Source organism: Oncorhynchus tshawytscha, linkage group LG16, assembly GCF_018296145.1.
Source record: "Oncorhynchus tshawytscha isolate Ot180627B linkage group LG16, Otsh_v2.0, whole genome shotgun sequence".
NCBI lineage: Eukaryota > Metazoa > Chordata > Actinopteri > Salmoniformes > Salmonidae > Oncorhynchus > Oncorhynchus tshawytscha.
Window position 1 is genome coordinate 45,741,110 of NC_056444.1, and position 107,796 is coordinate 45,848,905.

At 43.8% G+C, this 107,796-nt stretch overlaps 1 protein-coding gene across 2 annotated transcripts; it reads left to right on the forward strand.

The window, feature by feature from the left end:
- The first annotated feature begins 6,600 nt into the window (after positions 1-6,600).
- On the forward strand, positions 6,601-106,501 carry LOC112215166 (plexin-D1). Of its 2 annotated transcripts, XM_042299211.1 has the most exons (36): positions 6,601-7,984; positions 10,577-10,753; positions 19,983-20,114; positions 20,847-20,947; positions 30,749-30,878; positions 31,597-31,774; positions 31,886-31,994; positions 47,299-47,398; positions 48,620-48,718; positions 50,837-50,929; positions 51,090-51,183; positions 51,925-52,082; positions 70,995-71,140; positions 76,349-76,454; positions 79,922-80,061; positions 80,375-80,554; positions 81,283-81,367; positions 81,522-81,788; positions 83,312-83,461; positions 85,048-85,162; positions 85,824-85,931; positions 87,743-87,855; positions 88,872-88,976; positions 89,836-89,966; positions 92,781-92,979; positions 93,146-93,292; positions 93,482-93,638; positions 93,849-93,952; positions 94,762-94,825; positions 96,444-96,478; positions 97,252-97,356; positions 97,667-97,830; positions 97,933-98,080; positions 100,770-100,910; positions 102,602-102,676; positions 105,242-106,501. In XM_042299211.1, exons 1-36 carry the CDS (start codon positions 6,755-6,757, stop codon positions 105,356-105,358), a joined length of 5,703 nt encoding a protein of 1,900 aa, XP_042155145.1. In that variant the 5' UTR covers positions 6,601-6,754; the 3' UTR covers positions 105,359-106,501. The 2 variants fall into 2 exon arrangements, with proteins under 2 accessions (XP_042155145.1, XP_042155146.1); XM_042299212.1 differs by lacking the exon at positions 48,620-48,718.
- The last annotated feature ends 1,295 nt before the right edge of the window (positions 106,502-107,796 follow it).

The window sequence follows — 107,796 nt, forward strand, 5'->3', positions numbered from 1 at the left end:
CTCTCCCTTAACATCAGCAAAACCAAGAAGCTTATCATGAACTACAGGAAAGCAGGGGGGAGAGGGAGCATGCCCCCATGAACAGCTAGGGCCTGACGTGGACCCTTCATATCAACAGCATGGTGAAGAAGGCTCAACAGCGCATCTTCAACCTCAGGCGAATGAAGAAATTTGGCATGGCCCCTCAGATATTCAAGAACGTCTATAGCTGTACTATTGAGAGCATCAAGTAAGGCTGCAGCACCACCTGGTATGGAGTGGACGGCCCAATACATTACTGGGGTCGAGCTCCCTGCACTCCAGGACATTTACACCAGACAGTGTCTGAGGAATCACCCAAGCCATGGACTGTTCACTCCGTTACCATCTTTCAAAAGGTATCGGGTCTCGGACTAACAGGCTCCTGTCTACCTGCTCAGACCTGCACCTTAGAGACACTCCACACATCCAACACTTACACAAGCACATACACATTCACTCACACAGAAACACACACACACATACACTACATGACCAAAAGTATGTGGATACATGTTCGTCGAACATCTCATTCGAAAACCAGGGGCATGAATATTTAGTTGGTCCCCCTTTACAGTTATAACAGCCTCTACTCTTTTTTCCTCTAGGTGTTGGAGCATTTCTGTGGGGACTTGCATCCATTCAGCCACAAGAGCATTAGTGAGATCGGGCACTGATGTTGGGCGATTAGGCCAGTCTGCATTTCAATTCATCCCAAAGGTATTCGATGGGGTTGAGGTCAGGGCTCTGTGCAGGCCAGTCAAGTTCTTCCACACTGAACTCGACAAACCATTTCTGTATGGACCTCGCTTTGTGCATGGGGAATTGTCATGCTGAAACGGGAAAGAGCTTTCCCCAAACTGTTGCCACAAAGTTGGAAGCACAGAATAGTCTAGAATGTCATCGTATGCTGTAGTGTTATGATTTCCCTTCAATGGACCTAAGGGGCCTAGCCCGAACCATGAAAAACAGCCCAAAACCATTATTCCTCCTCCACCAAACTTTACCGCTGGCAGTATGCATTGGGTCAGGTAAAGTTGTCCTGGAATTCGCCAAACCCAGACGCTTGGCATTGTGCATGGTGATCTTAGGCTTGTGTGCGGCTACTCGGCCATGGAAACCCATTTCATGAAGCCCCTGACGAAAAGTTATCGTGCTGAAGTTGCTTCCGAAGGCAGTTTGGAACTCGGTAGGGAGTGTTACAACAGAGGACAGACAATTTTTACATGCTAAGTGCTTCAGCACTCGGCGGTCCCATTCTGTGAGCTTGTGTGGCCTACCAAGTCACAGCTGAGCCGTTGTTGCTCCTAGACGTTTTCCCTTCACATTGAGCTCTTTAGATAGACAATTATTGGCAGGAGAATGGCCTATGGAGTTTACATGGCTGTGTGCTCTATTTTATACACCTGTCAGCAATGGGAATGGCTGAAATAGCTGAATCCACTAATTTGAAGGGGTGTCCACATACACTCCCTACCGAGTTCCAAGTGTACACATTGTACATACACACAGTCAGGTCCATAACTATTGGCACCCTTGATAAAGATGAGCCATGTTTCCTCCAGATGTGGCGCTTAGCATTCAGGCCAAAGAGTTCAATCTTGGTTTCATCAGACTAGAGAATCTTGTTTGTCATGATCTGAGAGTCTTTAGATGCCTTTTGGCAAACTCCAACGGCCTGTCATGTTTTTTTTACTTAGGAGTGGCTTCCGTCTGGCCCCTACCATAAAGATCTAAGTGGAGTGCTGCAAAGGTGGTTGTCCTTCTGGAAGGTTCTGCCATCTCCACAGAGGAACTCTAGAGCTCGGTCAGAGTGACCATCAGGTTTTTGGTCATCTCCCTGACCAAGGCCCTTCTCCCCCGATTGCTCAGTTTGGCCGGGTGACCAGCTTTAGGAAGGGTCTTGGTGGTTCCAGACTTCTTCCATTTAAGAATAATGGAGGCCATTGTGTTCTTGGGGACCTTCAATGCTGCAGAAATGTTTTGGTACCCTTCTCCAGATCTGTGCTCGACACAATCCTGTCTCGGAGCTCTACGGACAATTCCTTCGACCTCATGGCTTGGTTTTTGCTCTGACATGCACCGACAACTGTGGGACTTTATATAGACAGGTGTGTGTGCCTTTCCAAATCATGTCCAATCAATTGAATTTACCACAGGGGGACTCTAATCAAGTTGTAGAAACATCTCAAGGATGATCAATGGAAACAGGATGCACCTGAGCTCAATTTTAAGCCTCATAGAAAAAGGTCTGAATACTAATGTAAATAAGTTATTTCAGTTCTTTATTTTTAATCCATTTGCAAAAAAATCTAAACATGTATTCACTTTGTCATTATGGGGAATTGTGTGTAGATTGCTGAGAATGTTTATTTATTTAATACATTTTAAAATAAGCCTGTAACAGGACAAAATGTGGGTAAAGTCAAGGGGTCTGTATCATTTTTTTAACCGCTCCACAAATTTTTTTATTTTTATTTGTAAATTTACCCCTTTTTCGCCCCAATTTCGTGGTATCCAATTGTTGTAGTAGCTACTATCTTGTCTCATCGCTACAACTCCCATACGGGCTCGGGAGAGACGAAGGTTGAAAGTCAGCCTGATTTAAACATTTAGTAAATATAGATTTTTTTTGTCACTGTCATATACATAATACCTCATTATGTGAAAGTGGAATAATGTTTTTCAAATGTTTTACAAATTAATTAAAAATTACAAGTTGAAATGTCTTCAGTCAATAAGTATTCAACCCCTTTGTTATGGCAAGCCAAAAGTCAAATTGTGCTTAACAAGTCACATAAATTGTGTTCACTGTACTCCACATATACAATTATCTGTAAGGTCCATTAGTCGAGCAGTGAATTTGAAAAACAGTTTCAACCACAAAGACCACGGAGGTGTTCCAGTGCCTTGCAATTAGTGAGTAAAACATTTTTTAAAAGCAGACGTTGAATATCCCTTTAAGAATGGGGAAGCTATTGATTAAACTTTGGATGGTGTATCAATACACCCAGATACTACAAAGATACAGGCGTCCTTCCTAACTCAGTTGCTGGAGACGAAGGAGGCTAATGGTGACTTTAAAATAGCTACAGAGTTTAATGGCTGTGATAGGAAAAAACTGTGGATGGATCAACAACATTGTAATAACTCCACAATACTAACCAAATTGACAGAGTGAAAATAACGAATCCTGTACAGAATACAAATATTCCAAAACATGCATCCTGTTTGCAACAAAACACTAAAGTAATTCTGCTAAAATGTGGCAAAGCAATTCACTTTTTGTCCTGAATACAAAGTGTTATGTTTGGGGAAAAATCCAAAACAACAATTACTGAGTACCACTCTCCATATTTTCAAGCATAGTGTTGACTGCATCGTGTAATGGGTATGCTGGTAATCGTTAAAGACTGGGGAGTTTTTCAGGATAAAAAATAAACAGAATTGAGCTAAGTAGCAAATTCCTAAAAGAATACCTGGTTGTCTGCTTTCCACCAGACATTGGGAAATGATTTCACCTTTCAGCAGGACAATATCCTAAAACACAAGGCCAAATCTACACTGAATTTGCTTACCAAGAATAATGTTTAAAGAAGTTATAGTTTTGACTTAAATCTACTTGAAATTCTATGGCAAGGCCTGAAAATGGTTGTCTAACAATGATCAACAACCAATTTAACAGCGCTTGAAGAATTTTGAAAAGAATAAGGGGCAAATGTTGCACAATCCAGGTGTGGAAAGCTCTTAGTTACTTACCCAGAAAGACTCACACCTGTAATCACTGCCAAAGATGCTTCTACGATGTTTTGACTCAGGAGTGTGAATACTTATGTAAATGAGATATTTCCGTATTTCATTTTCAATAAATTTGCTAAAATGTTTAACAAGTTTTCACTTTGTCATTATGGGTATTGTGTGTAGATGGGTGAGAAAATAAATCCATTTAATCCATCTTGAATTCAGGCTGTAACACAACAAAATGTGGAATAAATCAAAGGAATGAATACCTTTTGAAGGCACTGTACACACATATGTTCAGTCTACGCTGCTGTTCCATTTAGGACCTACTATTTAAACTGCGTGACCAAGACAATCCACTTTATATTGTAAATACAGCCATACTTGACTGCACATTCAAAGTGTATACTGTATATCATATCGTGTACATATCAGTTTTATGACTTAGTATAAGACTTTCTTCAACTTCAACTGCATTGTTGAGGGAGCTTGCAAGTAAGTTTTTTTCACTGCACCTTTTACAGTGGTGTAGCCTACTTAAGTAAAAATAATTCTAAGTCGTTTTTTTCAGTATCTGTACTTTACTATTTATATTTTTAACCACTTTTGCTCGACTAGATTCCTTAAAGAAAATATGTACTTTTTTCTCCCATAGATTTTCAGGCAGGACAGCAATATGGTCCAATTCACGCACATATCACTATAACGAATTGTTAGCCCTACTTCCTCTGATCTGGAGGACTCACTAAACACAAATGCTGTCTTTGTAATTGATGTCTGAGTGTTGGAGTGTGGCACATGACTTTCTGTAAATAAATGAAAACATGAAAATCATGCCATCTGGTGTGTTTAATATAAGGAATTTGATGTATAGCATTTGCTTTTAGCCTACTTTTTACTTTTACTCAAGTATGACAATTAAGTACTTTTTCCACCACTGCAGGCTACTTAAGTTCATTTAAAACCAGATACTTTTACACAGTAGTATTTTATAGTGTGACTTTCACTTTTCCACCCCTGACCTTTATACCTGCGGTAAACTGTGTGACGAATAAACTTTGATTAGATTTTAATTTGATTTGATTCGATAGGTCTACCCCCTAACACAGTCTTCCATGATGTGTCACGAAAAATCGAGGGTAACCAAAGTGCAGCACTCCGTCACACCTCTTCAGTAATAGCTGATCCTTGACAGCCGTGACCCGTGATACCGCGTCTCTCCCCAGTCTCTCTCCTCAGTCCCTTCCCTCTCACTCTTAGTAGAGATGAGGGGTTTTAGTGGGTGTGTTGGAGGATGTGTGTAGGCGATATGTGTGTGTGGTAGTCTTCCTCCGAGCGATCAGAGAGCTGGTTCCTTATCATACCTCTTTCCTGCCCCTCCACACTGTCCAATTAGATGAGCGTGTTTGTGGGCAAACGTAAACACGCATAGGCCCAGGCGGTGCTTATCAGCGCAAATAACAGCACGAAGTGGTGATGGGAGGCGTGCACGGAACTAAGTGGAACAGAACAGGTCCCCTGTGACAGCCGGACGCGAGAGATCCAACAGGGATTTAGTGCACGAACTGGCATGACGCACAAATTGCCGTATTTCTCACTCACTCCAGAGATTATTCTCCCTTCCACCTTTTTGATCTGTCTTTGGGTAATTGTATTTACATTATGTGGGCCCTTGAGAGAATGTGGGTAATCGAAAAAGATGCACTCCCAGTCTGCGCTGTCACTTTTTGTATTGATATCCCACTGAGATGTCGCATGTTCTCTCATTGCAGAGCTGTGAACAAGAAGGACTTCATTTCTGTTAAAAAAATGAAACTTTAAGCGTCATACATTTTTGAGAGGTTCACATGTGTTGCGTTTGAATATTTATGAGGCAGGGATCCAAAAGCTAAATAGATGTGAATGTCAAAAAATGAAAGGTGCGCTGAGGTGCCCATCTGGTAGCACTTTCACGGTGCTTACCCCACCATATGTGCACAGAGTGCAGACGGAGACCTTTGCAAATCTGCATAACTAATCTGAGAACCACTGGGCACACACGTCACTTTAACATCTAGTTTTGATTTACATTTGGTTGAGTTGTCAACTGACGTGAATTCAACGTGAAATCAACAACACATTTCACCATGTCAATGGAATTAGGTCAAAAATATGAAATCCCCTTACGTTGAGGATTTTTTGCAAATCCAATCAGTTTTTCACGCTGATTCAACGTCATCGCGTTAATTTTTTGGTTGAAGTGACGTGGAAATAAAGTTGATTCAACCAGTTTATGCCCAGTGGGAAGGGGCCACTGGTCGCAGGATGTGAGAGCAGCTCCCGGCATTAACCCTAAGAGGAGCAGAGCACTGATTTAGGATGACAGGTAACATCAACAGGGCTATCTAAATGTCTGTTGTAGGTTTCTATTTTAGAAAATAGGCCCAGGCTATATTTTCTTCTCACATTATTAATCCCCCTCAAATCCCTCTCAAAGTATTATTCTAGTTTGATCATTTGAGGATTATTTTTGTTATAGTTCTATAGATAGATAACTAATTAACAGTAATTACACCATTATTGTTCTGCCTTGGTGTGTGGATGTCCATTACGCAAATAGCCTAAAATTAGCCTACCCTAACCACTCCAATAAACTTTGACTGAAACAAATCTCACATGATGAAATTCCAAAGCCTATAATATTGACAAGAATGAATGGGGAGGATTGAGGACTGCAGCTGCTGGGTGCGGGGCTGTGTGGTGGAGTGGAGTGGGCAGAGAGAGGGGCAGCAGCAGAAGACAGCTCTGCGCTCTCAGCCCTCCTCTGCTGTGCTCTGATGTGCGCTGCGCTGAGAAAAGGAAGCACGATTCTCTTATCACGTCACTCTGTGTTAAGGAGTTGAGCAGGAAACAGCCTTTCCTCTTGGATTGTCGCAGTAGGACAAAACACGATATTTTTTTCCTTACTCAATGCACACCTCGGCACAGAAGACGCGGAAACCGGCCAGAAGGAAAAATGCCTCCTTCGGAGAAGATAGTTGTTCTGATTTTCGGCGTTCTGGTGCTGGAATCGTCCTGGAATGCACAACACAGTCCATGGCTTGCCAGCGCGCTACAGATCCAACAGGCGTTCGCCTCTCCAAACCAGACCAATAACTTTGTGGTGGATGAGGTGAGTCGAAAAGTCTACCTAGCTACGGTAAACATGGTCTACCAGCTTAACAGGACCCTGAGCGTGGAGGTGGAGAAGAGAACAGGGCCGGTGGAGGACAACCTGCTGTGCCATGCGCCGCAGCTTCCCCAAGCGCCCTGCGAGCACCCCAAATCCCTCACTGACAACTTCAACAAGCTGCTCGAGCTGGACCGGGAGCAGGGGGTGCTGGTGGTATGCGGCTCGGTGTACCAGGGCTTCTGTGAGCTCAGGAAGATGGAAAATATATCTCAGATAGCGGTGGAGTTTCCCCCTCAGGGCGAGAAGACCGTTTTCCCCAGCATGCTGAATATCGCCGCGAACCACCCCAACGCTTCCACTGTGGGGCTCATCTTCAGGAGCCATGGGGGGAACACCCGACTCCTCGTCGGGGCCACTTACACCGGCGTCGGGACCACGTTTTTCCCCAAGAACCACAGCAAGGAGGACCTGCGCTTCGAGAACACACCCGAAATCGCCATTCGGTCCCTGAACATCAATGATTTATCTAGGCTGTTCACCTATGACATCAACCCTTCCGAGGATAACGTCTTCAAGATCAAACAGGAGGTGAAGCAGAAGAATAAACTAAACTTTGTCCATGCCTTCATTCAGAAGACCTATTCTTATATTGCTATCAACAACGACGCGAATATGGGCCACAAAGAGAGCCAGCCGAACAGCATCCTGGCCAGGATATGCCTGGACACCGAGAACCCCAGAAAATCCACCTCAGAGAGCCGTAAACTCACTGAGTCTTTCATCCAGATGCCGCTCCAGTGTGGATATAACGGGAACATCTACAACCGTCTCGTCTCCGTTCACCCCGCGGAGATCCACTCGGGGACTGGAGAGGGGCTGGAGTCGTACCTGTTCGGGGTGTTCACCAAATCAGACAGAAAGTCTGCCCTGTGTGCGTTTCGGTTCTCAGACATCGAGGAAGAGATCCGTCAGGGCCGGAGGAACTGCTCCAACTCCCCCAGCAGCGAGGTGCAGGTGCTGGACAGCGTCATCCAGGGCTCGGGCGCAGCGTGCGTCCACAAAGGGAATCTGGTGGTAAGTAAAGCATGAAAACTCATCATTTTGTTTTAAACTTCAGTGAGATTTGTAGGCCTATTCATATTTGTGAGACTTGGTGGGAACTAATTTTATTTCATTTTATTTTGATGAAGTTAGGAGCCCTACGTGCTACAAAAAAAAACTGAAAGGTGTGGGTTTATTGGACTTGCTACTATAGGCCTGCATAAATAAATTGGCAAAATGCGTTGCTTTTGGCAACAAACAGTTTTAATAATGAATCACACCGTATCATTTCTATGGGAAAAGTTTCTTGTCACGAGCGCGCTCAGGTCGGTGATTGTGTGCAGGATCTGGTTATGGGAACCGTGCGGGGTAGGCTTCTTTTGTTAAACTCTCATCCGCGCAAGCTTTCGGCCTCTACTGGAGACGTAGAATGGACATGTTTTTTTAAATTAAACATTCGTTTACCATCGATACTCAACAACTTTCTAAATTAAATGTAGAGTAACATTATAGTTTTCCACTGGGCAAGCTGATTCGTTCTCTCGGAAAATGTAGTATCATAGGCCATAATCATTATTGAGGTTAATCTGTATTCAATGTGTCAAATAACATAATACATGCACTTAGATTAGGCCTATAAAAATATTTTACGTACAAAATTTAGGAAGAAAAGTGTATTCTTATTACCTTATAGATCATATCTTTAAAGGCTATTACTTTCACACTATAAATCCCCTCTCATTATTTAAAGGACCCATAGTACTCAAACAACGTGTTTTATAAAAGGTCTTTATGCAACTTGCAGCTTCTGAGGAATGCTGTGAAATTCAAACCTACCATTGTGTTGACAGTCAGGTCTTAAAGATGCTACACAGCAAATCTCGGTGTTGAGGTATATCTGAGTGTTGATTCTGGTGGGATTGAAATGTACACCACCTGCAGTGAATAAATCATTTGAATCATAGTTCAATCACTGAATCACAGTTGAATCACCACCTTGTGGTTTTGTTGTTACTTGGCTGTGTTGAGTTAATTTCCATGAGCTCTCTGAGTTAAAAATACAAGAGAGGGGGTTTATTATCACATTTCCTAGTATTCTTTGCTGCAGGTTGGTTTTTAGAATAGTTTGTTTTAAAATATATGTTTCTGCATGCACATTGATTGTTTCATTTGTTTTATAGCCAACCACACAAAGTTAAATAACATACATTATTCTAAACTAATCCAATATGGACTTATTTCACCCATTATTGAGATGGTTGTTCCAGTTTAGATGGTTTAGGTAGTCTCATTTATCAATCTTCCCACCTTGGTAGTCATTCTAACTGCAGTTGTGTGTGATTAAACGTTCCAATTGTTAGCTATCCTAACTGGCTGGATTCCAATTTAAATAACACTTTGTCGCTTTGTGGCTATGACCACATCCCAGCCATGAAAAAAATGTCATGACACATGGCCTCTCATGTATTATTGCTTAAATGACTCACCTGTTTGTAAATCTAATTAGCATAATACAAAAGTCTTCCCACAAAACCTTTGTAGTGTCCAGATGGCCTACTAACTAATATGATCACTCTATGGAAAGATGAGACTCTCAGGAGCACGATGGTGGTCTCCGTTTTGCCCGTCTGAAGTCGGTACTGCAGATGTGCCAACTTCTGTCTGTAGCGTCAAAACTATTTGGGCTACAAACTAATATGAACCCACTGTACTAACCTCTCTCTCTGCTTGCTTCCTCTCTCTTTCTGTCTCTTCCTTCACCATGCATTGAAGCCTGCCTCAGCCTCAACACTGAGCGCCACATCACTGTCTTTCTCAGTAGCCTAGCCTGTAAAGCAACGTTATTATGAGAACTTAGTAGCCTCTTTTTGCTCCTGTTGAGGCATCGCCACTTAACATTAGCTTCTTACTTCATCCTTCTAGCTGGCTAAGTAATAGGCCTACTAGCCAGAGCCCTTCAACGTTACTGCAATAGAAGTCTCTGCTGTCAGCTAGCCACCTGACTAACTAACATATCTAAGTGACTACTTTACCAGAGTCAGTGTATGTTTATTTGTGGGATGTCTGGGAAAGGGATGGTTTTAAAATTTCCTTTAGTTCGGCACCTTGCAAACACACTATCAACAGCGTCTCTAGTTCCCTACTTGAGTCGACTCTCAGTTGGGAAAATTCGTTTCACGTCTCAGACCCTCGGCCTGTGCCACGAGAGGGCGGAGTTAGACGTTTGAGAGAGTGGTGAATGTAATGATCAAGAGGCAAATCCGTGAGGAAAATCCAGGGGACGCAGGCCAACATAACAAACAAACCACTGTTTATGATTCTACTTGTTCGCAAAACGCAGGTGTGATTAGAACCAATGATTTATATATACACATATATGCTGAAGAATATAAGAATTTTTAACAACGCTTGGAGCAATATGTTGACCCGTAATTGATATTATTTTATCCAATAATATATATATATATATATATATATATATATATTGGATAAAATAATATCATATATATATATATATTTTTTTTTCATAATTGCCTGCCTGTCTCTCTTCCTGTTTATTGAGATATTTTAAACTGACTCAAAGTTTGATCATTGGCTATTTGTCTCTCTATATCCATCTGTCAGCTGCAACCGGAGCAGCTGGACTGTGGAGCGGCCCACCTGCAGCACCCACTGGCCCTACAAAGGCCCTTGAGGGCCACACCCCTGTTTGAGTCTCTGGGCCTCAGCTCTGTTGCCGTGGACGACGTACATCACCACACTGTGGTGTTTCTGGGCACCAGCACCGGACGACTGCGCAAGGTTAGTGGAACTGCTAGTGGAACTGTTAGTGGAACTGACATCCATTTTTCTTTCAGGAATATTGACATTTCCAAAGAAGAGAGAGCAGTTTTATATGTTATCAGAGAAGTGTAAGGTGTAAATTACAATAGATTGAACTGAAGGTAATGAATAAAGATGAGACATTGTTAACATGAGAAAATAACGTAGATTTAGTGTAGGTCTAAAAGGGTGCTTTAAAATGCCAGGAAGTGTATTAATGAAAGATCACATCTGAGCAGGGTGAGGAAACGTCTACAGTTGAGAGAACATTTGCTTTATGTGGGTGTCGCGCTCACACGCACACTGGCACAGACGCGCGCACACACACAGACAGACATAAACACACATGCTGTGAGAACACACAGAGCACATAATCATGGGGTATGGAGTATGCACATTGGGTAAACACCAAACCACTTTTACTCAATGGCGCAAGGACAGACAACCAAAAACCTAAATATACAATCAGGCCAGACAATTTGGAGACACACACACACACACAAACACACACACACACACACACACACACACACACACACACACACACACACACACACACACACACACACACACACACACACACACACACACACACACACACACACACACACACACAACCTTAACCACCACCATACCTCTGGCATAAACAAAAAAAAGCTAACAGAATGCTCTTTTAGGAGGCCTAAAACAAGACACCCTCCAGCAACATATTTCTAATGTTGTAAAAGGTACCAGTCTAATGCACACAAAAAATACATATGAGAGGGCAATATCTCATGCACCCCCCATGACCACATCTGTACACATAAAAAAATAACTTCAGATAAAAGCAGACTTTTTCATTCACAATGGCTTTATCTTTAACCTGAAGCTTCACCCACCAGGGTTTCATTAACCGGTAATAGCTTTTTTTTTTTTTTTTTTTTTTTTACAGATAAACATTTTGAAAAGCTGATAAAATTGACCCTGCCAATTATCCGGAAGAAGAAGAACAAATCCAATTGCGAAATAATGCTTTTTAGCTTATTCATTGATGGAAACACCAGTTGATGGAAATACATTTGACTGGTCATGCTTATCGGTCTATAGATTCATTTGCATAATTTTGTGGAATTAAATTGGCGGGTGTGTACAGTAGGCTAGGCTATATTCGTTATTTATCTTATTTATCATGACGTACAGCATACAGATACAGAGCCTGCGGCTGTTACTGCACCTCAGCAAATGGCAGACAAAGGAAGGCAGGCAGGCTTCATCAGCAGGGTTCATCAGCGCTTCACACATCACTTTACAATATGCTGGAGGCAGTATGCATTTTGAAAACTTTTACTTAATTGTTTGAAACCTGAACGTTTCACTATATATTGTGAGGCATGTCATACCTTGCTTCAAAGTAGCCTAGCCAATATCAGACCATATCCTTGTAGGCAATTCTTTTATATACATTTTCTTTCATTGTTTAGTAGCCAAAGGCACAATCCTAGTTATAGCAACCCATGCTAGATCTTTCATATTAGATCTCCTCTCTCTCTAAATTCAAACAGATCATCTCTGTCACATGAAACCGCTCGCATGTGCGGTTTGCTTTTGACAGTGGTGTTTTCCCTCTAATTGCATTATGGAACGAATGTAACGCCCGGGGTGTAGTGGAGGAAGAAGTCAGGCGCAAGGAAGCAGAGAGTTCAGGGTAGCGCTAATTTATTTGCACCACAACGGTGAAACGACGCCAACCCAAACAAATGCCCCAAACACAGGGAACTTAAACAGTCCAGCAAAATACAAAATACACGGACAACCGTCACGGACAACATGTACACTGAAAACAATCCCGCACAACCAGCAGGCGGGCCTGCTGGTAAATAAAGCCCAACCAATTATCCTAAACTATACACAGGTGCAACTAATAAACATAAAAGAGGGAAAAGGGATCAGTGGCAGCTAGTAGGCCAGTGACGACGACCCCCGAGCGCCACCCGAACAGGAAGGGGAGCCACCTTCGGTAGGAGTTGTGACAACGAACATTCATGCGTCGTCTACTGCCTTGTGCGAATTGCTGCGCTTATAATGTGAAGAAATAATAGTTTATCAACATTTTAAACTAAATGTTCTGATCTGTTGCATCAGCCTCAAAGCTTTTTAACTTTTTTTTATTTTATGTAGCCTAGGCTTATTAGTTATATGAATTTGGGATCTATCTGCCACAACTGTCCCAGAGTCTGTTTTGAATAGGCTATTTCTTTCTCAATAAGCTGACCAATAGAATAGGTCAACTTTTCTACTATGTGGGATAGTAGATTGATATAGGCTAGTGATGTTGCTGTTCGTTACTCGTCTTGTTGGCTGAGGAACAGCAAATGTGGACAGGTATTCTAACGTCTTCAAAGTGTGCATCAGAATTTCTGTCATTCTGAGCACCGTGGGTGGACGCCCTAATCAGGCTACTCACCCAATGTATATGTGTCCGGTACTTTTCTCAAATTCTGCCAGCGCCACATTTTCCTAAAGGAAACCCTGGTGTGTGTGTTAATATGGAGCGTGTTGTATGTGTTGCATGTGGCACATATGTTTGATGCATGTGTCCATGTTCAAAACAGGAGGTCTGTGTGTTTTATGCTGTGTGTGTTCACATTTGTGTGTGTGTTTGTCCTGGGGGCAGCACTGTAACAGAGGGTAATGGTGCTGTTAGTGTGTGTAATGTGATTCTGTCTGTGAGCTTGGCTCAGGCGGAGTAGTACAGAGTACATGGGAACAGTGGTAGAGATTGAGTTAGGCCTCTGCTACTGGGGGTGGGAGACCCTCAATGAAGTAATTACAGACATTTTTAACAAAGTCTCTCACTACAGCAGCACTGTCTCTCTATTTTACTCTGTCTGTCTCTCTATGTCTCTCTTTCACTCCCTCTCTCTTTCTCTGTCTTTCGTTTATTTCCCTCTCTCGCCACCTCCTCCCATCTCAGTTTGTCTTTCATTGTCCCTCTCCCTCTCTGTCTCTCAGTCCACTATCTCAACCATAAAAAGGGTCCTTTGATTATATTGTCAACAAACACACACTCTAACCCCCCTCCCTCCCTCCCTCCCTCCCACACACACACGCACGCACGCACGCACGCGCGCGCGCGCATAGAGAGAGCGCTTGGAGCAGCTGAGTACTCCTGAGTTGAATAGAGCCTTTCATGTTGTGGCAGACAGACAGGGGAGAGAGAGAGGCAGTGAGTGACCTGCCAGTATCCAGCAGGTGTTTTGTTGTTTGACCTGGCTGTGCCCAACTCATCTCCACCTCTTCACAGCTCCCTGCTATCTGCCCAGGTGTGGGCTATTGGGTGGCTCTATTGTGACCCTGTATGTTTGATCTTTATTGGCAAGTGTGTGTGTGTGTGTGTGTGTGTGTGTGTGTGTGTGTGTTGTGTGTGTGTGTGTGTGTGTGTGTGTGTTTATTTGTGTGTGTGTGTGTTTATGTGTGTGGGGGTGTATGTTTATTTGTGTGAGTGTGTGTGCACGTGCCTGTTTTCACATGTGTTTGTGTGTGAAAGTTTGTGCTAGTGCTCATGCATATGTGTGTGTGTTCATGGGTTGAGTTGTGTTTGGTCACTAGAGAAGCAGTCGAGTCCGGGACTGTCACCAGAACAATCTCTGTCTGGTTTCCTCAGGATGGCAGGATGTCAATAGAGCTGAGACAGAAACCACAACAATTATCAGCAAGAAGCTTTCTCACTGTCTGTGTGACATCAAGTCACAGCCTTAGCATGTATTTGTCTGTGGTCTATGGATTACTGTGTGTATGTGAGTGTGTACGAGCAAGATTCCAAAGACTTGATACTTTTTGTAAAGAATTGTGTGTACTCTTGTGTACATCTTATAGTCATTTTTTTCGACTGTGCCTTTTTTTTAAACATGGTGCTTTGTTAAGGACTTAATATCATTTGAGTATTTTCAAAGTATCGAGGGTGAGTTGTGTTGGAGTGGACTGAAGTGCATGGTTGCATAACCCCTAAATCATAGCCCAGTCAAACTGTGAGATGGCCAAAGTAATGAATCTGCTTAACTCAAAGAAGTAGCCCACTTCTTTGAGTTATTTGTAGCCGTACAAATCAGCTGGGCTTGACAATCTGGACCCTCTATTTCTGAAACTATCCGCCGCCATTGTCGCAACCCCTATTACCAGCCTGTTCAACCTCTCTTTCATATCATCTGAGATCCCCAAGGATTGGAAAGCTGCCGCAGTCATCCCCTCTTCAAAGGGGGAGACACCCTGGACCCAAACTGTTACAGACCTATATCCATCCTGCCCTGCCTATCTAAGGTCTTCAAAAGCCAAGTCAACAAACAGGTCACTGATCATCTTGAATCCCACCGTACCTTCTCCGCTGTGCAATCTGGTTTCCGAGCCGGTCACGGGTGCACCTCAGCCACGCTCAAGGTACTAAACGATATCAAATCAAATCAAATCAAATCAAATCAAATTTTATTTGTCACATACACATGGTTAGCAGATGTTAATGCGAGTGTAGCGAAATGCTTGTGCTTCTAGTTCCGACAATGCAGTAATAACGAGCAAGTAATCTAACTAACAATTCCAAAAAAAAAAAAAAAAAAACTACTGTCTTATACACAGTGTAAGGGGATAAAGAATATGTACATAAGGATATATGAATGAGTGATGGTACAGAGCAGCATAGGCAAGATACAGTAGATGATATCGAGTACAGTATATACATATGAGATAAGTATGTAAACCAAGTGGCATAGTTAAAGTGGCTAGTGATACATGTATTACATAAGGATGCAGTCGATGATATAGAGTACAGTATCAACGTATGCATATGAGATGAACAATGTAGGGTAAGTAACATTATATAAGGTAGCATTGTTTAAAGTGGCTAGTGATATATTTACATAATTTCCCATCAATTCCCATGATTAAAGTGGCTGGAGTAGAGTCAGTGTCATTGACAGTGTGTTGGCAGTAGCCACTCAATGTTAGTGGTGGCTGTTTAACAGTCTGATGGCCTTGAGATAGAAGCTGTTTTTCAGTCTCTCGGTCCCAGCTTTGATGCACCTGTACTGACCTCGCCTTCTGGATGACAGCGGGGTGAACAGGCAGTGGCTCGGGTGGTTGATGTCCTTGATGATCTTTATGGCCTTCCTGTAGCATCGGGTGGTGTAGGTGTCCTGGAGGGCAGGTAGTTTGCCCCCGGTGATGCGTTGTGCAGACCTCACTACCCTCTGGAGAGCCTTACGGTTGAGGGCGGTGCAGTTGCCATACCAGGCGGTGATACAGCCCGCCAGGATGCTCTCGATTGTGCATCTGTAGAAGTTTGTGAGTGCTTTTGGTGACAAGCCGAATTTCTTCAGCCTCCTGAGGTTGAAGAGGCGCTGCTGCGCCTTCCTCACGATGCTGTCTGTGTGAGTGGACCAATTCAGTTTGTCTGTGATGTGTATGCCGAGGAACTTAAAACTTGCTACCCTCTCCACTACTGTTCCATCGATGTGGATGGGGGTGTTCCCTCTGCTGTTTCCTGAAGTCCACAATCATCTCCTTAGTTTTGTTGACGTTGAGTGTGAGGTTATTTTCCTGACACCACACTCCGAGGGCCCTCACCTCCTCCCTGTAGGCCGTCTCGTCGTTGTTGGTAATCAAGCCTACCACTGTTGTGTCGTCCGCAAACTTGATGATTGAGTTGAGGCGTGCGTGGCCACGCAGTCGTGGGTGAACAGGGAGTACAGGAGGGGGCTCAGAACGCACCCTTGTGGGGCCCCAGTGTTGAGGATCAGCGGGGAGGAGATGTTGTTGCCTACCCTCACCACCTGGGGCGGCCCGTCAGGAAGTCCAGTACCCAGTTGCACAGGGCGGGGTCGAGACCCAGGGTCTCGAGCTTGATGACGAGCTTGGAGGGTACTATGGTGTTGAATGCCGAGCTGTAGTCGATGAACAGCATTCTCACATAGGTATTCCTCTTGTCCAGATGGGTTAGGGCAGTGTGCAGTGTGGTTGAGATTGCATCGTCTGTGGACCTATTTGGGCGGTAAGCAAATTGGAGTGGGTCAAGGGTGTCAGGTAGGGTGGAGGTGATATGGTCCTTGACTAGTCTCTCAAAGCACTTCATGATGACGGATGTGAGTGCTACGGGGCGGTAGTCGTTTAGCTCAGTTACCTTAGCTTTCTTGGGAACAGGAACAATGGTGGCCCTCTTGAAGCATGTGGGAACAGCAGACTGGTATAGGGATTGGTTGAATATGTCCGTAAACACACCGGCCAGCTGGTCTGCGCATGCTCTGAGGGCGCGGCTGGGGATGCCGTCTGGGCCTGCAGCCTTGCGAGGGTTAACACGTTTAAATGTCTTACTCACTTCGGCTGCAGTGAAGGAGAGACCGCATGATTCCGTTGCAGGCCGTGTCAGTGGCACTGTATTGTCCTCAAAGCGGGCAAAAAGTTATTTAGTCTGCCTGGGAGCAAGACATCCTGGTCCGTGACTGGGCTGGGTTTCTTCCTGTAGTCCGTGATTGACTGTAGACCCTGCCACATACCTCTTGTGTCTGAGCCGTTGAATTGAGATTCTACTTTGTCTCTGTACTGGCGCTTAGCTTGTTTGATAGCCTTGCGGAGGGAATAGCTGCACTGTTTGTATTCAGTCATGTTACCAGACACCTTGCCCTGATTAAAAGCAGTGGTTCGTGCCTTCAGTTTCACACGAATGCTGCCATCAATCCACGGTTTCTGGTTAGGGAATGTTTTAATCGTTGCTATGGGAACGACATCTTCAACGCACGTTCTAATGAACTCGCACACCGTATCAGCGTATTCGTCAATGTTGTTGTCTGACGCAATACGAAACATCTCCCAGTCCACGTGATGGAAGCAGTCTTGGAGTGTGGAGTCAGCTTGGTCGGACCAGCGTTGGACAGACCTCAGCGTGGGAGCTTCTTGTTTTAGTTTCTGTCTGTAGGCAGGGATCAACAAAATGGAGTCGTGGTCAGCTTTTCCGAAAGGGGGCGGGGCAGGGCCTTATATGCGTCGCGGAAGTTAGAGTAACAATGATCCAGGGTCTTTCCACCCCTGGTTGCGCAATCAATATGCTGATAAAATTTAGGGAGTCTTGTTTTCAGATTAGCCTTGTTAAAATCCCCAGCTACAATGAATGCAGCCTCCGGATAAATCGTTTCCAGTTTGCAGAGAGTTAAATAAAGTTCGTTCAGAGCCATCGATGTGTCTGCTTGGGGGGATATATACGGCTGTGATTATAATCGAAGAGAATTCTCTTGGTAGATAATGCGGTCTACATTTGATTGTGAGGAATTCTAAATCAGGTGAACAGAAGGATTTGAGTTCCTGTATGTTTCCTTCATCACACCATGTCACGTTGGCCATAAGGCATACGCCCCCGCCCGTCTTCTTACCAGAGAGATGTTTGTTTCTGTCGGCGCGATGCGTGGAGAAACCCGCTGGCTGCACCGCTTCGGATTGCGTCTCTCCAGTGAGCCATGTTTCCGTTCCGTATCATAACCGCCATCGATAAAAGACAGTACTGTGCAGCCGTCTTCATCGACCTTGCCAAGGCTTTCGACTCTGTCAATCACCATATTCTTATCGGCAGACTCAGTAGCCTCGGTTTTTCGGATGACTGCCTTGCCTGGTTCACCAACTACTTTGCAGACAGAGTTCAGTGTGTCAAATCGGAGGGCTTGCTGTCCGGTCCTCTGGCAGTCTCTATGGGGGTGCCACAGGGTTCAATTCTCGGGCCGACTCTTTTCTCTGTATATATCAATGATTATTGCTCTTGCTGCGGGCGATTCCCTGATCCACCTCCACGCAGACGACACCATTCTATATACTTCCGGCCCGTCCTTGGACACTGTGCTATCTAACCTCCAAACGAGCTTCAATGCCATACAACACTCCTTCCGTGGCCTCCAACTGCTCTTAAACGCAAGTAAAACCAAATGCATGCTTTTCAACCGTTCGCTGCCTGCACCCGCACGCCTGACTAGCATCACCACCCTGGATGGTTCTGACCTTGAATATGTGGACATCTATAAGTACCTAGGTGTCTGGCTAGACTGTAAACTCTCCTTCCAGACTCATATCAAACATCTCCAATCGAAAATCAAATCTAGAGTCGGCTTTCTATTCCGCAACAAAGCCTCCTTCACTCACGCCGCCAAACTTACCCTAGTAAAACTGACTATCCTACCGACCCTCGACTTCGGCGATGTCATCTACAAAATTGCTTCCAACACTCTACTCCGCAAACTGGATGCAGTTTATCACAGTGCCATCCGTTTTGTCACTAAAGCACCTTATACCACCCACCACTGCGACCTGTATGCTCTAGTCGGCTGGCCCTCGCTACATATTCGTCGCCAGACCCACTGGCTCCAGGTCATCTACAAGTCCATGCTAGGTAAAGCTCCGCCTTATCTCAGTTCACTGGTCACGATGGCAACACCCACCCGTAGCACGCGCTCCAGCAAGTGTATCTCACTGATCATCCCTAAAGCCAACACCTCATTTGGCCGCCTTTCGTTCCAGTTCTCTGCTGCCTGTGACTGGAACGAATTGCAAAAATCACTGAAGTTGGAGACTTTTATCTCCCTCACCAACTTCAAACTTCTGCTATCTGAGCAGCTAACCGATCGCTGCAGCTGTACATAGTCTATCTGTAAATAGCCCACCCATTTTTACCTACCTCATCCCCATACTGTTTTTATTTATTTACTTTTCTGCTCTTTTGCACACCAATATCTCTACCTGTACATGACCATCTGATCATTTATCACTCCAGTGTTAATATGCAAAATTGTAATTATTCGCCTACCTCCTCATGCCTTTTGCACACAATGTATATAGACTCCCTTTTTTTCTACTGTGTCATTGACTTGTTAATTGTTTACTCCATGTGTAACTCTGTGTTGTCTGTTCACACTGCTATGCTTTATCTTGGCCAGGTCGCAGTTGCAAATGAGAACTTGTTCTCAACTAGCCTACCTGGTTAAATAAAAGGTGAAATAAAAATAAATTAAAAAAATTCACATCAGCACCGCCAAGTAGTGTGCCTTTGTGTAAATAGTACATGTATAAACAGGTTTATATAGTCTGAAAGAATGGAATCCGTCAAATAAAAAACTAGAATCACTGGTAATCATGACCTAAATTGTTACCTAACTTGTTACGTGTCTTTGTGTGTACTGAGCACTCTGCCTGTCTCCCACAGCTGACCCTCCTGAAGAACCTGACCGTGGCCAATCAGTGGTCTCTGAAGCTACCAGCCGGCGAATCAGTGCACCACATTATGACCTTTGACCCCATAGACAGGAACTACCTCTACCTTATGACTTCTCACCATGTAAGTCTGTGGGGATCAATACTTTCATCCATCAACTAGACTCAGTTAGACTGATTCATGTTCTCACTGACAATGGCATTGGTTTAGTTTGTTTCTTTGACATGCCTTTCATTTATGCATTTTCCTGGTTTTTCCTAGTGAGTAGTCATATTTTGTTAGGAAAAACAGATGTTATTTAGCAGTTATTACAAGTTTCTGAATAAGTGAATAAGTGATATTATATCCATTCACTTCACATCAGATAAATACATTCAGAGATAACAATTTTCAAGAGGTGATATAAGCAGTCTTTCCCTTTTGATTTGACAAACCTAATAATGCTAGATGAGCGAATATGCATTGCCTTGTCAGATGTTTTAGGAGAATGTGGTGGCCCCTTGTCTAAAAGTGTTGTATGTTAAATAATGCACGAAGGTTATGAGTCAACCGTGCAAACTGTATGTAGAAGTGGGGCTGCAACTGGAAAAATTGGTGTGAGAGAATGAATGTGCTTCCTGTAAACAGAGAAATACGTACCTATTCAACATGCTAATATATTAGACAAAGAGTGAGAAAGGCACCTTGCATGTGTGTGAAAGCCAGACGACATGCTATGCTTAATAAACATGATAAGACCTAACAATGTATGACAGTGTGTAAATGCACAAAACATGCCAAAAGAGATGAGGTGTGAATAATATACTGTATTATGTACAGTGTTTTGAGTGTCTGTATGTGTGCTTCTGTCAATAGCTCCTGAGGGTAAAGGTAGCAGCATGTAGCCAGTACAGAACATGCAGTGACTGTCTGGGGGCCGGCGATGCACACTGTGGCTGGTGCACACTGGAGAGCAGGTAAGAACCACGGCCACCCATGTAAACCAATCAATCCTCAGTTTAGTAAGGTGCAGTCGTCTAATAGTATAACATGTTATATTAGTGATATAAGGAGTTTTAGGAGATTGAGAGAAGAGGGTCTGTGAGAGAGCTGACGATTGATGCTAGAGGGGGGAGGAGTTTAGTGAGGAGGGACTGTGAGAGAGCTGACGATTGATGTTAGAGGGGGGAGGAGTTTAGTGAGGAAGGACTGTGAGAGAGCTGATGATTGATGTTAGAGGGGGGAGGAGTTTAGTGAGGAGGGACTGTGAGAGAGCTGATGATTGATGTTAGAGGGGTGAGGAGTTTAGTGAGGAGGGACTGTGAGAGAGCTGATGATTGATGTAAAGAGGGGTGAGGAGTTTAGTGAGGAGGGACTGTGAGACAGCTGATGATTGATGTAAAGAGGGGTGAGGAGTTTAGTGAGGAGGGACTGTGTAGTTTCCTGTAAGATTACTGTAAGAAGAGGTGTTGGAGTAGAGTTTTATGGTAATTGATGTGAAAGGACTTAGAGTATAGCATTATGAATGTGGGTCTGTCTGGGATGTTGGTCTTTCTCTCTCTCTCTGTCTCTCTATCTCTCTCTATATCTCTGTGTCTGAGGGCTGTGTTGGTTATGGCTGGGTGATAAAAGCAGATCAACAGATGAGATGGGGGTTAGTGATGTGTGCTGGGCTGCGCTGGTTGACTGGGGATCTGGCACGGCTAACATGGCCAGGGGGCACCGAGGGAGGGAGTGAGGAAGGGAGGGAGAGAGAGAGACTTGTGTTTGATTAATGTAACAGACTAACACTGTCTGTCCATCTTTAATCTCTCTCACACCTCTCTTTATTTATATATCTCCTATTTATCTCTCTCGCTCCCTGTCTGACATTCCTTTTTTATTTAGTAACTGTTAGTTACTATTTTATTTTTGTCTCATTTGCTCTCATTCTCTATCTGGCTCTAGTCATCCTTCTCTCGTTGGGTTCCCTTCTCCTCTCGTTGTCTCTTTGGGCTCTGTCTTCTTCCCTTGCTGTTCTCCCCCTGTCTCTCTCTCTCTCTACCTCTACAAAAGCCTGTTGATTGTGATGATAATGGTGGTGGGAGGGAGAGTGCACACTGGCTCCTTTGACAAGAAAATGTCAAAGTGTGTATCTGTGCACATGTCTGTGTGACTTTGTGCCTGTGTTTGTGTGTGTATGCATATGTGTCTCTGTGTCTCTGAGTATGTCTGAGTGTGTGTGCGCTTTTCTATGTCGCTCTTTGTATGTGTGCGTGTCTTTGTCTGTGTGTGTGTGTGTGTTTGCGCTTTTCTATGTGGCTCTTTGTATGTGTGCGTGTCTTTGTCTGTGTTCGTATATATGTCTGTGTGAGTGAATGAGTGAATCTGTGTGTGTGTGTGTGTGTGTGCGTGTGTGTGTGCACTTTCCTATGTGGCTCTTTGTATGTGTGCTTGTCTTTGTCTGTGTTTGTGTATATGTCTGTATGAGTGAATCTGTGTGTGTGTGTGTGTGTGTGTGTGTGTGCGCTTTTCTATGTGGCTCTTTGCATGTGTGCGTGTCTTTGTCTGTGTGAGTGAATGAGTGAATCTGTGTGTGTGTGTGTGTTTGCGCTTTTCTATGAGGCTCTTTGTATGTGTGCGTGTCTTTGTCTGTGTGTGTGTTTGTGTGTGTTTGCGCTTTTCTATGAGGCTCTTTGTATGTGTGCGTGTCTTTGTCTGTGTGTGTGTGTGTGTTTGCGCTTTTCTATGTGGCTCTTTGTATGTGTGCTTGTCTTTGTCTGTGTTTGTGTATATGTCTGTATGAGTGAATGAGTGAATCTGTGTGTGTGTGTGTGTTTGCGCTTTTCTATGAGGCTCTTTGTATGTGTGCGTGTCTTTGTCTGTGTTCGTGTATATGTCTGTGTAAGTGAATGAGTGAATCTGTGTGTGTGTGTGTGTTTGCGCTTTTCTATGAGGCTCTTTGTATATGTGTGCGTGTCTTTGTCTGTGTTCGTGTATATGTCTGTGTAAGTGAATGAGTGAATCTGTGTGTGTTTGTGTGTGTTTGCGCTTTTCTATGAGGCTTTTTGTATGTGTGCGTGTCTTTGTCTGTGTTCGTGTGTGTGTGTGTGCACTTTTCTGTGGCTCTATGTATGTGTGCATGTCTTTGTCTGTGTTCGTGTATGTGTGTGTGTGCGTGTCTTTGTCTGTGCCTGTGTGTGTGTGTGTGTGTGTGTGTGTGTGTGTGTGTGTGTGTGTGTGTGTGTGTGTGTGTGTGTGTGTGTGTGTGTGTGTGTGTGTGTGTGTGTGTGTGTGTGTGTGTGTGTGTGTGTGTGTGTGTGCGTGCCTGTGAGAGTCCTGGGTACTGAACTCATGAGCGTGTGTGTAGTGGTGTGTTTGGGCGCTCACTCTGGACTGCTGCTGGTGATATGTTCCAGGACTGGAGGGCAGATTGATCCAGGAAGGCGGGCTGTTCTCAGGGCATCAGGGGTCGGTGTCTGGGGGTGGAGGGTCCTCTCTGTCACCTCTCTGACACACACACACTCAAACATACTGGATGCTGGAGGATTATCTCATCACTAAATAATCTTCTCCTGTTTGTGTGTGTGTGTCAGCACTGTGTCTATATGCCTTTGTATCATGTGGCTTTCTCTCTGTAAGTGTCTGTGTTTTACAGTAGGCATGTGTGTTATTCTGCCTGTCATTATGCGTTTTTTGTCTACTGTATGTCTCTGTGAGTGTGTGTGTGTGTTCAAATGTAAAGTATGTGTGCATGCATGTCTCTTAGTGTCTGTATCTGTGTATATTACAGTATATTTCTCGGTGTTGGGTTTTTGCTGTCTGTGATTGTGTTTCTGTCTGTCTGTCTGTCTGTCTGTCTGTCTGTCTGTCTGTCTGTCTGTCTGTCTGTCTGTCTGTCTGTCTGTCTGTCTGTCTGTCTGTCTGTCTGTCTGTCTGTCTGTCTGTCTGTCTGTCTGTCTGTCTGTCTGTCTGTCTGTCTGTCTGTCTGTCTGTCTGTCTGTCTGTCTTGTCTGTCTCTGTATATCTGTCTGTGTGTGTGTGTGTGTGGGGGGGTCTGCATACTGTATCTGTCTATGTGTGAGTGTGAGAGAGATATATGTTTTAAGATGTTTAACATTCTTCTTATCAGAACTTATCTTCCTTTTCACCTGCCAGACACACACATACTTGGTGAGAAATGAGATTCTCCTTTTTCAATCACTTAGGTGCAATTTTCACAAGTACAGTACCTTCAGAAAGTATTCATACCACTTGACTTATTCCACATTTTTTTTGTGTTACAGCCTGAATTCAAAATGGATTCAATGGATTTTATCCTCTCACCCATCTACACACAATACCCCCATAATGACAAAGTGACAACATGTTTTAAGAATTTATTAAAAATGAAATACAGAAATATCTCATTTACAGACACTATATAAACAGAAGTATGCGGGCACCCCTTCAAATGAGTGGATGCGGCTATTTCAGCCACACCTGTTGCTGATAGGTGTATAAAATCGAGCACACAGCCATGCAATCTCCATACACAAAAACTGAATGTGGCACTGTCATAGGATGCCACCTTTCCAACAAGTGAATTTGTCAAATTTCTGCCCTACTAGAGCTGCCCCGGTCAACTGTAAGTGCTACTGTAGGAGAAAAATCGGCTCAGCCGCGAAGTGGTAGTCCACACAAGCTCACAGAACGGGACTACTGAGGTGCTGAAGCGCGTAGTGTGTAAAAATAGTCTGTCCTTGGTTGCAACACTCACTACCGAGTTCCAAACTGCCTCTGGAAGCAACGTCAGCACAATAACTGTTCGTCAGGAGCTTCATGAAATTGGTTTCCATGGCCTAGCAACCGCACACAAGCCTAAGATCACTATGCACAATGCCAAGAGTCGGCTGGAGTGGTGTAAATCTCGCCGCCATTTGACTCTGAAGCATTTGTTTTCAAGCTCTGTCAAGTTCATTGTTTATCATTGCTAGACAAACATTTTCAAGTCTTGCCATATATTTTCAAGCTCATTTAAGTCAAAACTGTAACTCGGCCACTCAGGAACATTCACTGTCTTCTTGGTAAGCAACTCCAGTGTAGATTTGTTCTTATTTTTACGTTATTGCCCTGCTCAAAGGTGAATTCCTCATCCAGTGTCTGGTGGAAAGCAGACTGAAACAGGTTCGTCTAGGCCTGTGCTTAGCTCCATCCCATATATTTTTTATCCTGAAAAACTCCCATTCCTTAACAATTACAGGCATACCCATAACATGATGCAGCCACCAATATTCTTGAAAATATGAGTTGTACTAAGTAATGTGTTGTAATGGATTTGCCCCAAACATAACACTTTGTATTCAGGACAGTATTACCTTAGTGCCTTGTTTCAAACAGGATCCATGTTTTGGAATAATTGTATGCTTCCTTCTTGTCACTCTGTCATTAGGTTAGTATTGTGGAGTAACTACAATGTTGTTGATCCATCCTCAGTTTTCTCCTATCACAGACATTCAACTCTGTAACTGTGTTAAAGTCACCATTATCTTCATGGTAAAATCACTGAGCTGTTTTCTTCCTCTCCGGCATCTAAGTTAGGAAGGACGCCTGTATCTTTGTAGTGACTGGGTGTAAGGATACACCATCCAAAGTGTAATTAATAACTTCACCATACTGAAAGGGATATTAATGTCAGATTTTTTTTTTACCCATCTACCAATAGGTGCCCGTTTTATTAATTTGTAACATTTTTGAAAAATATATAATTCCATTTGACCTTATGGGGTATTGTGTGTAGGCCAGTGGAAAAAGTATTATCCATTTTAAATTCAGGCTGTAACAACAACAAGTCAAGGGGTGTGAATCCTTTCTGAAGGCACTATATTTGGTATATTTTCACAACTCTTGTAAGCAAAGAAATCTAAACAGATCATCAAAATGGCTCATTTTTCAATACTCAAAGCACATTCTCAATTGACTGAGTACAACAAACAAATTCACAAAGTCACTTGTTCACTGCACCAAATCGCTCTTTCAATTTGGATACATATTCAATCTAAGTATATGCTTTTAAAAATGCACTATTCACTTTACTTTTGATATGATTTTCTTGTCATTTGTCAATACAATTAACTATCACTTAATCTGCTCAAAACTGATAACTACAAATTATTAGGAACACCTTGTCTTTCCATGACATGACCAGGTGAATCCAAGGGTGGAAGCTATGTTCCCTTATTGATGTCACCTATTACATACATTTCAATCAGTGTAGATGAAGGGGAGGAGACAGGTTAAGTGCCTTTGAACAGAGTATGGTAGTAGGTGCCAGGCGCAGCAGTTTGAATGTCAAGAACTGCAAAACTGCTGGATTTTTGACACTTAACAGTATCCCGTTTGTAAAAGAATGGTCCAGCACCCAAAGGACATCCAGCCAACTTGACACAATTGTGGGAAGCATTGGAGTCAACATGGGCCAGCATCCCTGTGGAATGCTTTCAACACCTTGTAGTCCATGCTCTGTCGAATTGAGGCTGTTCTGAGGGCAAAAGGGGGTGCAACTCAATATTAGGAAGGTGTATTTCTAGATGAAACATTGATTAAGTTTGGTGAAAAAGTGACTGTGTGATTTTTATGCGTTGTACTTATTCTATTGAACATGTGCTTAGAGGTTTGAAACAACTACCTTTTTGATGATCTGTTTTGAATTTTGTACTATGAATTGTGAAATTTGACCACATACTTGTGAAATTGCACTAAAGCTATACAAAAACTGTAAGGAGTAGCATGTTACCATTTAAAACATGCCTGCTTTAGCAAAGTAGTTGACAGGTGATGACAGGCTGCTGTTGTGGGTGTGGGTGTATTTGAGAGAGAGTTGTTTTTGTATCTACTTATGTACACCATGATCACTGTGAGTGTGGTAGATTTGACAGAGAAGGCGTGAATGGATTTTTAGAAACAATTTCAAAACAGTGAGAACTTTTCCTGAGCAGCCCCTGGAATAAACATTTAGGCTCTATTTTCGACTGGCGTTAAGGCTGCGTGTAACGATTGTCTTCCTCTTCCGATGAGGAATAAGATGGATCGGACCAATGCGCAGGGTGGTAAGTGTTCATGTTATATTTATTAGAACAGAAACACAAAACAAAATAACAAAAAGAGAGTGAAATGAAAACGATACAGTCCTGTAAGGTACAGCAACACAAAACAGAAAACAACTACCCACAAATCATAGTGGGAAAACAGGCTGCCTAAGTATGGTTCTCAATCAGAGACAACGATTGACAGCTGCCTCTGATTGGGAACCATACCAGGCCAAACACAGAAATACAAAACCTAGAATACACAACATAGAATGCCCACCCCAACTCACGCCCTGGCCAAACTAAAACAGAGACATAAAAAAGGAACTAAGGTCAGGACGTGACACTGCGTTAGTATCAAACGCACATTAGTTTGCAAGTTTCATGTAAAAACTGACGCCCTGGCATTTGGTTTGGCCTTTCACCTGTCTTTTATCAGCTTATTTGCACTCAGATGGGCAGGGTGGAAATATGTGAGGTGTGTCCTTAAAAATATGATGCAAAGTGCTAATTTCAGGCAGTGCTGATAGGAATATTTAAGACCAACCAAGATGGTTTTAACGGTAATGCAGTTGGTTATGGCATTAATCTTGACAGCGAAAACGCAGCCTATCCAGCCGTGATGCACACTGCCCATATGCGCATGGAACAAGAGTAGGCAAGAAACAAAAAAAATAAATATATATTTTGTCCCATTTCGATTTATTTGATCAGAAACCAAGCATAGCCTCCCCTCCTCTCAATTAAGGCTTTTTTTTGTCTGCGTAAAGGGTTTGGCTCTTGAGACTGCTTGGAAATACATCTTATTCACCAAAGCTTTATTAAAATATCAAGTTAGAGAGGAGTAAAATAGTGAGCTGACATTCCTTTTTTATCTATGTATTGTAGACAAGCCTACATTATTTTAACCATACCCATCATGAAACGCGAGATGAGAACCTATGTGGATACTGGTGAACCTCATATTTAGAAGTGATCTGTAACCTGTAAAAAGAGCTTGTTATCTGTTTCATACGTTCAAAATCCAATCCCTCCCTCAGGCCTACTATAACGAAGGCTGGTTCAACAGCAACGCCTGTCATTTATCCTGGTGGTTTTATGATATCAGTACATTTATATGTATTTATTGTTGTTGTCGTTAAAAAACACAAGTTGTTCTTCATTGAATTTTATTACAACCAAATGTATTAGAATGATTCACCTTCCTGGTTTTATGGTGACAACATCCGTGGCGCGCTTGCAATGCAACTTCTGGAGGTTTGTGAATTGCGATCTGATCTGTAAAATGGTTCCGAATATGTTCATAAAACATGGGCCTATTTGGGACCAGTATAACAGGGAGTGGACATCCTCCCTTTCTATTTATATTGGATCTTGGTGCATACTGTGAAACATTTGGATGTGTGTAAAACCCTCCGTAGTCGCCATTGTTTAATATCATATGCCCATGGGGGTAAAATATGATGCCTGTAAATGTGACATAGCCTATTGAAAACAAGTTGCTGTTTTGTTTAGAATTTGATTGGAATTATTCATTCTCTTTTTAGGCCTTATCAATCTTACTGACAATATTTGGCATGTCCATGCTCAGCCATAATGCAATTTACAGTAAGCCTAGCCCCTAAATCTGTGTGATTGCTATTGAAGCCACAAATTTACATTGAACACAACACAAGGTGGACTGCAAATGGGTTCAAATTGACGTATTTATCAAATATAGGTCTATATTTTGTTATTTCTTTTCTGTAAACCATTTAACAAGCTATAACGGACTAACATTGGAATTGGAGTTGATTCCAAGGCAGTACATAAAAATCGTAAATACAGAACTGGAAGCAGCCACATATTTTGCCATGGAGCACGTTCTGATTGGCCAGTGAGGGGCCAAGGCTTGACACACCCACAACTTGTTTATTCATCAAAACCCAGCCCTTTCCTACCAATGCCAGCAAGTGCGTCGATCATTTTGAAAGTGAAAATAGCAAAAATATTTCTGACACACCCCTGAACCTGCACGTAGACTTACCATTGCAGGTAAGGTTTGTTCAAATAGAGCCCTTACTCTTTAGAAAGGGAAGTAAGAAAAGTCCATTCTGATGCCATATTGGGTTAGACAGAGGTGAATGACACTGGTCACTGAGTTACTGTCTGACTTTCCTGCTCAGCATCATAGCTTGTCTCTCTCTGTGTGTGTGTTTAAATATTGTTTATGTGTGTTTGTTAGTTTCTTTAGGCTTCAATGTGTGCTGTGCTTTTGTTTTAGGTGTTTGTGTGTTCCAGAGAGGCTATTAAGTTTGTCGAGACTGCTTGTGTTTTATGTGTTTGAGGTTGTTGCGTGTGTGTTTGTGTGTGTGTGTGTAGGGGATTTTTGTGGGATTGCAGAGCCATTCTATTCTATTCTTAGAAGAGTAGCTGACCTCATGGTCCTTCCTGGTCCCTTAGCGCCAGTAGGACTAAAATCTGGACATTCTATTCTATTCTTAGAAGAGTAGCTGACCTCATGGTCCTTCCTGGTCCCTTAGCGCCAGTAGGACTAAAATCTGGACATTCATGTCCAGATTTTAGTCCTACTGGCGCTAAGGGACCAGGAAGGACCATGAGGTCAGCTACTCTTCTAAGAGTAGAATAGAATGTCCAGATTACAGCGATACACACATACACACAGATGCACATTTAAATGCATACACACATCCACTCATTCACTCACACACCAATTTTAGAACAGACTTGTTAAAGTGTCAAAGGAAAGTATGGGTGCCAAAGTCATTACATGGTGATTCTAACTTCTAACTGCTGTTCTACTGCTTGTGGCTGCTCCAGTCTAGTTAATCTATAGTTTAAGGTCATTGTGTCCTTGTTTTATATTGCGCTGCAGGAGTACTAGCTGTGCTCTGTGCTTAGGGACTGGTGAAGTTTATTAGTCAAACAGTAGTCATAATATGAGCCCACCCTGCTTGATAAGCTCCCACTTTCTCACAGTCACACACACACACACACACACACACACACACACACACACACACACACACACACACACACACACACACACACACACACACACACACACACACACACACACACACACACACACACACACACACACACACACACGAATGACATGGCCTGGTAGCTCCTTAATTGAATTAAATGGCCTCTGATCCTGATGCCGGAGGGTTTTAGGTTGTGATGGGAACATGTTTGACACCAAGTCAAACAGTGTGTTGTGTGTGTTGACCTGACTGACTGACAGCCCAGACCTCTCATGTGACACAATGAGATGAGCCTGATACGCAACTCTATGGGAAACCAACCAGCCCACTAAACGCTGCATTGAGATTTAATGAGGGCAGAAATCAAAATATGTCCGCTCTCTGCAATGAGAGGAGAGCAGATGTAGTGGAAACACTGAGTAAACAGAGTTTGCAATGTGGAGCTCTGTTGCTACTAGGTCCATAGAGGAAGCTGGGAGCTCATTTAAGAAGCTCTGCTAGACAGTAGTTTGGCTATGAATAACTTTCATGATGTGTTATCCCACTGGGCACACACTGGTTGAATCAATGCTGTTTCCACGTAATTTCAACGTGGAATAGATGTTGAATTGACATCTGTACCGAGTGGGAGCTCACTATGAGATATATTATAAGATTATAAACATAAATTACTAGAATAATTGGCTCCAATTTAAACATATTTAATCATGTACACATGTCTTTATATGTGCCCCGTGTGCAGGTGTTCCATCCAGAGGGAGTGTGCCTGGGGGCCTCTGGCGCGCTGCTGGATCGGGATGGGCGAAGGTCCCCAGCAGTGCCCCTCCATGACCCTCACCCCCCCAGAGATCAGCCTGTCCACTGACATCAAGGTACCATACATTACATCATAACTGTGTTTATGTGTCATCAGGTGTATGTAAGTTCAAACATTGTTAAGTGAATATTCTACAATGTAGAAAATAGTAAAAATAAAGACAACCCTTGAATAAGTAAGTGTCCAAACGTTTGACTGGTACTGTGTGTACAGTAGGTACATTATGAGTGTCAGACACAGCATTGTGTGGGGTATGTAGGTCAGGTTGGCTGTGATAGCTCCAGCAGCTGTCCAATCCCAAGTCATCACTCAGGACCACAGGAAGCTGGGCCCACTGCCGTCTCCCCAAACAGGAAGCAGCAAGCAGGAAAGAGGAAGTCAGTGCCACAGCCAGGAAATGATCAATTCCAGACAATAGAGTGTAAAGTGTAGCATGTTACCATATGTCACTGGCCTCTCCAACTACTATGTCTACAGCTATGTCATCTTCCTCTCCGTCGGTCGCTCTCACTCTTCACCCCCCCTTGTCTCCCCCTCTTCCTCCCCCTCTGTTTTTCTCCCACATATTGAAATGAGATCAGTGAGATTGACAGACAACGAAGTGTGATGTTCCTCAGTGTTGTGATTCCAGTGTAGATCACTCATGTCTCTCGTCACACAACAGTATGTTTGGATGCAAGTTTGCTATGCCATCTGTCTTTTGGAGACATGAAGATTTATCTTTCCCTCTCTCTACTTTCCTGCATCCCCTAACCCTTCTTTCTCTCCACCAGGATGTGGGGATTCTGATAAACGGCAGTGTCCCTGATCTGGTTGGTTCGCGGGTGGAATGTGACTATGGATTGGGTGTTGCCACGGCAGCCACGGTGCACCTGGACTACGGCCCAGCCCAGATTCAGACCTGCCCCCTACTACCTCGGGAGAGGTACCCCAACATCCCCCCTGGCAGAGGTATGGGTTACTTATACTACTGGTAGAACACTAGTTTGATTTCATCCTGTTTCATCACTGCTGATCTTGACATATGCTGAGACATTTCCATGTTATATGTTGTTGTGCCAGATCACTTGACTGTTCCCGTGGCGATAAAGGTGAACGGCACATCCGTGGTTTCCGGGAGCTTCGTCATCTATGATTGCGAGAGGACAGGAGCGATACACACGAAGACTGCGTGAGTGTTTTCAAGTCTGAGTCATCTAGGGTTTCTTTTACACTCGTTTATCCATCTTATAGTTTTAACCACTAACACTATTTCCAGATCTTCCTAAGTTAAACCCAGTTACAAGACACACACACGCTGACACACACACTTCCAATCTGCACTGTCTCTGTTTACCCCGGATCCACAAATCTACCTCAAATGTAGCCTAAATAGCAGGTTCATAACTGTGAAATTTGAGACACGCAATCAGCCCCGTCCCTGTGTTCTTTGCCAAGTCACTTACATCACTCAAATGTCGGCCAAATGTCATCTATAGTCTCACTGGAATTCTCTCACCACACATGCAGCTCAAGGCTGGAAGGGTGGCAGACAGGGGTGTATACACCCCAAAAATCTGAGGGGACACAAAGTCTGTAATGATGGGTGGGGGGTGGTCCTATGACTGTCCGTAAATTGGAGAATTTTGCATTTTTCAAAGACTTTTCCTGCAATGTAGAGCCCTAATCATTATGATTAATCCTATGTAAAAATTGTGTCTATTGTTCTGCATATCTAAGCATACCTCTTGAGCTGCCTGTATCCTCCTGACTTGTGTTTTTTTTTTAGAAACTAAGTATGCTTCTCTGCATGTCTATTAAAATCTGGATAAAAGATTTCAAAGAATGGGAGTCTTATTCAGTATATGTAGTTATTGCTTGCCTGCTAAGATAGTTAGACAAGCTAGCTACACTAACTTGATTGATAGCCTGAAATGGCTTCTTGGTAGCTAGTTATGAGGTTGGGAGATTGGGAACCTATCTGGGCTAGCTAAAGCCAACTTCATAATATGTCTAGGTGGCTAGTTGTATTAAAGAGAAACAACAACACAAAATATTATATATACAGTACCAGTCAAAAGTTTGGACACACCTACACATTCCAGAAGTTTTCCTTATTTTTTCTATTTTCTACATTGTAGAATAATAGTGAAGACATCAAAACTATGAAATAACACACATGGAATCATTTAGTAACCAAAAAAAGTGTTAAACAAATCTAAATATATTTTATATTTGAGATTCTTCAAAGTAGCCACCCTTGGCCTTGATGACAGCTTTGCACACTTGGAATTCTCTTAACCAGCTTAATTTTTTAATGTTGTATTTATTTAACCTTTATTTAACAAATTCTTATTTACAATGACAGCCTACCAAAAGGCAAAAGGCCTCCTGCGGGGATGGGGGCCTGGGATAAAAATAAATAAATAAATAAATAAATACAAATTAAATTTAAAAATATATATATTAATACAATTTAAATTAAAAAGGTAAACAAAATGTATAAATAAATGCAATATAAATACAGGACAAAACACACATCACAACAAGAGACAACACAACACTACATAAGGAGAGACCTAAGACAACAACATAGCAAGGCAGCAACACATGACAACGCAGCATGGTAGCAACACAACATAACAACAATATGGTAGCAATACAACATGGTAGCAGCACAAAAGAAGGTACAAACATTATTGGGCACAGTCAACAACACAAAGGTCAAGAAGGTAGAGACAACAATACTCGCACCAAGTAGCCACAACTGTCAGTAAGAGTGTCCATGATTGAGTCTTTGAAGACATTGAGATAAAACTGTCCAGTTTGAGTGTTCCAGTCGCTAGCTGCAGCGAACTGAAAAGAGGAGCGACCCAGGGATGTGTGTTCTTTGGGGACCTTTAACAGAATGTGACTGGCAGAACGGGTGTTGTATGTGGAGGATGAGGGCTGCAGTAGATATCTCAGATAGGGGGGAGTGAGGCCTAAGAGGGTTTTATAAATAAGCATCAACCAGTGGGTCTTGTGACGGGTATACAGATATGACCAGTTTACAGGGGCATAGAGTGCAGTGATGTGTCCTATAAGGAGCATTGGTGGCAAATCTGATGGCCGAATGGTAAAGAACATCCCACAAGGTATGACTCCAAACACCCAGAAAAGGCTACTCTCCTCAATGTTATCCTCACAAATAATCCTGATAGGTATCAGTCTGTTCCCTCTCTGCTGGTCTAACCCCAAGAAGTTCTGGAAAACAGTTCAAGACCTGGAGAATAAACCCTCCTCCTCATAGCTGCCCATGTCCCTTAATGTTGATGATGTGGTTGATACTGACAAGAAGCACATGGCTGAGCTCTTTAATCACCACTTTTTTAAGTCAGGATTCCTATTTGACTCAGCCATGCCTCCTTGCCCATCCAACATTTCCTCATCTCCCACCCCTTCTAATGCGACTCTCCCTGATGCTTCTCCCTTTTTCCCCCTGCCCCACTACAAAGTTTCTCCCTGCAGGCAGTAAGTATTCAGACCCTTTGCTATGAGACTTGAAGTTGAGCTCAGGTGCATCCTGTTTCCATTGATCATCCTTGACATGTTTCCACAACTTAATTCAATTGATTGGATATGATTTGGAAAGGTACACACCTGTCTCTATAACGTACCACATTTGACAGTGCAAGTCAGAGCAAAAACCAAGCCATGAGGTCGAAGGAATTGTCCGTAGAGTCCCGAGACAGGATTGTGTCCAGGCACAGATTTGGGGAAGGGTACCAAAAATGTCTGCAGCAGTGAAGGTCCTCAAGAACACAATGGACTCATCATTCTTAAATGGAAGAAGTTAATAACCACCAAGACTCTTCCTAGAGCTGGCCGCCCAGCCAAACTGAGCAATCGGGGGAGAAGGGCCTTAGTCAGGGAGGTGACCAAGAACCCGATGGTCACTCTGACAGAGCTCCAGATTTCCTCTGTGGATATGAGAGAAACTTCCAGAAGGACAACCATCTATGCAGAACTCCACCAATCAGGCCTTTATAATAGAATGGCCAGACAGAAGCCACTCCTCAGTAAAAGCACATGACAGCCCGCTTGGAGTTTGCCAAAACGCACCTAAAGACTCTCAGACCATGAAAAACAAGATTCTCTGGTCTGATGAAACCAAGCTTGAACTCTTTGGCCTGAATGCCAAGCATCACATCTGGAGTAAACCTGGCACCATCCCTACGGTGAAGCACAGTGGTGGCAGCATCATGCTGTGGGGATGTTTTTCAGCTGCAGGGACTGAGAAACTATTAAGGATTGAGGGGAAGATCAACGGAGCAAAGATCCTTGATGAAAACCTGCTCCAGAGCGCTCAGGACCTCAGACTGGGGCAAAAGTTCACCTTCCAACAGGTCAATGACCCTAAGCACACAGCCTAGACAACGCAGGAGTGGCTTTGGGACAAATCTCGGAATGTCCTCGAGTATCGCAGCCAAAGCCCAGACTTGAACTCGATCTAACATGTCTGGAGAGAACTTAAAATAGCTGTGCAGCAACACTCTCCATCTAACCTGACAGAGCTTGAGAGGATCTTCAGAGAAGAATGGGAGAAACTCCCCAAATACAGGTGTACCAAGCTTGTAGTGTCATACCCTAGAAAACTTGAAGCTCTAATCTCTGCCAAAGGTGCTTGAACAAAGTACTGAGTAAAGAGTCTGAATACTTAGGTAAATGTTTATTTTATTTATTTATTTATTTGCATTTCCAAAAATGTCAGTATGGGGTATTGTGTGTAGATTGATGAAGGATAGAAACAATTTAATACATTTTAGAACAAGGCTGTAATGTAACAAAATGTGGAAAAAGTCAAGGGGTCTGAATACTTTTTTGGGGGGTGGGGGTAGAACAGTTTTAATATTGCAGATAGATTGTAGCTTCCATCAATGTAATTGTCTGCATCACTTCCAATCCCCCATATATTTTGGCAAATATATAACTATATGTACATATACAGTTGAAGTTGGAAGTTTACATACACACATTTTTCAAACACTCCACAAATGTCTTGTTGACAAACTATAGTTTTGGCAAGTTGGTTAACTGCATGACACAAGTAATTTTTCAACAATTGTTTACAAACAGATTATTTCACTTATAACAATTCCAGTGGGTTATGACGCCTCTGGCGGCAGAGCTATTGAAATCAGTGTTGGTGTCAGTGAGAGGTGCTATATTTGTCTTGTATATGCTGAATGTTGTTGGTTGGCTATATACAGTGTGTCTCATGTTGTTTTATGTGGTCTACAATACTATGTTTTGACTAGCAACCATTGTTTATTTGGGGTAAATATAGTTTCTTGAATTTAATAGCTTTTCCTCTGTACTCAGTGAGGGGAATGATGGTTAAATATTTTTCTATATCTACTTGAATAGTTTAAATTCAGCCTGGTTGAAGTCTTGACAAGGTATTAAATGTCAAATGTATGTAGTGTGGCAGTAGAAGTAAGCTAATTGGCTAAGTTAGCGCTGTGGCTGGTCCTGTTCATGCTTTTCCTGTGGAGAGCTGTGGCTAATGTACAGTATGTGTAATGTGTATAGTGTAATGTGTATAATGTATGTGTGCGTACGTATAAATGACAATGTGTATGTTTGTGCATTCAGAGCAGCAAACTGTTGGAACGTGTTCATTCGGTCCACTTGTCAGATTGGTTTAGAGGTGTGAAAATGGAGTTGTCTGTGTGTATGCAGGTGTATAATAATAATAGATGTAATTTATATAGCACTTTTCATTACACGTTAAATCTCAAAGAAGATATGTACGAAGTTGTATGTGTGTGTGTGTCTGCATGCCCGTGTCCTCAGTGAGGTCTGAAGGTGTGAAATGTATTGTCGAAGGTGATAATGAGCTAAGTGCCATTCTCACAGGAAGAGTACAGTGCCGCAAACTGAAGACCTGATACTCTTTCCACTTTTAACCACTTCAAGTTGCTTTCAAGTGCTGTCCAAAACGTGTGTTCCTGTGTTTTATATACACTGCTCAAAAAAATAAAGGGAACACTTAAACAACACAATGTAACTCCAAGTCAATCACACTTCTGTGAAATCAAACTGTCCACTTAGGAAGCAACACTGATTGACAATAAATTTCACATGCTGTTGTGCAAATGGAATAGACAACAGGTGGAAATTATAGGTAATTAGCAAGACACCCCCAATAAAGGGGTGGTTCTGCAGGTGGGGACCACAGACCACTTCTCAGTTCCTATGCTTCCTGGCTGATGTTTTGGTCACTTTTGAATGCTGGCGGTGCTTTCACTCTAGTGGTAGCATGAGACGGAGTCTACAACCCACACAAGTGGCTCAGGTAGTGCAGCTCATCCAGGATGGTACATCAATGCGAGCTGTGGCAAGAAGGTTTGCTGTGTCTGTCAGCGTAGTGTCCAGAGCATGGAGGCGCTACCAGGAGACAGGCCAGTACATCAGGAGACGTGGAGGAGGCCGTAGGAGGGCAACAACCCAGCAGCAGGACCGCTACCTCTGCCTTTGTGCAAGGAGGAGCAGGAGGAGCACTGCCAGAGCCCTGCAAAATGACCTCCAGCAGGCCACAAATGTGCATGTGTCTGCTCAAACGGTCAGACACAGACTCCATGAGGGTGGTATGAGGTCTCGACGTCCACAGGTGGGGGTTGTGCTTACAGCCCAACACCGTACAGGACGTTTTTCATTTGCCAGAGAACACCAAGATTGGCAAATTCGCCACTGGCGCCCTGTGCTCTTCACAGATGTGAAAGCAGGTTCACACTGAGCACATGTGACAGTCTGGAGACGCCGTGGAGAACGTTCTGCTGCCTGCAACATCCTCCAGCATGAACGGTTTGGTGGTGGGTCAGTCATGGTGTGGGGTGACATTTCTTTGGGGGGCCGCACAGCCCTCCATGTGCTCGCCAGAGGTAGCCTGACTGCCATTAGGTAACCGAGATGAGATCCTCAGACCCCTTGTGAGACCATATGCTGGTGTGGTTGGCCCTGGGTTCCTCCTAATGCAAGACAATGCTAGACCTCATGTGGCTGGAGTGTGTCAGCAGTTCCTGCAAGAGGAAGGCATTGATGCTATGGACTGGCCCGCCCGGTCCCCAGACCTGAATCCAATTGAGCACATCTGGGACATCATGTCTCGCTCCATCCACCAGGTTGCACCACAGACTGTCCAGGAGTTGGCGGATGCTTTAGTCCAGGTCTGGGAGGAGATCCCTCAGGAGACCATCCGCCACCTCATCAGGATGCCCAGGCATTGTAGGGAGGTCATACAGGCACGCGGAGGCCACACACACTACTGAGCCTCATTTTGACTTGTTTTAAGGACATTACATCAAAGTTGGATCAGCCTGTAGTGTGGTTTTCCACACTTTTGAGTGTGACTCCAGACCTCCAGACCAAATCCAGACCTCCATGGGTTGATAAATTTGATTTCCATTGATACTTTTTGTGTGATTTTGTTGTCAGCACATTCAACAAAAGAAAAAAGTATTTAATAAGAATATTTCATTCATTCAGTTCTAGGATGTGTTATTTTAGTGTTCTCTTTATTTTTTTGAGCTGTGTACATTTCCACTCTATGAGGTTGGAATAATACTGTGAAATTGTGAAAATTATGATAATGCCATTTTAGTGTAAGAGCTAATTGAAAAGAACACATGAAGATTCAGTTTGTTTTGGTGGGATGGAGTTTTGGCCTTCCACGGTGACATCACCATGCAGTACATTTGTTAATAGACCAATAAGAAAGATAGTTTAAACCTCTCTGCCAATAACAGCACATTTTCAGTTTTCCCCTCCCTACTCAGACCACTCCCACACAGTCCTGGATAAATTCTTACTTAAGAAATATCTATTTACTAATAAGCTATTTTTGTTCCTTTTTGTTTTCAATTCAAATTGTCAATCACAGTAAGGTACTTAATTGTTACCCAGAAATGATTTGATTCTGATATTTAAAAAAATGAATTGGACCTTTAATAATTGCAGAAAGACAAGTTCGACTGAGAGAGGCTGTATGTGTAAACTAGAGTTTCACCATCACACTGTAACAGGATACAGGCTTATTTTGTTGTGTGTTTGGAGCGAATCCTGGTTTCTTGGTTCTGTGGGCCTTGCGTCTGTGTTTGTATCTAGAAGAGTGTGTTTGTGTGTTGAGAGTGCGCTCTCACAGCCCACTTGGCACAAATATCAGTTCAACGTCTATTTGTGATTTACATTTGGCTGAGTTTTCAATTAACGATAATTCAATGTGACCTCAACAAAACAATTCACCGTGACATTTGATTTTGATTAAAAGTGTGTTGAAAAAAAGTCGGTTTGGTGGGAGTTGTGTCGATGAGGTTTCTAGGTGACGCTCTTTTCACTTTCTTTCAAACACTTCCCCCTTTTTCTCTCTTTTTGTCTCCCTCTTTCACTGTCACTCTTGTTTCTTTCACTATGCCTGTCTCTCATTCCTCCCTCTGACCGTCCCTTTCTCCCCCTTTAAAAATGTACAGTTGAAGTCGGAAGTTTACATACACCTTAGCCAAATACATTTAAACTCAGTTTTTCACAGTTCCTGACATTTAATCCTAGTAGATATTCCCTGTTTTAGATCAGTTAGGATCACCACTTTATTTTAAGAATGTAAAATGTCAGAATAATAGTAGAGGGAATGATTTATTTCAGCTTTTATTTCTTTCATCACATTCCCAGTGGGTCAGAAGTTTACATACACTCAATTAGTATTTGGTAGCATTACCTTTAAATTGTTTAACTTGGGTCAAACATTTCAGGTAACCTTCCACAAGCTTCCCACAATAAGTTGGGTGAATTGTGGCCCATTCCTCCTGACAGAGCTGGTGTAACTGAGTTTGTAGGGCTCCTTGTTCGCACATGCTTTTTCAGTTCTGCCCACAAATGTTCTCTGGGATTGAGGTCAGGGCTTTGTGATGGCCACTCCAATACCTTGACTTTGTTGTCCTTAAGCCATTTTGCCACCACTTTGGAACTATGCTTGGGGTCATTGTCCATTTGGAAGACCCATTTGCAACCAAGCTTTAATTTCCTGACTGATGTCTTGAGATGTTGCTTCAATGTATCCACATCATTTTCATTCCTCATGTTGCCTTCTATTTTGTGAAGTGCACCAGTCCCAGGTTATGTCAATATAGGACTCATTTTACTATGGATATAGATACTTTTGTACCTGTTTCCTCCAGCATCTTCACAAGGTCCTTTGCTGTTGTTCTGGTATTGATTTACACATTTCTCACCAAAGTACGTTCATCTCTAGGAGACAGAACGCTTCTCCTTCCTGAGTGGTATGACTGCTGCATCGTCCCATGGTGTTTATACTTGCATACTTTTGTTTAAACAGATGAACGTGGTACCTTTAGGCGTTTGGAAATTGCTCCCAAGGATGAACCAGACTTGTGGAGGTCTACAATTCTTTTTCTGAGGTCTTGGCTGATTTCTTTTGATTTTACCATGATGTCAAGCATAGAGGCACTGTAGGTAGGCCTTGAAATACATCCACAGGCACACCCCCCAATTGACTCAAATGATGTCAATTAGCCTATCAGAAGCTTTTAAAGCCATGACATCATTTTCTGAAATTTCCCAAGCCGTTTAAAGGCACAGTCAACTTAGTGTATGTAAAGTTCTGACCCACTAGAATTGTGATACAGTGAATTATAAGTGAAATAATCTGTCTGTAAACAATTGTTGGAAAGATTACTTGTGTCATGCACAAAACTATAGTTTGTTAACAAGAAATTTGTTGAGAGGTTAAAAGTAGTTTTAAGGACTACAACCTAAGTGTATGTAAACTTCTGACTTCAACTGTATATTCTCCCCAGGGGCGCAACTTTAGTTTTAGAAGTGCGGGGGGTTCTCCCTCAGAATTTTTGGGTCATCTAAAGCGCATTTACCACATTTCTACTCGGGCTGTCCCTGAAAAAAAAATCTTGGTCCACGAAGAGTAGTCTTTTTTTTTTTGACCAATCGATTGATCAACATTTTAAAACATGTAGTTTTCCTTAGCCTATATAGACACACCCTATGTGTTTTTATAAAAACAACTATATGTAGGTTTACTGAACTTGTCTGATGCTTTAAGCACACTGTTTGATTAAATAATGAAGACAATCAACAATGACAAATTACTCAAGAGGGAGCCAGAGATCAAGATAGCCTAACCAGAAGAAGAAAAAAAAGTTCCCGACCCTCCTTCTTCCGCTGCTTCGCAGATTCTACCATTATGTTCCTGAAGTTGCCAGTAATAGGCTACACGTGTCAGCAACCTTTTCCATTTGTAGTGCCAATTTATCTTACCATTTCTACCAATCTGCGTGCCTGTTATGATTTCATATGCACATTTTCATGGAACAGTTTTATTTAACTTATAATAGTTGTTGTATCTCAAAATCATTGTCTGTGGTTAATCTACATTCTATATCTAAATGAAAATAATACAAATCTAAATTTATATTGCCATTGCCCACTATGTAATAATAATCTACATAAAGCCAACACATAAAAGCATTGCAGCCTGCAGGTATAAAATATCCTAATAACAATAAATATCTGATAAATCATATTGGCTATTCAGGGCCTGTCTGAAACATTTTATAAAACTATCAACTGGGTCTACCCAAAACTCGCACTAGAAATCTTTAAACATTGTATAAAACTTTTTGGGCAGTAAGAGTTTCCCGCGCCAATGAGCTCGGGACAGACACAGCTGTAGGCTACTTGTGCAAGGCTTAAGAAGTAATCAGGTATTTTATGACGTTTCCACTGGATCAGAGCATTACTTTTTTCCCTTTAATGCCGAGTAGTCTCTCAAGGGAGAGAGCTGGAAATATTGTTCAAGTACTTTGAGGAACTATTGTCATTCTCAATTGATTCTAAAAATCTGACTTTGTTTACTTCCTGTTTGAGGTGAAGAAAAAATACTTTGAGAAGCTGCACAGCTTCTGAGTTAAGACAATCAGAAATACTATCATACATCCCCAATTGAAACATTTATAGGCCTACATTAGCATGCAGGCCAGGTAGCCTAGTCCTACTTAGATATGCGTAATCAGGTTCATGACCTTAACAGGAGTTGACAGGAGTTTTTCAGCAAAAGACAATGACTAAATTGACAAAACTCATAAATGGAATGAAATAAACAAAAACTTGTTTCTTACAATTGTAGCATAGATTGTGAGTTCTGCAAAACACATGTCCAAAATTACCATAACCAAACACACATTGCAGATTAGACATTATGGGAATTAACAGTAAATGTAAACTATTGCTGGTGATGTATGTAACGGGGAATTAATAGACACAGCAAACAATGAAGAACAATTTCAAGCAGAAATTTGCATGCTGTAGCACAAACTCAAAAAAGTTCTGGGACACTGTAGTCCATGGAGAATAAGAGCACCTCCTCCCAGCTGCCCACTGCACTGAGGATAGGAAACACTGTCACCACCGATAAATCCACTATGATTGAGAATTTCAATAAGCTTTTTTTTACGGCTGGCCATGCTTTCCACCTGGCTACCGCTACCCCGATCAACAGCCCTCCACCCCCCACAGCACCTCACCCAAGCCTCCCCATTTCTCCTTCACCCAAATCCAGATAGCTGATGTTCAGAAAGAGCTGCAAAATCTGGACCCCTACAAATAAACTGGGCTAGATAATCTGGATCCTCTCTTTCTAAAATGATCTGCCGAAATTGTTGCAACCCCTATTACTAGCCTGTTCAACCTCTCTTTCATATCGTCTGAGATTCCCAAAGATTGGAAAGATGCCGCGGTCATCTCCCTCTTCAAAGGGGGAGACACTCTAGACCCAAACTGCAACAGACCTATATCTATCCTACCCTGCCTTTCTGAGGTTTTCGAAAGCCAAGTTAACAAATATTACCAACCATTTCGAATCTCCCGTACCTTCTCCCCATACCTGGCCAAGGCATTCGACTCTGTCAATCACCATATTAATATCGACAGACTTAATATCCTTGGTTTCTCAAATTATTGCCTCGCCTGGTTCACCAACTACTTCTCTGATAGAGTTCAGTGTGTCAAATCGGAGGCCTGTTGTCCGGACCTCTGGCAGTCTCTATGGGGGTGCCACAGGGTTCAATTCTCGGGCCGACTCTCTTCTCTGTATACATCAATGATGTCGCTCTTGCTGCTGGTGATTCTCTGATCCACCTCTAAGCAGACGACACCATTATGTATACCTCTGGCCCTTCTTTGGACACTGTGTTAACTAACCCCCAGACAAGCTTCAATGCCATACAACTCTCCTTCCGTGGCCTCCAACTGCTCTTAAATGCAAGTAAAACTAAATGCATGCTCTTCAACCGATCGATGCCCGCACCTGCCCGCCTGTCCAGCATCACTACTCTGGACGGTTCTGACTTAGGATATGTGGATAACTACAAATACCTAGGTGTCTTGTTCGACTATAAACTCTCCTTCCAGACTCACATTAAGCATCTCAAATCCAAAATGAAATCTAGAATTAGCTTCCTATTTTGCAACTCAGCATCCTTCACTCATGCTGCCAAACATACCCTCGTAAAACTGACCATTCTACCGATCTTCGACTTCGGCGATGTCATTTACAAAATAGCCTCCAACACTGCATCCAATTTGTTGAGTAGAGTCTATCACAGTGCCATCACCAAAGCCCCATATACTACCCACCACTGCTACCTGTACGCTCTCGTTGGCTGGCCCTCGCTTCATACTCGTCGCCACACCCACTGGCTCCAGGTCATCTACAAGTCTCTGCTAGGTAAAGCCCCGCCTTATCTCAGCTCACTGGTCACCATAGCATCACGCGCTCCAGCAGGCATATCTCACTGGTCATTCCCAATGCTAATTCTTCCTTTGGCCGCCTTTCCTTCCAGTTCTCTGCTGCCAATGACTGGAAAGAACTGCAAAAATCACTGAAGCTGGAGACTCATATCTCCCTCACTAGCTTTAAGCACCAGCTGTCAGAGCAGCTCACAGATCACTGCACCTGTGCATAGCCCATCCATCTACCTCATCCCCAAACTGTATTTATTTAATTATCTTGCTCCTTTGCACTCCAGTATCTCTACTTGCACATTAATCTTCTGCACATCTACCATTGTAGAGTTTAATTGCTATATTGTAATTACTTCACTACCATGGCCTATTTATTGCCTTTACCTCCCTTATCCTACCTCATTTGCACATACTGTATATAGACTTTTTTCCCCAACTGTATTATTGACTGTATGTTTGTTTACTCCATGTGTAACTCTGTGTTGTATGTGTCGAACTGCTTTGCTTTATCTTGACCAGGTCGCAGTTGCAAATGAGAACTTGTTCTCAACTTGCCTACCTGGTTAAATAAAGGTGAAATAAAAAAATGAAATAAAAAAAGTTATGAAACAATGAATACCCACAAAATGGCGGGAGAGAGCACATTCTGGTGATGTGCCTTGTGCATCTGAGCCACAATCCCCATATTCTTGGCATCCACACGGCCTCCTCAGTGGTGGAAAAAGTACCCAATTGTCATACTTGAGTAAAAGTAAAGATACCTTAATAGAAAATAACTGAAGTAAAAGTGAAGGTCACCCAGTAAAATACTATTTGAGTAAAAGTCTAAATGCATTTAGTTTTAAATACACTTAATTATCAATAGTAAAAGTATAAATCATTTGAAATTGCTTATAATTTTTTTAAAGCGTTTTTTTAACGGATTTCCGGCAGCACACTCCGGCAATAATTTACCAACAAAGCATTTATGTTTAGTGAGTCTGCCAGATCAGAGGCAGGGATGTTCAGGGATGACCAAGGATGTTCTCTTGATAAATGCGTGAATTGGACCATTTTCCTGTCTTGCTAAGCATTTGTATTTGTATTTATTATGAATCCCCGTTCCTGGGGTCCTGCAAAATTAAGGCAGTTTATACCATTTTAAAAACATTATAATACATTCACAGATTTCACAACACACTGTGCCCTCAGGCATTTAAAATGTAACAAGTACTTTTGGGTGTCAGGGAAAATGTATATGGTGTAAAAAGTACATTATTTTCTTTAGGAATTTAGTAGAGTAAAAGTAAAAGTTGTCAAAACTATAAATAGCAAAGTAAAGTACAGATACACCCCAAAAAATTACTTAAGTAGTAGGCTACTTTAAAGTATGTTTTACTTTAAAGTACTTTACACCACTGGGCCTCCTCAATGGATTAGTCCACTGAGACAGGCCAAATCACACAGGCGTCTCGTGTGCCATGAAAATAATTGTTTTATTTGCGACTGTACGACAAAAATAATTGAACGTTTTCAATACAGACCCCTTCTGTCAAACAGGCACCCAGACCTTATGAAAGTTGCACAGTATACCCTTAATCTGGTAATAAATCAAATATATTGATACACAATTTGACATTTCTGCCATGCAGTCTGAAGTTGTGGTAGGATAACCAACCTTCCAATTAATGGCAATGCATTTCTTAGCCACTATAAATGCTAGGTTACATAGTTTCTTCTTATAACAGTCTCAAGTATTAACATTTCCAAGCAAACAAAAACAGGGAGAAGAATCTGTAGACCTGCTGAGGTAAAATAAATAAATCAAATCTAGTGAATCTAATAAATCAAATCACACTCTTTGCCAGAATTCAGCCAGCCTTCACAAGATCATAACATATGCAAATATGTCCCCTTTTGTGTTTTACACTTCCAGCAGACTAATTACATTTCTGAGGGCATGATATTCAGTTTCACTGGCATATAGGATGCTCTATGGATGATCTTAAAGTGCAGTAATTTATGTCTGAGATGATATGAACATGACTGGGCATTCAAACATATCTGTATCCATTCATCTTCATCAATATTGTGCTGTGTACTGACTGTGCACCATGACAGAGTAGCCTGTAGAGCTAAGGAAACTGACAGATCAATAACGTTACATTGCTATACTGACTCTAATAAAAACTCACATTGCGCTGTCAAAAAACGTCAGGATATTCGTCTTCAATTCTTTGGCCACTGGTTTCATTGTTTGACTCAGGTCTCGTGTGATTGAGGCAAAAATAATACAAAGTTAGTCAGCAAGCTAGCTAATGTTAGCCAACTTTTGGCTAGCTCTTATGGTACTGCCCGAAAACTAGCCAAGTTAATTTACTTCTGTTGAAACGGGACAAAAACATTTCCATACACACAACAGCTGTTAGCTATTGCTATCTGACAGATAGCTAGAGGCTAGAGCTGAACCGGCTGTGGTAGCTACTTGCTAGTTCATTCTCTTCAGACAGAACTTCAGTCGAGAGGGGATTGAACATTAGCTAACGTTACATGTTAGTTACACTACTAGCTCAGCACTGGTAATAAATATTTTTTTCCTTTTAGTCTAATCAACAGATACCTCGACAGCTACACCAGTCAAATAAAGAGTAACCCGTTTCTGCTCTGCTTGCCTTTACAACTCTGAAAAAAAGGGGCAACACACAAAGAGAGCCGCTGCAGACAGTAGCACTGTGCTGGTCACTCACTTGTCCGCATGATCTGTGGTCCTAAAGCACACCATTGCCACTTTTTTTGTATCACAGTGCAATGATAAAACTGGGGGGAAACAAAAATAAAAATGTCCCCGTCCTCCGTGAAAGTTGAGCCCCTGATTCTCCCTAACAGCTTTCTCCTTGACAGAGACTAAGAGTGTGTGTTGAACCACAGTGCTCACTGAGAGACCTGAGAGTAAGAGCTCATCTGTGTGTTCAGTGTGTGAGGGTCAGGGGTGGGTTTTCAGGATGACTCTATATGATGAGCAGTGTGAGAGAGGGAGAGCGGGGGTGTGTGTTTCTGTGTATGTGTTTGTGAGTGAGAGTAATTTAGCTAAAACAAAAAAGCTGCCTGATAAGAGTCCCTGGAGTGGGTCGTCCGCTTCTAATCACCCTCCCCCACACACACCCAGCAAATCACGTTCCTGCAAACCCCTTCATCTCCGCTCTCTTAAATGGCAAGCTGGCACCCCTTCTCCCATGGTTGTTACGAGACAGACAGGGTATCACTGAAGGCGCTATCACTCCTGGTGTGGAGACATCTGTCTTCCACCCACAGGCAATAGTGTGACACACAGTGGAGGTGTTCTTATTTGGGCTGCTATCTGGGAAAACACACACACGCATGCACACAGCTCTGTCAGTGATTCCTGCCTTTACAGAGCTCCTCGTGAATAGTGGAACTCGATGTTATCTTTTCTCGTAGCCAGTGTAACCCTGTTTGACCTTGCATGTGGCTTCGTCCACTGTGTTTACTAAAGGTTCCAGGTCTCACGTGTGTGTGTTTGGCCAGCAGATTCAAATAATAAAATCTGGATGATTAGTTGATTATTTGAATCAGCTGTGTTGTGCTAGGGCAAAAAACAAAACGTGCACCCCTTGGGGTCCGGAGGACTGAGTTTGGGAAACGCTGGTCTAACCTTTATTTATGTGTGTTCTCCTGTGTGTCAGATGTATCAGCTGTCTGAGCACCAGGTGGAGGTGTTACTGGGACCAGGACAGCCACTCTTGCCTCTCCTCTAAAGACGACTCCAAACATAGCCTGCTAGAGGTGAGTTAGCCCTCTGTTAAACCACTCCAGTCAGAATCACTGGCTAGTTTAGAAGTAGCTCTATTAGTTACAGATCGAAGATCCATTCTCCACTAGTCCTAACCTTAAACATTAGCGGGGAAAATGTCAAATTAAACCCTAGATCAATGGCAACCAATCAGAAGCTCCTATGATGATCTCAGTCCATTCTGATTTGGCCTCATGTAACATTCCGGCCAGTCATACCAGGTTAAAGCTGTCTTACTGTTGTCAGCCATTTTTGAAACAGCCCATAAAACACAGGGAGACATGGTTAACAGACTCCTAATGAGATAATGGGCCATGTTAAAGCCTCTCTGACCTTCTCAGGGCTCTCTCTCCCAGTTCTTCATGGTGGTGGCTTTTGATAGGCCCTCTGTAACCAGAGTGAAGAATAGGCTCACTGTTTCACCGTTTTTCCTGTCTACTGTACAGTGCTGTATAATGGTGCCCTGGTGTATAGTTAGTGTGTATGGTGCCAGAGTGGGAGCTGCTTTCATCTGAAATTGTTTGTTAGTAATGATGTTTTTAAAATGGTCCAAATCTGGCATGGAGGACTGATCTCAATATAAAACCTCTTTTGAGATATAAAAATCTCAGTCAAACTTTAATTGTTGTGAGAACAGTTATCCCTTTAAGTATTGTTATGTCACGGCAGGAAATGCTCGTTATGTTCATTGAAGCTATCACAACCCCTTAGACACACTATTCACCTCCTCTGAGCATACCTAGGTTCTGACAGCATCACTGCTGTGGTACAGCCAGCCACCCCTCTCTCATACTGCCGTTGGTGTTAGAGAAGCAAAGTTGCCCTGCCACTGTTTGGATCCCCACACACAGTCTGATTGAGTCCATAGAAACTGGTGTACTCTGAAGGCGTGTGGTTAGGTGAGTCAGAGTGAGCTTGGCTCTGTTAGTCTGTTAGCTGGACATAACATTTTTTAAGTCTGGTTTTCTGTGTTGAGCCCCATCCTGCCATTATTCCGCCATCTTTGCCTTCCGGTGGGCCTGTTTTTCTAATCCCTCACCACCCGTCCATTTTAGGCTGTTGTTTCACTCTGAGCAGAGCAGAGCTTCACCCTCTCATTTCCTCCTCCTTCCTCCCAGCAACATAAACAGGACAGGTATTTTTGGAAGCGGATGTCTGCAGGGGAACCATTGTTTTCTTTAACCCCTGAGTGTGTGTCACTTCCTGTCCCCCAGAATGCTACTTTCTGTCCAAGTCTTGTGGCAGAGAATGTTGCACCTTCGCCCTCGGGGATGACCCAGAACTTCACCCTGTTCCTAGACAACGTGGTACAGGTACAATATACAGTAGCCCCTGTTAGATACTATACTAAATGTGGTACAAGATAGGAGTGAAGTGATTCAGGCTCTTAGAGGGAGATTCGTGGGAATGATAGTGAACCCCTCAGTGGTTGCTCTTTGGGAATGAGCTGAGACATCTGCAGTGACTGCAATGAACAGGTTAGAATCAGAATGATGAATGGCTTTATCTCCTCACTTATTTGAAACACCTTTTAGCTGTCTGTTCCCACCAGGTTCTCTGATATCTTATCTCCCAGTAGATATACAGGCATTCACAGACATATGGAGACATTCAAAGAACACATAGCAATCTTTAGTACTATTTGCCCTATCTTTTCACTTTTAGACACTTTTTACCTTCAGACACTGATCTCAGATCAGTCTGTATATCCCAAATCCTAACCTCAATTTATTGGAGGAAAAAAGTGATGAGGGTCTGACTCTGTTAGCTTGTGACATTCCATCTCTGACTAGTTGCCAAGTCTGGTCAGTCATAACCATAACCCTGTGCCCTTTCACACACTCTCTGACTGGGTTTCTATGGCGACAGACAGTTAGTCACATATACCCACAAAAACACACACATGCACACACACACACAGTTTATTGGCATAGATATAATCAACCTTTGATAGCTGTTATTATTTCATTTCAGTTATTTGAACAATGTCATCAGCTTTGCTGTGAGTCAGATGTATATGTGTTGTAAAGTATAGAAAAGGAGGTCTCATACTACAGTGGGAAGACTAGCTTGACCTGGCAATCCTTGCTATTATTTAGCTTGTTTAAACATGGCTCTATGCCTCAAATTGGCATATAGTCGATCTGGGGCAAAGAACGCAATGACTATTCAGAGAAGATCTTTATGAATCAGGGAAACGTAGTCGAAAGCAGAAGGAACATAAACAATGTAATGTGAAAGGGTAAATGTTTTACAGTTCAAAGCATCACAGTCATATACTTTTTTGAAATATATACTTTTTGCCTTCATTTAGCAAGTCAGTTAAGAACAAATTCTTATTTACAATGACTGCCTACCCCAGCCAAACACGGATGACGCTGGGCCAATTGTGCGCCGCCCTATGGGACTCCCAATCATGGCCAGATGTGATACATCCTGGATTCGAACCAGGCACTGTAGTGAAGCCTCTTGCACTGAGATGCAGTGCCTTACACTGCTGTGCCACTCGGGAGACCGAGTGACTTATTCTGGCCTATTATAACATGTTAAATCAATCCATATGTAACTGTTCATACATACCTTATGACTGACTACAAGCACTTTGAGTAGATTGACTGCACTTCTCTTCCTGACGTGTACACTATTACACACAAAATGTGTGGTCATATCTCCTGATGTTTTGGCTGAAATGTGAATTCATAGTAAACCCCTCTGCATCCCAGATGAGTTGCTGAGGTAGGGGACTTTTACCGTCCAGATGTTGATGAATATGATGAATTATTAATGGATTCTAAATTCTGCTTGGCAGGGACAATTATCCTGGGCTATTTAGATGTTTTGCATTCCTCCCCTCCCAGGGTTGTCAATGGTTACCAACTATTCAGGACAGAGTTCTCTCCCAGCCAGGTCCTTGTTATTGTTTCTCATATGACACTCTATTCCCTACATAGTGCATGTACATTCATGAACCAATTAACATTAGCCCTGATCGACTAATAGGTATGTTAGCTCAACTAAACGAAACAGCCACCATGCTGATAATGGAACTAGAAGAAGTGCACACTGAATAAAGATACACTATTTGTAGCTCCAAAACAAACTATTGTGAAAATATGGAGTTTTCTGGATGCCAGGCTATTACTTTAGCTAACTTGTCGCTTTCTTGCCAATGTTCTCTTGCCAATGTTTGGCATGACATTTCCAAAGCAGTTGGCTGAAGCAGAAACAGATTGGCATCTAAGCTACAGGACTAGCTAGGATGAGGAAAGTAAAGACATAACAAGATGTGTAAAGGTAATATACAGTATCCCAAAATGTGTCCCTGTAAACCCTGTTTCCCTGGGTGATGTCAGACTGTGCCTCCCCTCTGATTGGTTTATAAATGAAATGTCATTGCCATGACGACATGGCTGTATTGTTTTGTTCCTTAGGGGGAGGAGCTAGAGTGTGACTTTGGGAACGAGCAGCGGTATGATTCCCGATGGCTGGAGGACAGCTCAGGGGTCAAGTGCAGTGGAGTGACGGTGAGTACAACCAATAATGTTCCAAGAGTAGCTGTCACGCAACACAATCTTTGTAAAGGGCCAATAAGAAATAAGCTGTTTAGTGTATGGCCAAAGCCATGCTTACTGGTAGTGTATGGTGAAATGGCCGATCAGCGGGCGTGTCTCTCTTACCATATAGCTAACCACTGTGGAGAAGAGTCAGGTGTTTCAGCTCAATCTGCGTAGAAAGGGACACCTGGACAAATACATCGACAGCCCTAAACCCATGACAGGTATGAGCGCATGCACGCACACACACACATTTGTCTTAATATCCTTGTGCGGATCAAAACATTTATTCCCATTCACAATCTTATTTTCCCTAAACTTAACCCTAACACCAAAGCCCTAACCCTGAACCTAACCCTATCTCCTAAACCTAACACTTATTCTAAACTTAACCCTATTCAAAACCCCTAAAATAGCCTCTTTCCTTGTGGGGACCCGAATTATCCATGTTTTGCTATCTTTGCAAGGACTTCTGTTACCCTCAAGGATAGTAAAACCACACACACACACACACACACACACACACACACACACACACACACGCCCACTCCCAGATGCCAGTATATTCTCAAAGTTAACAGGCCATGTGTTTACCATGTGAGCCCTTAGAGCAGAAGAACAGCCCTGGCCCACAGCCAGAAAAAAGGCATACTTTATTACAAGATTGATGCTTCATACCGTGCTCAGTCATCAAAACACACACACAAGCGCACATGATTTCTCTATGGGAGGTGCTGGAACATAGGCATGCTCATCTGTTTCTCTTTCTTTCTGTTCATATGTCTTTCTCAGTTTTTCTGGGTTTATTTCTATTATGTTGAATATTTTTTATCCAAAGCATCTGACATAGGCTCAGTATAATATATTCAGCCCATACGGTTACGTGATGTAGCCTGTATGTTGCTAGCATGCTGTATTGTAATAATAAAGCTCTCTCCCTCTCCCTCCCCCTCTTTCACTCTCAGTGGAGGTGTATAACTGTGGGGTGGGCAATGGGGACTGTTCTCAGTGTTGGGGACGTGAGAACCTGGGACATCTGTGTGGCTGGTGTGACAACAGCTGTAGACCCAGGAATGACTGCCAGTATATGAATAGCCAGTGTCCTGACCCCGAGATCACCAAGGTAGGAATACACACACACACACATCATGTCCCATCCGCGAGATCCATAAGACTGAACCTATACTCTAGTGTATAGTGGTTCAACCTTTAAAGTTGTGTCATACTGCAGCACACCTTGCGGGCTGCCGCAGAATTCTATGGTACTTTATTTAAGTGCTAGTTAGTGCTAGTTTGACCACCAGAGGGCATCTTTGGGAAGCATTTGACAGTTTTTAATATTGGCTTTTTTTGTAAAAACATAGTATATGGGATTGATTTTAAGAAATGTATCTTAATTAATTGGATTATTAATTGGATTATGGTGTTTCTATTCCAAGAAAAACGAAAAACAAAACCCTGAGGGTTTCCGTTAGGACAATATGGCGCTGTACAACGTGACGGGTCGGGAGTAGGCTGACCAAGAGCAAAATGATCCTAACATTTCCACCCCCTAATTGTAGGCTAACCAATACCCAAATTGAGATTTTGTGAAAATAAAATCTGCATTGATTTATCAAGACTAGTCCCATGCTTCCCCACATGGGGTTAGGCTGTTGCTTCAAATCCTATTATAACAATTGGATGACTTTGGGTGTTCCAGTAAGCAACAATTTATTGCCTTCATTAGCCTACTTTATTCTGAAAAATTAATCCGGATCTCTGCTAAACCTACAAACAAAGATGAACTGGTGAAGGCCATCAAGACGTTTTGGCTTGAGAAACTGATGATACAACATTGCAACAAATACATTGATCTTATCATCTGAGCAAGGTTTTACCCGTGGTCATGGAGCTGGGGTGTACTGTTCTGTAGCTGAAATAAACATCTGCATTTTGAAAGTTTTTTATTGTTATTTTATGAATGAAAGCATAAAGATGTTGATGAGCAGTTACTCTGTAAAACTTTAGAGTACTTAAGCATAAAATAAATTGCAAATTGGGAGGGATTTTCACACCTACCGGGCTATTAAACTAATCGTTGGATAACAGATTGGCTCTCGGAACTCATTAAGAGGAGGCTTCTATCTTCAATATGATTTAAATGTCACAATGTCACAAATAATTGAACACACACAATATGAGCAGATTAACTTGGTAAAAAAATATGATATTTTGGAGAAGATTTCATTTCAAATGATCGAAAGTGAGCGATTGTAATCTGAATAAAGGGGAAAAGTCCATTCTTGAACATGGGGTGAGACATTCTTACTAATTTGTAAATAAAGACAGTTTGTTCTATAGAATTATTTATTACGATTTTTAGAGGGAGAGAAACCAAAAGCCCACCATGCCTATTTTTCGAAAATCATCAGTTCACACGTCAAGTGAAATTCCCGCATTGTATTTCCCCAAGTTCTCTCTTAACTCTAGAACCACTGACCGTTTTTGTTGTTGTTGCCGGATGCAGGACTCTAGTGCCAGAGGAGAGACTCTCAGAAAACAACTCCATTAATTGCCACAGTTTAGGCTACTGTAATGATTCCCTGATGGGAAATCAAATCAAATCAAAGTGTATTTGTCACATGTGCCTTACAGTGAAATGCTTACTTACAGGCTCTAACCAGTGCAAATTTTAAAAAAATAATTAAGTATTATGTGAACAATAGGTAAGTAAAATAAATAAAAACAACAGTAAAAAGACAGTGAAAAATAACAGTAGCGAGGCTATATACAGTAGCGAGGCTATAACAGCAGCGAGGCTATATACAGGCATGATCAACAGAGAGTAGCAGTAGCGTAAAAGGGGGTTGGCGAGTGGTGGATGGCGGGACACAATGCAGATAGCCCGGTTAGCCAATGTGCAAGGGCACTGGTTGGTCGGGCTAATTGAGGTAGTATGTGCATGTATGTATAGTTAAAGTGACTATGCATATATGATAAACAGAGAGTAGCAGCAGAGTAAAAGACGGGTTTGGGGGGGCCCACAATGCAAATAGTCCGGGGAGCCATTTGATTACCTGTTCAGGAGTCTTATGGGTTGGGTGTAAAAACTGCTCGGTCATCCTTTTCCTGTAGTCCACAATAATCTCCTTAGGCTTGGTTATGTTGAGGGATAGGTTGTTATTCTGGCACCACCCGGATAGGTCTCTGACCTCCTCCCTGTAGGCTGCCTCGTTGTTGTCGGTGATCAGGCATATCACTGTAGTGTCGTCTGCAAACTTAATGATAGTGTTGGAGTTGTGCCTGGCCATGCAGTTGTGAGTGAACAGGGAGTACAGGAGGGGACTGAGCACGCACCCCTGAGGGCCCCAGTGTTGAGGATCAGCGTGGCAGATGTGTTGCTACCTACCCTCACCACCTGGAGGCGGCCCGTCAGGAAGTCCAGGATCCAGTTGCAGAGGGAGCTGTTTAGTCCCAGGATTCTTAGCTTAGGTGATGAGATTTGAGGGTACTATGGTGTTGAACGCTGAGCTGTAGTCAATGATTAGCATCCTCACGTAGGTGTTCCTTTTGTCCAAGTGGGAAAAGGCAGTGTGGAGTGCAATAGAGATTGCATCAACTGTGGATCTGTTTGGGAGGTATGCAAATTGGAGTGGGTTTAGGGTTTCTGGGATAATGATGTTGATTTGAGCCATTACCAGCCTTTCAAAGCACTTCATGTCTACGGACGTGACTGCTACAGGTCTGTAGTTATTTAGGCAGGTTGCCTTCGTGTTCTTGGGCACAGGGACTATGGTGGTTTGCTCGAAACATGTTGGTAATAGAGACTCAATCAGGGACATGTTGAAAATGTCAGTGAAGACACCTGCCAGTTGGTCAACACATGCCCGGAGCACACATCCTGGTAATCCGTCTGGGCCCGCAGCCCTGTGAATGTTGACCTGTTTTATAGATCTTACTTACGTCGGCTACAGAAAGCGTGATCACACAGTCATCGGGAACAGCAGATTCTCTCATGCATACCTCAGTGTTGCTTGCCTCAACGCGAGCGTAGAAGTGATTAAGCTCCTCTGGTAGGCACGTGTTACTGGGCAGCTCGCGGCTGTGCTTCCTTTGTAGTCTGTAATAGTTTGCAATCCCTGCCACATAAGACGAGCGTCGTAGCCGGTGTAGTACGATTCAATCTTAGCCCTGTATTGACGCTTTCCTGTTTGATGGTTCGTCGGAGGGTTTAGCAGGATTTCTCATAAGCTTCCGAGTCCTGCACCTTGCAAACGGCAGCTCTACCCTTTAGCTCAGTGCGAATGTTGCCTGTAATCCATGGCTTCTTGTTGGGATATGTACGTACAATCACTTGGGGACGATGTCATTGATGCATTTATTGATAAAGCCACTGACTGATGTGGTGTACTCCTCAATGCCATCGGAAGAAACCCAGAACATGTTCCACTGTGATAGCAAAATAGCCCTGCTTCATCTGATCACTTTTTTATAGACCGAGTCACTGGTGCTCCCTGCTTTAATTTTTGCTTGTAAGCAGGAATCAGGAGGATAGAATTGTGGTTGGATTTAACAAATGGAGGGCGAGGGAGAGCTTTGTAGGCGTCTCTGTGTGTGGAGTACAGGTGATCTATAAAACAAATTCCCTCTGGTTTCACATTTAACATGTTAATAGAAATTTAGTAGAACTGATTTCAGTTTCCCTGCATTGAAGTCTCCGGCCACTAGAAGCACCGCCTCTGGGTGAGCGTTTTCCTGTTTGCTTATTTCCTTATACAGCTGACTGAGTGCGGTTTTTGTGCCAGCATCTGTCTGTGGTTGTAAATAAACAGCCACGAAAAGTGTAGCTGAAAACTCTCTAGGCAAATGGTGTGGTCTGTATTTTATCACAAGATACTCTACTTCAGGCGAGCAAAATCGGATTTCGTACCCCAGCTGTTGTTTACAAATATGCACAGACCACCCCCCCTCATCTTACCGAGTGTGCTGTTCTATCATGCCGGTGCAGCGTATATCCCTCTAGCTGAATATCCATGTCATCATTCAGCCACGATTCCGTGAAACATAAGATATTACAGTTTTTGATGCCCCGTTGGTAGGATATTCGTGATCGTACCTCATCTAATATTACTCGTTGGTGAGTAATATTGACGGTAACGGATGATTGTGAAGATTGATTGTTTTTTATAAGATAAGTTTAATGCTAGCTAGCAACTCACCTTGTCTCCTTGCTGCACTCGCGTAACAGGTGGTCAGCCTGCCGCGCAGTTTCCTCGTGGAATGCAATGAAATCGGCTATAAACGGCATCTAAAAATGCCTATTACCGATTATTATGAAAACTTGCAATCGGCCATGCCAATTAATCAGTTGACCTCTAATGCTGGGAAAGGTACTTTCTTGTATACTGGAGCCTCAGAATGGAATGAGTTGCCTCTGCCCATAAAAACGACGTACTCTCTGGGCAGCTTTAAAAATAAAGTAAAAATATGTTTGATGTGCCCATATGAATAACCTCTATGATGTAACTGCAATGATGAGATAGATGTTCTTCTTCTTTGTTTTATGTTTTATTATTTCACTGCAATACTGTGTTTAACTTCATTCGATCTTGCCTAGCCATCTTATCTCAAGAGGATCACAATGGAAATAGGTCCCAGACTTTGTGTTATCCTCCATGATTTTACTCATGTGCATCTATGGCTTTTTCAAGTTTTATGTGTGCTTGTTTTTTAAAATGGTCGAATTAATAAACTAAACTAAACTACCGATAGATCAGCGTTCTAACCCCCGCTTGTGATAGTATAGTGCGATGACAGAATGCCACCATCTACCACAAACAGTCATGGAAGAACCACTGTGCACACAATTGTCCATCCGCTCATTATTGACTTAGGCCCACATTTAGAACAGGAAATGTCACTTGACCTGTCACATGGTGTGCTGCGGGTGGGCACTGTGCCCTGCCTTTCCTCTGCAGGTGCTTATACACCTGCATTGCTTGCTGTTTGGGGTTTTAGGCTGGGTTCTGTACAGCACTTTGAGATATCAGCTGATGTAAGAAGGGCTATATAAATACATTTGATTTGTCTCGTGATGAAGGTTTATTTTGGAAGGGGAAGTATTTTTACAGAGCCTCATTAAACCAAGTCAATCTGAAATAACACACTATATACTGTACTACTCACTGACTGGCTGACTCCACAGCACAGTCACACCACTTAAGACACTGGCCCTTATGGAGGAACAACACAATTGATCTGGAGGGATGACAGAGGGCATGGGAACACTTTCTGTCTGTCTGTCTGTCTGTCTGTCTAGAGAGAGAGAGAGAGAGAGAGAGAATTCTGTGCATAATATTTGTACTAATGTTTGAGCTCTCTACGCGGTCACCCACAGGAATAGAATTGAGCAATACACAACTACATTACAAGATGTGACCACACTTCAACCACATGGGTCAAGTTTATTTGGTTGCAGAGCTCCTCTTTGTGGTCATTAAACTTCATTATTGGGAACACATGGTTTCAACAGTTGATTTGGATTCATCTGGGTGACCGTGCTCTTTTGTACCGATACTTTGAACCTCTGTGGTTATGTCGCTGTGTTAAGAGCTGCGTTAAAACCCACTTTGAACGCTACTGAATGCTGCCTTTATCTGTGCTGCAGTTGCAGACGGGAAGTACGGTTCGCATGAGGCCCAGTCGGCCTAAACACTTCCTGATGATTAAACCTGCCTTGCCTGGCCCAGCAGGGAAACAAAGGAGTCTGACTGACACACACACACACTCAAACAATCTATAATATCTTACACACATGGATATACCTTTATTCAAACGCCATCAAGGATTTAGAGGCACAACTCACAGACTAGTAGCTGTTACCACTGTCAGCACACTCAGTGCTGACTCTCTGTATCAGCCATTGTGTCATGACTCATGGACTGTTGAGTGTCCATCTGTTTGTGTATCCCACTGAGATGACTGGGGTTAGATGTGTTGAAATCCTCAATGCGAGGGCAGCTCAAAGACACAAACACACATGCTCATAAACACACACACACACACACACACACACACACACACACTGGAATAGCTGCCTCAGGAGAAGTGATTGTAAGGCAGGAAACTAGGGCTGTGGTTGTGGGAGTGTGATGCAATGCCTTGGCAGCCATGTTTTCCCAGACATAGAATCACCAGGAGTTAGAGTAACAGTCAGTCAGAGTTCTCAGCTTTACGGGGGAGTATCTTGTCTCCCACAGTATCACCCGTGGTTTACTGTTACCCCGTATGCTACAGTGACTGTGTATAAAGGTTGTATGGGCTGTTGCTCTAAGGTTTTCCTTACTAGGCCACATTTTTTCTTAGTCAGCTTTCAAATGGTTGGGAAATCAGTAATTGTAGCATATTCTTTGAGTAGAAGTCTTATCAAATGACAAATAATATTAAGTACATGCCAGCTAGCACATAACATTCTGAGAACCATATGTTTCTTAGAGCTTGGTGAGAACGTGGTTGTCCTATTATTCGTTTTGCATACAACTTTCCCACAACGTTCTGGGAATGGTACAGGAAACCCAGCTAGCACATACAGTACAAGAGCATTTTTATATATTTATTTTTTATTTCACCTTTATTTAACCAGGTAGGCTAGTTGAGAACAAGTTCTCATTTGCAACTGCGACCTGGCCAAGACAAAGCATAGCAGTGTGAACAGACAACAACACAGAGTTACACATGGAGTAAACAATAAACAAGTCAATAACAGTAGAAAAAAAGAATCTATATACATTGTGTGCAAAAGGCATGAGGAGGTAGGCAATAAATGGGCCATAGGAGTGAATAATTTCAATTTAGCAGATTAACACTGGAGTGATAAATGATCAGATGAACATGTGCAGGTAGAGATACTGGTGTGCAAAAGAGCAGAAAAGTAAATAAATAAAAACAGTATGGGGATGAGGTAGGTAAATTGAGTGGGCTATTATATACCGATGGACTATGTACAGCTGCAGCGATCGGTTAGCTGCTCAGATAGCATATGTTTAAAGTTGGTGAGGGAGATAAGTCTCCAACTTCAGAGATTTTTGCAATTCGTTCCAGTCGCAGGCAGCAGAGAACTGGAAGGAAAGGTGGCCAAATGAGGTTTTGGCTTTAGGGATGATCATTGAGATACACCTGCTAGAGCGCGTGCTACGGGTGTTGCCATCGTGACCAGTGAACTGAGATAAGGCGGAGCTTTACCTAGCATGGACTTGTAGATGACCTGGAGCCAGTGGGTCTGGCGGCGAATATGTAGCGAGGACCAGCCGACTAGAGCATACAGGTCGCAGTGGTGGGTGGTATAACGTGCTTTAGTAACAAAACGGATGGCACTGTGATAAACTGCATCCAGTTTGCTGAGTAGAGTATTGGAAGCTATTTTGTAGATGACATCGCCAAAGTCGAGGATCGTTGGGATAGTCAGTTTTACTAGGGTAAGTTTGGCGGCGTGAGTGAAGGAGGCTTTGTTGCGGAATAGAAAGCAGACTCTAGATTTGATTTTCGATTGGAGATGTTTGATATGAGTCTGGAAGGAGAATTTGCAGTTTAGCCAGAAACCTAGGAACTTATAGATGTCCAAATATTCTAGGTCGGAACCATCCAGGGTGGTGATGCTAGTCGGGCGTGCGGGTGCAGGCAGCGAACGGTTGAAAAGCATGCATTTGGTTGTACTAGCGTTTAAGAGCAGTTGGAGGCCACGGAAGGAGTGTTGTATGGCATTGAAGCTCGTTTGGAGGTTAGATAGCACAGTGTCCAAGGAAAGGCCAGAAGTATACAGAATGGTGTCGTCTGCGTAGAGGTGGATCAGAGAGTCACCAGCAGCAAGAGCGACATCATTGATATATACAGAGAAAAGAGTCGGCCCGAGAATTGAACCCTGTGGTACCCCCATAGAGACTGCCAGAGGACCGGACAACATGCCCTCCGATTTGACACACTGAACTCTGTCTGCAAAGTAGTTGGTGAACCAGGCAAGGCAGTCATTAGAAAAACCGAGGCTACTGAGTCTGCCGATAAGAATATGGTGATTGACAGAGGCGAAAGCCTTGGCCAGGTCGATGAAGACGGCTGCACAGTACTGTCTTTTATCGATGGCGGTTATGATATCGTTTAGTACCTTGAGCGTGGCTGAGGTGCACCCGTGACCGGCTCGGAAACCGGATTGCACAGCGGAGAAGGTACGGTGGGATTCGAGATGGCCAGTGATCTGTTTGTTGACTTGGCTTTCGAAGACCTTAGATAGGTAGGGCAGGATGGATATAGGTCTGTAACAGTTTCGGTCCAGAGTGTCTCCCCCTTTGAAGAGGGGGATGACTGCGGCAGCTTTCCAAATCTTGGGGATCTCAGATGATACGAAGGAGATGTTGAACAGGCTGGTAATAGGGGTTGCGACAATGGCGGCGGACAGTTTCAGAAGTAGAGGGTCCAGATTGTCAAGCCCAGCTGATTTGTATGGGTCCAGGTTTTGCAGCTCTTTCAGAACATCTGCCATCTGGATTTGGGTCATGGAGAACCTGGAGAGGCTTGGGCGAGTAGCTGCGGGGTGGGCGGAGCTGTTGGCCGAGGTTGTTGTAGCCAGGAGGAAGACATGGCCAGCCGTTGAGAAATGCTTGTTGAAGTTTCGATTATCACGGATTTATCGGTGGTGACCATGTTACCTAGCCTCAGTGCAGTGGGCAGCTGGGAGGAGGTGCTCTTGTTCTCCATGGACTTTACAGTGTCCCAGAACTTTTTTGGAGTTAGAGCTACAGGATGCAAATTTCTGCTTGAAAAAGCTGGCCTTTGCTTTCCAGACGTGTATTGGTTCTTGACTTCCCTGAACAGTTGCATATCGCGGGGACTATTCGATGCTATTGCAGTCCACAACAGGATGTTTTTGTGCTGGTCGAGGGCAGTCAGGTCTGGAGTGAACCAAGGGCTATATCTGTTCTTAGTTCTGCATTTTTTGAACGGAGCATGCTTGTCTAAGATGGTGAGGAAGTTACTTTAAAAAAATGACCAGGCATCCTCAACTGTCGGGATGAGGTCAATATCCTTCCAGGATACCCGGGCCAGGTCGATTAGAAAGGCCTGCTCGCAGAAGTGTTTTATGGAGCATTTGACAGTGATGAGGGGTGGTCGTTTGACGGTAGCGGATACAGGCAATGAGGCAGTGATCGCTGAGATCCTGATTGAAGACAGCAGAGGTGTATTTGGAGGGCAAGTTGGTCAGGATAGTATCTATTAGGGTGCCCATGTTTACGGATTTAGGGTTGTACCTGGTGGGTTCCTTGATGATTTGTGTGAGATTGCGGACATCTAGCTTAGATTGTAGGACTGCCAGGGTGTTAAGCATATCCCAGTTTAGGTCACCTAACAGAACAAACTCTGAAGCTAGATGGGGGGGGCGATCAATTCACAGATGGTGAGTACCGTGATTAATGAACAGTCCAGCAGGCATCAGCTATGTAGCCAAGTGATCACAGTGTCCAGGGGGCAGCAGTAGATGGGACAGGGAAGCCGCCACTAAGCTAGCGACACAGCGTTTAAAGTTAGTAGCCCGGGGGTGGTAGGAGGGGTCTGCTCAGGGTTGGCAGGGAGATGTGCCTGGCTCATGGCTAACTGGTGCTAGCTTCGTGGCAGTGGCGTTAGCCAAGGTTCAGAGTTTACAACAAGGACCCGGTGGAGTATTGGGCTCTAGCCGTGTATGAGTGGGGTTCTGGTGAACAGCTGAGTAGACCGGGAGGTGGGCCTCAGGGATAGCTTCGGTACTGGGTGCAAGCTAGCTGTGAAGATCAGAAGTAGTGGTCCAGGGATTACGGCAGGAATCCGGCGTTGTTGTGGAGAGACAGTTCGATACTGGTAGACTGGCGAGTATTATCCAGGCTAAAAACAGGGCTGGCTGTGCAGAAGGTAAAAGCCGCTAGCAGTGGCTAACAATGACTAAATAGCTTGTAGCAAATTAGCTGGTTAGCTTCTGGAGGTTCTTCAATGTGTTCTAAAATTAAAAATAATAAAAATAATTAGTGAGGTCAGGTACCGATGTTGGGCAATTAGGCCTTGCTCATACTCTGTGCTCCAATTAATCCCAAATGTGTCAAAACCAGATTCGTCCGTCAGAGCTTTACACCACTCCGGCTGACGCTTGGCATTGCACATGGTGATCTGAGGCTTGTGTGCAGCTGCTAGGCCATGGAAACCCATTTCCTGAATCTCCCGACGAACAGTTATTATGCTGAAGTTGCTTCCAGAGGTAGTTTGGAACGCGGTACTGATTTTTGCTCACTTCAGCACTCGGCGGCCCCGTTCTGTGAGCTTGAGTTGCCTACCACTTCGTGGCTGAGCCGTTGTTGCTCCTGGATGTTTACACTTTACAATAACAACACACCGGGCAGCTCTAGCAGGGAAGAAATTTGACGAACTGACTGACTATTCGTGTGAAACTGAAAGCGCGAACCACTGCTTTTAATCAGGGCAAGGTGTCTGGTAACATGACTGAATACAAACAGTGCAGCTATTCCCTCCGCAAGGCTATTAAACAAGCTAAGCATCAGTACAGAGACAAAGTAGACTCTCAATTCAACGGCTCAGACACAAGAGGCATGTGGCAGGGTCTACAGTCAATCACGGACTACAGGAAGAAATCCAGCCCAGTCACGGACCAGGATGTCTTGCTCCCAGGCAGACTAAATAACTTTTTTGCCCGCTTTGAGGACAATACAGTGCCACTGACACGGCCTGCAATGAAAACATGCGGTCTCTCCTTCACTGCAGCCGAGGTGAGTAAGACATTTAAACGTGTTAACCCTCGCAAGGCTGCAGGCCCAGACGGCATCCCCAGCCGCGCCCTCAGACCATGCGCAGACCAGCTGGCCGGTGTGTTTACGGACATATTCAATCAATCCCTATACCAGTCTGCTGTTCCCACATGCTTCAAGAGGGCCACCATTGTTCCTGTTCCCAAGAAAGCTAAGGTAACTGAGCTAAACGACTACCGCCCCGTAGCACTCACATCCGTCATCATGAAGTGCTTTGAGAGACTAGTCAAGGACCATATCACCTCCACCCTACCTGACACCCTAGACCCACTCCAATTTGCTTACCGCCCAAATAGGTCCACAGACGATGCAATCTCAACCACACTGCACACTGCCCTAACCCATCTGGACAAGAGGAATACCTATGTGAGAATGCTGTTCATCGACTACAGCTCGGCATTCAACACCATAGTACCCTCCAAGCTCGTCATCAAGCTCGAGACCCTGGGTCTTGACCCCGCCCTGTGCAACTGGGTACTGGACTTCCTGACGGGCCGCCCCCAGGTGGTGAGGGTAGGCAACAACATCTCCTCCCCGCTGATCCTCAACACTGGGGCCCCACAAAGGTGCGTTCTGAGTCCTCTCCTGTACTCCCTGTTCACCCACGACTGCGTGGCCACGCACGCCTCCAACTCAATCATCAAGTTTGCGGACGACACAACAGTGGTAGGCTTGATTACCAACAACGACGAGACGGCCTACAGGGAGGAGGTGAGGGCCCTCGGAGTGTGGTGTCAGGAAAATAACCTCACACTCAACGTCAACAAAACTAAGGAGATGATTGTGGACTTCAGGAAACAGCAGAGGGAACACCCCCTATCCACATCGATGGAACAGTAGTGGAGAGGGTAGCAAGTTTTAAGTTCCTCGGCATACACATCACAGACAAACTGAATTGGTCCACTCACACAGACAGCATCGTGAAGAAGGCGCAGCAGCGCCTCTTCAACCTCAGGAGGCTGAAGAAATTTGGCTTGTCACCAAAAGCACTCACAAACTTCTACAGATGCACAATCGAGAGCATCCTGGCGGGCTGTATCACCGCCTGGTACGGTAACTGCTCCGCCCTCAACCGTAAGGCTCTCCAGAGGGTAGTGAGGTCTGCACAACGCATCACCGGGGGCAAACTACCTGCCCTCCAGGACACCTACACCACCCAATGTTACAGGAAGGCCATAAAGATCATCAAGGACCCGAGCCACTGCCTGTTCACCCCGCTATCATCCAGAAGGCGAGGTCAGTACAGGTGCATCAAAGCTGGGACCGAGAGACTGAAAAACAGCTTCTATCTCAAGGCCATCAGACTGTTAAACAGCCACCACTAACATTGAGTGGCTGCTGCCAACACACTGACTCAACTCCAGCCACTTTAATAATGGGAATGGATGGGAAATGATGTAAAATATATCACTAGCCACTTTAACTATGCCACTTTGTTTACATTCTCATCTCATATGTATATACTGTACTCGATACCATCTACTCTATGTTGCCTATGCCGCTCTGTACCATCACTCATTCATATATCTTTTTGTACATATTCTTTATCCCCTTACACTTGTGTGTATAAGGTGGTAGTTTTGGAATTGTTAGATTACTTGTTGGTTATTACTGCATTGTCGGAACTAGAAGCACAAGCATTTCGCTACACTCGCATTAACATCTGCTAACCATGTGTATGTGACAAATACATTTGGTTTGATTTGATTTGATTTTGTACTGTCCTCCGCTCAGCTTGAGACTCATTCACAGAGGAGTGAGAGGTGCAAATGAGCAACATGGCAGCTAACGCTATCACTAACCCCAGACATACTAACACCAGAGAGTGAGATGCTCAGAGATACATAGTGATAATTGCTGTACTTACCAAGTTGAGCTTGTGTGTGTGTGTGTGTGTGTGTGTGTGCTTGCATGTTTGTCACTATTTAATCTAAAAGCTTAAAACTGTAACTCATTTTGGGATAAACTACTTGAATGCCAAAAGCTTTGTATAACCAAACACTTACTGTACATCACAGTCTTGGTCTTATACAGATTTAGGTTCTTGGTGGATTTATAACTGTTTGCTTTTATATGGTAATATACTGTAAGTATGTGTAACTTACACACTGTCCTCCTTTCTCACTTTACCTCGGAAGCACAGTGTTTGTGTGTCTCAGCTGTCAATCACATGTCCACGTGAATTCTTTTCTTAAGGTAGACCCTCCACCTCCCCTCTCACCCAGACCAAATGGGGGATAGAGCTGCAGCAAGCTGGAGCCAGACATAAAACACGGCGTGGTCACAGCGACCTTGGGACACCAAGGCAAAGGGTCACTCTATAAAGCATGATGCCAAGGTGACAGGAACCTCTGGACCTGCTGGATAGACGTTCCCTTAAACACAGATCTAGGACCAACTTTCCCACCCCCAATTCCCTAAACATGAACGGGGGGAAAAAAACAAAGCTGACCTCAGATCAGCCTCTAGGAGCAACGTCATCCATCATCGTTTCCACTCTAGAACACGCTAAGCTAGCTATGCTACACTATGAGTTGATGGTAGTAAGCCATCTCTGGCTCCCAGGCAAAAGCAATCTCTGTGGTTGTTTTCCCTTAGAAGTGGTAAATAAAGTGGAAATGGTAAATACTCTTGCCGTCCTCTCCATGGCTCCTGAGAGGAGCACTGGGAGAAGAAAGGCCAAGGTTGAAATTATCTGTGAAAGAGAGCATGCTTCTGAGCGTCACAGGAGTAAATGGGACAGAGGTATGTAGGGAAAATAGGCTACTGGAGGATTGGGAGTAGATTGCTGTCTCTCTCACCTTCATACACTACCCTATCACCTCTCCACCATATTCACTCTAACTCTCTTAGCTCAATATCTGCCCCACTCCTTTCCATCTACCTCTCTGTCTTTCCTCCTTATTGCTCTCTCACAAACTGACTCTATATAGCCCTCTCTGTCTCACTTGAGTCCTGGAAGAACTATTAAGGTTCCACTCAACTAGCACAGATACAGGGCTGTAGCTCAGAGAGGTACAGACTGACGAGCCCTCGATATGAAACCTGACCCCAAGCTGAGTGGAGGGACTGTCTGTCTCAATTATATCTGAATCTTGAGCTGAAGAGCAATCCCAACGAGCACATAATGTTCTGAGAACCATATGCTTCTTAGAGCTTGGTGAGAGTGTAGTTGTCCTATGATTATTCCTGGGAATGGTGCAGGATAGTTTTGTGGAACTTGACAAAAAAAATGTTATTTTCTTGGTATTTTCATTACTTTAACAGAACGTTTCCTAAAAGTTAAAACTTAGTTATAATAATGTTGGTAATGTTCTAGGAATGTTCTCCAACTGGTTGCCACACTGTTTTGCAATGAAGCTCTACAGTAGCCTCAGCAGCACTCTGTAGGGTAGCACCATGGTGTATCTGGAGGACAGCTAGCTTCTGTCCTCCTCTGGGTACATTGACTTCAATACAAAACCTAGGAAGCTCATGGTTCTCAACACCTTCCATAGACTTACACAGTAATTATGACAACTTCTGGAGGACGTCCTCCAACCTATCAGAGCTCTTGCAGCATGAGCTGACATGTTGTCCACCCAATCAAAGGATCATAGAATTAATCTAGTACTGAAAGCATAAGCTACAGCTAGCCAGCACTGCATTGCATACAATGTGCTGACTAGTGGACTCAAAGAGAGAGAAAGACAATAGTTGGAAAAGTTTGAAGATTAAGCAATGAGGAGAATTGAGAGTGGGAGATTGAGAGGGTTGGGGGAATTTGGTTATATTTTTTTCACTTTCACTTGTGAATACAGCTAGCTAGTTTAGCCTACTCCAAACGCCCGTCTCAAACAGAGAGTGATGCTATGTTAGCTAGCTGGCTATGGCCATCCATCACTGGAACTCTTCCAAGTCAAGGTAAGCTTTTGGTTGTATTCATTTATTGCCACCGAGGTCTGCTGGTGTAACTGCTAAACTGATTTCTGAGTGTGCGAGCATATTTATTTATTTTTATTTAACCTCTCTGGTACAAGTGTCCCACTAGCGTCCCACCTCGGCAACAGCCAGTGAAATTGCAGGGCGCCAAATTACAAACAGAAATCCCATAATTAAAATTCCTCAAACATACAAGTATTATACACCATTTTAAAGATAAACTTCTTGTAAATCCAACCACAGTGTCCGATTTCAAAAAGGCTTCACGGAGAAAGCACACCATGCGCTTATGTTGGGTCAGCACTTAGTCACAGAAAACCATACAGACATTTTCCAGCCAAGGAGAGGGCTCACAAAAGTCAGAAATTGCGATTAATTTAATCACTAACCTTTGATGATCTTCATCAGATGGTACTCACAGGACTTCATGTTACACAATAAATGTGTGTTTTGTTCGATAAAGCTAATCTTTATGTCCAAAAACCTCATTTGTAATTGGCGCGTTATGTACAGTAATCATTGTCTCAAACAAATATCCAGTGAAAATGCAGAGAGCCACATCAAATTACAGGAATACTCATCATAAACATTGATGAAAGATACAAGTGTTTGACATACATTTAAAGATAAACCTCTCCTTAATGCAACCGCTGTGTCAGATTTAAAAAAGGCTTTACGGCGAGAGCACACGACGCGATTATGTTAGGTCAGCGCCTAGCCACAAAAACCATACAGCCATTTTCCAACCAAGGAGAGGTGTCACAAAAGTCAGAAATAGCGTTAAAATTAAATCACTTACCTTTGATGATCTTCATCTGGTGGCACTCCCAGGTCTTCATGTTAGACATTAAATGTTTGTTTTGTTCGATAATGTCCCTCTTTATGTCCAAAAACCTCAGTTTTGTTGCTGTGTTTAGTTCAGAAATCCAAAGCCACAATGCGTGCTCTCAATATCAAGACGAAAAGTCAAAAAAGTACAATAAAAGTTAGTAGAAACATGTCAAACGATGTTTAAAATCAATCCTCAGGTTGTTTTTGTCATAAATAATAAATAATATTTCAAACAGACAAAGGCTTCGTCAATAGAAAAGGAGAAACAAGAAAGGCGCGTTCCCGATCACACATGGCTGGAAATTTCCACTGGCCTCTCATTGAAAGTGCTGTATCTCCCTCATTTTTTCAGAGTAAAACCCTGAAACAATGTCTAAAAACTGGCCACATGTACAAGAAGCCATAGAGATCGAGAACTGTGTCCTAAGTCTTTGTATGGTGGATAGACTTTCAATGGAAAAACAGCCTTTCAAAATAATAATACTTCCTGGTTGGATTTTCCTCAGGTTTTCGCCTGCCATATCAGTTCTGTTATACTCAGACATTACTTTAACAGTTATCCAAATCTACTAATTATATGCATATCCTTGCTTCTGGGGATTCGATCTTATAACCTTTCCTTGCCGCCCGGTACAGGTGAGTTGATGTCATTTGTACTTATAGGTGGGGATGAAGTGACTATGCATAGATAATAAACAGCGAGTAGCAGCAGTGAAAAAAAGGGATTGGGGTGGGGTGGTCAATGTAAATTGTCCGGTTACGATTGTATTAATTGTTCAGGAAGAGTAGCTGCTGCTTTCGCAACAGCTAATGGGGATCCTAATAAAATACCAAATACCAAAATTGTGCACTGAAGTCCACAAGCGAAGGGAATAGGTGAGAGGAGGAGAGCGCGTAGATAGTTAGGAGAAGGAATGTAAGAGGTGCGTGACTGGCTGCAGGGAAGTCAGGCGCAGGAGAGCAGAACTGGGTAATAACCGGAGCAGTTTAATATGCAAAACCAACGGCACCCAGAACATCAAAATATGGATACAAAATAGCCTGTCGCGAACCAGTCAGAGTGAACACTTTACAACAAACAATTTCACACACAGACATGGGGGGAACAGAGGGTTAAATAATGAGGGAATGTAAACTAGGTGTGTGGGAAAACGAAAGGTGGATCGGCGATGGCTAGAAGACCGACGACGTCAACCGCCGAACGTCGCCCGAACAAGAAAAGGAACCGACTTCGGGTGGAAGTCGTGACAAGGACTTATATATACACAATGAGCAAATAAATACATGCTGTTTTAATGTGGTTGCTATGAAAGTGAACTGTGTTTGCGTGTGCTCAGGGGTGTATTCATTCTGCTGATTCTGATGAAAAATGTTTCTTAAACATAAGCAAACGTAATGAAATGGGGATAAACATACCAGAATTTGTCCAATAGAAACTCTCATTTGCAGCTGTTGGACTAATGATTACACCCTAGATCAGCTAGATGCAGGCAAGTATGTGCAAGACGGTATTGAATGTGTCACTGTCTGTCACCTTGATTACTCAAAATTCACTCGACCTGTGCACCTTCTTTATAAACTTTCATTCATAGGATAGGATGTAGCAACCTCATGATGGTTATAGGGAAAATGTGAGTGTCATGTAGTAGCCTAAACCTATCGATGTTTCATTGAGCTGGGTGAATGGAATATGAATAACAGTCATCCAATATGATGAAATAAAAAAATGCATGAGCATGGCCTTATTTCTATCATCCTCCCTCATCTTAAAAGTCACCGACCACCTCTGATTAGTCCAGGTAGCAGACAATGGACCCTATCAGATATTTATGTAGTTGGTGCTATATATTAATATACATGGGTTCTAACTTGAATAATTATTTGTTAGTTTACAGTTGTACAATTTACAGTTGAAGTCGAAAGTTAAAATATCAAAACAAACTCTGAACCAATTACATTAATTTGGGGACAGGTCAAAAAGCATTAAACATGTATGGCAATTTAGCTAGCTAGCCTGCATATGCTAGCTAATTTGTCCTATTTAGCTAGCTTGCTGTTGCTAGCTAATTTGTCCTGGGATATAAACATTGAGTTGTTATTTTACCTGAAATGCACAAGGTCCTCTACTCTGACAATTAATCCGCACATAAAACGGTCAACTGAATCGTTTCTAGTCATCTCTCCTCCTTCCAAGCTTTTTCCTTTTTTAACTTATATGGTGATTGGCATCTAAACTTTCATATTATTACCACGACGACTGACAAAACATTTCTTCTTTCAATCACCCACGTGGGTATAACGTGGGTACCTGCTTCTATAAACCAATGAGGAGATGGGAGAGGTAGGACTTGCAGCACGATCTGCGTCCCAAATAGGTACGACTTCTATTTTAGCCCTTGGCATCGCAGACGCTCGTTGGCGCAATAATTGAATAACATGGATTTCTAAATGTATTTTGCAAGTGTCTGGTCTGGTCAGCATGTAAAATAGAAGTCATTCCTATTTCTGACGCAGATCGCACTGCAAGTCCTGCCTCTCCCATCTCCTCATTGGTTATAAATGTTTAATACTTTTTGACCTGTCCCCAAATAAATGTCATTGGTTCAGAGTTTGTTTTGATATTTTAACCTGCGTGTTGCGATCGTGTTTGGTGTAAAATACATTTACATTTGCAGCCGGTTTGGGTTCCATGTTAGCCAAATACATTTAAAATCCGTTTTTTTTACAATTCCTAACATTTAATCCTAGTAAAAATTCCCTGTCTTAAGTCAGTTAGGATCACCACTTTATTTTAAGAGTGTGAAATGTCAGAATAATAGTAGAGAGAATGATTTATTTCAGCTTTTATTTCTTTCATCACATTCCCAGTGGGTCAGACGTTTGCGTACACTTAGTGTTTGTATTTGGTAGCATTGCCTTTAAATTGTTTAACTTGGGTCAAATGCAAATTAATTACTTAAAAATCATACAATGTGATTTTCTGGATTTTTGTTTTAGATTCCGTCTCTCACAGTTGAAGTGTACCTATGATAAAAATTACAGACCTGCTTTGTAAGCAGGAAAACCTGCAAAATCGGCAGTGTATCAAATACTTGTTCTCCCCACTGTATGTGTTTCTGGCATTGAGAAATAAGTGCCAAAAAGTGTTCTTATTGAACATTTTAAAATGGACACTTTGGCAAGGAGGCCCTTTATCTGATTCCCAAGAGTCAAATAAACTTGTGGATACCATTTGAATTGTCTCTGTGTCCAGTATGATGGACGTTAGAGGTAGTGTTATGGGAATCTATGGGTAGCTGCTAGCAAAAACATTCAGTTTTACCGGTCAGGGAACATATGGGTTTGTTTCCACAACCAATGTCAAACCAAATATATACGTTACCACAGCTTCCAAGGAACCAAATATGCTAGCTGGGATATAAGCGAGCACTTACCCCTCTCTTTTCCTCCTCTCTCCCCCCTAGATCTCCCCCCAGAGTGGGCCGTTGGAGGGAGGTACCCTGCTCACGGTGCAGGGTAGGAACATGGGGCGCAGGGCTGAGGTAGTGGAGGTCTCCATTGGGATGTTCCCATGTACAATCATTCCTGACCAATACACTGTCTCTGTGGAGTAAGTAAATGTCTTATGATTGATTGATTGATTCATTTATTTAATTAGTTGATGCATTAATTCGTTCAGTGTCTTCTTGCACAGGTGTCAGAATTTTTGTAATGATGCTGTTGGGGTAATTTATAAAAGCATAATATAGAAGAGCACTTCTCATTTTAAACCATTCCGTTAAAATGAAGGAGACACTTCAAGGCCCACAACACTATCACCAAGGAGACAGCAGAACTCTGGGTTGACACCTGCACATAGTATTCCATGGAAACACTGTAACTATAGGACCACAGCAAAACCTCCATACCGACTTCCAGAATGTTCCTTGGATGGAAATGTTTATCTCATCCCGCTCCACTGGAGCCAATCACGCAGTAGTAGAATGCAGACCAGTGTTGGGTTGACCCACAGTTCTAACCTGTCACTACACACTCCCAAACACACACACACACACACACACACACACACATTCCAGGTCACTCCAGATCCCGCGAATTAGATTTCACATCAGGGATGACCTCACCCTGCTTGCTCGTCCCTCATTGGTTCCCTGAGCTGGTTGTTATGACAGCAAAATATTTCCTCTTCTGAGGTAGTGGTGCTGACAAACCAAAACATGTCAGTTTGTCTTACAGCAGGCGCACACACTGAATAGATGCACACACACACACCTGCGTGACCTCACCACGACCATGGTTGAGACAGGTGTCTGTTCGTGTGCTGAGAGGTCAGAGATCACATCTGAGTGCCAGAGGGAAGTGTACTGCTCTGGAGAGAGAGAGAGATGAAGTCAGAACGTGTCAATAGTTTCAAGGTAATTCATCATGTAGGCTAAGTAGGGGTACTAATTCAGTACCCACTCTGGACACATCTGTTGAGGAAAGAGTAGAAGTTCAAGCAGCCAACTCTTTCATATCCTTGAGTGTCCTGATTGGCTCCCCTCTCTACCTCAACACATACACGCATGCACCAAGCGTGCGCACACGCACAAATACCATCTTCCTCAGGCTCCATTGCTGATTATCCTGGTCCTCTTCTCTGGGTAAATGTCCAGAGACATTGCTCATAGTAGCCAAAACATCACGCGCTAGATCGCAAAATATGTCCTCTCTGGGCGGTGGAGGAATGTAAAGCGAGGTTCTGTAGTAAAAAAAAAAGATGTATATACTATAGTAAAAACTGTAGTGTTTTTGGAGACTGCAGTATACTGTGTTATTTACTGTAGTGTTTTTGTTGAGTATGGTACGGTATACTATAGTATTTACTGTAGTGTTTTTGCGGACTAAAGAATGGTATACTGTAGTATTTACTGTAGTGTTTTTGCGGACTATAGAATGGTATGCTGTATTATTTACTTACTGTTTTTGGGGACATTACTGTAGTTCAGAAAGAAAACGCCATGTGGAAATACAGTATATCACAAAAGTGAGTACACCCCTCACATTTTTGTAAATTTGAGTATATCTTTTCATGTGACAACACTGAAGAAATGACATTTTGCTACAATGTAAAGTAGTGAGTGTACAGCTTGTATAACAGTGTAAATTTGCTGCCCCCTCAAAATAACTCAACACACAGCCATTAATGTCTAAACCGCTGGCAACAAAAGGGAGTACACCCCTAAGTGAAAATGTCCAAATTGGGCCCAAAGTATCAATATTTTGTGTGGCCACCATCATTTTCCAGCACAGCCTTTACCCTCTTTGGCATAGAGTTCACCAGAGCTTCACAGGTTGCCACTGGAGTCCTCTTCCACTCCTCCATGACAACATCACTGAGCTGGTGGATGTTAGAGACCTTGCACTCCTCTACCTTCCGTTAGAGGATGCCCCACAGATGCGAAATAGGGTTTAGGTCTGGAGACATGCTTGGCCAGTCCATCACCTTTATCCTCAGCTTCTTTAGCAAGGCAGTGGTCGTCTTGGAGGTGTGTTTGGGGTCGTTATCATGTTGGAATACTGCCCTGCAGCCCAGTCTCTGAAGGGAGGGGATCATGCTCTGCTTCAGTATATCACAGTACATGTTGGCATTGATGGTTCTCTCAATGAACTGCAGCTCCCCAGTGCCGGCAGCACTCATGCAGCCCCAGACCATGACACTCCCACCACCATGCTTGACTGTAGGCAAGACACACTTGTCTTTGTACTCCTCACCTGGTTGCCCCCACACACACTTGACACCATCTGAACCAAATAAGTTTATCTTGGTCTCATCACACCACAGGACATGGTTCCAGTAATCCATGTCCTTAGTCTGCTTGTCTTCAGCAAACTGTTTGCGGGCTTTCTTGTGCATCATCTTTAGAAGAGGCTTCCTTCTGGGACGACAGCCATGCAGACCAATTTGATGCAGTGTACGGCGTATGGTCTGAGCACTGACAGGCTGACCCCACATCCCTTCAACCTCTGAAGCAATGCTGGCAGCACTCATACGTCTATTTCCCAAAGACAACCTCTGGATATTACGCTGAGCACGTGCACTCAACTTCTTTGGTCGACCATGGCGAGGTCTGTTCTGAGTGGAACCTGTCCAGTTAAACCGCTGTATGGTCTTGGCCACCGGGCTGCAGCTCAGTTTCAGGGTCTTGGCAATCTTCTTATAGCCCAGGCCATCTTTATGTAGAGCAACAATTATTTTTTCAGATCCTCAGAGAGTTCTTTGCCATGAGATGCCATGTTGAACTTTCAGTGACCAAGTCAGTATGAGGGAGTGTGAGAGAGATGACACCAAATTTAACACACCTGCTCCCCATTCATACCTGAGACTTTGTAACACTAACGAGTCACATGACACCAGGGAGGGAAAGTGGCTAATTGGGCCCAATTTGGACATTTTGACTTATCGGTGTACCTACTTTTGTTGCCAGCGGTTTAGACATTAATGGCTGTGTGTTGAGTTATTTTGAGGGGACAGCAAATTTACACTGTTATACAAGCTGTACACTCACTACTTTACATTGTAGCAAAGTGTAATTTCTTCAGTGTTGTCACATGAAAAGATATACTCAAATATTTACAAAAATGTGAGGGGTGTACTCACTTTTTTGATATACTGTATGTTAATCCATTTATTTAACAATGAATAATGCAAGTCTTGGCGATATAGGCTCTACTCCTTCAGGGTAGGTCACTGCCCAAGCAAAGCGTCTACACAGAACCTAACAGGTGGAGGCTGGGGTGGTGGGAGCAAGAAGCCAGTGCATAGTGGCAGTAACAGCAAGCGGCAGCAGGATTATTGAGCAGACCTGGTCAGCTTAAATAGGACGCCAAATAAGGTAGGCGTGAATGATACTAGTCTGTAATTGATGCCATCTCAGCTGATGCGTCAGCCTGAGGCGGGGCACTCGGGTTTCCTTTCTGAACTGGCTCCGCTTAATTATTTACTAAAATTATTTGGTTTTATTATTTTTGACATGGAAGTGGAGGGCTTTCATCTTGAGGAAACTTACTGGAGAAATACTAAAATAACATATTTTCCAAAACTAGGACTGGATTCTGAATGTAGAGTTCAGAGCTTCTGCTCTTTTCTATAACCTGTAGGGAACAAAATATATGAACCCTACTTGACATGTAGGTTTCTCACGTATGGGTGGCACAAATTGGGATATTAGGGAGGGGAACGGGCATGGTTCAGTGTTTTCTTATGTGGATAATACTGTAAGGTTTACTATAGTATTCTACAATATACCACAAAATTCTATGCTGAGTACTACACATGATCGAGGGATACTACATTGTTTAGTATAGTTTTCTACAATATACTACAGTTTACTACAGAATTCTATAGTAAGTACTGTAGTATTCTATACTACACTTTCAATCAGTTGGCCATTTATAGTTAAAACCTGTTGCGACTCTAGGGGCAGTATTTTCATTTTTGGGAAAAAAAACGTTCCCATTTTAAACGGGATATTTTGTCAAGACAAGATGCTAGAATATGCATTTAATTGACAGCTTTGGATAGAAAACACTCTAACGTTTCCAAAACTGTAAAGATATTGTCTGTGAGTATAACAGAACTGATGTTGCAGGCGAAAGCCTGAGAAAAATCCAATCCGGAAGTGCCACAGGTTTTGAAAGCGCTGCGTTCCAATGAGTCCCTATTGAGCTGTGAATGTGCCATCAACGAGATTACACTTTCTACGTATTCCCCAAGGTGTCTACAGCATGGTGACATAGTTTTACTGAGCTAGGTTTCACATTAACTTACCAAAATTATGAATAATTTTCCCTAGAGGGGATCCCATTGCATTGAGATTTAAACTCTCTAATGTGGAAATCTGTCCCGAAAGCTGAGAATATGGCTGCAATCAGTTACTTGTTTCAAAACAACAAACAACTACTGGGACTTGATCCAGCTCTATAAGCTCCTTGATCCCCATCAGACCCATCCTTCAGCCCAGCCCTGTTTCTGGTCTTGCCCTGTCTCTGGGGTACCTATCTCATGTGACCCTCAGACGATCAAGCCTCCTGTCAGTCAGCGACTAGACCCCTGATTGAGTTGCCAGGTATTTATAGATGTTATAGAACCAACCACCTGACTAAATAAACTGCCCGCACGTGCTGAACAAGAGGAGGGTGACGGGATGGGCTTCGAGCCACACAGGGTTGGGGTGTGGCGTCATGGTTTCCCCTGTGTTTATTTCTGTGGGGAGTCATTGTATCATAGCCTGGTCCATGATCTGTACCATATATGTTTTAGCCAGTTCCTCTGACTGAAATACAGCAGGGCCAAAGCACATACAGATCTGGGATCTGGCCTTGCAGAATGTTTTCTGTTACTCCATCACTGTATGGATAATCCTACTGCGTCCCTCTGGTCCCAGTACTGTGTGACAATATGAGGCTTAATTAGAGCCATGAGGTTATAAAACAAACATCTAGTCAGCTCGTTAAGCCCCTCTGTGTTTCGCAGCATCTGGCCGGGGGGGCTTTGAAGTCCCCTTCCTCTGGGTTTAGCCAACACTGTATAGTACTTACCATAGATATTATTACGGAACCTCTAAGGATCTCTATCATAATGTCTGTGTTTAGCTTATTTCTAAAAGTTGTGAAACTCATGAAAAATCTAAAAAAAGATGTAATCCACAGTTGACACAAAAACATCCTAAAAGGCAATTGCCAAAATACTGTGCTGTTCCTGTAGCGATGATTTTGGTCAGTGTTGGTTCAAATTAAGGGTGTCTGCTGACCTTACAGTTTTGCGTTCTATCTACAGGCTGGTGTGTGTTACTGGGCAGGCCGTTGATCCCACAAAGAATTTTGTCAGAATTACTGTGAACCAAAAAGCAATGGCGGTGTCCAAAGAGGCCTTCTCATACTTGGTGAGTGTGTTCTATCCTCCCTCTCTCTCTCCTGCCCTCCTTCCCCTCTCTCTCTCTCCTTCCTCTCTCTGTCTCTCTTATCTTTCTCTCTCATTGTCTCTCTCTCTCCTTCCTCTCTGTCTTCCTTCCTCATTTTTCCTCTCCTTCTCCCTGACTTGCCTTTCCATTTTCTTCTTCCTATTCATTTACAGTATTTCTTTGCTATAGTCTTTCTCTTGCTGGTTAAATCCACAATCTCTCCATTCTTTCTCATACCTCCTCTCTCTCTCTCTCTCTCCCTCTCCCCACTCCCCAGTCCTTGTTCATACTGGGAAAAGTGTTCCCAATGTGTCAGTTGAATGTTAACAGATGCGTCTTGATATTCAGGAATGCAAGTGTGTGGGAATCTTCAAACGTTCATTAGAACAGCAACTAAGCACTATTGTCATCCAGAACTCGGTGCCAGCAAAAACAAATATGCTGCTTGTTGAAATGTCCCCCTCTTTGAATTCATGACCAGCCGAGGCTGGCTGCTTCTTCTGCTAATTGACCCTGACCAACACTGTCTCCCTTTGGATTAAGACTACACAGCCTGTGGAAATTCCCATCTAAGCCCTCTGTTTCTTTCTTTTGGACCCATGTTTCATGAGCTGAAATAAGAAATCCTAGAAATGTTCCATTCACACAAAAACGTGTTTCTCTCAAATGTTGTGCATAATGTGTCCCTGTTAGTGAGTATTTCTCCTTTGCCATGATAATCCATCCACCTGACAGGTGTGGCATATCAAGAAGCTGATTTAAACAGCATGATCATTACACAGGTGCACCTTGTGCTGGGGACAATAAAATAGCAATTTCAAATGTGCTGTTTTGTCACGCAAACACAATGCCACAGATGTCTCAAGTTTTGAAAGAGCGTGCATTTGGCATGCTGACTGCAGGAATGTCCACCAGAGCTGTTGCCAGATGACTGAATGTTAATTTCATAAGCTGTCTCCAACGTCGTTTTAGAGAATTTGGCAGTACGTCCAACTGGCCTCACAACTGCTGACACCACGTGTAACCATGCCAGCCAAGGACCTCCACATCCGGGCTTATTATGCTGAGGAGATATTCTGCTTTTGTGGGGGAAAACTCATTCTGATTGGCTTCCCAGTGGGTGGGCCTCTGCTGCCAGGTGGTGGACCTATGCCCTCCAAGGCCCACCCATGGCTGCACCCCTGCCTAGTCATGTGAAATCAATAGATTAGAGCCTAATTTATTTATTTCAATTGACTGATTTCCTTATATGAACTGTAACTCAGTAAAATCTTTGAAATTGTTTAATGTTGCGTTTATATTTTTGTTTAGAATACAGTGCCTTCGGAAAGTATTCAGGCATCTTACATTTTTCCACATTGTGTTACTTTACAGCCTTATTATAAAATTGATTTTTTTAAATTACCCTCTGCAATCTACACACATTACCTCATAATGACAAAGTGAAAACAGGGTTTTAAAAATTTCAGTAAATGTATTAAAAGTAAAAAGAGAAATACCTTATTTACATAAGTATTCAGACCCTTTGCTATGATACTCGAAATTGAGCTCAGGTTCATCCTGTTTTCATTGATCATCCTTAAGCGGTTTCTACAACTTGATTGGAGTCCACCTGTGGCAAATTCAATTGATTGGACATGATTTGGAAAAGCTCACGCCTGTCTATATAAGGTCCCACAGTTGACAGTGCATGTCAGAGCAAAAACCAAGCCTTAAGGTCAAAGGAATTGTCTGTAGCCTCCAAGACAGGATTGTGTCAAGGCACAGATCTGAGTAAAGGTACCAAAACATTTCATCAGCATTGAAGGTCCCCAAGAACACAGTGCCCTCATTCTTAAATGGAAGAAGTTTGGAACCACCAAGACTCTTCCTAGAGCTGGCTGCCCAGCCAAACAGAGACATTGGGGGAGAAGGCCTTTGTCAGGGAGGTGACCAAGAACCCGATGGTCACTCTGACAGAGCTCTAGAGTTCCTCTGTGGAGATGGGAGAACCTTCCAGATAGACAACCATCTCTGCAGCACTCCACCAATTAGGCCTTTATGGTTGAGTGGCAGAACGGAAGCCACCCCTCAGTAAAAGGCACATGAGAGCCTGCTTGGAGTTTGCCAAAAGGCACCTAAAGATTCTCCGACCATGAGAAACTAGATTCTCTGCTCTGATGAAACCAATGTTGAACTCTTTGGCCTGAATTCCAAGCGTCATATCTGGAGGGAATCTGCCACCATCCCTACGGTGAAGCATGGTGGTGGCAGCATCATGCTGTGGGGATGTTTTTCAGCAGCAGGGACTAGGAGACTAGTCAGGACCGAAGCAAAGATGAACGAAGCAAAGTACAGAGAGATCCTTGATGAAAACCTGCTCCAGACCGCCCAGGACCTCAGACTGAGGCGAAGGTTCACCTTCGACCCTAAGCACACAGCCAAGACAACACAGGAGTGGCTTCGGGACAAGTCTCAATGTCCTTGAGTGGCCCAGCCAGAGCCTGGAGTTGAACCCGATGGAACATCTCTGGAGAGACCTGAAAATAGCTGTGCAGCGAGAATGAGTATGTAACCTAACAAAGTGTGGATAAAGTCGAAGGGTTCTGCATAATTTCAGACACTTTTATAAAGTTTGAAAGTATTGAAATACAAAGCAACAAACACTTTTAGGGGTCCTTGCCACTTTCTGGGATGCTGCCCCAGGGTGTGCCGGAAAGAAAGGTAGAGAGGGGAGAAGGTGATTTCTGAGGAAAATGGAAAGTTGTTCAAATCCAAACGGAGACCGGATGTGTGCTTCCTTTGGACCTCCTTCCCCAAATATAGGGCCGGAAACATCTGCCTTTTCCTTACGCACACACAATAGACACCCCTGCCCCATTCACACACACACACACACACACAAGAAGTGGATCATGTCAGTGAGAATGAGAGGTCCTCCCTGGAGGCAAGGTTCATAGAGGGGAGAGAGGCTTCGGAAGTCTCCAGAATGCTGATGCTGTAGAACTATATAGCTGTATAGGGATATTCGTCTTAGCCCCAGGGACCTGTCCTGTGTGTGTGTATGGCTGTACTGCTATATAGCTGGATAGCAAAATATATCCTAGCCCCAGGGATCTGTCATATGTGGCTGAGATGAACGCAAAGCCGTAAGGCCTCAGTGCAGAACAATACTGAACTGCAGGGGTGGGCTACTCAACTTTAGTTTCCCAGGGCTGCAGTGTCCACAAGTTGTCAAACTTAAAATATGTTATACTCAGCAACTTATTTAGCTGAGGAAACCAAGCATATGGTACATATACTGTAGACATCTACTGTATAGAATATTATTTGAATCATTCAATTACAGTGCCACAATGATGCAACACCAGCAGACTGCTGCCTCGGATGTGTGGACAGCACATGACAGCGTAAAAACATGGCCTTATGGCACATGAATACCCACACATATGTCCCATCTCCCTCCCCAGGTCCCCAAGCTGCTATCCATGGAGCCTAGAAAGGGCTCTCGTTCTGGGGGAACCAGGGTTACCATCAAGGGGGAGCACCTGGACACTGGCTCCCAGATCAGAGTCAAGGTCAATGGTACCCAGGAATGCACCATCCTCACGTGAGTCTTGCTGTGGGATTCAGTACACTGTCATCACTGTTGAACTTGCATATGTTGCTGTGCAGAATCTGATGGCTTTGTGATGCTGAGTGTTATAAAGGAGACAGTTGAGTTGTTTAATTATATCATGTGTGAGGTATTGTTATTTTTTCAGCTGATGCATTTGTTGTATTTTCAGAGGCTGTTTTTGTTCTTGGATATATTTGTTATGGAAGCTCTTAGTGTGTCGTTTTATCATGCTGATTGTGTGGTATTTTTCTGTCCTTGTGCGTCCCTGTGTGTCTTCGTCCTTGTGCATGTGTGTGTGTTTCAGGCTAACTGAAGACACCATTGAGTGCACCATGCCTGCGGCCCTGCACACACACACTGAGGCGGTGTCGGTGTGTGTGGAGTTTGAATACATACCCTGTCAGCGCTCTGAGCTCCTCACCCAGTACATTTATGAGAAGAACCCCAGCATCAGCTACATCAAACCCAGACAGAGCTACCTCAGGTACAAAGACATTACGACGCACTGTGTATGTGCCCGGCAGTGGTTTGGCGATACATTTATCAAACACACTGTCCCATTGATTATGCAGTATCTCATACATACAGTAGAAAACTGAACAGTCAGTGTCCTGCATTGTTCCATTGATCAATCTAGCATTCCATAGATTCTATTTATCCAGTGTTCTGTTGACAACAGAGTATGACAGCATATAGAAAATATGATTTCAGTCATTCTAATGCTCTTGTAGTTCCGTTCTACCACAGTCACTCTCTTGGAGGGTTTGCCTGGTATCCCACCCAGCCACAGAGATGACATACTGAGTTAATGTCTTCCTGATCTATGCTCTGTAGCTTCTCCACAGGGTTTGCATGTGCATGCGTGCGTACATGGGTGTGTGTGTGTTGGTTTGAAATGACACCCCATGTGTGAGACAGACCTATGAGGGAGAGCATGGTGGGTCGGATTGGCTTGTGTGCCGACTCTGACTGTGTGTGTGTGTGTGTTGGTTTGAAATGACACCCCATGTGTGAGACAGACTTATGAGGGAGGGCATGGTGGGTCGGATTGGCTTGTGTGCCGACTCTGACTGTGTGTAGTGTGTTGGTTTGGACTGTCTCTGATCCTGTGGTTATGTGCATGTGAGTTTGTGCTCTCCGTCTCTGGCCAGAGTGGTTGTTTGGGTGTGTCTCTGTGTTCTATGTTTTTAACTGTGTGTGGTTGTGTTCCAGTGGCGGTCGGACCATCACAGTGACGGGGCAGGGTTTTGACCTGGTTCAGAGCGTCACTATGGAGGTGCTAGACATCGGACAGGCGGTAAGCAACAACAAGGAACATCTCGAGTGTGACTAGATAAACTCCTGAAGTAGCTAACATCTTAGATGAAAAACTTGAAGAATGGACTCCTGCACAGTGTGTACACTTCGAGGTGATGAAGGTTTTTTCTCTGATCCTCCTGGTCCCTCTCTAGGCCTGTAAGGTGCAGCCTCCCTCCATGATTACATGCTCCTCCCCCACCTCTAGCCAATCTCAGCAGGCCACGGTAGAGTTCTTCCTGAATGGAGTCCTCTACACTGGAGATAGCCCGGTCTTTTACGGCCCAGGCCAGGAGGAAGAGGAGGATCCTCACGGAGGTCACTTCCTGTTGGAGTACGTGGAGGACCCTCAATTCTTCACCGCCAACAAGGAGAAGCTGATCAAGCACCACCCTGGGGAGCCACTCACACTCATCATCAACGTATGTGACAGCCCAGCGCACTAATGGGAAAGGGTGGGGGTGGGGAGTTTTGTAAGTGACAGTTTAGTCCACCAAATGGGAGAGGATGGAGCAGGATGAGAACTGAAAGGCCCATTGACCAGGGAGAGTCGTGCACTTGTTCTAGGAACTGTCCAGTCCTGTCAATCTGACTTCATTCTGAAAATAGCAATCATGGCTTACTGTCTTTGTATTCATACTTTAAAAAGATAAAAGACTGTGTAGTTCTGAAACCTAGGGTGTGTTAATTTGTGGCTGGGCTGTTCAGAAAGAATGGGATTACAGTACCACCACCTCTTAGCAGATAACTCAGTCAGACATCTTTGTGTAAGGTCCTGTCTGTATTCTAGCTGACCTAAGCTACTGCCCCATAAACGACTACCTCATATATGAGAGAGGAGTGAGGGTCTTAATGCTAACAGTCATTAAAAACTGCTGTATCTCCACTGGTGCTGGTACAGACAGGATGAGACACAGGGAAGTCTCTTTCTGCCCCTCTCGCTCTCTTTCTCTCTTCTGTGCGTATGTGTGTGTAAAGCTGGGGCCCTTACAGGAATTTCTGCCTCAGCCCTGTCTACTTGGGTGATGTAGGGGCAAGGGGGTACTCAATGTTGCTTCTTGTTTTCATTACGAAGGTGGATTCCACTTTGGGTGGACCAGGCTAGATGTTTGTGGGCTTATCCAGGTTCAGATAATGTTGGATGGAGTAGAACGTGTTTGTTTGATGGGGATTGTTGTTTGGTTAGATCCTATATTAAGGACATCTGTTGGAATGTGGGTGGGTTTTGTTTGCTTTCATCCTGTTTTGGTCCTTGGAATTCATTGTTTCATGTATGTGTTTTGTCTGAGTGTGCGTGTGTGCGTGTGTGTGTGTGTGTGTGTGTGTGTGTGTGTGTGTGTGTGTGTGTGTGTGTGTGTGTGTGTGTGTGTGTGTGTGTGTGTGTGTGTGTGTGTGTGTGTGTGTGTGTGTGTGTGTGTGTGTGTTTGAGGAAGTGTTTGTTGACAGAGACCCAGGGGGTGGCATCCTGCAGAGGGGACAGGACAGTACATGGTCCTGAGGGTGTAATCACAGAGAGGAAACACACTGGGGATAAACATACAACCTCTCCTCACACAGCAGTCTCCACTGGTGGGTGGGTGGGTGCATGTCCGCGTGTGAGTGCGCATGGAGGGGACCAGTGCTCCTACAGTGCATTGATGAAGGAGTGGCTGGGGTTTAGATGGACAGTGTTCTTCATGACAGTCAGTGGGTTAGTCAGTTTGGAGAAAGTGTTCTCTCCATGTCTACTGTGTGATTCTTTAAGATGAACTCTCGCCCTGTGTATGAGGAATGTTGTGAGACTGAATGAGTTTGGTTCTGGACTACTCAGTGGGTGTGTTTATGTGTGTGTCTGTGTTTATGTGTGTGCCTGTGCTTGTGTGTCAGCTGTGCCTATCCAAGACAGACCATGGTGTCCCTAGAGCTCTGACTGACAGACGTCTGTTTTTGTTTGGGTCTGGCACAGAAAGGACCGAGCAATCTGGAACTGGCGCCGGAGGAATACTCAGTAATGATTGGCTCCTATCCCTGTGACATCAGCTTCCATAACGACCAGCTGTTCCACTGCAGCATCAATGGCTCGCTGGGCTCCAGTGAAGGAGAACTGCCTGTCACCGTAAGTACAACTGCATTATATTTTAAGGCTACTACTTTGGACCACATTATTATCAATGTTTTGAAACAGTGTCCAGTTTGGTATAAGTACCAACTTAACTATGCCTCGATGATCTGGCTGAGAGCAGAGGGACGAGCAGGATGACAGGCCACTCTTGGTCAGGGGACAGGGTGTAACAGTAAATGAATCAAAGAGTAAACCAATCTGATATCTGTTCATCTGTTATCTGCTCATCTTTTGTCTGTCTGTCCATCCCAATCACACGTGTAGGGGGACACAGGCACGCAAGCATGTGCGTAAACCTGCATGCAAGAGTAAACACACACACACACTCTGGGCTTCAGCTGAAATTACACTTTCTCGGAAAGGACAGTAGGACTTGCCCATATGGTTTTTGTTTTGTCTAAGAAGTCTCTCTTTATAATAGGGCTCAACCAACTAAACCCTGCCTTGCTCTGATAAAGACTCTATCTCTCTCTCGTTTTACTCTCTCCCCCCACTGTCTTGTCTGTTGCACATTTCAGTTTTGAGAGGGCTTATTAGGGAAAATAAGGCCGTTGAGAGCAGTGGATTAGAATGGCCATGTTTGTCTATCTGTCTGTCTGTCAGTCTATGTCCCTCACAGACAGTCAGTGAGGCGTGAGTCACAGAAAGAGAGAGAGGGAGGAATGGAGTGTAGGAGGGGAAAAACTCTCTCAGGATGTCCATAAATAAACACATGCAATTAGCAGACAAACACAGAGGGCAGGGGTCCAACAAGATGTCAAAACACTAACGGTTGGGCTGCCCTCATACCTCGTGTGTGTGGTGTGTGTGTGTTTAGATATTTGTGTGTGTACCGGTGTGTGTGTACGCTAGCTCCCCCCAGTTTAAAAGGTATGCAAATGCTTAGCTTCTGGGCATTAAAACAACCTTTATGATTTATTCAGAGACTTTTCAGTGGTGTACTAGTACCTACTTTTACCTCCCTTTTTTCCCTTGGCTCAGAAGTGAAGCTGAGCCTCTGTATAAGGGGAGCTGTGTGTGAGGGGTTGTGTGGGCTGCTGTACCCCAAACCAAATATGAACACAGAACAATGGCATTTCTTTCCAACACTCTTTCTTGCTATGTTTTCATGGTTTGGAGAAAGAATTGGTTATACCAGAGTGAGACCCCGCAGAGAGAGAGACCACTCATACCCCTCCTCAGTCCAGGAACAGAAGGATATGGGGAATAGGACCTTGAAGCAGACATACTGAATTTTGTCAACAAGGTTGTGATAGGGAATTGGGTTGGACAACCAGAAAGCAGAAGTGAAATTCATCTCTCCAGTCACATCTGTTTACCCTGAACTGGTTGACTAATACCATCACACACATTCCAGTGTGTGTGTGTCATGTTAGCCTGAATGTGTATTTGTTTGATTGTGTGTGTGTCAATGTGAGATTGTGTGCATTTCTATACATCAGAACATATGTTTGCATTTGTATGTCGAAACATGCCTGCTAAACACCGTTCTCTCCCCTGAATCCTCTTTCCTCCTATCTCACCCTTTCTTTCAACCTCTCTCCTTTCTTTACTCTTTCTCCCCTTCTCTCCCTCCCTAGGTACAGGTGGGTAACTTCCAGAGGATCATAGCCAAGGTGCAGCTGGGTGGTAGTGAGCTGGCCATTGTGGTGTCCATCGTGGTGTGCTGCGTCCTGTTGCTGCTGTGCACTGTGGGTAAGTGTCTGGGCTGGTGACGTTGCCGTGAATGATGGATGTCTGGGCTGCCTGGCGACGGATGCTCCAGATGTGAGGGAGATAAAAGGATCTCTGGGGTTAGGGTCTCTCTCCCCCAGTCTACACAACACAAAGACACCACTGTTACCACTGCTCCCAGTGTGTGTGTGTGTGTGTGTGTGTGTGTGTGTGTGTGTGTGTGTGTGTGTGTGTGTGTGTGTGTGTGTGTGTGTGTGTGTGTGTGTGTGTGTGTGTGTGTGTGTGTGTGTGTGTGTGTGTGTGTGCGCATGTGACGTTTGTGTCTGTGGGTGCGAATGTTTGTTCTCACGTAGTTGTGTGTGTGTGTGTGTGTCTTTTTGAATGTGTGTGTGTGTGTGTGTGTGTGTGTGTGTGTGTGTGTGTGTGTGTGTCTTCGAACAAGTGTGTTTTTATTTCTCTCCAGAAGCTGTTTATGTATGGAGCTTTTACAAATGGAGTATGTCCTGATTCATTACAACATTTCAACCTGTGGTAACAGGATATGGCATCTATTTATTGACTCTTATGTCTCTTTCTGTGTGTTTCTCTCCCACATACTTTCCCTCATTCCCTTTTGTCCCTCCTTTTCTCTCGCCCTTTTCCTCTCTCACTCCATCTCCCTTGCACACACACACACACACAGCTCTGGTGGTATACTGTACTAAGAGCCGGAGGGCGGAGCGCTACTGGCAGAAGACTCTGCTGCAGATGGAGGAGATGGAGTCCCAGATCAGAGAGGAGATCCGCAAAGGTTCAGAACCACACACACACACACAATTGCACTCTCTTGTACTGGCAGAAAGGATGGAGTTTCTGTGTGATTCGTAATGCTACCAGCAGGTCTCCCTACACTCAGATGTTATTTAAGCTCCATTGAAGACTCACTCATGTTCTCTGATGTCCCTGGGCCAAAGCTAAACAGAAAACATGGACCTTCACTTAGGGATAGGGCTTTTATGTGTGTGCGCTTACGTATGTGTGTGTCTGTGGTTGTATGTGGTGGAAGCAGTTGAAAGATGTGTGCATAGTTAGCGTGACTCATAAAACACACAGACTGAGTAGTGATCACTCACACACAAACATGGTGGTCACACACTGCTTCAGATGTGTCTACTCTGAAGGGGCAAAGTGGTAGGAGTGTGAGAGGGGAGTCGAGAGGAGGGGGGTCACTGTGGGCCAGTTTGAAGGCCACAGAATGTCTGAGCGACCAGATTTATAGGACAGATAGATAAAGATGGATAAAGAAAGAAAGAGAAATGGAGAGTGGGAGAGGAAGAAATAGGGGCAGGAGTCAGGGACATGTTTCTGTGAGGAGAGGTGTGGGAGGAGTATGAGGGAAAGAAGAGGAGGGTAGGTTTGTTAGGAAGGACACAGATATGTGGGTGAGAGTGTCAGGGGCGGGGGACAGGTTTGGGAAGGGAGTAAAGAGATTGGCATATTGCAGGGACAATTTAATTAGGCAAGTCAGTTAAACAAATTCTTATTTACAATGATGGCCTACTGGGGAACAGTGGGTTAACTGCCTTGTTCAGGGGCAGAACAATAGATGTTTACCTCGTCAGCTCAGGGATTTGATCCAGCAACCTTTCGGCTACTGGCCCAACGCTCTAACCACTAGGCTACCTGCCGCCCTAAAATCAGATCACACGTGTCCAAACTTATTCCACGGAGGGCCGAGTGTCTTTCGTGTACTTGATTAATGAATTAAGGTCACTAATTATTAATGAACTCCCCACACCTGGTTGTCTAGGGCTTAATTAAAAGGAAAAAACAAAAAACCTGCAGATACTAGACCCTCCATGGAATGAGTTTGACACCCCTATCTAGATGAATGATAATAGTTTGGTATGTGTGGGAGTGATAAGGTGTGTGACTGAAGAGCATTGGAATTTGGCTGTAGAGTCAGTCATTGATGGTCAGGCCTGACCAAAGGACTATTTGTCAGAAGATGTATTATCCCGAAGGGAAATGCTAAGAGGGAGTTTTGGCCAGACACACACACACACACAGATACACACACGGAATGTCTCCATGGTGATTATTGTATAAAACGTAAACAAACTTCTCATCCTGGGGAAGGAAGAGCTTGTCCATAAAGAGATCTCCCATGTCCAATAACGAGACAACACAGCCCCTCCATGTCTCATAACAGCTTGTAATGACAGAACATAATCCACTCATAGCAGAACCTATGAGACCCATGTGTTTAGATATGTTGATACGGTTCTTGTGGGTTTTACTGCTAGCACACATGGTTCTGATAGGAGACTCTCAGATTGAATCTGGCAGCTCTGATTGTGTTTTGTAAATATTTCCCTGCATGCTGTGCTGGACTGCAAATGCTGGCACGGTCATGTGACACCAGAATATGCTAATGTAGTTAAACCTGGGTTCTGGGATATTCTAGAATGTAAAAGAAAGTTCTAGAACTAGGTAGAGACATATGCATGGTTCTGGGCCTGTGCTCTGGAATAAAAGACATTGTCGTCTGAGGTGTTCTCGACTAAATGACCTGTGAATGGTGGTGAGATGTTGTCCTCTAACCCTGTGGTGTCCCTCCAGGCTTTGCAGAGCTGCAGACAGATATGACAGACCTGACTAAGGAGCTGAACAGTAGCCAGGGAATCCCCTTCCTGGAGTACAAACAGTTTGTCACACGCACTTTCTTCCCCAAGGTGAGTCAGTCACACACACACACACACACACACACACACATACACACCGACCTTCTTCCCCCAAGGTGGGTATCACCTTACTACAACCATTAGAGGGAGATTTTCGATCAGAAACCATTTACATTGAATAGTTCTTCCGTCCCAAAACTTTTCAAGCGTGGTGTGGTTTTAGTCACTAGCGGAGAACATATATTTGTTACAGGTAAGTGTTTTCTCCTTTCTGGTGTGCTATCCATCTGTTTTTCCACAGACAGAACAGTGTGTTTCATGTTTAAACATGATGTTTCAAGGAGACAGAACATTGCTGGGCACTCACACAAGAGAACTTTCCCCACTTATGTAAACACACTGCTGCACGCAGCACACATTCTTCTACTCACCCATACACACCATACACCCATACTTACACTTTTGTATGCACATACACGCTTTAGTACAACCTAACAATGGCAAGGAGCTTAGCTAATAGAGCACGTGTCAAACTCATTCCATGGAGGGCCGAGTGTCTGCGGGTTTTCGCTTGTCCCTTGTACTTGATTGATGAATTAAGGTCACTAATTAATAAGGAACTCCCCTCACCTGGTGGTCTAGGGCTTAATTGAAAGGACAATCCAAAAACCGTCAGACACTGGGCCCTCTATGGAATTAATTTGACACCCCTGGGTTAGAGTGTTGGGCCAGTAACCAAAATGTCGCTAGTTTGAATCCCCGAGCTGATCTGTCAATGTACCCTTGAGCAAGGCACTTAACCCTAATTGCTCAGGCTCCCCGTTGATAGTGGTAGACGATGGCCGTGACCGCACATTCCCGACGGTGTCTAAGGGCGAGTTGGGATGTGCAAAAAACACATTTCCAATCACACATGCATTTTAATACACACTTGTACATGTGTGAAATAGGAGAAATATAAGCACCCACTCTATTGTTATTATTTTGTACTTACTCCAACATCGCCACACACACAAGCACACACTGTCCGCTCACTCTGATTCTGTCTCTCTGTGTGTTTATCTCAGATGTGTTCAGACTATGAGAGGAGTCTGGTCCAGCCCGTCTATGAGAACAACGCCCTCGGTCCACGAGCCCTCCCTGAGACACACCCCCTTCTGCAGGACTGGCAGGTAAAGAGTTAACCCCCTGAAGTGTTCCACTAGCCATTCTGCTCTCCTCTACCTCCAGCGCCTCTGCTTCACAACTGGGTCACACTGATTATTACGTCTCCACGGTGAGGCTGTTGATTAGGAGTAACTATAGAAGGAAACCACAAGTGTGTGTGTGTGTGTGTGTGTGTGTGTGTGTGTGTGTGTGTGTGTGTGTGTGTGTGTGTGTGTGTGTGTGTGTGTACATTGCATTTTAATTCCCATTCAGCAGCTGCCAGTCCTTATGATTCTGGCAGTTCTCATGTTGTCAAACACTACCCCAGCCCACCCAGACACTGGCAGGTTGTTGACACACTTCCCACCATCTCCCTAACAATGGCACCACACACATTCTACTGTAACCATGTAGACAGCCATCTCTGGTTGTGTGTGTGAGAAAGCGAGAGATCTACTATTGCATCACTGCATGGTTTTGGGTCAACAGCCTGGGGAGCCTGTCTAAGAGTGATAAAGTGTTTCAGATCCTTCCCGTGTTTTCCAGGCCACAGCGTCCAAATCTCACATTGGCCATTTATCACCGCTCTCCTGTCACTGTGAAAACAGGAGCATATTGCTGCAGTCCAGGGGGAAGACTTTATCAGAGCACTGCTTAATGCACCGTTAGATAGGATATCATCTCATTAACTAGGCTGAGAGTGTGAGAGAGAGCAGGTGAACGCTCCGAGGTAGAAACTGCATAATGACTTTTAGTGATCATACCCTGATCAAATGAAGTTATGAGGTGGATTTGGGTTAGGGAGGAGACTGACTGAACAGGTTGGTTCAATACACATACTGTAACTCCCTCTTTTCTCTCTCCTCATTCTCTTTGTCTCTCCAGCCCTCTAACACAGCCAAGCCTAACATGGAAGAGGGCATAACTCTCTTCTCCACTCTTCTCAACAACAAGCACTTCCTGGTTACCTTCGTCCACGCGCTGGAGCAACAGAAGGACTTTGCCGTACGCGACAGGTAACCATGAAAATCATGACAACCATGCACACTTCAAACCCAAAACACTGTTACTGCATAAGGCCCCGATTCCAACCCAAGTTAAACATGCAAAAATGGAACGTCATTCCCTTTTTATGCATTTCTCTCTATGCGTATTCTGACCTTGAACTTAAGCATGAGAATAGCACGCTTATTCACCCGCTATTCGTTCGGGGTAGAGATCTAAGAAATGAAGGTGTGGCAGAGGTGTGTCTACAGATAAGCGGTATACTGACCTTGACTTAATTCCCTCATAATTCCACCAGTTTTACATGCCAGGAAACCATGAATAAGGTGGAGCGAACCTGCAGGTTTCAAGTGGAAAAAGCATCTACTTTCTTTTTTCCATAGAAACAACAGCAGTCTCCATGCACTGTATGTCATGTTCGTCATAACGAGGAGACCATGGTGCAGCGAGACCAAGAATACATTCTTCTTTTATTCCACAAAGAACACTAAACAAACTAACAAAACAACAAAAACGAACGTGAAGCTATGTAACAGGAGTGCTGCCAGGCAACTACACATAGACAATAACCCACAAAACCAAAATGGAAAATGGCAACCTAAATAGGATCCCCAATCAGAGACAACGATAAACAGCTGCCTCTGATTGGGAACCAATTCAGGCCACCATAGACCTACATTACCTAGACATACAAAAACCCCATGGATATACAAAAACCCCATAGATATACAAAAACCTTAAACAGGACAAAAACACACATACCCACCCTCGTCACACCCTGACCTGACCAAAATAATACATAAAACATAGATAACTAATGTCAGTGCGTGACAGTACCCCCCCACCCACCCCCAAAGGTGTGGGTTCCTGACCGCAAACCTGAACTTATAGGGGAGGGTCCGGGTGGGCATCTAACCTAGGTGGCGGCTCTGGTTCTGGACGCCGCCCCCCTTCTTTGCACTGAGTCCGCTCTTGTAGCACTGACCCGTGGATCATCTCCGGAGGCTCTGGACTGCGGATCCTTGCCGTAGGCCCCGGGCTGGGGACACTCGCTACGTGGACCATCGCCGGATGTCCTGGGCTGGGGACCGTCGCCGGAGACCCCGGACTGGGGACCGTCGCCGGAGACCCCGGACTGGGGACCGTCGCCGGAGGCTCCGGACAGGGGACCGTCGCCGGAGGTTCCGGTCTGGATACTGTCGCCGGAGGTTCCGGTCTGGATACTGTCACCGGACGCTCCGGACTGGGTACTGTAGCCGGACGCTCTGGACTGCCGAGGCGCACTGTAGGCCTGGTGCGTCGTGCCGGAACTGGTGGTACCGGGCTGAGGACACACACCTCAGGGTGAGTGCGGGAAGGAGACACAGGACGTCCTGGACTCTGGAGGCGCACTTGAGAAGAGTGCGAGCAGTAGGAACAGGACACACCGGGTTGTGAAAGTACACTGGAGACCTGGTGTGTATAGCCGGCATCAATTGTTCCGAAATTTTAACACATTTCAGAATGAGTACGAGGAACTGACACAGGTGGCATCGGACAGCTAACACGCTCCTCATGGCGAATGCCGTGCATACTACGCCAAACCAACAGCTCTCTCTTCACTCTCCTCCAATTGAATCAACAACTCCTCGAAGGTCTCATAATCCCCCTCCGTTCACTCTCCTCCAATCTGTCCAATAACGCCTCGACAATCTCTGACTCACCCCTCAACTTCGCCGACTGCTCCATGTGCCCCTCCCCAAAAACAATCTTGGGGTTTCTGTGGCCTACCTTCCCGACGTCATTGCTGTCCTCTCTTGCTCCTAGGCGACTCCTCAGCCTGTGTCCAAGGTCCTGCTCCGTCCAAAATGTCCTCCCAGGTCCATCCCTCCTTAACACGCTGCTTGGTCCTTTTATGGTGGGTTATTCTGTCACGTTCGCCATAACGAGGAGACCACACATAGCAGGTAAACCTGGAGCCTGGTGCGCGCTTTACAATGACTGGACCATTGTCAAACACTTTGCGTAAGAAAGGCGTGCATAAGAAAGGCGTAATTTCCTAAGTCGGAATCGGACCCTAACTAATGATCCTATGTATCCACCTCTTCCCAGTTCAAAGTGTTTGTGTAGAATATGACAGCTCCATACAACACCTCAGCATATCTGTGTAAAAACAATGTTGTTCTGAAGGCTCTTCAAAGAACTGGGATATTCCCGAGTCCCACCCTTAGCGTAGTTGCCAACAACCGGATGCATCCAATTTTCAGGGATATCTTCAACCTAGCTTCCTTTTCTGCTGAAAACTAGATTTAGGAACTCAGGCATTTCTTTTACTCCTGCTACATTAGGTTACCTGAGACCAAACCACTTCCCTCCCTCTCCAGGCTAAGCAACACAGCAGCTATAATATTTCCCCTACCTGGTCTCCTGGATAAAAGGCTCTTTGTTATGGAAATTACCCCGTCCACACCCTCTATCCATTTGGACCACTCATAAATAAAGCGGAGCCAGTTCAGAAGGGAAACCCCAGTGTGGTGGCATCAGCTGATATTACACCAAATGTATTTGACACTCTACTTACATGCGGTCTATTGAAGTTGACCAGTTCTACACATGCTTCCTCAATGCCAGATGTCACACGCACACATGCGCTGGTGTCTCTTGCTAATGCCAAAACTATGTATGGTTATATTTTCTAATAAATGGTTAAATGTACAAGTGGTATTTCCTTTCTGAACTACATAACTCTGTGTGTTCTCAGGTACGGGGAGTAAATCCTCTTGCATGTCTCTGTACTCTATTCTCATACACATTTTGGTGTTTTTCTTTTGTCTCTCTTTCCTCAGGTGTAGCCTGGCGTCCTTGCTCACTATCGCCCTCCATGGTAAACTGGAGTACTACACCAGCATTATGAAGGATCTGCTGGTGGACCTGATCGACGCCTCGGCCGCCAAGAACCCCAAGCTGATGCTGCGACGCACAGAGTCTGTGGTGGAGAAGATGCTCACCAACTGGATGTCTATCTGCATGTACAGCTACCTCAAGGTGTGGGAAGGATGGCGGGATAAAAAACGAGACTCACCTTGATCTTTTTATGAAATCATGAGGATCCACTGTCAATGTAGTTGAACCCCTTACTGAGAAACATCATCCCTCAGTTCTCAAAGCTATCTGTTACGTTTTTAACATGTTACTGTGATGTTTTCTTCAGGAGACAGTGGGCGAGCCCTTCTTCCTGCTACTGTGTGCCATCAAGCAGCAGATCAACAAGGGTTCTATAGACGCCATCACAGGGAAGGCCCGGTACACCCTCAACGAGGAGTGGCTGCTCAGAGAGAACATCGAGGCCAAGCCACAGGTCAGTCACAACACCGCAATGCTGATTTCATATACTGACCACTGATTGGTTAATAAAAAATCTAAAAGTCTTGCTGTATGCATGTATCATGTGTCAATCATTCACCTCTATATAATCCTGTTTATAATGTCCTAATTAAATAGTGACCTACCCTGCCTACTCTAATGTCCTCCCTCTCTTTGTGTCCAGAACATCAATGTCTCGTTCCAGGGCTGTGGGATGGACTCTCTGGCCGTGAGAGTGATGAACACAGACACCATCTGCCAGGTGAAGGATAAGATTCTAGATGCCTTCTATAAGAACCTGCCCTTCTCGCAGTGGCCCCAGGCAGAGGACGTAGACCTGGGTGAGAGAACTGTATTTTATTCTCCTTCCTTTATTTAGATTGATTGAGAAAGACATTTTTTGAAAGGGACCCCAGATCAACTCTTGCTTTGTAGCACAACTGGCATGAAGCTTATACAATAGATGGCCAAATGCATTTGAACATTTATAACATTATTGTCCCTTTCCTCGTCCCTCTCTCCCTTTTTCCCCCCTCTCTGCTGTGCTGTAGAATGGTTTGCGTCTGGTAGTAACAGCAGGATCCTCCAGGACCTGGATAACACTTCAGTGATGGAGGATGGCAGGAAGAAACTCAACACAGTCACGCATTACCAGGCAAGGCTCTGCTCCCACAACACACACACCAACTCACCTGTGCCTGCGTGAGTGGATGCATAAGTGAGGTTGTGCGTGGTGTGTGTCCCCTGTGTCTGTGTGTTTTCCCTGACATTAACACACTCACAGCAAGGGTGGAAGTAACAGAGAGGTGAGGGTGAGAAGTCACTGTAAATGTTGACTGCCCAAGGAGTGCCACATTCTGTTTATCTGTGTTTGCATACAGATGGGTGTCAATACAGTATGTGTGTGTGGTGCCCCTCTGTGACTGTATGTTTGTTTATGTCATCATACACATGTTGTCTGTTTTTGTGTGATTTCTGTTTTTATTTGTATCTGTCATTGTCTGTGGTGGGTATTTGTGTGTTTGTCTTGGTGTAAAAAAAAAATTGGGGGTCTTGGCATTTTCTAGTGTCTTGTCATGTTTGTAATGTGTCAGAGTAATTCTGTGTGTCTGAGTGTATTTGTGTGTGTAAACAGTCGGGCGGTGACCTATAACCTTTGCCCTGTTACCAGTGCTGTTACGTGCTCTGTTAAGTTAGTGCTGAGTTGTGAAGGCAGTGAGGCACAGTGTGTACTAACAGTCTCGGTTCACTGGCAAGGCTGTTCAATCCATTTCCCTGTGTTGACTTTAATGAGCCCAGCGAGCCCCCCTGGAACCCTCCTGGAGCCCCCCTGGAGCCACCCTGCCACTTCAGACTCACACACACACCCGAACACACACACATACCCTGAGGCAGCAGATAATGATCCAGTTCTCGTGCTCCCCCTCTCACCCCTGTCCCTGTGACCTCTGAACCCTCCCACAGATCCCAGAGGGGGCGTCGTTCGCCATGAGCATGAAAGACAAGAGAGACAACACCCTGGGGAGAGGTAGGTCACACACACACACTCTCTGTCACCTTGTCACACACTCCTACATGCTTAGAAAAATAGAAACTTTATTATGATAAAACCACACACACTCACTTCATCCTGAGCATATTACACACACTCACACATCAAACCACCGACATGCATACATTTCCCGCCATAAAACACGCTGTAGCAGTCTCGCTTATTCAATCACACACGGATGCACGCACACACACAGTACATCAATCAATAAATCAATCAGATGTATTTATGAAGCCCTTTTTACATCAGCTGATATCTCAAAGTGCTGTACAGAAACCCAGCCTAAAACCCCAAACAGCAAGCAATGCAGATGTAGAAGCATGGTGGCTAGGAAAAACTCCCTAGAAAGGGAACAGAACATGGCCAAGATGTTCATAGATGACCAGCAGGAAATAATAATAATAATCACAGTGATTGTAGAGGGTGCAACAGGTCAGCACCTCAGGAGTAAATGTCAGTTGGCTTTTCATAGTCGATCATTCAGAGTTAGAGACAGCAGGTGCGATAGAGTGAGCGAGTCGAAAACAGCAGGTCTGGGACAGGTAGGACATCCGGTGAACAGGTCAGGGTTCCATAGCCGCAGGCAGAACAGTTGAAACTGGAGCAGCAGCACGACCAGGTGGACTGGAGACAGCAAGGAGTCATCAGGCCAGGTAGTCCTGAGGCATGGTCCTAGGGCTCAGGTCATCAGAGAGAGAGAGAATTAAAGGGAGCATACTTAAATTCACACAGGACACCGTATAAGACCGGAGAAATACTCCAGATATAACAGACTGACCCTAGCCCCCCAACACATTGCAGCATAATTACTGGAGGCTGAGACAGGAGGGGTCGGGAGACACTGTGGCCCCGTCCGACTATAGACAGGGCCAACCAGACATTTAGACCTTTCTACAGCATGGTTGATGTCCAGTAGCCATAAGCATGAACAGATATCTAGCCCCAGATGAAACAGGAGGGGGAGTGTTCCCTGTACCAGATGATTCTCTACTGTGACGTCAACATTTGGGATGGTCTGCTAACCTCACCCAGAACAGATCTTAGTTCTGACAGACCCGCTCTGTCCACCCTAATGATTAGGGCCTCTCCTCTCAGTCATATTGGGCCAGAAACAGGCTAAATGGATGTGAAGTAAACCCTGGCTAATGTAAAACACATTTACCCCTTTTTGTGATCCCCTCAGAGGGTCTGGACTGGGACCGGGGCCTAAACCTGTCTGCCAGACAAAGCTAGGCCTGGAGTAATGAGAGCACAGTCACCATGGGGGGGGTTGTGTGTGTGTGTGTGCCTGAGCTTTGTAAACTCATTAGACTGGCTCCAGCACCAATCACAAACTCTGTCTGTTTCTCTTCAGCTTTTCTCCCTCATTCTTTCACTCATAATCTTTATTTTTTTCACTCAGCTCCCAATCCACCTGAATCGTTGGCTCTTACATACTCTCTCTTTTTCTTTTTACTGTCTTTCACTCGCCTTCCCTCCTCCAATCTTCTTTTTTTCAAACTGCCTCTTTCTCGCTCTCTCTCTCCTCTGATTTCTCTCTCTCTCTCCTCTGATTTCTGATTGTTTTGTTCTGTTTTTTTCTCTCCCTCTGCAGCCAAAGACTTGGACACAGAGAAATATGTCCATTTGGTAAGTACAGACACACTCACTCACACACACACATGGACAGAGAGCTTTCTCATTCACCCCCATTGACCCCGTTCCTTCTGTCATCGGCCCCATTGGTCTCAGAGAGAGCTCAATTTAACTCAGACAGACACAGTGAAGGCCTGAGCAATACATCTGACTACATACTTTCGTAAGATTTTGAGTGTGCATGTGCTTGTAGGAAAGCTGGAGCAAGGACATGACAGCGCTAATTGCACATTAGCCATTGAAAAAAACTCATATGACTTTGGGTTTGACATGAGTTCTTGCTTCAGTCATTTTTAGTGTGCAGTTGTTTGTTGTAGGACTTCATATTATGGTGTGCTGGCCTGGACTGGAGCTTGTTGACAGGCTCAGTAGACGACAAACGCCAGTGTCTTTCTGCCCCGGCTCCATAGCCCTGTCCTAGCTAAGACCTGTAGGAGCATGTCACATGATACTGGTACTGCGTAAGAGAAAATTCCAGACTTTTCCAACTTGCAGTATTTCATAAAGTGACATCATGTTAGTCATACCTCATAAATCCCCACTGTGATTCCTGGGTCGTATTCATGAGGCAAGAATAAGAGAAACCTTTTGAAATGGAAGACGTATTAACTGAACTTTTCCAAAAATAACACAAAAAATAATAATTTCATCTCCCTGTCAAATGTTAGTCACACCTACAGTACAGTAGATTCCCGTTTAGAATGAGGTAATTTCCCATGGTGCTGAATGGATGTTTTTGTACCCTGACCTGCCCCCTGCCCATCTAGGTCCTGCCTCATGATGAGCCGTTTGAGAATAAGAAGTCCCACAGACAGAGTCACCGTAAGAAGGTCCTCCCTGAGATCTACCTGACACGCCTCCTCTCCACCAAGGTCAGAAAATAAAAAATACATGGCAGCCATCTTGAACGATTTGCAGTCTGTGACAGAAAGCAGTGCCAGCCTAGTTTGGGTCTGTTACTGCTTCAGCTCGCCAACTCCTTATCATGTCCAATCGTGAGCCTAAACAGTTTGGCATGACAATCAGAGTAGCTGGCTAAACCAGAGGCATCACTCCTTAATCATTATTAATCATCCCATTACCAGTTCTATTTACAGTGACATCATCCTGGAATTCCAAACAATCCATCTTGATCCCAGTTCTGGTTCTGTGTCTGATCCCATCTGTGTTGTGATTCCGTAGGGAACATTGCAGAAGTTCCTGGACGACCTTTTCCAGGCCATCCTCAGTATTCCCGCAGAGCGTCCCCCACTGGCCATCAAATACTTCTTTGACTTCCTGGAGGAGCAGGCGGACAAGAGGGGCATCACCGACCCCGACACCCTGCACATCTGGAAGACCAACAGGTAGGGGAACTAGATACATCGGATCATCTACTCATCAATACTATAGTACCTCTAATGCTAAATGTTTTCTGAAGCTCACAGAATGTTTTCCCATCTCCTTAGTTTACCTTTGCGCTTCTGGGTGAACATCCTGAAGAACCCTCAGTTTGTGTTTGACATTGATAAGACGGATCACATGGATGCATGTCTGTCTGTCATCGCCCAGGCCTTCATAGACGCCTGCTCCATTTCAGACCTGCAGCTGGGCAAGGTGAGACACAAAAACACTTCACACATGCATTACATACACTTTTATGGTACATGTGATACAGTACACTACACATGTAATACAGTACACATAAACATGCATACACACATACACATATTCACTGCTAGGTAAACACACACTCATAGACGTGGTTACACATCAGCAGTCGCTTAGGGCCCCCGGCCGCTAGCGCCTCCCCCCCCCAATGTTTTTTTTGTTTCTTTGGAACTCAGTCGGGGTCTCAACTCACTGTTGAGAGTTATAATAGTAGAATATATAAGGTGTAAATTGGAAATTTGGTTGTGTATCAGCAGATTTTCTCTTTTTTTGACAGTCACTCAATTAGCCATGTCAGCTAACAACTTTTAGATTGTAAGTTAGTCTAGCCAGTTATCTAAACTTGTAGTAATTATGGCCGAATACCGACCGGCACACATGTCATGACAAAATGTGTAGAATTGCAGGAAATGTGCTTTAAAACTGCAAAAATATATCTCTGCCTCATGGCGAAATAAGTAGAATTGCATGATATTTCTTATAAAATTGCAAAATGTTCTCTTCACTCCATGGCAAAATGTGTAAAACTGCAGAAAACTTCCTTTAAAACTGCAATATTTTCTTTACGCCTCCTTGGCATAATGTGTAGAATTGCTGGATATTTCATTTTTAAAGGGTACATTTTTCTCTCCACTGTCAAGAGGCAGACAATTTTGGTTACCCAAATCTCACTTAGGGTACCCAAAAGGCTAGAGCCGGCCCTGATACAAATACACAAGACTGCTGTACCTACAGCATATACTCTTACACACAGAAAAAAAAGACATTTTTGACAGCAGAATCTCTTATCCAGAGTAACTTACAATTATTGAATTAATCTTCAGATAGCTAGGTGAGACAACCACATATCACGGTCTTAACAAGTACATTTTCCCTCAACAAAATAGTTATCAGCAAAGTCAGTGGTAGTAGGAAAAGACGAGTGCAGAAATCCCCAGTTTCCTCCCCAGTCCCTGCCAACCTCCCTCCCCTCCTTTCTCCAGTCAGTCCGTCAGCTCTGTCTACCTCTCCTCATGTTATTTCAGCCCAGTCTGCTCAACCAAGGTCATGAGCACCAGGAATTGTGTGTGTGTGTGTGTGTGTGTGTGTGTGTGTGTGTGTGTGTGTGTGTGTGTGTGTGTGTGTGTGTGTGTGTGTGTGTGTGTGTGTGTGTGTGTGTGTGTGTGTGTGTGTGTGTGTGTGTGTGTGTGTGTGTGTGTGTGTGTGTGTGTGTGTGTGTGTGTGTGTCTTTCAGTGCCCTTACTCCCCACAAATCAGTCTCATCCCTCGGACGTTGTGACCCCTAGCATACACACTGCTTCCTGTCTCTCTGACTGACTTCCTCCCTTGAGATATTTGTCAAACAATGCTGATCTATTCCACTTGTTCATTGCCAAAGAGCCAATGCAAGCACCTCAAGCATGTGAAACACACACAAACAAAGAAACACACCGTGGCACCGTAAAAACATCTAGATGCTCACATCCCGATGCTCATCGGACATTTGGCCAGTCCTAAAAAGAAAAAAGACTATTTTAGGCTTAAGGGTTAGGTTTAGAACTAGGGTTAGGGCAGGTCCACGGGACCCAAGGTGTGCACATTTAGTTTTTTTTCCCTAACACTAACTAACGCTGATTCAAATGATCAAAGCTTGATAATTAGTTGATTATTTGAATCAGTTGTGTAGTGCTAGGGCAAAAACCAAAAGGACCGAGTTTGACAAACCCTGGGTTAGTGTCAGGTTTAGGGTAAATAGGACTTTGAATGGGAATCCCCAAAAAGTCCTCACAAGTATAATACACAAGTGTGCGTGTGTAGCGGTCAGAGGACAGGACATCGCTCTGCAGGGGTGAGAGAGGGCTTAGAAACGAAGCTGCTTCCACGAAAACCTTATCTGGTGGCCTGCAGACATACAGTAGGGATGGAGGGGGTGTGGGCGGTTATTAGGGGTCAAGGGGGGTCGTCAGGCAGATGGAGGAACCACAGGAAATGAAATGACCTTGTGGACAGGAAGAGAGGGATCCCTATCAGGAGGAGGGGCAGTGGCTGGAGTCTTCCTAGCTCCGATACCACACACACACACACGCAAATGCATAGCCTACATATCTGTATGCTCAGCTCAACCCAATACCTTGTATGTGTACCTTAGTGATTGAATAATGCTTTCAGTACCATTGTAAATGCTGTCAGTAACTTGGAGAAGTAGCAGATGTAAGTAGAATGAAGGGTTGTTATGTCTGGCCTGGTTCTCTGTGGCTGTGGATATGGCTTGTTTAACTTTCCTATTGTGAGGAGAGGAAACCCTGGGCCCTCCCTTCTTTGTCTCAGCATAAGGAGGTGCTGACCTACTCACACACTGATAACACCAACCACTCACTATGACCATGGACCGTAGACCAACCATAGACCAACTACATTATGACCACAGACCATGCTGCCCACAGTCTCATTAACAACTCACTGACCATAGACCACACTCACCATACACTGGACTGAGCACTGTCATACTGAAAACAATCTGACAACCAAACACAGGCAGTGGTTTATTACATACTGGTCGTGGTCAGGAGAGTGGTAAAGGACAGAACTTGTTTGGTTAACTACTAAAAGCTCCATAGAGGTTACTTTGACTAAATAGGACTGTGTCTTGTTTCAGGACTCTCCCACCAACAAGCTGCTGTATGCCAAGGAGATCCCAGAGTACAAGAAGAGGGTGCAGTGCTACTACAAGCAGATCCAGGAGATGGCGCCACTGAGCGAGCAGGAGATGAACGCCCACTTGGCCGAGGAGTCACGGGTGAGAGAGCAAGGGGTGACAGATCAATATATTGATTGATTGATTGTAATTTGTTATCCTTGGTGGCAGACTGTCACTGCATTCAACGGTGCTACACTGTTAATTCATGTATTACTTTTAGATTTTTTTTTGTTTACACTACCAGTCGAAAGTTTGAACACACCTACTCATTCAAGGGTTTTTCTTTATTTTTACTATGTTCTAAATTGTAGAATAATGGTGAAGACATCAAAACCATGAAATAACACATATGGAATCATGTAGTTACCAAAACAGTGTTCAACAAATCAAAATATATTTTATATGGGAGATTCTTCAAAGTAGCCCCCCTTTGCCTCAATAGCTTTGTACACTCTTGGCATTCTCTCAACCAGCTTCATGAGGAATGCTTTTCCAACAGTCTTGAAGGAGTTCTACACATATGCTGAGCACTTGTTGGCTGCTTTTCTTTCTCTGCGGTCCAACTCATCCAAAACCATCTTAATTGGGTTGAGGTCAGGTGATTGTGGTGGCAAGGTCATCTGATGCAGCACTCCATCACTCTCCTTCTTGCTCAAATAGCCCTTACACAGTCTAGAGGTGTGTTTTGGGTCATTGTCCTGTTGAAAAACAAGTGACTAAGCGCAAACCAGATGGCATGGCATAATCGCTGCAGAATGCTGTGGTAGCCATACTGGTTAAGTGTGCCTTGAATTCTAAATAAATCACTGACAGTGTCACCAGCAAATCACCCGCACACCATCACACCTCCTCCTCCATGCTTCACATTGGGGACCACACATGCGGAGGTCATCTGTTCACCTACTCTGCGTCTCACAAAGACACAGCGGTTGGAACCAAAACATCTCACATTTGGACTCATCAGACCAAAGGACAGCTTTCCACCGGTCTAATGTCCATTGCTCGTGTTTCTTGGCCCAAGCAAATTTCTTCTTATTGGTGTCCTTTAGTAGTGGTTTCTTTGCAGCAATTTGACCATGAAGGCCTGATTCACACAGTCTCCTCTGAACAGTTGATGTTGAGATGTGTCTGTTACTTGAACTCTGTGAAGCATTATTTGGGCTGCAATCTGAAGTGCAGTTAACTCTAATGAACTTATCCTCTGCTGCAGAGGTAACTCTGGGTCTTTCCTGTGACGGTCCTCATGAGAGACAGTTTCATCATAGCGCTTGATGGTTTTTGCGACTGCAGTTGAAGGAACTTTCAAAATTCTTGAAATGTTCCCTATTGACTGACCTTCATGTCTTAAAGTAATGATGGACTATTATTTGTCTTTGCTTATTTTAGCTGTTCTTGCCATAATATGGACTTGGTATACCACCCTACCTAGTCACAACACAGCTGATTGGCTCAAATGCATTAAGAAAGGAAAGACATTTGACAAATCAACTTTTAACAAGATACACAATTGAAACTCATTCCAGGTACCTCCCTCTTGAAGCTGGTTGAGAGAATGCTAAGAGTGCAAAGCTGTCATCAAGACAAACTATCTCAAATATAAAATATATTTTCATTTGTTTAACACTTTTTTTGGTTACTACATGATTCCATGTGTGTGATTTCATAGTTTTGATGTCTTCACTACTATTCTACAATGTAGAAAATAGTAAAAATAAAGAAAAACCCTTGAATGAGTAGGTGTACACAAACTTTTGACTGTATATCGGAACAATACGCTCACTCTGTTACAGAAATACAGAAACGAGTTCAATACCAACCTGGCCTTGACGGAGATCTACAAATACGCCAAGAAATACAGAAACCAGGTAAGATCTGCTATCTCTCCCACTACCTCTGCCCTGGATGAGCTGTTTGACACGTTTAAACTGGCCCTATCTCCAGCCTTATCACAGTCTATATTCCACATGGAGTTTAGAGTTTCAGAGAGAAAGAGAGAGATGAAGCATCAGTACAGGTGATCACATGCTTCTTTAAAGATCTAACGGCCTCTTCACAACCCCACACACCCTCCTTCACCCAGACCCGAAAAAGACCCGCGCGCACACACACACACCTACTGTTCCGTGGAATGATTCAGACAGTGATGATGTCTGAGGGCCCTCATCATAATGTCTGAGGACCCTCATCCTAATGTCTGAGGACCCTCATATGTTTAACTGCTGTTATACCTGCCATTCTCCTGTACCAGCAGACACCGGGGCCCAGTTGCATAAAACAGCTTAAATGAATTTTCCCCTCATCTTTCCCCTTAAAGTTTCCTTAACTTTAAGCCAGTTGCACAAAACATTTTAAGGCACATTTCCCCCTTATAAATAAACACTTTCCTGCAGTGTAGTGACTAAAGTGCCCTCTAACACTCAGAGGTTTCTCTGGGACTCTCTATGAATCACTTCTGAATGACACATTCTCGCACACAGCCCTCTCACTGGACACATGCTGCCAGTAACACCCACTGAACGCATGACAACTAGCAGGCATGAAAGGCAGCACAGGCATTTTGTTTTGTAAATAGTACAGTGGGGCAAAAAAGTATTTAGTCAGCCACCAATTGTGCAAGTTCTCCCACTTAAAAAGATGAGAGAGGCCTGTAATTTTCATCATAGGTACACTTCAACTATGACAGACAAAATGAGAAAAAAAATCCAGAAAATCACATTGTAGGATTTTTAATGAATTTATTTGCAAATTATGGTGGAACATAAGTATTTGGTCACCTACAAACAAGCAAGATTTCTGGCTTTCACAGACCTCTGTCCTCCACTCGTTACCTGTATTAATGGCACCTGTTTGAACTTGTTATCAGTATAAAAGACACCTGTCCACAACCTCAAACAGTCACACTCCAAACTCCACTATGGCCAAGACCAAAGAGCTGTCAAAGGACACCAGAAACAGAATTTTAGACCTGCAACAGGCTGGGAAGACTGCATCTGCAATAGGTAAGCAGCTTGGTTTGAAGAAATCAACTGTGGGAGCAATTATTAGGATATGGAAGACATACAAGACCACTGGTAATCTCCCCCGATCTGGGGCTCCACGCAAGATCTCACCTCGTGGGGTCAAAATTATCACAAGAACGGTGAGCAAAAATCCCAGAACCACACGGGGGACCTAGTGAATGACCTGCAGAGAGCTGGGACCAAAGTAACAAAGCCTACCATCAGTAACACACTACGCCGCCAGGGACTCAAATCCTGCAGTGCCAGACGTGTCCCCTGCTTAAGCCAGTACATGTCCAGGCCCGTCTGAAGTTTGCTAGAGAGCATTTGGATGATCCAGAAGAAGATTGGGAGAATGTCATATGGTCAGATGAAACCAAAATAGAACTTTTTGGTAAAAACTCAACTCGCCGTGTTTGGAGGACAAAGAATGCTGAGTTGCATCCAAAGAACACCATACCTACTGTGAAACATGGGGGTGGAAACATCATGCTTTGGGGCTGTTTTTCTGCAAAGGGACCAGGACGACTGATCCGTGTAAAGGAAAGAATGAATGGGGCCATGTATCGTGAGATTTTGAGTGAAAACCTCCTTCCATCAGCAAGGGCATTGAAGATGAAACGTGGCTGGGTCTTTCAGCATGACAATGATCCCTAACACACCGCCCGGGCAACGAAGGAGTGGCTTCGTAAGAAGCATTTCAAGATCCTGGAGTAGCATAGCCAGTCTCCAGATCTCAACCCCATAGAAAATCTTTGGAGGGAGTTGAAAGTCCGTGTTGCCCAGCAACAGCCCCAAAACAGGATGAACGGCACTGCTCTAGAGGAGATCTGCATGGAGGAATGGGCCAAAATACCAGCAACAGTGTGTGAAAACCTGGTGAAGACTAACAGAAAACATTTGACCTCTGTCATTGCCAACAAAGGGTATATAACAAAGTATTGAGAAACTTTTGTTATTGACCAAATACTTATTTTCCACCATAATTTGCAAATAAATTCATAAAAAATCCTACAATGTGATTTTCGGGATTTTTTTTTCTAATTTTGTCTGTCATAGTTGAAGTGTCCCTATGATGAAAATTACAGGCCTCTCTCATCTTTTTAAGTGGGAGAACATGCACAATTGGTGGCTGACTAAATACTTTTTTGCCCCACTGTATGTGAACAGTAAAGGCTCTTGTGGGGAGAGAGTCATGCATGAAGGCTGAAGAACTGCTGAAGTACTCTTTCTCTGTCTGGGCAGGTGGTTGAGAATCTGTCTTGTGCTGCAGAATGCATGAACACTTGAGGGTTACTGAAATGAGTCTCTCTATTTCTCTCTCTCGCTCTCATTCTCTAACTGTGGGTAGATACGTGTTGTAAGGTTGCTCACTTGGCCATTGTCTGAACTGTTTCTTTCTCGCTCTCCTTCTCCCTCTCTCTCTGTTAGGTGGTGAGTGCTCTTGAGTCCAACCCCACAGCGAAGCGTACTCAGCTGCACCACAAGTTTGAGCAGGTCATTGCTCTGGTGGAGGACAACATCTATGAGTGCAGCAGTGAGGCCTGAGTCTCCCTCCACCCAGATTCCAGCCTATTCCCCCTGGCTGCCTCCACCCTACCCGGGGTCCAAGGACCTAGGAAACCCCCAGTCCGTCTACCCTCCACATATCCCTTCTGTTTATAGAGCCCAAAGACAGAAAGGAACTCTTTGCTTTCAGAAAGATTTTGCTTTAAGACTGGAAGAGATGTCAGCTTTACTGTACCACCCCTAACCCAAGACTGCCTCAGAAACCTGATTGGGAGCACTGTACCATGGATTAAGAAATGTCCTAAGAAACGTACCTTGTATTGAGCAATTGCTTTAGATACCGAGGAATTGATACCCACGTCCCTTATATCAAATATAGAATCTCTGGATCCTCCCTTTGACTGTGTTGACTCTTCTATTCACACATGGATATAACCCCAAGCTGGTTTCCTGCTTATTCACACCTGGCTTAAATCTCACTCTGGTTTCACACTGCTTTGACCTGAAGCATAGTGGAGTTAGAGGAGGCACTTGGAGATGGACCTCATTCTGGATGACGTCACCGCCTCTGGGACCTGGATCCCCGGCAACCATCTTACGCACTGACCCCCTTTTTCTAGGGGGATGAGCCAATGATGCACTGTACTGTATGATAAATGTCTATAGCAATATTTATAGCTGAGTTATAATGCTTTCTGAGTGGCCTGTTCAATGATATGTGAATGAGAAACTCCTCCCATCTTCTTATAACCTGCACTGTTCTCAGGTTTGATTGGTGGAATGGGCAAAAAAACTCCACCGGTGCTTTGAACTACAAGTCCCAATGGGCTTTGCAAGTTGGTGATGGGTTATGGAGGAGTAGAGAGTATAATTAGGTGATTTATTTAGGTGATGTTTCATGTGCCAGACCTGCTTGCAAAGAGACTGGACTCTATATAATTACATTGGATATGTTCTTGTGAAGACAGGTTGATCTGTTTTGGAAGTGACTGAGAACGAAGATTGATTATGACCAAGCGGGAAATTTAGAGTAGAACTATGACCTTCAGTTAATCAAAGAGGAAGAACTGTTTGACATGACTGTACTTGTGATGCCAAAATGACTTGTGTCTATTGTCAGAGTTTGTGAAAGTAAATGCTATTACAAAGCTTTAATATAGTATAAAATGTTGTGAAATGTCAGTTTCGTAATCATATTTCAATTCCTGTTTTCATCAATAACAAGGGCTCGATTCAATCAAATCCGCTTTAGCCAACATCCGCATAGCGGTTGTTTTGGCGGTATGGGAACTGAGTTCGAGCTGTGGCTCCTGGCATTATACCTAAAGCGGACATTGCCATTGGCTGCACGTAGTTGCATTAACGAAAATCCCATGCAGCCTTATTTACAAGTTTGAACACTGGAATGTGAGATATAATCTACACCTGGATTAGGATGATAGAAATGCTCATGATTTCATTGGATGATTTATACATTTGAGCATAATTATTTCTATATAGCCTATATTTTCTCATTCTGAACTTCTAGCGCTTTGGCTTTCATGGCAACGATCGCAAGAGCAGCTGCTCACCGATTTGACAGCTCTAGCAGTTTCACCTCTTACATTGCCAAAACATCTGCTATGCGGGTGTCTGCTATCGCCAGTTAATGCTTGATCTGACTGAATCTAGGCACTGGTCCTATGTAAACTGAGAAATGTTCAGCAAAGTGACATTTTTAAACCACAGGGCAGCAATGTACTGTAGTGTTTTGTTTGTGCTGTCTTGATTGGTTGTGCAATCCACCCAACAACCCAATGGGCATCTGGACTTTTTCTGAAAGGCTAGTACCTTAAATGCTCCCATATGAAAGAAACAGCTATGAAAAAGAAAGGTCTCATATTTTTATCGTCATTTTTATTCCAGGACATTTAACAACTTTATTTCCACGTCACGTACAACATCCTAATCTTTACATTATTAAACACTAGTCCTGTCTCCAGAGCTTTTAAACATACACGCATACACACACGCACACTAACACACACACTCTCAGGAGGTGTCTTCTTTCTGCAGAGGTTCTATGCAGGTCCATTTGTTTACATTCAGGACCTTTTTCCGAGCCAAGTGTTAAGAACTAACCCGTTCAGCCTCATCATGGGAAAGACACCGAAACCAGGGGAGAGCTCTCCTCAATGCTTTATGGTAGGCACAATCTAAACCAATTTAAAACGTATTTTACCCTAAGTATTCATTTAAAAAATGGATACTTTAAAGTGTATTTAAAGGGCATAAGCTGAACAATTATGTAAACAAAAGTTGCCGTAGGTTTTTTTTATATTGTGGCATTTGAAGGTTTCACTTCAACACTAAATGATTGTATGTGTTTTAATGGGAGGGGAGCCCATGGAACGTGTTTAGTTGGACAGCCACCAAAATGACACCCAGAGGTGCTGCTTAAAGTGCTTGAGGTAGAAGTCAAGATGCACTAACCACAG

Coding starts and splice junctions, on each gene's coding strand:
- LOC112215166 (XM_042299211.1), top strand. CDS start 6,755: ATGCCTCCTTCGGAGAAGATAGTTGTTCTGATTTTCGGCGTTCTGGTG. Junction 85,163..85,823: donor GTTGCTGCTGTGCACTGTGG/GTAAGTGTCTGG, acceptor ACACACACACAG/CTCTGGTGGTATACTGTACT. Junction 85,932..87,742: donor CAGAGAGGAGATCCGCAAAG/GTTCAGAACCAC, acceptor GTGTCCCTCCAG/GCTTTGCAGAGCTGCAGACA.